The 114697-nt window shown below is 28.4% G+C and overlaps 1 protein-coding gene across 2 annotated transcripts; it reads left to right on the forward strand.

The window, feature by feature from the left end:
• The first annotated feature begins 441 nt into the window (after nucleotides 1–441).
• Nucleotides 442–110991, forward strand: LOC107451499 (uncharacterized). 2 transcript variants are annotated; one of them, XM_016067623.4, is made up of 17 exons: nucleotides 442–783; nucleotides 67292–67384; nucleotides 69208–69298; nucleotides 70638–70901; nucleotides 72648–72743; nucleotides 74608–74730; nucleotides 93479–93556; nucleotides 95247–95334; nucleotides 95415–95564; nucleotides 96209–96311; nucleotides 97045–97189; nucleotides 98672–98859; nucleotides 100587–100726; nucleotides 100883–101066; nucleotides 102738–102900; nucleotides 104196–104325; nucleotides 106760–110991. In XM_016067623.4, the coding sequence occupies exons 2-17, from the start codon at nucleotides 67347–67349 to the stop codon at nucleotides 109555–109557; spliced, it is 4779 nt and encodes a 1592-aa protein (XP_015923109.2). In that variant the 5' UTR covers nucleotides 442–783; nucleotides 67292–67346; the 3' UTR covers nucleotides 109558–110991. The 2 variants fall into 2 exon arrangements, with proteins under 2 accessions (XP_015923109.2, XP_015923117.2); XM_016067631.4 differs by lacking the exons at nucleotides 442–783; nucleotides 67292–67384; nucleotides 69208–69298; ... (1 more) ...; nucleotides 72648–72743; nucleotides 74608–74730 and adding an exon at nucleotides 92462–92940.
• The last annotated feature ends 3706 nt before the right edge of the window (nucleotides 110992–114697 follow it).

Below are 114697 nucleotides of genomic sequence, written 5' to 3' on the forward strand. Positions count from 1 at the left end.
AGAACTCTGATACATATGAGGCGATCTTTAATTTGCAATGTAGCACAAGATGTAATGTAGCATAAGATGTATGCTGTCAAAAGAATTGGTTTGTATTTATTATAAATATCTTATAAGTGAACATAGCGCTTGCACTGCATCATAAATATGACATAAAAGCAGATATTTCCTTTGAAGAGAGAGTACGATTATGATTTTTTTATTGCCAACGATGCGTCTTTAACGAAAATTCAGAATTTAGATGATGCTATGAACTTTTATTTGCTAGTTCTTCCGCGAAATGGTACATTATTTAAATTTTTAAACCATTTTAAAATAGCTCTACGATTGCGATCGAATTCGAGAAACCTTCTGAACAACACTGGAAAAGCTAGTAATTTGGCATTGTAAGCGCCATCTAGTTTATTAATATTTGAAGTTACTCTATTACAATCTATGTTCAGTAGAAAAAGTGAACTGAAAGTGGCAACAGCAGTAAATTGACTTGTTGCTGGTTTGTGATTTGGGATGTGGTTGGAGCACAGAAATCATGATTTGTAAAGAATATTTCGGAACAGAAACAAATAAACTTTAATTTTGCAAGCTCGCTTTCTTTTATTTTGAAAATTACGACAATGTTGACTCATGTGCCATATAAGTATTTGGAATATTAGCGTATGATCGATTAGGATATGTGTTTCTTCCCACTGTTTACACTAGAAGTTGCTGTCAAATAGTAATCAAATGGGCGGACAGAGTGCATAATATAACTTTTGGATTAATTGATATTAGTGCATTTGATTGGTAAGTTTTTATAAATATATTTATAGTGTAAGGGTGATTGAATTTTGTTTATTCCAGTGGTATTAAGTCTAATTTTTTCTCTATTTGTAGTTAAATAACCGTATGTTTACATTCAGTTGACAATCAGCTGAGGACAAAATTACCTTGTTCAGTGAAACTTAGGCAAACGAACTAACATATTAATTACAAACAAGTATATTTACAATACACAGCTTGCAATATGTTTTTCGGATCTTCTATATTATTTATTTCTTAAGGTTGTAATGCAGTCAATAAGCGTAGTTTTAGCTTTATTTTAGATTTAAAACAATATTTCTGTTGGTTTATTATACATTGGGAGTCAGAGATTTAGAATGATGTTAGAATTATTTGCAATATATTATCTATAATTATTTCATTTATATTAGCTGATATATTTTTCTTTTAACCTTCTGATTCTTAGTCAAAATTTCTATTTAATGTCTTAATGTGATATCTAACAAATTTATTCATTACAATTGAAATCTTTTTAGAAACTAGACTTATAATCATGTTTAAGATTGTAAAAGTTTCATTTCAAGAACTAATATAACAGGATATTTGCACTGTATCGTAAATGACATGGATAACAGAGTTTTAATGAAGCTTGAAAATTGAAGAGTATAAAAATTTGGTAGTAATTTCATTTTACGATTCGTTATTCTTTCTGTTTTGGTCAATCAATAAACTGTCTTAATAATATTCCCAGATTTTAATAGGTTTTGTTTCTTTATTGATATATATTAAGAAATAAGTAGTAGTGAAAGAAACAGAAATATTAATAAAATGGGATAGCTATGTAATTATGTTTATTTTTCAATATTTCAGTAATACATTATTAAATTGTTATAATTTCTATAAATAACAACATAATTGACAACATTACCAAGCATCTGCCTAATTTCAAGAGCCTTCTAATGCAAAAGTATCTTACAACATCTATTTACATTTTAAGAAATCTTGTAATTGTAAGACTTGATGCATATAATTTAAAAGTGGAAATTGTAAAACGAAACGAAGTAAACTCAAACAATGGATTTATGTTACCAGAATAACAAAAATTAGAACTAAACATAACCAAGCTCAACTGCTCATAATTTACTATAGGCATTTACAGATATGACAGCTCATTGTATCACCAGGGGTCTGTTTAGGTTTTTCTGAGAGGTATTCATTTTGTGAAAATTTAGACATAATTTGTGAAATAATAAAAATTATATTAAAAAATCAGCACAAAATATGGTAAAAATATGGATTTATTGTTTCTTAAGAGACACAAAAATAAAATTATAAGAAAAAGTATTTTGTGAAACAACTGTTTTTCCTAAAGTTGAATTTGTGAAGGTACCGCTAAATGGTAATAAATTTGGCCTGGATAGACCCCTGATCACATAGGCAATGTAAGTTCCTACAGATAATGAGATAGTTCATTGTATTACTCCGGCAATCACGTATGATAGCATTGATGAGACAGTAATTCTGTCTGAATATTCAAAGTACAGTACGCTCTCGATTATCCGTGCGTGAATTATCCGGTTTGCGGATTATCCGTGCTCATTCCGGAATCACACAAAAAATATAAAGAGAAACATTTTCAAGATTAAAAAAATTTTATTCATGAAGTTATAACATTACCAAATTTTTCGAAGCAATATTCGTTATTGGGTTGCAGTATATGAAATATCAGCAACATAGTCAAAGGTAAAATTGTCTACGTTATCACGATCTTGGAGAAAGATCATACCGCTTGATGAACAATCCTCATCAGATGTTCAATAAAAATATGATAACAGTATTCTCGAACAAGCAAAAAAAATCTAAGGTTTCGAAATTCTTGATGAAGAAAATTTAGAAGATTGGTTTCAAAGTGATGCGTGTGAGCTTGGCTTCCAGTATTTGACTGATGAAGACATCGTTATGTTGTTAAATCAAATAGTGATGATAGTAACTGATGCAGAAAATGTAGTAAATGAATGAAATACAATTTCTCATTCTGCTGCTCTGTGGAAACTTAATTAGATTATATGGGAGGATTTGATTACGGTGACATTACTGCGGTTTTTAAAATATGTGTATCGATGTATGGCGAAGATGCATTACACATTTTTTAAAAAGGAAAATTCCTAGTTTGATGTTATGCATGCAAATGTCAGTAATTTTTATATTTTTTGTACTGATATTGAATTTTTCTTTAACAAAAGGAGTTTTCGGATTATCCGTGTTTTTCGATTGTCCGTGCGATCTGTCCTGGTGATTAACACGGATAATCGAGAGTGTACTGTAATTCTATACTTTGAGTTTTCTTAGCAAACTTAGTTCCCTAATACTCTTCAGCATGTCAACCATGATTCCATGCAAAATGATACCCGGCGGCAAAAGATGCATGGTAGTACCTTAGCTAATATCAATGACCACATTAGCATCTCCCAGCTTCAGTTCATGCACAAAGACATTGTGGTCAAAGAATCCCTATTATTTCATTATTCCAAATAATGATTTACTCACAGGATACTTGCCATAGAACGAAGTAAGGCACACTTTTTCCTAGAGGAGGAAAACCTAGAGATAGGCGCCATTCATTCCCTATCTAATTGAAACAACATTGATGCCTACAACTTAATATTTAAAATTAACTTTTAAAACTACTTGATAATGAAAAAATATATTTATTACTTACTTATAAGATGCATGGCGTCAGCTCTGTCCCTTGGGGAATCACAGTGTATTTACTGAAAGAAGTGAACAGACATCTCCTTAGTAAACAAAACCTCGAATTTAAATATGGAACTTTACTTTTGAAAGGTGTTGACTTCAGAACCAGAACTTGAGACACTTTCTCTAAAGAAATAGAAAAATGAAAATATAAGTGTATTTTATACATATCATGTATGTCTTTGTTTCTATTTAGTTGTGAATTCAGTCATTTTTAAATTTCTTCTTGGTTGATATTGTTTGTATGTGGTTCTGACGTGTTTTAAACAATCATTTTGGGACATTTGTGCATAGCTTTTTCGATACTAATAGTAAATCATTTTTAAAGTGATCTGATAGCTTATGAATATAATGATGTCTAATTGTTGCTAGGGATATAACAAATATTCGGCCATCATTTGTAATCCTTTTTGCCGAATATTCAGTTGGCCCAGTATTAGGCCGAATATTTGGCTAAGAAGTTTTTTTCAACAATTTTTTTTCTTCTTTTTTTTGGAATTTGTATGGATTTAATAAATAATCAAAAATCCTATTTTTTGCTATACATTATTAGAACTAGTTTTCTTACCACATATTAAGTTCTGAAAAACAAATTGAAAAGAGAAATTTGAAGAATTGAAACTAGATTACTTTATATTGTTGAACTACGAAATTGTAATGTTGATTTTTTTAAAAATTTTTAATTTCATTAAAGACAAGTAGATTTTTACTTATTTTTTTTAAAAAAAACTTCTTGTTTTTAGAATTAAGGACATTTTTTTTCCTTTTTACTGTTTTTCTGTTGTAGCTATAGCTTATTATTTTATTGTCACTATTTTCCTGTGATATCAGATAGGTAACCAATAATCAAAAAACTGTTATTCACAACATTAAAGTTAAATTTCAGAACAGAGAACTATTTTTTTCTTTCTGCTTCTCTTTTGCTTTTTTTAAATAACTTTTCTTTTTATCAGCATTTTATACATGACAGAGTTTTTAAAGAGTGTTTCTAATGAACATCATTCTTTTTATGGCCACTTTTTTCTAAAAATACAGCAATGCAAAAAAGCTAAATTGAGAATTTTAACATTTCTGTGAATAAATAGCAATATCTGTTTTAGTTTCTATTTAACTTTCTCTTTTTTTAATAGAGGTTTTTGTTATGATGCAGCAATTAAGATGGTTTTTATTAGAAAGCTGAGATGTTTAGCTTTAAAATTTTCTTTCAAAAATTAAAATTGATTTTTTTTTAAATAGCAGTTTTGATCGCCTTTTTAAAAGGATTTCTGATAGACTGTATCTCTTTTAATGTTTTATGGATACTTTTTTTCCCGGAAAATATTATTTTTACCCTTAAAGTTTTGTTTTTAGAAGTAAGAAGATATTTTTTTTCTATTTCTCTTACCTTTTTTTAACTGAGCAAGTTTTTATTTATCTTAAATATTTCAAATTATCTTAACATCCAATTCATTCTATCAAGTCACACATCTAGCAAATAATAGAAGAGCATTATAAAATCCAAATTCAGAAAAAGTATAATAAACAATGGGACACTGCAGATCTTCTAGCAATCCATGTTGTCCGCATTAAGAAGCTGTTGCTTAGTTCCTGTTCTGGACTGGTGATGACTGTCTTACAGATCACTTCCACTACATTGGAATATTTTAGCGCTCTAGCTGCCCATTTTGTAATTCAGCAGATCTATTTTTCAGACAAATTCCAGCCCTGATCTTCTAACTTGCTTATACCTCTGTTTCATTTTTGTGCATAAAGATTAAAATGGCATATTATCACCAAAAATTTTTTATAATTTTAAGAAGATTTCGTATTTGACGGCATGAATATTTTGAGAATCTATATTATCCTGAATAAAACTGTGTGAAAGGAGAAGTACACCATTTAACTGAAAAACTCGGAAGAAATAGGATGTCCATTGCAAGAAGTTTTTGATTTCATTAAGATGTTAAAAAATTAGAAAGTCTCCAGTCGGGAATAATATTAAATCAGAACTAATTAAATATGGAAAACCGTTAATAGGAAATTACTTCGTAACTGACTCGAAATTTTAACTAGAGCGAGCAACATATTTTTAAATGTATGAGTGTGTGGCTACTATTTCTCTACTAATAAAAAAACTGATAGCTAAACTGCATTACGCTACACACAGACAGACATACATAAAAAAAATGGCGTAAGATAATTCGAAAAATCATAATCACATCAATTGCACATAAATAACGCTTGTTCTCCGAATGTTCGTTAAACATTTCTCTAGTAATGTGCCAGATTTCATTATGTTCATATTGTTAGTTTAAGAAATTATAGTTAAAGCAGTAGGAGGCATGCTCTACGAAAATTTTGTAAAACATCGGTGGCTGCGGCAATATCAATTTTTTTTTTCAAATATAGAAAGATACAAGAGCTAAAGGCCAGGTATGTAAAACTAAGAATGAAAATACTAATCATTTTTAAAATAATAAAAAAAAAAAACTTATTTTGAAATTTTCAGTTTTGAGGTCTTCACTTACACATGGAAATAATATTTTTTCTTTTTTGTTTATTTTTATATATTTTAAAAAGAGTAATATATAGAAAAAAAAAAAACTTTTTCATTCGCAATGTAAAAATTGAGTGTCAACGCAACATTTCTGCATGATAATTTTATTTTAAGAAATTATATATTTAAATACTGCGACTTGAAGACATTGAAATATCTTTAAAATCGTAATGTCATTATATCCATAATTTGTGGTAAAGATTTTTTTATAAATCTATTTTACTGGTTAAATGTATACTAGACATTTATCTGTAGTAAACATTTAATGCCTAATATCACAACAAATGTTAGCAAATTTTTTTCACTGAATAGTCATCATTTATATAAATTTAAATACAAGTATGTTTAATGTGAATACGATATAAAAGAAAAAATTTAATTTCAATCCGCATTTAAAAAAAAATATTAGTGCTATAATTCATTTTAATTTTGAAGTGTTACATAGCAATTTCTAGCTACTTAAGCACAGCAGGTTCATCTCAGTTCCTTCATCGCTTGCTGTGTAGAGAAGAAAAAAAATGTGAAGATAGTGACTTCAACGTTTCGAATCAGCCGCGGGGTCTTAAAAAATTGCTGTTTTGACAATCCAAGGGGGTTCTTATAAGAAAAACCTAATTAACTTGTGGCTCTGTCTTTAAATATAAGTTCAAGTTTTGATGTCTAAATGTTTATCAGCGGGTGATAGAAATTATGAAGTGTCTGGTAGAAACTCTTTCTATTATTCTTACTTCATTTATCCAATCCATTCTTGTAATTACATTTGTGATTAGTTGGAAATTAAATCGTAATTGAATTGAAATAAATTCTGGTGTCGTTATATTATGTTTCATTTTCCAAGATACTGTTTTTATGGTTATAGTTAATTGCTTGATGCAAATTTTTTAAATTGAACTGTTTTTTTTCTCATTATATATTTTTATACTCATATTTATATATTTTTGTCAACGAAGTTCCTTTTAAATTATAATTGAAACGAAAGCTTAATTTTTTTTCTCCATTTTAACCTTATTTGGTAGCATTGTTGTGAGGTTCAATTAATTTCATCTCAAATGAAATTTTTTGTATTAAAATTATAATTCAAGTGACGTTTTTCAAGTCGAATATTTCTTCCATTGTTACAAAGTGAATTGTTGATCCTTTGCTAGTGACAAAGTTATGACGGAAACATAAAATTAAAGGATATTTTGCTTTATTTGAAATTATTTATTTTTTTTATCAACTACTGTAAAAATAGTCATAAAAGGCGTTTTCTCCAAAATTAAAAATGATTAAGTGATCATCCGTTGCCAGTTACGATTTCATCTTTTTTTTGGCTTAAATTGTGAAGTTATTTTATGAAGAAAATCATTTTATGCCAAATGTTTCTCAGGTTAAACGTTGATGGAAATGCCCCATTAATTTTTAGACCGTTTTTTTGCCGATACAGGTGTAAGAATGTTATTGTAGATTGGGATTGCATCCTTACGGAAGAAAAATTAAGCTAGATTCATTAATCATACAACTGCAGTTCTCGGAATCGTGGACTGCAGAAATCAGTGTATTCCAAGCAATCAGTATATTCCAGAGGTCGGGATAGCCTGGTTGGTAGGGCATTGGGCTCACGTCCAAGAGTTCGTGGGTTCGATCTCCGCCGACCGAAGACTCCCCGTGTAGTAAATGATGACTGATGCGCGTTAGGGGCCGTTCAAAAAGTACGTACACAAAAATGGAGAAATTTTAAACCCCTCCCCCCCCTTCGTACATTACCGTACATTAGGTGTTACTCCCCCCCCTTAGAGTACGTACATTTTATTAGTCTACCCCCCTTTTTCATAAAAATTTAAATAATTATGTTTCAAATAAAATTAAATATTTAATTAAGGAGTGTGTAGGATACAGTCATATTTAAGTTTGGTGTATGTTTATAAAGTACGTACTTTGTACAATACCTCCCCCCCTCCCCATCGTACAAAATCGTACAAAATAGCAAATCCCCTCCCCCCCCTTCGAGAAGTACGTACTTTTTGAACGGCCCCTTAAATCTGTCGAGTCGCAAATTCCTCTATGTTCCCACAACAAATTAATACCTCTGGGGGTACTGATCCTGGCGCTTCCTTGTCTTCTGGCTTGGTTCAAAATTACAAGGCTACGGAGTTGAACATTAGTAGTTGTAAACCAAAAATTAGGTCGGTTGTTCAACAACGGTTATAAAATATAAAGTAAAATCAGTGTATTCCAAGCAATTAGTGTATTCCGTGCAGTTTACGAAAGGATCAGAAGACGCTAACTGTCTAAACTTGTATAAGAGTCGCTTATATCTTCTATTGCTGAAAATATTGTCACTTAACTTGTGCAGTTTTCTTAAAACACAAATAGCATTGCAAGCTGTTCTTAACAAAGGACTAAAAAATTAGACAATGTGTAGCACTTTTTTCTCTATGTTGTCATTTAAAAAAAAAATGTTGCAAGTCTCATGAGGCCGTGCAATTTTTCTATAAAAGTTGAGCTTAAAATTTCATATGTTCTGATGAAAACCCCTATGAAGATGGATATTAAGCAAGTTTTGATTCTTTTAAAGATAAAATTGCCATCTTGGATTTCATTGTTGGAAATCTAAATCCTCTTCTAAACGATTTATAAACATACAAGTTGCTTTCCTGCGTAGTAATTCTTATCAGCACTCCCACGAAAGATGAAAATTTTTCAACTAGCAGCTCATTAAGGTTTCGATTTGCGTGTGATTGCGACATTACAGATTGCACAGCCTATGTTCAGACAACAGACTTCGTGTGGGCAGAACAGGTGAAACACCTGTAAATGTTTCTGCACTGCTTGTAGTCGAAATGTTAACCTTGATTTGGGTTTCTTACCTTGTGTTCGAAAGAAACCCACAACTTTCGTTTTTACGTTACCCCCTCCTCCGCTGTGAAAAATAAAAGATCGTATTCTATTGACAAATTTATTTGGAAACTTAATACATTTTATTTCGCTGCAATTTTTTTTCTTGCTTACTTATCATTATAGCTTGTAAGAATGTTTGTTATTTATACCTGTTCGACTGACGCTAACTACAAACAACAGTTTCGATCAGTTTGTTGAATGTAAAAGAAAAGTTAATAAAATTCATCGTTGCAACGTTTTCTTCTTAATTCATCATTTGAGGAATGAAAAGCAAGACAGTTTTAAGTAACATATATTCTGCAAAATTATGAAATTTTTTTTCTTTTGTTTTGAATTATCTTGTTCGCATGATTTATCTTAGGATTGTAGTTTTAAATGATTGAATATTTTTAACTTCCTCTATTAAACTGATGAACAGTTGCAATTGTATGAGTATATTAAAATTATTTTTCATATTTTTAATGATGTTAATGAATTAAGTTAGTCAGCTTAAATTTCAACGCAATTAGAGTTAATCTATTTTTAAATTGAAGACTGCTGTCATTTTGAGAACGTATATTTGTCATTACTATTTTAATTCAATAGCGACACTTATTTTCGAAGTGACATAACAGATAGAGAATAATAAACAGTCATAAAAGCGAAAAACATTAATTATACAATGTTTTGTAACTGATTTAAAATGAATCGTGTCGTCCTAACTTGTGTTGCATGTGATTTACATTTTTTGTCATGTTTTTAAAAATTTAGCTACGAACTTCTCGTAATGATTTTGTTCTCAATCTTAATATTCTTGCTAAATATCCTTTTGAAATTGCATTTAATTTTTCTTACTTAATAAAAAAATTTTGTAAATTTTTCTGTTGCCTGCAACACTATTTTAGGTAAGTTAGAATCTTAATTTTAAGCACGATATGAATATCATTGTGTCAGTTTTTTATTTTTTTCTAGATAAAAGCTTAACATCACTTATTTTGTGGAAGAATTCCTTGTTTGGAATCGTGTTTATCTGTGTTGTAGATAAAAATGTTTCGTGAGAAAATTTATTTTCTCCATAAAATTCGTGAGATAAAAGTAGGACAAAGCTCTATTGAATCTTGGAAATTTCGGTATAAATTGTAAGTAAAACAGAGTTTTTGTTTCTTAGCTGCAACAGAATATGCTAATTCGCGTGTTTTGATTTTTTGTTCTAGATACGGAGTTAAAAAGAAATATAATTTTTGTTTTCTTTTTAGAAAAAAAATATTTAAATTTTGACCTAGGTTTGGTTTTACTTTTGACCTTTCATTTTATTTGCGATTGGGATTTTTTTTAATTAATGCTTGTACAATTACACTTTGTTTAGAAATGTTTAACCTACGAGGTTGAACTAGATCACCTGGCCGTCGTTATTCCATTAATTGCATATGCTTTCTGGTGGTTATTGCTAATGCTAACAATGCGTTTTTCGTTAGTTTTCTTGATCTGGCTTAAAAGTGGTTTGTTAACGAACCAATTGATGAATTGATGCAGGATTGAAGTAGTTAAAAAAATATCAGAAGGATAACTTAACGTGTTAAGAAAGTGTTAAATTATGGTATTGATACTTATGATACCAGGGGTCTCTCCAGACATTTTGTGAAAGGTCCGTTTTTTGTAAAATTGTAAAAAAATTACTCGTAATTTGTGAATATAAAATAAACGATAAGTCACATTCTTTCAACCAGGGTCCTGTTTTTATGAATTTGTGCAAATAGAGTCCGGTTATTGCAAAAAAATTTTCAAGGAGTTTTTGAATTGTAAAGAGATACGAAATTATGCTCAGCACTGTAAAATTATAATAGAAAAAAATTAAATTTTCTAAAATAAACAGCAATTGCTGCTTCTAAATTAGAGATGCAACATGCAAATATTTGGTATTTAGCCTATACTGCTGAACGCAGAATATTCATTTCGTACGAATAATGGAAGAAGCGTCTGCCGAAGACAAAACTTACTTCGTTTACATCCATCTTTCTTGTTTTCTGCCCTGGGAAGGGTTTATTCGATTAACAAAATAATAATGAAGGTAAACAAATTTGTGAAGGGTCCGATTAAAAGAAAAATCATTTTGTGAAGGGTCCGTTTTTAAATTAAAATATTTTGTGAAGGGTTCGTTTTTATGAAAAGATATTTTGTGAAGGGTCCGTTAACGGACCCAAATTTCTTCTAAACAGACCCCTGGATACATAGGCGTAACGTTTTTAGTATGTTATATGATTGTTATGAACTAGTGGTTAGTAACATTGTAATAAACGAAACAAACAGTAGATCTTAAAGTGCAGAAATCTGCCTGATCAACTTGCCAAAAGTTTCTATTATTATTTTTCATTAGTCTCCGAAAGGATGAGTCTTAAAATGTAAACCTTGACCGGAAAGGATATACCTCCTCACCCTTAAATAATAAATTGAAGACCGACAAGATTTTTAAAAGAATACATTTTAAAGTTTTCATTTTTAGATGACTCAAAAAGCCTTTGCACACCATATTAATTCATAATTTAATTTTTTCCCTGAATGCACGAGAAATTTCTTGCTGACCAAGGTGTGTCACCCTGTGGCCAAACACACCTTATTATATTTATCACTCCTGATTTTTATTAATGTTAAAAGAGGTCATTGCTCAAAGAAAACTATAAAATAAAAAGGATCGTTAGCCGTCAATGAGTTGATTTGTTATTTTTATCGATACGAAAGGTGAAGATTGACATTAATTTCCAAAGTGTCGCGATTGTGATCTTTTCGGAGTTAAATTAGGTTATATGACCGAATTTAATTTGTCATCTGCGGCTCAGCTGGACAGACTCCTATCATATTCCTTTTGATTTATGAAGAATAACATAAATTATGCATTTTGCTCTGCGGAAAGTTTTATGCAGTAATAATTAACTGCTGGTTAATGCCCTTTCCTTCTATTTTGTTTTATTTTTAGATAGTCATGAATAGTTGTGGCATATTTTAAGTGCTAAGATTAATTCGGTACTATCGTTCAAGTTTTCTAGATTTAATAGTTTTGTTGTAGTTTGTTTCCGGAAATTGTCAATTGTCTTGTTCTTCCATTTACGAGTAGAAAATAATATATTTTTTTTCTTTGGGAAATTATGAACAAATTTTGATTTGAAGCGGTTTTCTTGTTTTAAATGGAATTAGCCGACTAGAGTCTTGTACTGACCGTTTTCGTTTATTAATGAAATGCATTGATAAACGCAAAATAAAAATAAAACAATTATAGCCGCAAGATAACAATGTATTAACAACCGCAGTATTAAAATTATTTATAACCGCAAAACGTAATTGTTAGGTGCAACTTAAAATAAAACGTTTGAATCGTGGTGACGGGAAATTTAATTCTTATATTGCCAACTAATTATATCAAACAAAGAAAATTGCAATAAATTTTTTTTATTTGTAAAGATTTTTTTTAATTGTGTTCCTCCCCACTAGACCTGAAAATATAAATTTTTGGCTAATAGCCATTGGCCGTTAGACTAATAACTTAGTTGCTACTTTTTCCTCGAACCTAATGAGTCGGTGATAGATATTTCGTTTAATAGACCCTTTTTGCAAAGTATTTTTTTGCTCTGATAAAATTATATTTTTTAAAAAACTAATTCATATTAAAAATAATCTACAGCTATAAAAAAGATAATTCAGCATTAAAAATAATTTAAATTTGTGACAAAGTTAGTTAAGAAAGTAGCAAAAATTTGTTAAGAATTAAAATTTAGATAAGAAATTAAGTTTTTGTAAAATTAATTTAAAAATTTAATATTTGAGCAGCAAAAATACATTGAATGTAGACGTTTCAACTTTGAAATATGTGAATTGTTTAAGAACTCTCCTTCTACATGAATCTTTCCATCACAAATTAATGGATTTTGGAGAATGAAAATTTTGAATGAAAACAGACATTTTAATGAAAATTCTGTTTTTTTTTTTTTTCCAGAATCTTTCTGCATTGATGTATTTTTATTGTTAAACAAACAAAAAAAAAAAAAAAAAATGCTGGAAAAATTGGCCGGTTTAAGTCACCACTTTTTTTTTGTTGATGTTTATTTTCAGATATATCCCTCACTGAATATGCATTAGCATTTAGAAAAATCTCTCACATGATATGAATTTCTACTTCTCTTGTCTGAATGAGCGTTGCTATTTATTTAGTTAAGACTTTTAAGAATAATCATTAACGATTCACAATCCCGAGATAACCTAAGAATCTTTTATCTTTTGTTTTGTTTCATATATGCATAGTTTATAGCACTGTTTAATTTCGGTCGCCTTAGTTTAACGCAGATTGCTGTACCTAGCTTTTGTGCTAGTGCAGTAGGGTTTTAATTTGTCCGAATTGATTGGTATAATCCAATAGGCTAATAGGTTTAGGCTAATTTTTAATTTAACATATGTTTATCAAAATTTCCTTAGCAATTTTCCCTCCTTTTATTTGTAAGTTCAAAAAATTATTGAAGAATTTTTATTAATCGCACTTAACTATTTAATACTAAATTACAAGCATAAAAAAATTGATTTTATCATTGCCGTCAGTATCTTAAGCACAAACATTATACAAGTTTTTTTACACAAGGTAGTTCTCTTCCTAAAATATTTTATAACATTCATAAAAACGCAGCCAAGAATGACGTATAAAATTCATTACATATCATTCAACTTTGACATATAATAAAATTCATTATTTTTTAATAATTAGTTTTCAATAATTTAAGCGTAGATGCATATAAAATTCATTAATTGAAGTCAGTTTGAAATGCTAAAAGTGACATATTGTTTCTGGATCTACGTATAGGTTAAGCCCTTTCAGTAATTTTTACAAGGAGGCACAAGGCCTCACTTTCTGCCACATTTTAAACTTCGTTTTCTTAAATTAAGACATAAAAGATAAAGAGGGGAAAATAATTCCTCACATTCTCCGTTATTAAAGCTTGTAACAGGCGTTAGGGAATTCAAGGCCGTCACCATTGACACAGATCCTTTCTTGCTTCCTGTCATCGGGAGGTCACGAAGCGTTATTTATTTCGTAAAAATTAAGCATACAATATGATTATTAACTCTAATGCCTGCTCGGAAATTTCTTTCTGCTAGTTTCCATATTTTGTTGTAATTCTATACATTTTAATAAGGAAATAAATTCTACGTGGATGTGTATTACAGAAAGATGGAGCAGCCTGATGGTGCAATGAATTTATAAATTCATTTTTTTCCCCTACCTTGATATCCTTTTGATTTTTGAGAAATTTGTCCATTTTTTTCAAGACTAAGTTGTCTTTACCGATTAATATCTACCAATTTTTATTCTTTCCGAGGATGAATATCCCGAGTGGTTGTGAAAGTGGAATATTATCCTTTCACTACTATTATATATTTCCTTTATCTATACAACTACACATATCCTTTATGTACACCACTATATATATATCTTTCACTACCACTATAATATTTGTATGGATACAAATGTAGGTCAAAATAATTAATTTGCCAGGGCTTAAATATACTGTTATTTAAATAACTGGCATTTACATATATGATTGATTTGTTTGTAGTGGTGATCAAAATCATTTTAAATTTAATCATTGAAATCATTTCAATAATTAAAATGAAATTTATTGACTTTATTATTACCACATAAAAGTGAAAGACTACGGAAATTCCTTAGTAGTAGTTGCCAGCTCTGCTGATTCTACTCTTAAAAACAGGACAACTCGAATGTCCAATTGTATAAAGGTGTTGAATTCTATTAAACGTTCTCTATCAATAAAAAATATTAACGTCACCAATTAGACATTTAATTTAAATTTAGATTGTGATATAATCGTGAATATCGATCATTAATGTATTTTAAAAGAACTTTAAATGTAATAGCCAGAAAGATAGCTAAAGATGCGGAATGCATTTTCTTAAATATATTTGTCTAAAGGGCAAAAATCTGGAAATTTCGCTATTTGCCGCCATTGGCCAGTTGTAGCACTTTAAATAGTGGTCCCTCTTTCAAAAGCTGAAAATTTTAAATGATTAAAATTTATTCTTTATATTAGTAATCTAAGGCATTTTTTTATGCATTTCTCAAAATTCTGACATTACAAGGTTCGTATTTAAAAAAGAAGAATAAGTTTAAGAAACAAGCGAGAAATAAAGAACTTTCTGAACATTATGAACATCTGGACTATTTTTAATAGTTCCACTTTTATTAAAAAAAATATTAACAAAATGTACAATGGGTGCAATTTCGACGAAAAAATTTGATCAAGTGGCGATTAGCAGAAAATTTTTTTAATCGCCATTTGTGCTTAGTTAGTCGCGTGTGTTAATTTTGTCCTATATCTTTGTCGATTTTCTTCATGAACTATATCCCTTTTTCAAACGTACATCTCGAGTAATGTCCATTTAAGGGTTTGAGCTATGTTAATTTTCTTCAACACTCATTTTGAGTTGTGTCCAAAATATAAATTTCACTGACGATATAATATGTCAATCGTCGTAATCGTCGATGCTTCTGCAAGTTTCTAAATGGGTTGTTTTTAAATCTCAGTTTCTGCGATGTTTAAATTTAATTTTGCGATCTTTTATTTTTTCCATGTTTTGTAGAAGAAAAAAATTAGTTTCCAAATACTGTTAACTCAAAGCGCAAGTAGAATTGTAGTAGAATAATTCTATTGATATTTCTTTATTATTCTAGTCGTTAATTTGCTTGAAATCATCTAAAATATATTCTTTCAACTCTGTTCTCCGTGTATGTGTTTTAAATTATCGATTCTTTTAATTTTTTTTAAAGTAGAAAATTAAAATTATTTTCAATAGTAAAGTTTTCTTTGTGGTCATTGCATTTACCGTATCTAGAAAAGTTTTTTTAGATTTTTTCCCTCTTTATTTCAACTTTATATTTCCTGCTGTGAGCTGTTTTCAATTATGACCGTTTCTCGCCATGTCTAAATTTATCCCATCGGGATTTTTCCTGAAACAAGCGACTTTCTCGTCACCGATGCGCGAATTTTTTTCCCATTGCTTCGTTTTTGACTGAAAAAAAAAAAATAAAAAAGAAACTAGTTTACTAGTTGAAAAGGGTTCGTGAATCATAAAACATATTTCTGGTGTTATTATTTCATTCTTTTATCAACCTGGAAGCGGCATTTTGCGATGAGAACAAGAAAGTTCAAGTCAGTTCCGTTACTTAACCCAATTATTGTTTTCCTTTTCTAACACTTAATTTGGCGAAGTTCAAGAGTTCATTTCCATTAATAGTTGCGGCACAGAAATCGTCTCCATTTAATTATTTATGTCGTCTTGCGCTCAATGACAGTGAAATTCTAGATGACTACTATTTTTAGGGGAAAAAACGAACAAGAATTTATTTAAAAAATAATGGCGCAAAAAGTATTTTGTTTAAAGGCCCAGGAATACCTCGAACGGTTTTTAATCGTTGAATTTATCTGGTAGTGGCCTTAAAGACTTACAAAACATAGTGTTGCTGGCAAAAATATCCGACCCTCCGAATTTTAAAATGCATTATGCAGTAATGAATGCAGAATATCTTTCTTGGTAAACTAGATCTGTTAACCGCACAGCTTGTTTGAAACGTTTCATTCTCGGAGTTTTGACTCAATACCACTGGTAAATAAATGTAAAGTCACGAGTAGTGGAAAAGATCTACGAAAATGAATCTCGTTTGAGTTTGAAATGGTCTTTGAGTTTAATCGCAGATTTCAAATTTTCAATGTCGTATAAACAAGAATCTATATTTATAGCATGCTCTATAACATTAATTTCAAAGTAGTGACTTTAATTATTCGAGTTGCAATCTATAATCATTACAAATAGGTACTGCTCTATATCCAAATAACAGAAGTTTATTGTTATAGATCGCGCTCAGTAGCTAGTGTTATATTTACCCCTGGAATAACATGGCTGTGCAAAAAGTGGACGATTGCTGCTGGCATTTACCCTACGATTTAAATAATGACAGTTTGTGTATACGCCAATTTTGTTCATTATCATTATGCGTTGTCTCAGAGGAAGGAGCTCTGCTTTCCAATGAGTTCACCCGGGTTCGAATCCCAGTTATGATTGGTTGATACGAATTCTGCACCTGGCACGTACTGACCACAGTGTTGCCGTAAAGTATCCTCAGTGGTAGACGGATCCTGGGTTAGAGTCCCCTTCCCGTCAGGCTAATGGTAGGAGGTTTTCATGGTATTCCTCTCAATCTATCGCAAATGCGGGTTAGTTTCATCAAAAAGTTCTCCACGAAAGCAAATTTCTCCCAATACTTGATCCATGACTTCCCTTTTCTTCTAGATTAGGTTCAAAATTACATGACATGATTACAAAATTACATGAACATTAGCAGTCGCTCGCGCGCGTGTGTATATATATATATCTTCAACAGCCGCCAAAAGCTCATTATTGAAGATTCAATGCAGCGTTTCCAAACCATCTTAAATATATGAACTAGTGTTTTTGATGAGCATTTAGCATGACTTAGAATTAAAACATCGCAATTTGAAGCAGAACCTAAGAAATGTAAAAAAAACCTTAAAATCGTTCTTCACATCGATAGTTATTTTAAATTTTGTTTATTATTTATTTTTTCTAAATTTTTTGATTTCATTTCCTCATTTTCGACCACTGAAGCTTTTCCTTAGTTTTTTTGGCGGCTCCTCCAAAAGTTGCCATAACAATAAATTATATATATATTTAAAAAAAATATGTTATTCCATTTTGATTGATGTATTATTAATTAAACTTCCTTGTGTATGAGTTTTTTTGCTCGATTGCCGAATAAAAATACAAAAACCTATCAAAAATGTTAAAAAAAAAAGTTTCACCTTCTACTTTGGCGACACCGGAAATAGGAAATAAAATGTGGCTTTTTCGGCAACCGAATTGTTTGTTCTTCGTCCATTGACACCGTACAGGTGAAAAAAATTGATCAAAAAATGTGAATCTTGTATTTTATTTTATTATTTTATGCATACTTGATTGATTTATTTTCTTTGCTCCTTGCCGAATTCTCATTTGCAAAACCAAGCATAAAAATGCAACTTTTGATGAACAGTGAAAATAGCATTGTGCGATTTTTTTAAAATTTAATTTGCTTTGACTGTAAGAGTAAATATCAAAGAAAGATTGAATAGGAAGTGAGAGTTGAGGAAGATGGAAATTAGATGTTTTGTATGATATGAATTGTTTTATTTTTATATAATTTCTTTTATATAAAATAAATAATTCTAAGAAACTGAAACGGTAAGATATTACCTGACTATAAACTTCATTCGCTTCAAAAATATATAAATAGGAAATAACAGTCGGCATGTTTCAAGTGCTCAAAATCAGGCGCCTATTCTCAAGACTTGCCAGACGTGAATGAGAAGAAAAAAAATTGACTTGGAATATGATGCGAAAAGTTGCATATTAAAAGTTTTCGTTTTATATTTCAAATCACTTTTGTTTCTTATTCACGTCTGGCAAGTCTTGAAAATGGACGCCTGTTCTTGAATGCTTGAAACATTTCTACTGTTACTTTCTATTTGTATATTTTTGAAGTTTTTAATCAGGTAATTTCACATATATTTCAAGTTTTTTTAAAATTATTTTTAATCCTTGTATATTATAAGAAAATATACTGCTTTTTCTATAAATTGAATTGGTGATACACTGTAGATTCCGTATTGACAGCTTTTAATAAACTCGCTTTTCTAAAAAATGGAGCACTATAAAGGAAGGACGCAATTAAGATGAACTTTTTAACGAATGCAAATTACAGTGTGTTGTGTATATGAATAAAATTTTTGAATCATTAAGCATACGTGGCAGCCTTAGTAACACCCTCTTAATCGCTGCTGGAACAGGTAAATTGAGGTTTGTTGTTGGATGGCACCTGGAAAGTCATGAAAAATCATGGAAAGTCACGGATTTCGGTATTGAACAAAATTTTTCATGATTTTAACCATTTAAAAAAATAATGGGAAGTCATAGATTTAGGTTGCCGAAAAATCTAATTTTTAAAATGGAATTTACCCTCCGGAATATCTGAATTGGTAACAAAATCCCCATGCATAGTCATATTTTATTAAAATATGAAATGTTTTAATCCTGTTCTTTAAAAATTATGGTGTTCTTTCACAAAATGAAAGAACGAATTATCTTTTTAACTTCCGTGATTTCAGAATATTTTTATCTATTTATTATTTATTTTTTCTATTTTATCAATTTAAAATTCTAGCTTAGGCTTTTTATATTACAATTTTATGAAAAAATTAAAACAGGTTTAAATAACTACATGTATCTGACTGTGTTTAGCTATTTGCTTTTGTATTTTTTTATAGCTATTTTATTGCTTTAACTCTTTTTTTACTCTGTTTTTTTTTAAGTTTAAAATAAAAAAATATGAAGATGCAGAGTGTAACAGTTTTGGTTATACCTCTCATTTCAATTAATGTTATTATAATGCTTTTTTAAATTTATTGATGTGTTTTTGTCGGAGGAAATAGTAACTTCGGTCAGTCATGAAAAATTCTTGGAATCATTAATGAAAAGTCATGGATTTGAAAATCTAAAATGTAGCAGATATCCTGTCTATGGTTATCAGATTATAGTAAACGTTAGGTGAGATGTAACCATGCCTGATAGACGATAGAGCAACGTTTTAAAACTTTACAGAGTTTGACCATTTTGCCCACATAGATCTGATGGACAGTTAGCCTCACTTTGTCCACTGCTACAGGTATATTAGTGTATGCTTCTTCAACGCTTTCAGCTCTGTGAGCTGTGTGCAAAAATTCTTTTAAACGGGATCCCAATGACTCCTATCCCAATACCATCCACCCCTAAACCAAAACCATCGATTCTTGTGCATGCATGCTGTGATCGAAGCATACTGTGCAGATTGGCAACAAATGATTGTTTTTTCAGATGAATTCCGCTTTAATTTGTATACAATGATGGATTTATTAGTATTAGGCGTATATGTCCGTGGGGGTTATATTTTTGAACATCATAGTAGAACACCCAGAATTATGAGCTGGGGTACGATTGTGTTTTATTGACGATCTCTGCTGCCACTAATCGTGGGTAATCTTAACAACAACAGGTACACCAGTGACGTCCGTATATCACGTCTCTCAAGTTCCTTTTCTATGTTCTTGGAGTTATTTTTCAATAGGATAATGTCCACCCACATGATGCAAGGAATGAACTATAAGACTTTTTTTCAGAAAAATACATTTAGCTTCTTTAGCATGCTCATTCAGTGGGTAAATCGCCTATTGAACATGTGTGCGATTTCATTGATCGATGTCTCTTTCTCGTGATTCTTGTTCTGTAGCTTTGATAGGTAGGCATACAAATAGTAGACCTACTAATTTGGAACACTTAATATTGTCCTTTTTTGGTTATGTAATTTTTTTTGTATTAATGTAAGTCGTTTATTTGTTAAATTTTATTTAATTTTGCTGATTCTTTATGATGCTGCAGTTTTTACAAACAAGTTAAGAGTCTTATCAAAAATGAATATAAAATGTATATGCGTTGGGGTATTTATTTAAGCGATAGAACCGCAAAATGCATATCATTGTTGTAAAAAAAACAATAATAATAATAATAAGCGCTAACATCAAAACCTGTTTAAATGCTAGAGGAAAAGGGAAGATGATAAAAGTAAATTAGCTTTAAAATTCCTTCAAATTTAAACTGATAATCAAACAAGCTTTAATATTTTGTACACCTGCCTTCAGTAATTTGCTAGATTTCGATGGTATTATTATTATTATTTTCGGTTCTCTTTTAAATAATTTAGGACCCTCAAGAATTTAGTCTCTTAAAAATAAACTTGGAAAAAATATGTGCGAAATTCATAGGATATGTTTCTAAAAAAGAAGATAATTAGAAGGCACTGTTGCTAACTTGTAAAAATTGAATGCATGGCTTGTTTGCAGTATTTTTTTAAAGTATAAACTTTAAAAAAAAATTAAATTAATTTTAACATTTTCTTAAATTAATACATAGTTTGTTGCTAAAAATTTTGTAACTTCTTTGATGAAGCTGATTCTTGTTTGCGTACAATTTGATGAGTTTTGTAGCACTTGTGCTTTATGATCTTGTGTCATACTTTTTTTCGGATCAAGTGCTCTAAAAAATCATTCAGAATTCAAAAGCAGTAAACCCGATATTATGTTTAAGGAAACAAGTATATGTATTTTTAAAACTTGAAATGAATGGAAAGTTATTGCCTCCTGCTTTTTAATAAAGAATCATTTTGGGCTATTGATAAGGCGTGATTTTGAACAAAAGAGTGGATAAATGGAGCTCAATTCTTTTTCATAACATTTCATTAATTTTCAGAGGGGGAAAAAAAACACTTTTCAGTTCTAAGAAGAATCTGGTCGATCTATTGTTAAATTTACAGTGAAGCTTAAGTTGTATAGTCTTTTTAAACAATTAGAACAATTGGACACATAGCAAGGCGTATAAAATTGAATCTAGAATATGGATTTTATTCTAGTGAACTGACTCATGTGATTATAATCATATTGTTAAGGAATGAAAACTTATATTATCTATAGGTTTGAGTAAGCGAAATTTTAATAACATTCAATTAACCCTTTGATGCAGAATTTTTACTTTGCAAATTTTTCATAATTTTTTCATTATTTTGTATTAATTTAGATCAAAATAAGTAAAAAATATTATATTTAGTGTTTAATAATTTATGGGTAAGAAATTATAGCTTGAAACACCGGAGGCTTTTTCTGCGTTAAAGGTAAAATCATAATATGACTCACAATAATTTTTCAAATTTGCACTTATGAGCAGTTATTTAGATCTAAGACAGTGTTTCCCAAATTTATGACTTTGGTGTACCCTTTCTATACTTTTCGTAACGCTGTGTACCACTAATAAAAGAATGAATGCATTTTTAACTATAAAAAAATTGCACAAAAGTTAAAAATCACAACCGGCTGTTGACTCCACTAATTATTAACTGTTCACTCTGCACAAAAAATAGCCAGTAGAAAACTACGTAATCATAAATTTTCATGGCTAGCTTTGTTTTTTTTTTTTAAATGAAATTTTTTGAAATTTTCGTTTGTGGCAAGATATTTCACATAAGAGCGCTTACCCCCGCTAAACTGTTCCCATACCCCTGGGGGTACCCGTACCACACTTTGGTAAACACTGATCTAAGAGAATAATGATTTATTCATCATTGAAATTTCTTTAATTTACTAAATAAGTTATAAAGTTTTGAATATGAGTGAAAAAGAATTCAAATTACTTTTTTTCGATTTTACATTTTAGTAAAAATGTAATTCTGGTAATCTAACAGTTTTTTTTAAGTAACCGTCAGATTGCTTTTTAGAATTAAAAAATACCAATATATACCAGTATATGTATCTATATACCAATGTATGTATCTATATTTGCTTTTAATTAAAATGTCAGAAATATATAGTATATAAAGGGGACATTCGGCGTGTCCCAATCTGCGTCGAAGAATAAAAAATATTTCTAGGTACATTGCAAATAATCAGATTTTGAAAACGCATTCTAAAATTTATATCCCTTGTTTTTTTTTTTTTTTTTTTTTTTTCTTCAAATTATAACTTTTATTATTTTTTCTAGTCTTTGAACGATTAGTTAGTTAAGAGGAACAATGATTTGAGCTTTATTTATCGAGGATTGAAGAAACATAAAAGCATATAAATAAAGCGTTCTTTTTAATTGTTTAAGTAAGTTTTTTTTCTTCCTTTTCAATATTTTTTACACAAGAAAAATATTTCCTTTCGCTACATCTCCTGCAAACATTATTCTCCTTATAACTTTTTGTGACATTATTCTCCTTTTTTGTTCCTTTATTTAAAAACAAATGACTAATGCATAGATAAATAAGATATACTATAATCTTTGTGTACGGACTAGTCATGCTTTGTATGATGTTTAAGTTAACTTAAGGTACAAAATTATAGTTTTCATGGTAAGTGAACAAGAGGTTTGACATTTTCCTTTTCGTTTGGTTTGGAGTATCCTTCCAGTGATTTAGAACGTATAATTTCGATTTTATTTTTTCCTTCTTTCAACACTTCCCTGCATGCTTTGTTAAACTGCTGTAAAAATTTTCGAAATTAAGAGCCTTTTTTTGTTGTTACTATATATCACACTTCTTAAGAAGTTTAGATTTCTTTAATGAGAACCTTATTCCTATTTATACTTGTTTATTTATTGAACCATGTAATTTTGCACAATTGATTACAAGGTGCGAATGTGGTAGGAGATAATTCTTCCTAATACTTATTTCTACTGAAGTGACACCAAGATTTACATGGTCATTGGCCGGATTAGTAGTGGTATTATTCTTTTTTTTTAAAGCCGAAAAGTGATATGAACTATTTCGATCGTCTATATCAGTGGTTGCCAATTTTTTTCGACTACGGAACCCTATATTGAAGTGCAATTGAAATAACTCTAAGTGCCTCATGGTAGATTTCGCGAAAAGTGACTCGGCAACTGTTTTCTTTCGATTTCTAATGCAATTAAGGCTACAAGAGAGTTTCAAAAAAATTGATAAGGCAAAATTTAATTTTGGAAAAAAAAGAAAAAGATAATTTACGAAAATACCGAGTATATAAGCATCTCAATTTTGAATTTTTTTGTAGCTTGCGTTGATTTTTCTAATACACGCAGTAAATCATGGTGCGTAGCGTTTAAAAAAAGTGCTTAAAGGTGTTTATTTTCGATTTTCGTTTTTTAAAAGCTCTTATAGGTGCTTTTTTCATGGGGTGTTTTTAAAAAGTGTTTAATTTTCCCTTTTCGAAAATGAGATTTTTTTTCTCTTTTCGATGTCTATTTTTGCTGCGTATTGTGCAGAAGCTTGGTTTTCACGTTGTTCTATTCAACGTTTTTCACAATTCATTCAACCACAATCCATTTTGGCGTGCTCTCAGTTCGTAACGTATGATAGCGCCAATCATGTTACATGTTTGATAAAATACTTGGGAGTGTGACTACTGAGCTGGGTTTGGTGAGACTCTTGCACTCTCATCTGCAACTCTGCTGCATATTGCAAGATATTCTGAATTCCATGCTTCATTTTCCACCTTCTGAAAGTCGAACCGAAAAATCTCTATTTTTATGGTGGCTAATCTAATCAAGAAAAGAGTTCTTTGTCAGAATTTATCATGACCATGTGAATTCTTTGAAAATAATTTTGCATTTTGTTAATGTATATAGTTCTTAAAAATATTTTTTGAGTGCCTAAAAAGTACTTTAAAAGGGCTTATTTTTGTTGAGATTTGGCTACGCACCCTGTAAATGATCAGCCTTCTTATGGCGGTACCCTAATTTTATAAACAAAGTATTTAAAACAATTGTGAACGTACAAACCTCTAAAAAGATTCCTCATTTTGAAAAACTGAAACTTTTTCATTATTTTATTATTAAAATCTTAAATTAGGTTTTATCTCCGACAGTTGAATTTGCAGTCCAGAACTAGTCTAGATATGAATTTCTTTTTGGTGTAGGTACAGAATCTGAAAATAATTGAAATAAGTCAAATTATGGTTTTCGTTGAAATGAAAACTAAAAACTTTGAAAATGATTATTGGGAAAGTATAAATCTTTATTAATGAATTCATAAATTTTATATTGATTTAAAAAGTGCGATAGGAAACACATAGGATTTTTTTTTATCTATGCATGTCTTTTTTTTTCCTAAATAAATTCAATACGTTTAAAATGAAAAAAAAAGAATTGCCATTTATTTTTTAATGGCATTTTATATTGAACAATTTTGTAAAGGCAGTCGAAATATTAAATATATAATGGATAATTAATTGGTTTAAATATAATAACAGGTATCGAAAATTTTGAAAATAACTGTTTTACAATAGTCCCTCACTTCTTGAAATCTTCCACTGAACCCTAGGGTTCCGCGGAACACCATTTAGGAACCGCTGATCTAAATAACGTAAACTAAAATGGGTTTTTCATTTACCTGTCTATGAACAGTTGGATAATATTTTGTAATAAAATTCACTTGCTGTTTAATTCACACTAGTTAATTTTTTTTGCAGAGCTCAGATATAATACTTATTATGAAAAAGGGCATTTTGGAATTTCCTTTTTACTGTTCCCTGAAATCAGTTCTTTTTCATTAAAATCTGTATTATTTATTTATTTACTATATTATAAAATATTTCATTAAATTCTATATTAGGGATATTATGAGCTATTTAATCGACTAAATTGGGTTTGGGCGATTCGACGTCAGAAGGAAAATTTATTAGAAATTATAATTTTACACAGATTCTTTTTTATGAATATGAAGGAATTTATTTTTGTGAATTCGTATTTGTTTTTAAGATATTTCAGGCATAGATATCTATAGTTACAGAATGTTTATTTGTTTATTATTATTTTACAAATATACTAAATATTTTCATGCGTCCACGGCAAGACAAAACGGTGGAACTGCTCTTAAAATGAAAAAAAGAGATCTTCGTTTTTCTGTCACTTAAGATTTGATACAAATTTAGTTACACTTTCAAGTGTGATGTCATCCAAATATTAAATTTATGTGATTCAAGTTTAGTCAAATTTGCGTGTACTACTCCCAATTTTCATATTTTTTTTAAAAAAAAAAATTCTATGTAACATATTTTATTCTTTTCTTTGTTAACATAACTTATAATAGTTTTAGATTAAAAAAAATTACTCCGTAATCTACTTTTCGGTACTATTTTTTGAAATTTTAATGAAATTTAAAAAAAAAAAATTACAATGAAAAGTACTATTTATAAATATTGCGTACTATAATATATACTCTTAATTAAAAAAAAGACATTTTGAATTATTTTTAGTTATGTGACCTAAAATTATTTTAGTTTTCAAAAATCTAGTTCTTTTGAAAAGGTTTGCTTAACTATATATTTATTTCAGAAAAACAGTCTTGTGTATTAGTACAGTTCAAATAATTTTAAAATACGATCATGTTTTTTATGGATCGATATACATTTTGGAACATATGTGGCCCTTACATATCAATCGAATTCGTATTCTTATGTTATAGAGAGGTAGGAAAAAGTAAGTTTTTTTCCCTTCTTTTTCTCCCTCACTCTTGTAGGTATAGTGCACGCAATAAAAAGCGGACCACCCTGAATAACTTTTAATCTAATGATCGGCTTTTTATATTCTAAGACTCAATCTTAATGGTTCGAAGAGATGACTTCAAATATGCTAAATATTTAGTGCAGACAATGTTTTAAATAGCGAAATAAACACACAAAAACATGCTTTCTCTGAATAAACATACCTTTATTTCGACAGATTCAGTTTTCTGACCCGCAAAATAGAGGGAGTAGCCACAATCTGGAAAATATGGTCCTAATAGTTTGGCCAGTTTGAGCAGTGCAAAGTTTTGACCTCTTTATGTTAATTTTACTTATTGCATTTTCACCATATTTCGAGAACTTTTTAAACGAATTGAAACAATTTTGCACACACTTATAAAATTCGATTATCTTTTGGTTGATATCATTGCAAAAAATAAATTTTAGTAAATATTTATTATTTTTTATTATTTTATTTAATGATAGTCGAAATTTTTTTGAATTATAGGGTATACAATTTTATACATCATTTTGAAGTATCTAATTTTACATGACAAAATACAAATTTTAAGCGAAATTTGTTGAGGAGCTCCTGAGAAATCAAATTTTATAAAAAGTCGTATATTTAAAACTCGATTTCTCAGTAACTATTCAAACGATTTTGCCCAAATTTTGTCATCAAACTGCATCTAAATTATGTAAATTCTTTTTTTATTTATTTTTAGATATATTATATTTATTATTTACAAAATTTGAAAATAACGAATTAATGCAAATATTTTGATTAGTTCTACTAATTACGTTATGCTGCAACGTTGAAATCTTAGTTACTTTAAAATCTGTTCAGATTTTCATTTTTGAATTCTTGGAAATAAAGTTTATTTGTAAACATTTTTTCTGTATTTTATATCACTCTTATTTTCCAATCGTTACAGTTTCCGTTTCTATTGTCCAACCCCATCGAGTATTATATCTTTATTACCCCAATCGAAAGAGAATATTCCGTTTATTCCATTGTTTTGCTTGTTCTTTAACCATAATTTGTCTGTTCTGAAAGTTCAGGGGTAGAGACGGAAACCGGTCTGTGTTTCCTGGCGTTCGCTAGACCAAAACATATTCAATATTCATATGTTCTTTAGCATGGTCAAGGTAGACTGGCCACCATTTTCCTCTCACAACTTTAGATTGGAAAATGATTTCGCTGGTAATATGTTATTATCTTTTCAACACGCTATCCTCTTCAAATGTGGGGCCCTTATAAGGGATTCTTTTTTTACTTTATTTTATTTTTAAATATATTCTGAAAATGGTTCCTCCCCCCTTTGTTCCCACGTTCAAAATGTCGGCAGCAATTATCGAAATAATTCTCCTGCATCTTGTTTTAAGCTGTCGTGTAGAAGTGTTATCTCGTCACCGTATTTCTCTTTTATTCGACTTATATGTTTATCTGGGTCATCTTAAGGTTTTTTCGTTTATTTCTTTCTACCCGACTGGAATTTCTTGATTATTAAACGAAATTTGCGGTCGATGAAGATCACGCATTGGTGAGGTTTAATTTTTAAAGAGTGGTGGTTAATTGAGTGTGAGGAATTTTGGCTATGTATGGACGTTTCTAATTTGTGGAAAGTTTTAATCTGCAGCAGTTATACGGAAAGAATTAATCAATTAAAAAAAATGAAAGTTTATTTTTTAATTTCGTTGAATTTCGCTATTGTCGGAGAGAAAGTTATGCGATTTCGTTTCAGACAGAGGTATAAAATTATATACTACGAATCTAAGTTTAAGTTGGTGTATTTTTTAAAATTAAATTTCAAAAATAAATAAATAAACGAATGAATAAGTAAATAAATAAATAAAAAATGTGACTGTTGGGGAACACTAAAATTTCTCATTTTCTAGAGCATTTTTTAGAATATTTTTTCTTTTAATGAAATAATTTCTTTCAGCGAATATATGTTATTTTTATGACTGATGTATTTGTAGCAGTCATTGATAACTGTTAGGTTATCAATGATTGCTCATCTCAAGCCAACGTCTTGTGTATCAATAATAGTGATAATAAAACCCAAACCTTTAATACGAAAAGAATCCATAGTATTTGTAGTCCATAGTATTGATCATCACATATTCTTTCCCTCTACCTCTTTTGTTTTACCCATTACTCCTCTTAGCACTCTTACTTTACTTCGTTAAATTCATTTTAATCCCGTAATTTTATCTATCTATGTAAGCTATAAGCTAATTCTTTCATTTGGATATTTTCCGGCTTTATGAGGGTCCAGTTCAAATTATTTGTTCGTTTTTTAGTCGCTTCATTTTATCAATGTTTTTGAATTTAAGACAATCAAAAGAGACTTTTTTTTTTCTATCGTAAAAGGATTTGAAAAACAGTTTTTAAATATTGTTTACATTACTAAATTTGATAGAGAAAAAAAAAACAAATAAATGAATGCACAACTTCTCTATAGTGCATGAAATCAACTGTAAATTGTAACATTTTTATGTTGTTAAGGTTTATACAAACATAGTTACAGTTTTTTAAAAATATAAGTGCAAAAATGTTTGAATTTGTTCATAAGGTAGCTAAATAAATCAAATTCCAAAAATTATTTCAATTACTAATTTCTATAATGTTAAATTGCATAATAATGCAAAAACTTTTTGCTATTAGTGTTTAAAAATGTTCTGAAGATGTTTTAGATCAGGTGAGAATGAGACCTGAAGTTTAACGGATAAATGACTGTTGAATTAAATTATATGAAAATTATTTTTTTTTCATAATTTAATAACTTCAAAAACTGTTAAAGTAATTCTATATATAAATATCTTTAAATAAAATTATGTGTAGCCATTATTTACGCATTTTAAATTTTAATGGTGTTAATTTTTCCTGATTTAGGTTCATTTATGATTTTACTTATATTGTACGGCTCTGTATCTTTTTACGCATTTGGTATTGTCATTCATCCAGCATACTTAAAAAATAAAAGTAAAGATCAATTATAATAAAAAAAAAAAGGACTGTTCAGTGAAAGCGCAAGAATTTTCGTTTTTTATTAGCATTTTATAGGCAAATAGGTTCTCTTTTTTTAAGTAATAAAGTTACTTTTTTATTATAATTTTTTATATATAATTTTAATGTTTTAAGTGAGTTTAATTCTCAGAAATATGAATAATTTTTTCATACGTTCAATTGCAATTTTTCTGAGAAACCTGCTTGCAAAAGTTGCCTTTTACACATAAATGTAGCCATTGAAAGAGAAAAAAAAATGTATACATATATGTATGAAGCAAAATTGGATTACGAACGAACTCTCGTATTATCCGTTTTCTAAGCCCATGGATCTGTTCCGTAAAATGTTCGTTCCGCGTGGCCCGGTTTACATGTTTCAAATTATTTGTCAACAGTTCCGCGCCGCTGGTTATCAATGGTTTTTTCCTTGAGCTTACTGTTTAATAAAATAAAAAAAGGATTAACACTCTGTTTCTTGTAACTTTGATTAATTGAAAAATACAGACAAATCCAGAACACGTTTTTGCATTATATTTGCCTTTTTTTTTCATTTCATAGAAATTTTGAATCGAATTCAGACTTTTGACCTTAGTCGTACATGGCCTATTGAAGGTTTTTGAATCTTAATCTTTTCAATAGATATTGAATTGTAAATTGTTTTAGTTATTATTTTTATTTTGTTTCAAGTTTATAATGTTTCTAGCCAGCGTTCATAAGGCTAAAAACCACAAGAAAAAAATTATCTGTGATCCGTGGAACTAGTCACTAATAATGGAACAAAACATATTGTCCAAGAGAGTCACGGTTCATATTTAAAAAGTCAAAAATCCTGGTACTGTGCTGTAACGTAGCGTTACAAACACAACGAGTTATGAATTGTTTTGATTTATTTTTTTTCTTTGGTTTCGATTGCGATTCAGGTCTGCTACTTCAATATTTGAGTATGGAAATGGTGTATTTCAAAATCTTATCCAACTCATTTGCATTCAAGTGTTAAGAGAGTCTTCTTAGTAGGACATCGCTCGCTTTAATTCGTACAGACCTAATGAGTTAATATTCATTACTTCAAAGGACATAGAATTACAATGGTAACTTTCCTATCTCACCAAATTCTGAATTTAAATTTGATAATTAAGTGGAGCAATCGAAACTAATTAGCCGTCTTGTTTTTTCCACATAAAGGCAGGAGAAAAAAAGATGCTTTTTATAAATCAATTAGAATGCCTCAGGCAGAGTTCGTGCTGGCCTTGGCCACACAAAATAAAAACATGAATTCGATTGCCCCAGCTTTATTGATTTATTCTGTTACGGAAATCTTATTCTCGATCTGCTTTAGTGAATGAATAAGGAAATAAGATGTGATGCGATTTGCGATGCTTCTCATTTGAAATTCCTCGTGAATGCGATAAAAGAAATCGCGATATTTAAGATAATTTCTTTATTATTCAGCTAGTCAAATAGTCTGTTTTGTTCTCTTGCAGAAAAGTGTGTATTTGTAAATTTTTTTATGCTCTAATCTCAAAAGAAAAAAAAGGGGTTACGGAGATTTTAAAGTTTTGAATAATATAATATATGGGTCATAATTTCTAAAAAATCAATTCAAATAGGTTATTGTTTGTTATGAGTTTTAACTTTGTGTCAAAATTTCATTGTATTTATTTAAATTTTTTTTATAAATGCTATATATTTCGAACGAATCAAGAGATTTTTTTTTATTTGGTTCGAAATTAGGGCATGATATTACTTGTTTATTATTTGTTTCTATTGAGGATTGACATCTAAAGAAATCTTAATAATTTTCTATCCCTCTATATGAAGTCTCTGGATTTTAATTATTATATCGTCATGTATTATATATTAAATAAATAATCTCAAGAAACTGAAACGGAATGTTATACTTGATTAAGAAAGATGTTTTTGAGCGCTTGACACATGTCAACTTTTATTGCCATCTTCATTTTTTTAAGCAATTGAAGTGTTTAATGTATGTATTTAGTAAATATTTAACTTGAATAATAATAAATCAAAAGATCATTCGAATTAATTACACTGAGAACATATTTTTTGTTGAAGTTTTGTAATTAAGGACTTGATCTTTCCTAATTATGGTGTGGGGATTTCAAATCTGTAATTTGTTTTGCTCCTAAAGCTGTAGGTTTTTTTCAAACTGCATTTTTAGTTTATTTTTTGTCGAAATGTACAACTTTTGAAACGTTATAGTATTTTATAGGGGGTCACGTAACTGTTGCAACAAACTTCTGGGGGAGTCAAGCTCAGAAATGTCGTCTTACGTGGCTAAGGGCGCTTCTCTATTACGATCTGTTCAGAAGCACACGAAGAAACTGTTCATCATATGAAAGCGCCTTTAGTGGCACATGGTGACATTTCCGGGTACGGATTCCTATCAGTTTTAATCCTGATGATGTCCCCTGACTCCCCTAAAAGTTTGTCGCATCAGTTACGTGACCCCTTGTTTTATATAAAGTTTTAAAATTTTAACATTTCGACAAAAAATTGATTTAAAATGTAATTTGAAAAAACTGTAGCTAGGAGAGAGAGAGATGCCGATTGTAGATTTGAAATCAGCTATACGAGAGTATCTAAGATCTGTTAAAAAATCTCATACAACAGAAAAAAAGGAAGAAAAAAAAATTGTTCCTCAGTGTTATTGCTGGAATTGAGAAATTAAAGATCTATAATCGAGTTTCATAAAATCGAGCGTTGCGCTAAGGACTAATGCATAAACAAAAATAATATAAAATAGCGACGATATTGCAGGCCCTGCTAATAGCTTAAATTCGACGTTTGAGTCCATTCGGTTACAGTTTAGGGGCTACTCAAAACGTAAGTTCTCAAAGAGCTATGAGCAATGTTTACTTACGACACAACCTTTTTTGTGTTTAAAAAGATCCTCTTGTAAGTTACAAAATTAATAATTATTAGAAAACAGTGTAATTTTTAAAACATCTAACCCTTACATGGGGGAAGGTAAAAACTGCTTATTTTCGTTGGCAAAAGGGATGAATCTGAAATTTCCAAAAGAATATTTGCGTGATCTTGGTAATCTTAGAAAGACTGTATTTCTTAAATTAAGACTTTACTAACGCTTGTGAGTATAACTGGTGAAGGATGTCCAAGATATGAAGGTTACAAGCGTATTTAGTTTTTCGTAATAATTTTAGTGCAAAGAAGAAAAAAATCATTTGTTTTAGTTAAAATGAGAGCTGGAACTAAAGATCAAATTACTCTCTCCCCTCTAACAATAACGAGTTAAGGCATACATTTAAGCACTTATTTTTTGTGTTAAATATTAAATGCATGCTAATAAAATAAATTTTTAAACTATACTGATGCATTGGTAAACTAAGGGGAGGTAAGTAATAATAAATTGTTAATTTTAAAAACTTTTTGCATTTCACCTTTTTTTTAAAAGTAAATAAATTGAATCTTTCAATTTTAAACTTTTTCCTTCTTTAAACAAAGTAAGAAGCTTTAAAGTTTTATTCAGAGAATAAATTATTTTAAAGCAGTTGGGGTTTGAAATGTCATTGAATGAAAAAATACATAGCTCATTTCCTAAAGAAAAAATGTTCAAGCTTGTTTTATAAATTTTTACGAAAAATATACGTTCATTTCAAACGTTAAACAAGGGTGATTGTATTCCTGTGGTCCCCCGGAATTTATAGTTTTTCGTATTATCCTTCAGCGTTTAAATATTAGGAGCAGGGAATATGATTTTTCTGGGAAATTCGCGGAATTCGGAATTTCGGTAATCACAAACTTATAATCCGACGAAATTTTCACGGGATTCCGCAAATCTATTTGGTTACCATTTTGAATATTTGCAACTGCGCCGGAATGCGCTAATATCGCGATTTTTATTCTCGCGGTTTGTATATCAAACATTGATTTTCGTAGTTATATAATTTCAAAGTTACACGTCGCGATTCATATTCACGTGATTTAAAACTCCTATGTCGCGATTTGTATTTACTCGTTTTTGAAATCCAGTTGCGCGTTTCGCATTTACGCGAATTTAAAATCCAATGTCACAAATTCGTACTCACGCGTTTCCGAAGTCCAATATCATGATTCATATTCACGTGATTTTAAAACTCAATGTCGCAATTCATATTCACGCGATTTTAAAATCCAATATCCCGATTCGCATTCACGCGATTTTAAAAATCCAACATCGAGATTCTTGTTAGAATTAAAATTTTTCTTAAATTAGTTACTGTAATTACTGTAAAGGTGTGGTATTCTTCATTGGTAGGTAATTTAATTATAAATCTTATTTCACAAAATTATGTTAAATACAAAACATGTATGGTATGTAAATCGATATCTTGATATCGATTTTTTGCACAGGTAATTTTCAGGGTTTTTACTCTTTTGTTACAGTTATCATTTATGTAGATATCTATGGAATTTTATTTTTCTATGAAATTTACATTCCATAAGTTGTGTCAATAATTTACCTTTAAATTTTACTATTATCTATTTGCAAAATTTAATTTGAACTGTACTTGGATTTTTTTGTATAACTTTTTTTTTCTCTTATTGTTTCAAAACTACATATGATGAAATTAGAACTGCTATCTGTATGTTATTATAAAATTCCGTCGATACGTTTTAAGGGCATAAAGAATTGTCTCAAAAACAACATGAACTTGCTCCTTTGTCAATTTAAGTTATTTATTTTTTTAAATATCTGTTTTGCAACAACTGAATATTTGCATTTCAATACAATGGCATTAATAGTCGTATCAAAAAATTTATGAGGACAGTCCGGATAATCTTTACTGTCGCAACAAGATAAATGAAAAGTGTTCTAATAATTGTTGGCGATTAATCATTTTATTAATTTTAATTGGTTCCATGGATTTCATGGTACATGCGACATTTGGCCTTGTTATTGGAACTCTTGTTCGGCACACCCTTTTATAGAACAATTATTTGTTTCAATTGGGAAGGAGTAATTTTTTGGATGTTTTATATGCAGGGCCCGCTCTAAGCATTCGCCTCCACGCCAAATACGATAAAATCGTCAATTGGGCGAATAAAAATGTGTTTTGGTGAAAATATTGACGAATGATTTTTTCCACTGGAAAGAAAAATATGTATTCAACTCGATCCTCAAAATGAATTTTTCTAAAGAAATCTGTATTTTTTTCCCCGATTACAGTAATTTTCGCTAGATGCGCCGCTTAACCAATTAGAATTGGGTCCAAATAATATAAGCCTGAAACTAAACTACCGTAAAATAGTTTTCTATGGGAAAAAAAAATTAATCATAAAAAATTGTTAAGATTTGCATTTGGCGAAAACTTTCGAAAATTAGCGAATACTTTTGATATTTGGCTAATTTACTGGCTAATAATTTGAAATCCTTAGCGTGGGCCCTCTATGTGTTTCTATTATAATTGTCTGTGCAAAATTTGTTTTTAACGCTTTTAACTTGATTTAAGACTTCGGTAGAAAATAGTTTTTTAAAAATTATTTCGAAACAGCATATTCGTTGTGAAATCAATAATCTATCTCATTTTCAGTTTTGTTTGGTTAAACTCTTCCCAGCTGAATTAAAAAGTATTATGAAACTTTCGATCCTAGATAACTATATACACTGACTTTAACTCTAGATTTTTTAAAACTGGATCCGTCACAGATCTCAACCAGTACATGTGCTGTTTTGTGTATCCTAACAAAGAAAACCAAAGAAAAAACTTAGCAAAAGAAAATTATTACAGGCTTCTTATTAAACAATGGATATAGCTTTCGCTAAATAATTAGTTTGGATGAAAATTGTCTTTTGCTTTTGTTGTTTGATTTTTAAAACTTGTTTAGAAATTATCAAAATTTGAATAAGTGTAACATAGATTTATTTTTAACTTTTGAAGGGGGAAATGAGCTTTTATCAATTGTAAAAAATCGCTCAAAATAAATTGGGAACCTCTGTTCTAATGCATTTGTTTAGTCATAGTTCTCCCTAGGAATAGTAAGGAGCAGAGTGCTTCCTCGCAGAAAAGGGCACTTTGAGTTTTGAAAGGGCACTCACTCACTTAACACCCTAAAAATTTATCAAAGTGTGTAATATTATGCAATAACTGTATTTGATGCTCTACAATTTTTAAGTTACCGTCTAATGCAATTTTTTTGTGTATATTTAAAAAGTTATTTTCACTCATTATCTAAATGAGAGAAAAATTCGTAGTTATAAATAATAACATAAGGCATGTTAAGATACAATCTCTGTGCGTGATTTTTTTTTCCTTCAAAAAAAATAAAATAAATAAGCTAAGGTATTAAGGTATTTCTTAAAAAAATTTAAAGTCCCTTAAAAAATTTAATAATATACCCCCTTGAAAAAAAGACAAATTTATAAAAATTTAACAAGTTGAGAATAATCCTAATAAAGTAAATATTTGTAACAGTAATCTTAATTAAACCTAAAAACACAAATAATTTTTGTGCGTAATTATTATTTTAACAGTTAATTAATTTCTTTAAAAATGGTATATGAATAAAAAGGCAGTGTTTTTAGGGGATGGCGGCTAATTTTTACAAAAAGGGCGCATTTTATATGGATTAAACGGCAGGCTGGGCGATGCTTAGGAAGAACACTGGTTTTGTAGAATATCATTAACTACAAAATTTTCATTTGCCTGATATTGTCACACGTGTTTGTTGTACTGTTAAGAAGTATTGTTTTTGTTGACATGCTTATTTTTGAAATTTCGTTTGTTTCTTATTAAGTTCTCCTATAATAATTTGAATCACGTGTTTGTTGTTGTCGCATTATCACACGTTGTGACATTGCTTGTAGATTTTGTTGAAGTTGATTATTGTCTTCGCACAACGAAAAGATTTAAAATTTAGATTATTTATTCTAAATTATTATTGTTTTGTTCTAAAGCATGTTTTTATTTTCATAAATTTAAAATACGGAATATTTTGACAACATATTTGGGAAGGGGGTTAAACATAAATAGGGAATTATTGAACTTGTGCCAACTACTTTTCAGCCAGGTACTTTAATGAGTATAAAATTAATGCGCGGACAATTATAGTTGTTTTGACAGATGATGCTACTGATTCTTGGATATTAATAGAACACAAACTACGACACTGAAGAGTTCGAGAATATGTCCTGCCGTTTGAATGAATGCTTTGAAAAAATAAGTTACATCACATAGAAGCAGTGAGCACCTTTCATTAGCGTGTAATATACACATAACAGGCGAAGTCTTGCCACTTCCTGTTTGTCCTAAGAGAAAAATAACAAAGAGGACCACATTTGGGGAGGACATGGTTACGATGTTGAACTTTTCTAATAGCTGCAATTAAGGAAAGAACGGGTTAAAAGGCGGAAGCAGCTCGATCCGTTTCTTTTCATAAAGAGACTTTAAATAAATTTACAACGCTCTGTAACCGGAATGAAATCTTATTCCACATTTTTTTTCTGTTCTTACTATTAAAAAAATGTGAAATAAAGGAGAAAAATGAGAGCTCCAACTGTATCTCGTATTTCGCTTTTCCTTCTACTTACTTTAAATGAAGCAAAAATAGAATAGTTTATGTCGCGCTAACATCTGTTTTAGTATTTTGAATTGTGTCCTTTTTAGCGATTCAACAAGTAGCTGCATTTGTATTTATTAAAATTTCGCTGAAATATTAGTTATCGTAAATTTCAGAATTAATTATAATTAGTATTTCCGGTTAAAATTCGTTTTAGCTTATGAATACTTAGTTACCGCTAATATTTGTTATAGTACTCTGAATTTTGTTCTTTTTAGATATTTAACAAGCTTAGTATTAGATTTATTAAAATTTCGTGGAAGTATAAGTTATAAATTTCAGAATCAGTTAAATTAGAATCAGTTAGTATTTCCTGATTAAAATTCATTTTAACGTATGGATACTAACTTAGTTTTGTTTTTTCTACTCAAGTTATACAACAAAAAGAAGCGTTCTAATTGAAATTTAGTTTATGTAGTGTCTGATTTACAGTTAGTTTTGGAATGAAAAATTGATTTCAACGAAATAAACAGATTGGTACAGTTACTGAAAATTTCAACAAGCACTTCAACTACTAGAAGAAAGTAATAAAAATATTTTTTTTAATGGGTTAAAGTTACAATAAGTTTTATTTTTTTAAAATTTTAATTTTGGCAATATTAATTGTATCGTTAAAAGTTCCTGCATCGCACCCTTGCAATAATAATGTAATTCAAAAACTTCATTTTTGCAGTCAAGCTATCATTTGCTCCAATCAAAAATAAGATTATCGTTAAGCTTTGGCTCTGGGCAAAGAGCGCTGCCTCCCAATGTGGTTGACCGGGTTCGAATTCCAGTATTGGCTGGTGGATACGAATTCCGCTCCCGGCTCGCACCGAACACAGCGCTGAAATAAAGAATCGTCAGTGGTAGATGGATCATGGTTTAGAGTACTCTTGCTGTCAGGCTAATTATGGGAGGTTTCCGTGGTTTTCCTCACCATGTAACGAAAATGCGGGTTAGTTCCATCAAAAATCCTCCACGAAGACAAATTTTCCCTAATACTTGAGCCATGAGTTCCCTTGTCTTCTGGATTGGATTCAAAATTACAAGGCTACGTAGTTGAACATTAGTAGTTGTAATCCCCAAAAATTGGGTCTGCTGTTCAGTGACGGTTATAAAATAAAAAAATATGCCCTATGGATCATCTAAGCTGTTTTAGCTATTTACATATCCAGGGCTTTAGTTTTAACTATAGTGACTTAGAGTTTCACTTGATCAGTGGCCCCCATCCCCCCAAGCTCTTGGGCGCATTCTTGGGCAAATTCTAAATTCCCCCCAAACTATTCGTTTTATTTAGTGTAAACCCCCCCCCCAAGCTTTAGGTGGGCGCATCGTGCGCTCACCTTCCGCCCTGATGGGGGGGGGCCATTGCACTGGATGATATATCCAAAATAATGAAAAAAAAACCACTTATTTGAGTTAAGGCACTATTGGTTCTTGAGTATGATATGTTTACTACTTAACTTGGAATCTGTAGTAAACGTGTTAAAATTAATTTCTACTTTGGATTGTATCTGATAAACTGACTTAACTTGATTAGGTTGGTAATTAATTTATAACTGATTTAGATTGTTTACTGTGACAGAGTGTTCTTTTTGTGTTCGTAGTGTTTTTTTTTTTTTTTTTTTTTTTTTTTTTGGTGCAGTTTTTAAAACAGGGTCTGCTCAAATATTATGTGAGCACCAAATAGGGAGAAATGGGTGTGCGAATTGCTTATTTTTGCAAACAAGGAGAGAAGGGCTCAGGCAATGATTACGACTCTAAACGCCTTGATGGGAAAAAATTCTTTGTAAGTTGTAACAATCAATATTTAGAGGAAATATATACTATGGATTTTATTTTAAATAAACATATGAAGATGTGTTGCTTATTTTGCTGACAAGCGAGGGAGTCCAAAATCATTAAAAGTATGCTTACGTAGTAATGACCTATTTAAAGGATGGATTAAATTTTTTTTAGTTTTCTAACAAAGGGATGGTATGGATTTGATAGTTGTTAATGTCCAGCATTTCGCGTGATAGTTTCTATAACTTTAAAAATAGTTCTGAAACCTGAACGAGAAAATTTGTTTTCTACGCCTCATAATGTTCAAAAAATTTAAATACTGAATCTTACAGGAAAGAAGATATTCATATTATTCGATTTTTCCCATTCGAATTATTCGATATAAAATCGTGGGAGAATTCAGATTAAAAATCTTGAGTTTCAAAAGTTTCAAAGTTAACGAGCAGATCACAATTACAAGTCGGTTTTCACATGTTTATATCTTAAGTTTTTGTTTTTAATCAAAGCACAACATTTATTTTCTCCTTACCACTTCGTTGGAATGCAATCTTGAAAATGCCTTTAGATCGGCATTGGTCTGACTTTTCAAACAGACGATTATCTCAGAAATTTAATCAATTTCTTCTTAATTTTATTCATGCTTATGTAAACAGCTGAGTTAAACAAGATAAGCACTTATTTCCAATTCGTAAATCACGATTTTCTCCTTCACTTTCTACAAACGAATAAAATTTCGCCAATATGCTAAGCCGTTCACCACGCATGAGTTCGAAAAAGAAATTAAGTTGGTCCAGAAATATAACAAGCAGAGAAATAAAAATCGCCAGTGAAATTCTCGCAGCTGCACGCGGCATGCGCTTCATAAAACTAAACCATCCAGAACAGATCTAAGCACGAGGCTAGTACCTCTGCCACTTGCACGGTTTCTTGAGTTTGCAGGTGTTTTAGGTGCACGTAGTTGCCCGAGCGTGCACTTCGGGTCGATGTGGAAAGAAAAACTGTTTTTGTTTTACTCCAAATGCCTCGTGCTTGAATTCTTTATATCTGACTGATTTTTGAGTGACTGGTCATCGTTGAAGCGTGTTCCCATTTAGAGAATGACCCGTTACCGTCTGGTCTGTGGGTGGACTATGCCTATATGGTATGGTAATTTGGAATATGATTGAATTGTGCGTCATTTTTCTGAAAGGCTATTTTCGGTTATAACGTGATTTTGATCATGACGTTATATAGCTTGATGTATATATACTTTTTATAACATGGGGTCCTTTCTGCGTTTAATGTTATTGAAACAAAATTAAGCGCTAAATGACGTCCGGTAGATGCTTAATGTTTACATAGCTGCCAACCCTTCTGCATTTTGCAGAAGCTTTCTGCATTTTTACTTATTTTAGCTATTTTTTCCTCTTTTATGCGCAGAAGATAAGATCTTCTGCATTTTACCCATCTGCCTGATAGCTAGTATTTTCTTTAAGTCAGACGTCGCTGTTCCTCTTGTAACAGCGTTTGGCAGGGCCGTAACTACATTTATAATCGAATATTGTACCATCAAGTAGCTGGTTGAAAGTTTTTTTAAAAGATATTTCCTTTTTTGTTTTAAAAAAAGATGAGTATTGCTTTTTTTTGTTGCTAATATTAAGTGGATTTATAAATAAATAATTAATTAAAATAATTAAAATCCGCTTCTTTTATAAATTTATTGGTAATTAGTATGTGCTTGCGAATCTTCTGCATTTTTACTCATTTCATCTGCATTTTATTTGTCTATCTTCTGCATTTTTATAACTAGAGGTTGGCAGCTATGTGTTTATGAAATTTAAACATTATTAATTAATATATTGAATAGTATATATTAAATAGTAAATAGTGTTATATATTAAATAATTAATATATAGTTAACTAATATATTTATTTTTTGTTAATCGATACTTTGACAATTATACTATTTTTTTTAATTAGGTATGTTTTTATGAAATTACCTTGTAGGGCAGTGTTTCCCAATGTGTGGTACGCATACCCCCAGGGGTACGGAAACAGTTTAGCTGGGGGAGCGCGTTCTTATGCGAAATATCTTGCATCAAACGAAAATTTTATTAAAAAACAAAGCTAGCCATGAAAATTTACGATTACGTATTTTCTATTTACTATTTTTTGCAGAATTAACAGTTAATAACTAAAATATGTTGATAAAAATAAACATATTTTTAAAAAAAGTACATTCATTTTTTATTAGTGGTACACAGCGTTACGAAAAATTTAGAAAGGGTACACAAAAGTCATAAGTTTGGGAAAGACTGTTGTAGGGTTATCTAACGCATGGATTCTTAATATGTTAATAGGGAATCTTAATATAATTACCTTTGTTTTTTTATATGGCAATTTTAAACCTAATCGCCCTATCGATATAATTTAACGTTTTATAGTGATGTTTATAAATTAGTAAAATATCGTCTAACAGTTGTGTGTTTAATTTCCTAACATGTTTGCTGCCTCTAAGGCACTGTCAATATAGTGGTAGCTTTACAACAGAAAGTGATGAAATGTTTTCAGTGGCGTTCAGAGCCCCGCAAACTCCTTGATTCGATGTCATCTTAAAATGCTACCGAAAAGAGGAGTGTAATCATTGTAGGGGGGGGGGGCAAATTTAGAAGAAAAAAAATTACCCTGAAAAAAAAATTAAATCAATATATTAATTTCTTTTTAAGTAATTCGAGCGTAAATTAGTCCAAAGTAAAGAAAAAAAAATATACAAGAAAATAATCTCGCTATCTTAAATGTAAAGGATATTTAAATTGTGAAATTATTGAACTTCATTATTACTTTCACTGTATCTAAAAATCAGAATTTATTTTTGCCTGAACCAAAAAATTTTAATTTCGTATTGAAAATAGTTATAGTTGAATATAGATTTTTAGTCAATGCCTGGGGTCATAGCTCCCTTCCTCATTTGACACCACTGAGTATCACTGAAAAAGTAACTTGAATATTTTGTATTTTCATGAAGTATCGTGCTTGTTTAGTACGTAGTATAAACTTGGTTACTACAAAACTATCTTGAGTTACAGAAGCTGCTCGGAACGAGGGTGCGACGTGAAATAGCTAAATCTCTCTAATATTAAGTTATTCAGTATCTGACCATAAATTTTTGTTTTTGAATACTTAGTGTGACATGACAAATAACGGTGGTTCATTTTTCTTAATTTTTAATACAATATACTTTGGCCATCACGTGATTTATTTTTCAACCTAAGATATGTATTAACTGTTATCACAGTGTGAACATGTATATGTAAATATTTTGTGAAAACAAAACTGAATTTATTTCTTGTTTAGATGTCGAGAAAAATGTACATCGAAAAATGTCAGTTTTAGCATTATTGGTATTTGCCCTACAGGATAGGATCCCTTTAACGCAATTTTTTTAAAGTTTTTTCCACCACTGCATTCAATGTAAGTAGAGCTTTTCTAAAAATTTTTAGAAATTGCAATTTGTAGAAGAGCATCGAATATTTCTTTTATGAACAATAATAATAACAAAACAAAAAAAGCTGCGTTACGTAAATAAGGTTAATAAACTCTTTCGTTTTCAGACAATTCCACTGAAAGAGAATATTTATGTGAACATTACTGCGGAATATACGATCGTTATATGACACCAAGATGAACAAATTCGCGCCTTACGTATTCGATTGCTCGCTTGCGCGAAGTGTGCCATATATCTTTTCTGTTTTATATGGAGAGAAATTTCTGACCTCCGTATTAAAAACCTTTTTGTCTTATAATTTTATGATCATTTGTTTTTTTATTTTATTTATCATCGCACTAGCGTGTCTACGAAATAAAATATGCTTTTCTACTTGTACCTAGAATAATTTGATGGTTTTTCCACGCTTAAAAATTCGATTTCTGCTGTCTTTCTGCCTTTCATATTACTAAATTTCTGAATTCGAAAATCTAAAGAGACTAAAATCGCTCCCAACTTTATTATTAACCCTTAACAAAATATATAATTATAACGACAGAAAACGGAAGAAAATGGTTTCTTTTTTGTACTTGCCCCCCCCCCCCCGGCAAGCACAGAAAAGAAAAGCGCGGAAAAAAAACCACGATTTGATAATTTTAGGAATTATTAATAACCAATTGGATTCGGGCGGGTGGGATAGAATTTAACGTAAGTAAATATTTGACTTAAAATATTTGTTTTTAAGAATTAGTTTGCAAGCAAGGATTAATTTAAATTAACTGATAGAGATTTTTCACACTTCATTCTGTTTTAGAAAATAATAAGGACTTTTTAAGTTAAGTAGTGCTAAAATTGTTCTGGATTTAAAAAAAACTGTGAGATAATAATTACTTAATATTGTTACATAATGATATGCAAATAATACTCTTTCGATTTGTGATTTTTCTAAAAATTTTATTAACACTCTTATTTTTGTTAGTATATTTTTATTTGATATAGTATCTGTAATACTATAACTAAATATGTAAATGTGTTACATACATTTAAAAAAATTGTATGTATAATAGTAAAAGGTTATTTGCACCAATTTAATTTTTAACATATTACATATTAATTAATATTATTAATTAATTTAATTATTAATTATAATAATTATTATTAATAAATAGTTTAATTATGAATTAGCAATTTGCATATTAATTAATATTTGAAAAGGCACCTATTAACGACCGAATAAATAGTTAAGTGCATTAAATGTGGATTTAACCGCTTGAATGGAATCTGGCGTTAGAATCATATTATTGTTAAAATAGTGCTTTTTTTCCAGATTTTTTTTTTGTGATTCAATAACAGCAGCATAACTATTTCTTATAAGTCGCAACAGTTCTGTCTTTACAGGAGTCACCAATCGGAAAAAGTCATTAAATGCAAGTACCCTGAGTTGAAAAGAGGTAATTTCTGTAATTATTTTGAAATGATCGTTATTTTCAAATCTATGCTATTCGGTTTCTATTAGAGGGAAGATTAGTGACATGATTAGAAAAGAAAAAATATACATAACAATGCAAAAACTCCGGATCAAATTACATCAAAAAGTACTATGACCCAAAGTGCAGCATTCTTAAAATCAATTTTACTGTAAAATTTTTTACAGTATTTATTTAATTATTGTTTATATCCAATTATCACTATAATTAAATACTGGTAATTTTTAACCAGTATTTATTTAATTATAGTGATTTAACCCTAAATATTACTAAATATAGATTTCGGTGTATTAGATTTTTTGTTCCATAAAATTTTATGGTAAAAAGTAATAAAAAGGACTGCTCCCCGAGTGCCGTTTTTTTAGCGTAATTTGATCCGAAATTTTTATTTTTTTAATGTTCTTTTATTTGTCCTATTCCAAATTTGTTTTACATCTCTTGTGAGGCTACTGTCGGGAACTATCTAAAACGAAATAGTATATCGTGTGCTTCCAAGTTCAAGCTGAAATAACTGCTCACTTCTTGTTCGCAGTAAAAAAATTTTTTTATCATCTTTTGGTAAAAGAGAGAAAAAAAAGACGAAAACGAAGGAAGCAACCTTGGTGGTAAAGAGACAGCTCTCGAAGAAAAGTAAAAAATTTGCAAAAAATTGTTTCAATATTAACTATTAAAGGCCGTGATAGTTGAAAGCAAAAAATAAATCTTTGATAAAATAATCCACCAAAACGAATTCATTCGGCGCAACATTGATTTGGCAACGTGGTCATGCCAAACTAGCTTTACTTTCGAAATGTTTGTGTTAGTAGTTACTTTACTGATGTTGGTTATAGTCTTGTGCAATTTTAAGTTGCAAGTTCGAAAACAAAATTGCATAGACTTGGAGTTAGCAAATCATAACAACCCTGTAATAAAACGCACCATCAATTATCTGGTCTTTAATCAATCTAATTTTAATTGAAATTCATTCAAACTATTATGATGCAGAATCTTATTAAATGTGTAATTATACTAAAACTTTTTTTTAAAAACTGTTTCTGTTATTTGTCTTGCGAAAGGGTAAAAATGATGAAAAATTTTATAGTCTTACAGTTTTTGATTGAAGAAACTTTAGATAATCTTTTTGTCTTTTCTTATCCCTAGTTCATCCTGCATCAAATTGTGTATTTTTGCCCGAGGATATTTGGAGACTCTATACTTTTTTCGTTGATTGTCCGTTTGAAGAAAACTATCAAGCAAAATTGTTCCAAACGCTGCGTTTTGTTGAGTTAAACGTAGTATTCACCGTCCCCATTTCCTTTCGATGTGTATTTTCATTTCCTCTATGATTAAAACTATCATTTTGTTCAGTCGCGTGGAACGAACTATCGTTGAATCCGATACAGTAGCGTTGGAAACAATGTGTTTTTGGTTATCAGCCAGTCATAAGTAAAATTTATCATTTGTGCTAGTAGGCATTAGTAATAAACAATAATGCGTGAAAGATAGTCTGATTGCTTTTGAAATTTTACTTTATGTATGAGAACTGGGTTACGGTGATCTTTTCTTTAAAAACAGTGCAAGCCTAGCAGATTTATTTTATCTTAGTCATTCCCTAAACTGGCTTGTACTTTAAACTTACTGTTAGATATTATTTTTTCCAATTTCCAAAATTAAATAGTAAACCTTTTAGAGTAAATTTTTTTTCTTCTTTTTAGGTTAAATTAATCCTCGTGCTCATTGTATCTTTGCCATAAACAAAAACATTATTTATGTTTTGGCTAAATTTGTTTGATTTAAATGGTGTGTTGTAGAAAATATTGATGATGTTTTGTGTTTGTTTCTGTTTTGAAAAGTTTGAATTCAAATTGTTTACTCATACAGGAATTTAATATTTTTAGATTTTTCAAATGTACCCTCGATTTTCATATTATAATTATACGCCATATACACGGTGCATAGCGTCTTTAAAAAGTGGTTAAAGGTGTTTTTTTTTCATTTTTTTAAAAAGGGCTTAATTTTCCCTTTTCGAAAATGAGAATTTTTTTCTTTGCTATGTCTATTTTTGCTGCGTATTGTGCAAAAGCTTGGTTTTCACATTGTTCTATTCAACTTTTTTCACAATTCATTCAACCACAATCCATTTTGGCGTACTGTCGGTTCGTAACGTATGATAACGCCAATCATGTTACATGTTTGATAAAATACTTGGGAGTGACTACTGAGCTGGGTTCGGTGAGATTCTTGCACTCTCATCTGCAATCATTTCCACCTTCTGAAGTCGAACCGAAAAATCTATCTTTTTATGGTGACTAATCTAATCAAGAAAAGAGTTCTTTGTCAGAAACTAGTTATTTTATCATGATCATGTAAATTCTTTGAAAATAATTTTGAATTTTGTTAATGTATATAGCGCTTAAAAATATTTTTTGAGTGCTTAAAAAGTACTTAAAAGGTGCTTATTTTTTGTTGAGAGATTTGGCTACGGACCCTGATATATAATTTACGATTTTCATATATAATTTATATTCAACAAATTAAATACTTTTATCAACAAATACCTTCATCCTATATGAGCAAATTAATTACCTCTCATCTACATTGATCAAAAATGCTTAAGAATGATGTTAGGTACGTGTTTATGCTGAAGGGTTTTTGTTCTCTCCTCCTGATCTGTATTTTTTCTAGTTTTTATGTCTGCACGCATTATTTACTAATAAAACATAACTTCTTTTTTTAAATGTTGGGCCATTGCTGTCACACCCCTCTCTAATCTAGATAAATTTGGCTAATATAACATGTTAGGGTAAATATAATTGGAGGACAAGATTAAATTAATTAGAGGACAGATGTTAAAAATGTTTTTTTTCCTTAGCGATAACATTGGTTTGTAAACTCAAGAACTAATTCAGGAACTTAAATTTATTATAATCTTACAATTAGAATTGTTGCGTTTTTATTATTCATTGATTGGAGTTTGTTGTTGGTCCAGATTAAAATAAACAAGATTATTGGTTTTAGGTTATAGAAATTTTCAGGTAAGGGAAAAATACATTTTGGCATTTCTTCTCCTTGATTTAACTTTAATGCTTTATTGAAAAGCCAATTTTTCTTAACAATGTGTATTTATTTTTTTAATTTTTAAGGATTATTTCTTTGCTTTCGCTTGTCGGATAAAATAGAAGGGCTCTTTTAAAAAGAAACGCTATGTTGCAGATTCATTTTACAACACTGATAAGATTTATTATTGATGAGAAGAGCCTTCATGTTTATAATACTTTATTGGTTGTAGCAGCTCTTTAGCTATTTTAAATCAATCGTATAAATTTAATTGTAATGTAATTCAAATTGTTTGTTTTTTATAGGGAAAAATAAGTTTCTTTGCTCTAATTACCACATAACCTAATTTACTGTTTTAAAACTTCCTATTCTTATTTATTCTGATCAATTTTTTGTTAGCGTTGTTTATACTAACATAACGGAATTGAATTACACTTAAAAACAAAATATTATTAAGCCAAACCTATTAAAATTATATAATATTTTGCAATTATTGATGACCCATGGTATTTATTAATTCCGTCCTACACTTTAATTAACATATTTTCTTTCAATTTTTGAAATAATGCTTTTGAGTAAAAGTGCTTAATTTTCGCTTTTCTGAAATGAGATATTTTCCCTTAACACATGTCTATTTTCGCCTCGAATCATGCAAAAAGCGCGTTTTTCGCGTACGGTCAGTTCATAACGTGAAAGCGCCAATCATTTCGCTCGTTTGATGAAATACTTGCGGCATTTCTACATAAAAATACATTTTGGCATTTCTTCTCCTTGATTTAACTTTAATGCTTTATTGAAAAGCCAATTTTTCTTAACAATGTGTATTTATTTTTTTAATTTTTAAGGATTATTTCTTTGCTTTCGCTTGTCGGATAAAATAGAAGGGCTCTTTTAAAAAGAAACGCTATGTTGCAGATTCATTTTACAACACTGATAAGATTTATTATTGATGAGAAGAGCCTTCATGTTTATAATACTTTATTGGTTGTAGCAGCTCTTTAGCTATTTTAAATCAATCGTATAAATTTAATTGTAATGTAATTCAAATTGTTTGTTTTTTATAGGGAAAAATAAGTTTCTTTGCTCTAATTACCACATAACCTAATTTACTGTTGTAAAACTTCCTATTCTTATTTATTCTGATCAATTTTTTGTTAGCCTTTGTTTATACTAACATAACGGAATTGAATTACACTTAAAAACAAAATATTATTAAGCCAAACCTATTAAAATTATATAATATTTTGCAATTATTGATGACCCATGGTATTTATTAATTCCGTCCTACACTTTAATTAACGTATTTTCTTTCAATTTTTGAAATAATGCTTTTGAGTAAAAGTGCTTAATTTTCGCTTTTCTGAAATGAGATATTTTCCCTTAACACATGTCTATTTTCGCCTCGAATCATGCAAAAAGCGCGTTTTTCGCGTACGGTCAGTTCATAACGTGAAAGCGCCAATCATTTCGCTCGTTTGATGAAATACTTGCGGGTCCGCATGTGCTTATACTGAGCTGGACTTTATGAGAAGGATTCTTGCACTCTCATGTGAAACTGCTGCATTTTACAAGAGATTCTCAATTGCAAGATTCATTTTCTGCCCTCTAAAATCGAACCTGACCAACTAAATATTGCCAAATTTTTTTCTCTGATAGCGATTATATTCTTTTATTTCATTGTTGTTCACCGTCGATCAAATTAACAAGAGAAATAAAATTTCACTCGCTCTTCTATTAATAAATCAGTACCATATTCCTTTAACTTGGCTTGGAGATTATTCTCTAATTACGTATTTTCACGTGGTTCACAGATCAGTAAAGAATCACAAAGCTTCATCTCCTGAAAATTTCCACTCTCTAATATTCATTTAATTTAATAAAAATAAGAATTAATTGAGATTTTTATTCGTAAGATTTTTTACTTGAGGTACAATGTTAGGCTTCAATACTCATTGTATTTACATTTTAAAATTAAAAATTTTTTTTAATTATTTCATTAAAGAAATATTGAACCAAGTATCAAATTTTAATAAAAAGTTATTAGGGGCCATTCACTAATTTAAATTTGTAATATGAATTTATTAAAGTTTGCTTAATTCTTTACATATCTTTATTAATTCGGGATGATCATTAATATTAGTCGTGTTAATTTTTTGAATATGCTTTTATAAATAACTTTTATTTAAATCTAAGAAATATACTCTATAGCCTTTTTAAATAATAGTTAAATTAATTATAATTTCGAATTAAATTTTTTACATAATTAAATAAACAAATTATGAATTTAAAAAATAGAATGAGCCAATCAATATTGAATATAGTTAAAATTGTTTTGATGGTGGCTAATATAATCAGGAAAAAGAGTTCTTTGTCATAAACTAGTTATTTTATCATGACCATGAAAATTATTTTGCATTTTGTTAATATATAATATAGTATATGAAAAATTTTGAACAATAGGAAGAAATTTTTTTTTATTAATGCGCACGAATTAAATATTTTTTGTGTGCTTAAAAAGTGCTTGTTTTTTAATAAAAAATTTGGCTGCGCTCTTTGTATAAGCTCATGTAGCAGTTGAGTATAAGCTCATGTCATGTTCAGTTGAATAAACTCTCAATTTGAAATTAACACGCTTTGTGTTCTTTCGCCTTTAGTAATTTCGCACTTATCTAATCTACGTGACAATATAAAGGGAGCAATTTTATTTTATAGTATTTATTAATGCTGTAACTTTAAATTGAACGATGAAATCCTAAAATTATGTAGAAATAAATAACTTATTATTTTGTAAATCTCCCTCTCTCTTGAGGTGAGGAAACGACACCAGAGAAAATAGGAGTGGTTAAATATTTCCGATTCATATCTTGTTGTGTCACTGAACTCATATGATCGTGGAACATGAGTCTTTCCTCGAAAAGATGGAAATGCAAAAATTGAGTCAGTTTTTAGGTATCACAGGATTTTTTTTTACATCATCGCTGGATGAAGTATAAACAAAAGCGTCGTCGGATGTTGTTAGAAAGGGTTGTGGTCTAATAATCTTGTTACTCATTTGTAATTAAGTTTCAGAGATAGGAAGTGTTATTATTTTTTTTTAAATTGCACAATGGGCCTTTTAATTTATTTAGACCGAAAATGCTTCTGGAGTTTTTATTTTTGAAAATACTGAACTGTTATTAAAAATTGACCGTAAAATATGATTGTATTTATAAAATAGTGAAATAGCGATGCATGATAACTTTTTTTGAAAAATAGTCGTGCAATTTTTTTTTATTCGGGGCCGTGGTGAATCTATTTTTACATTCATGTAATTAACTTACATGTAATAATTAGTATTGTACATTTCATTGTGTAATACGAACAATATCAATTTGTTTTTAAATGTAAATATGTGTTACATATATATATATATGTTCCCCCCCTTTCCTATATTTATTTGAATTAAAAAAGCAGTTGAAGAGGTTTGTACATTGTCTTCTGCAATAAAGTTAAATAGCAGGTATTTAACTTTTTCGCTGGGGAAAATTAATTTTATTATTATTTACTTGCACATATTTTTAATTAACAAAAATATCCAGGAACAACATGTGTTTTGAACACTACGTTAGAGTTTTTAACTAAGGGAATTTTGCAAAATCTCTCGTTTCCACTTACGGAAGTTTGAAATTTTTTCTTTTACGGAAAATTTTCTTTTACGCATTTACATGAAATCTTACGTGCGAGAGCGTACAGAAGCTATCGTAAATTTGCGAAATCTCCCTATTAAGATAAAATTAAGCGTATCAAATTTACAATCCGTGTTCTTATGCAAGCATAAAGTATCATCTGGCTTTATATGAATGTCCTGTTAAAACAACAATTCACAATTTTGAAATTTCAACTATTATATTTTCTCTATTAAATCCATTGGTGTCGTCTTTCTTCGTTGGCATTCGTCCTTGTCAACCAGCTCCTTAACGCGTGAGAAAATTAAACTGAATGGCGTTTTAATGACGTTTCATGCCTCCTCCTCTTTTTCTTGCCACGGAAACTTTGGAGGAGTTTTCTACAAGAATAAAACTGAGTTTTCTTAATTGTATTGCTGGATCGTCACAACTGTCATAGTTCAAGAGAAATAACCATCAACATCAATTAGTAATGCTACATAAATGTCCGGTAGTTAAATAAACATTCGAGGCTGATGTTTAGTTAATGTGCTTCAAGGACTAACGATTTTTGCCTTAGTTTTACTGCGGAAGGTTTTCTACTCTCACACCTTTTTTGCATTATTGAAGCTCGTTTTTTTTCCATTTTAGCATTTATCACTTATAAGTGCCATTAGCGAGGTGAACTATAATTTTAAATCGCTTTATTAGTTTCACTTCCGCCAGGACTGTTTTCTATCTTTCTTTCATTCATTCATTCTTTTTCATTTTTTTGTTATTGCAATTCACATGATAATGCCTCTTATTCTCCTATTTGAAAAACCGACTGTGCTTAAAATAGTTTATCTTTTTCCAATTATTAACAAACAAATTTATATATGGTCTAAGTCTGTTGGAATTCCATGTTTGGATTATTGGGCGTCACATATTGCTTTTACAAATTCATTGTCTAGGTCAGCAGTTCCTTCGTTTGTTTGTTATGGAATACTAAGTAGTCAGGCTTCTTACGGCGGAACCTCGACTTTATGACATAAACACAATTGCGAACATATTGACCAATAAAAGGCGTTTCGAAAATATTTAAGAGGAAGAGAATTTTTTCGTCGTTCCGTCATTAAATTATGTCTTATGTCCGACAGTTAATTTCGCAGTCCTGGAGCTGAATTAATTTTCTTTTGGTGTATATACATAAGCTGAAAATGACTAAAAAACCGAATTATGTTATTCATTATCCATAATTAGGAGAAAGGACTGAACGTTAAAAATGATTATTAATGAAACATATGTTTTTGTTAACGAATTTAGTTATTTTGTTTATATTTGAAAAGCGCGACGGGAAATAATGTAATTTTTTAAATATGCATGTCCGTTTAATTTTTTTTCAAGAAAAATTTTATATTTAAAAAAAAAAAAAAAAAAAAAAAAAAATTTTTTTTTTTTTTTTTTTTGGTATTTTAAAAAAATAATAATTTGAAGCACCCGGAATAGATTATTTATTGAATCTAAATATAATTACAGGTTACAAAAATGTTTTAAAAAGATTGATTAAGAAAGGTTCTAACTCTACGGAATCCTATAGCTCCTTAGGAACAACTGGTCTTAGGTTCTTAGGAAAAATAACTCTTGTAAAAAGACTTTAATAATTTATTAATTGTCTTTAAAAAGGCAGTTCTTTAGTATTTTTTTATGTATGAAAATTGAAAAGAAAGTGATAACTGTTAAATAAAGCGATTGCTGTATGTTACTTTGTCAAATTGTGGTATTTTGTAGTCCCCTGTTAGGGGACTACAAACCCATGTTAACCCATGTTAACCATGTTAACCCTGTTAACCCATGATTATTCTACTACTGAGAGTATTTTATGTCAGCACTGTGGTCGGTTCGACCCTAAAGCAAAATTCGTATTAACCAGACACCACTGGGATTCGAACCTGGGAAAGCTGATTGGGGCGTGAATGCTCTATTCTCTCAGTCTCCGTGTCATCGTGATATATTGTGAAATATCGATACAGTAAAACTTGAGTAAGTTGACCACTTGTGGTGCATTGTTTTAGTGGTCAACTTAGACAAGTGGGCAACTTATAGAGGGGGTGGGTCATTATTTACTTTTTCGTTTCCTATATCATGTTGCTACATATTTAAAATTTTTTTTTACTTGACTTGAAAATTTTATTTAGCAAATAGCCAAATATGTTTAAGAAATGTGTTTAAACCTGAATGAACTTAAATTTGTTACATATAATTCTAATATTTAACTAACTTTTTAAAAAAAATTATTTCATTAGTTATGTATGTGAAGTGTTTAATAAAAATAATTTCTTAAAATTGAACACGAAAACATGTAATTTGAAAACTTTAACGAAACAAAATTATTTGAACATTTTAAAATTTATTCTGTTATTACTGCACTTACAAACCTATTTGTTACTAAGATATTCCCTCATTGTTGTTTGGCGCTGTTGCTTAGACTTTACATCAGCCCAATGTTTTAAATGAAAGAAATGGTCAAAAGCTGACCCCCTACAGTATCCCCAGATGGTCAACTCACAAAAGGGTTTCGATTAACTTTTTACACTATTTCACCATACAAGTGAAATTTTAACATACATTGCAAAATGATAGAAAATTTTCTGATTTTTTTTCTTCTGGTCAACTTATGAGGGTTTTAGAATCGAATTTCATAATACTCCTAGACAAAATTGACTTATTTCAGTGGTCAACATACAAGATAGACAGGTGGTCAAGTTACAAAGGTTTTGCTTCTTTATATTATATAGGAAAAATTCCGTTCTTGATAATTGAGGTCAACTTATGCAGGTGTCTAACTTACAAGGGTGGTCAGCTTGGCAGGTTTCACTGTATTTACTTACGTTATTAAAATTCCAATATTGCCCTGCAGTAATTAGAATACGAAAATGCTAATTACGACTGCGCGCGTCTTTCAATTTTTGATAATTTACAGCATGCCTTTGGCGGGTTTTTATTCTTTATGTTTTCACAACATATAGTGATAATATGGTGGGTAGTTTTAAATAATTTTATTTGCTTTTCTGTTTAAAGCTGCTCTGAATCTCTTTTTTGAATTGCAGTCGTTCTTCTGAGCAATGATAATCACGAGGAAGGAATGTTGATCGCCCGAGAGAGAGAGGTCTATTTTAAGTGCTTATAAATTGTGCGGTTAACTGCTTCATTGTGTCAGGACTCTAATGACAGCATCCTCTCGCGACTTACGATTTTGATTCCTGTTCAAAGAATGAAACAGAAATAATTCTTGGACAAATGTTCACTCACCGGTTCCGATTCGGTTTCTTTAAACATTAAAACATTTAAAGAACAATTCGTTAAAGAAACTCTAAATTGTAACCCCCCTTCCCCCCAAAAAAATGTAGTTTCAGGGAATGCAAATGAATTATTGAGCTTCTTAAAATAATCGTTAAACTTTCTTTAAATGATGGAGCAAAAGAAAAGGCTTAAAAATAAATAAATAACGAATAAGTAAATAAATAATCATCTAAGCAGGGAAGCGCAACCATTTTTGGGTAGTGGGCCTTAAAAACAACGAAATAATGAGTTGGAGGCCAAAATTAACACGATGCTGTAATTATTAATATTTGAGGAATGTTTAGATTCTGTTTGAAAGTAATGTGAATAAGCTAGAAGCCTATAAATAAACTTTTGCTCTCCTGTGCAGATTATAAAAATAATTAATGTGAATAAATACATTTAAACATGCTAGATTACATACATGTTAGATTACGAAAGCTAATTATGCTAAATTTATAAAGGTATTGGCGTACAATGAAGTAGATAACTTAATTTTGCACTCCTCTTAAAAGTTAACTTTCATCTATTTATTTATAAGACTTATTTTTTTAAAATGCATTTGGGGTTATATAATTATTATTTAACCCATGTTTGGCCAAACGTGTGTAAAAGCACCATTTTGATAATGTGTTTTTATTAACACTGCGATGTATATTTTTCACTAATTTTATTGTTTTACTATTTTTAAGGGTTCTGAAAATATCTATAAAATATTAGTAATTCAAATAGAGTTACCATTTTCTGTTGAAAAATTTTAAAATTACAATGGTTTTTTAAAAAAGAAAAAAAAAACTTGAGATGATTATTAACAAATTTGACTTTTTGAAAATTTATAATCATTCCACTTCTGATTAATCATTTGCTTTCACGATGGGTTAAAGTTGCAAGTTCTGTAAATAAAATTAATTGAAACAAATGTCTTAAAATAACTAGTGTTGCACTTACTGATCTGTCCAATGGTGGGTAAAGCCACCGTTTTATTTCTTAAAAAAAAAAAAAAAAAAAATAAAAAAATAAATAAATAATAATATTATTCATGCATGAATTTTTTTTTTGTTTTTTTGTGTGTGTCCTAATGAATGTAATTTAGCATATTTCAATGATAATACCACATTTTATAAAATTTCAATGATTAATCAAAAATGAGTTAACATTGTCAACGATGTTTTATATTGTTGTAACTCGTCATTCATATTGTCCTATTTATTTCGTAGGGGATAGAGCTTTCGCCTGCCGATGAGGTGAACCTGGTTCGAATCCCAGCTATGCTGGTCGATATGAATTCCGCGCCCGGCTCACACTGACCAGTGTGCTGACGTAAAATATCTTCAGTGGTAGATGGATCATGGGTTAGTGTCCCCTTGCCGTCCGTCTAACTGTGGGAGGTTTTCGTGGTATTCCTCTCCATGTAACGCAAATGCTGGTTAGTTCATTCAAAAAGTCCTCCAGGAAGGCAAATTTCTCCCTAGTACTTAACCCAGGAGTTACCTTATCTGCTAAATTCGGTTCAAAATTACAAGGACACGGAGTTGAACAATTTGGTTGGTTGTTTAACGACGGTTATAAAATATACCGTATGTTTAGTGTTTTCTTATCCAATATAAAATCCTATTAATGGCAAAGTTCTGTTTTGTTATAAACAACTAAAAGTAAAATTTTAATAGTTTTATTTTTTTTTTAAAATTATATTTCTTTTATGATTTTTTATAAAAATTTATTTTACAACTAGTTCATTTTTAAGGGCACAGTAAATTTAGTTATAAGTATTCACACTGAACAAAGCAAAGGAAGAGTTAACATTAAACTTAACGCAGATAACTAACTCTTGGAGATAACCTTTTCAGTAAATAAATCCTCTTCTATGGATAATTTTTATGTATGTATGGAAATTTGATACCCCTTTTGTTTTTGAGTCGTGTGGCCGGTGATATTAAAACTTGTTTGCTCGTGATCAAATAACAAATTACGTATTTCAGCTAAAGTAGGTTTAAGTACACTTAACCCTTTGTTTCAGTCGTCTCTAAAAGTAACAACCTCCCTGGCTATTACGCAACTTAAGAAGGTCAATTATGAGAAAATGATTCACTAGAAATGGTGAAGTCACTATATTCATATTAAAGTTTTTAACACAGAGCCTTCTAAAATATGCAGAAAAGTTTCTTATGAGGCAGATAATTAGAATTGCTTCAGTTAAAACAAGCACTAGTAGATTATCAGTTGCACAAATTCTGACGAATTTGTGCAACACAGAGCCTTATAAAATAAATATATAGAAAAGTTTTTATAAGGCAGATAGCTAGAATTTTTTCATTTAATTGCTTAAGCACTAGTAGATAATCATTTGCACAAACTCTATTTAATTCGGCTTTTATTTTATATATAATTTTTTTTTATTATTTATTATTATTATTATTTTTTAAGTGTAGGAAATTGCTATATTGAAAGTTAATTGTAATTTTTTTCTCTAGTATTTCGTGATAGACTATTTATAATTTATTAATGTAAAAAACAGTTTGAACATTTAATTTTGTTCTTTTGTTTTGCTGGTTAAGTTTTGCGACGTATCTTTCTCAAATTTATTTCTGTGCTATTTCATGTAGATCACCACTCCAAGGCATTTTTGTATGACTTTAGTGAATAAATTTCATATATTTCAATAAAAGACACAGTGGTATATTCAGCTACGTATAGCGGTGTGTGGTGGTCCAAAAAAAGAATTTAATTAAAAAGCATGAAAAAGAAATATTTATTAAAATTTAAGTGCGCAATTTAAATTCCTTGCAATATATATGTAATCGGAAATTTTTTTTTTCTTGACTAAGAAGAATATTTAAATTTTAATAACAAAACTTAATTATGGAATTTTTTTAAAAATCATAGATAATCATAAAATAATACCTTATTGCTAAAGTACATACAATTAATTGTAGTAATAGATTTAGTATTCTTATTCATTGATTGAGTGCCCCCCTTTGCCTTGCTATCTACTCTGGGTCCGTTGCCTCCCACCCTTTTGCTCACCATTGAGTGTATTCACCAAGGATTTTACTCATTCTAAACATTTTCTCTTTTGAAATAGTTTAATTCATGAAAATCAACAGAAACATGATTGAATTAAGCTACGGTAGAAAATAAAATAAATAATGAGGAATTCCGACTCATAAAGCTTCTGCTTTTGAAAGATACTTTATTTTTTCATGTCCCCCTCTTTTTTTTTTTTTTAAAAAAGTAAACGTTTTTATTGCAATAATAGTTAAAAAGCAGAAATAAGTTAATTCAGAATTATAGATATGTTAAATATAATACAGATAAGTTATTTGTAAGTCTATTTTCACCCCTTGCAGATTTTGATGTATTAAATTATATAATATGTTCTTTGAATTGAAGTTAGTCCCAGATTACCTGTATGCTTATCTGTATAATTAAAACATTTTTCGGATTATTAAAACACAGCTGACCTTGCCTCTATTTTTTTCTATAATTTTTTTCCAAGACAATTTAAAATGCCCTTAAGCGAGTAAACAGCTGTCAAATTCAAGCAACTGCTCCTACATCTGTTATGTTTTGATTTTTTTTTCGGCGCTTACAGATGATGTTTTATTTGGAATATAATTAAAATCTGATAAAGTGAAAACCTGAATTGATTACAAATGACCTTAAAGACATCGTTTGAATAGTAATGAGAATGTCAAAAATTAACTTATAAAAACCGTTTTGAGGGTTAAAAAATCATTTATTTTTCAGTGCGGTGCTCGAACTTGGAACTTATTTTTTATATATTAGGTTTCAAAATTTAAAAAAGTTCAAATCTCGAACATGGCTCGGTTGATTTTAAAATTATTTTTAAAATCGTATTTACAAATTCTAAACAAATGAACTTTATAAATTTTGAATATTTTTTTTCTTACTTTTTTGGTTCTTTTAGATTAAAAAGTTTGAAAAATAAATTTCGCACTTTTAATCCTTGGTTTAAATAAGTTTCCAAGAATTTAAATTATCAAAACTAAATACTATAACGGCAGGATTTTTTTTTCTTAACTGAAACTAATGCTGTAAAATCTTAAAGCATGCATAGTATATTGTTAACAATATTAGGTTTTTAAAGAATTCTTACGTTTTGTATGCTAACAAAACAATGAAGGTGTATTCTAGCAGATGGCATTGAAACAGGTGTTCAAAAATAATCCAAGTTACTCAAAGTTTTAATAACATAAGCAACCTGATAAGGCGTTTGAGGTGATCATTTTAATTCCTTTTAGATTGGGTTGGAAAAATGCAATCTGCTGGTTCTTTTTTTATTTTTTTATATGTGAAGTGTTTTTTAATTTTTATCAAAATTGGGTTTTTAATGCTATCCAACTCAGAGAAACTCCTAATTTTTAAAAAAAAATCAAATCTGAATGAACATACAAAAGTAGGGTAAACTAACCAGTGAAGGAACACTTAAGCTTCGCTTGCCTTTTAAAAAATCATATTAATTTCAAAATTCGTAATTTTAGTTAAATGACAGTGTCAACATATTTATTACGAATTGCAAATTATGTAAAAAAATTGTAGAGAACTTACATAATATTGTTTTAAAGTTTTGGAGGTTCAAATAACAAATAGTAAGAAGACCAAGTGAAGGAACAGCTCTTACCAGTGAATGAACACCCAGTAAAGGAACACTTAATTTTGGTTATTTTTTAATGCTTTTTATGAATGTATATGCCATACAAATATTTAAGTCTATTCTTGAAATTATAACATATAAATACTTGGAAATGTTAGCTTTTTTTTGTAATCATGAATTGAAAATTAAAGTGTCAACATATTAACACATACTGTTCATTCACTGGGAAATCTATGCCCAATAAAGGAACTTGCCTGTTCCCTCACTGGTTAGAAGTTGTTTTTCGTATTTTTAACATACTTTTGATGCGGAACATCACTAAAGGTACAAGAAAATTAAAGTTTATCTTTTATTTTCATTAACTTAGAAAAAAACCCAGAAAAGGAACACTTGTTCCTTCACTGGTTTTTCATCGTTTGGTGATCCAGTGAATAAACACCCCCTTATCTCAGTACTTTATTATGCTATGTATGATGCTTAAAAAAAAATAAAACGTAACTTCAATAACTATATTTTGAATTCTCTTTTTCACAGTGAGAAAAATTAAACTATTGTATGCAAATAATTCCACTTCAAACCTATAAATACAAACACTCACCTTTTAATTTTTTCAAAGAAACAAGGTGTTGCAGAGATAATAACAAGCTCAAAATTTTTTCCAGAGAAGTCTATTTGACCAGGTAATCCAAAACATTGCTAGATGACTTCCTATTGTTTGGCAGTAAGCTATTGTTACCAATCAATCTAAAGAAAAACTTTCAAATTCTTATTTTTAATCAATATATATGAAATGTTCCTTCACTGGGTAGTGTTCCTTCACTGGTTGGTTTATATTATAGTTTATTTTTACAAAATGAAATAGTTTCAATGCTTTACATGTGGGCTAAGCATGTTATATTTGTTCAAATGTGCCGAGCTCAAATCGTATTAAAATTGAAATGTTTCAATTGATAATATTCAATTTATCTCTCTATTATATTGAAAAAAAATCCCTTTTTCGTATTATTTACTTTATTTATTAAGTGTTGACCCACTTAATAAATAAAGTTAATAAAGTCCAAGAATAAAGGGTATTAACTAGGTCCTCACCTTAGCAAAATTTTTATAATTAAAAACAATTCTTTAAAAATAATTTAGCAGATCATTCAAAAACTATCACACTTATGAAAGAAAGATCGTATCCGATTCGCAATAATTCGTTGAAATTAGTAATGTAGGATAATTGGATATTAATTATCAAATAAAAGGTTTAAATTTTAGGTCTGTTTATGTTAACCAGAAAATCTGTTATAAATTGGTAGGAATTTTTATGCAGTCGATGATCATGTATGAAAATAATAGAATGATACTAAAATTTTTTTTTCTCCATACCCACCCATTTCATATTTACTTGTTTACTCGATGAATAATGCATGCTTCGTACAATTCGACAAAATTATTTCCAATTAGAGGGAATTACACTCAATTTCAGATGTCAGAAGAAAATAATCGCTCAGTTTTCTTTCTTTTGCCTTTGGTAAGATTACATACAAAATGGAGGTAGGATTATTATTTCCCCCCGCTCTTTTATGTTTTTTAAACAACAGACAAAACGGCGGTAATAATTGATACAATGTTTAATCGTAATCGATATTGTGTATGGCAACTCGTAGGCATTATTTTATTAATGGATATTCGATAGCGATTTGTTGTTGCGTATCATCGAATAATTAACCCCGTTTCTCCGATATTGATGAGATTTAATCTTAACTCGCTGTGTTTACTTTTAATTGTTATAAATTGTTCGAAATTCTTACGATTATTTATTTTAATTCAAGAATGCGGTTACGATCGATCGATTACAATACGATGTGAACTTTTTTTTTTGGGTGATAGTTTTACTTTGTTTTCGTTATCGTATTGTAAATTTTCAGGTTATGAACATTATTCAAGTGTAGTTGCATTCGTGCAAGTATGTGTGCTGTTTAGGTTTATAAATTTTAACTAATAATAGAAATATAGGTTGTCCAAACTTCCTTGTTATGTCTTTGAATTTTTTCTGGCCAAGAAGAATTTTTAATAGTGTCCTCTTTTTTGCTTTACACAGTATTAGTTTCTGACTTAGTATTAATTAATTAACTTTTTTATAGTTTCAGTAAAGAATTTTTTTTTAAAATTTCATTTTTAATCTTTTCAAAAAAATAAAATAAATGAAATGAAATAAAATAAATAAATAAATAAATAAAATATAGAACGTAATTTTTAAATGTTTTCAAGTGTTATATCGATGCTTTAAATTGAAAAGAAGCCCCATAATATAATTATGACTTACAAATGATGTATTTATTCGTGTAATTATATCTTAGCGTTCATCTTCAATAATAATATTGATTTTCTGAATTTATACATTTTTTGATTCATCTTATAATTACTTTATATATTCCCCAAAGCTTTTAACTCTTTATTAAAGTCTATATTCGAAAATTAAACTAACCTCCTCTTATTTTCTGTCTATTTGGGCCTCAGAGTACTGCTTATAACCTGCAAGTAGCAGTATGGTGTAAATATTCCCCTTTTTTTCAGTATTTATGCGTCTTGAAGTTATACTGTCCAACTTTATTATTTTTATCACGTTGGTTTTATTTTATCATTGCATGATTACATATTCTATGTTGTAATCAAACCCTTTAAAGCAGGGTTGGGGTTTTGGACGTCCTAAACTGGTTTTGGACAGGACACGTGGGTTTTACTGTCTTAAACTGGGTAAAACTGTCCTAAACTGGGTAAAACTAATTACATGTATCATTAAATATTTGACATTTTTTATACAATTTACTATAACTTATTAAAAGAAAATAATATAATATATAATAGGAAAAGGTTTATAATTTTTGAAGCTCCACAATTCATTGAACAACGAAAGTGAATAACTAATCCTTTAAATATAAATATGCTTTTAATACTGATAAATAATATTTTTGCATAAGGATAAATATGGCAATATTAAAAAATAATAATTTTTCTTAAAAAAAATACCAAATTTGTTCAAAAATTAACCTTTTATTTTTCACAATATTTTTTTGAAAAAATTTTATAATTTCTGCATCACAGGATGATAAAAATGACATCTATTTTTTAAAAAAAAAATGTTTTTTTAAACATAAATATATTAGTTTAAATTGTAAATACAAAATAACTGAAAAATGTATTAACAGTTTTGAAGGGCATAACATCAGTTTCAGTTACTGACACTAGTGATGTATCACCACTTTGCTAAAAGAATTGAACATGAATGAAATAAAAGTATTCTTGAATAGTACTATAGAAAAATAAACCTGTTTATGACGAACCAAGCACTTAGTCCCTAATATTTTAACCTGTATGGCAAGGCCAAACTTCAGTTATGTACTATTGAATGAGAGGACAAATTGAACTTGATTACTAATTAATCTTCCTTTGTTTAAATTGAAGAGTCAAACAATATTAATAAAACATTATACTTTCAAAAACAAATATTCTCTGGTATGTTTGATTATCAATATGTTATTAGTTCTATGTTTATTTTACCTCTTAAAATAGATTCAGATAAAATTGTGACATAATTTGAGTAAAAGGGTTTTGGACAGTTTAAGACAGTTTTGGACAAAGGGGTTTTGGACAGGACGGTTTAAACCAGGGTTTAAACCGTGGATTAATCCATTCTGTCCTAAACCTTGAAACCCTGCTTTAAAGTATTTTGATTTTATTCTAATATCCCTCTTTTTTTTAAACCATCTTTTATATGAAGAGCTGTTTTTTTTGAGCATCTTTATCATTGTAATTTTCTTTTTAAATAAAACCTCAAAATTCACGGTTTAGGGCAAAGAACTTAGTTTAGGTGCTTTTTCAAAAGTTTATTGCACATTTCCGCTGCAGTCTTTACTATTTTAGATATCGCTTTAATTTTACCAAAAAGCAACTTAAAATGCTTCATATCTTTAACAACAGCTAAAAGGTTAAAATTAACTTAAAAATTTATAATTAACTCATTAGTTTATTAAATATACTCGCGTGATCGCGTTTAAGGAAAGTTGGGAGTGCCAGCCTCAGCTTTAAACTTTAATTACTGTTGTTTGAACTGTAACCATAGAAGGAAAAAAAAAATTTACGGCAAATTTCAGATTAAGGCTTTTCGGTGACTTCTTTCCCTTGAAACAAGGAAAATTTAATCACTGTGGAAAAATCAGGTGAAATGAATAAACTAATGCTTAAGGTCCCTAGAAATCACATATTTTTCAAAAAAAAAAAAAAAAAAAAAAGCACGTTGAAATTTTTTAAAAATTATTATTTTTTTTTCTTTCCTAATGGCACTCATAGGTGTTTTGTAATGTATATAATGTTTTAATGTTTAAGAATAAAGCATAACTAAAATATTAATAATATAATTTATGTCACCAAATGCTGAAATTCAATAACATTCTGATTTTAATTTTTTTTCTTTCTGAGTGTTTCTGGCCATCCCTTATATTAAAGTCTATGTCTACTTTGTTGAAGTCTTGCTAATATATTAATCAAAATTGTGATATTTCGGCAGCAATGTGACTGCAAAATTACATGCCTTAAGTTATTATATACAAAAAAGAAAAATAAGTACAGTGCTAAAAAAAAACAACAGAAGGATCATCCTGAATAACTTTTGATCTAATGATCGGATCTTCACGTTCTAGGACTCAAACTTAATCGTTCGAGGATGTGACCTCAAATATGCTAATTATTTTGTGCAGACGATTATTCAAGTTACGAAATCAGACACAAAAACGTACTTTCTTTCAATAAACATACTTTTCCTCTCGACAGAATCGGGTATCTGATCCATAATATTTAGGGGAGGGGGTAGTTGTAATCTGGGATATATGGTGTGGAATATAGTTTATATATGTCTATAATACTTTAATATTATCTTAATCGATTTCTTTGACCAAATATTACTGGAAAATTGTAAAAATAAAGAAAGTGAGGCATAATAAATTTTTGACATTCGCATTTTGTCGTCCAATTAAGTATGTATTTTATTTCAGAGCATTATGACTCTATTTAAACATTGGGTATAATTAATTATTGGTCATTCTTCATTCAAGTTGCTCTAATCACAATTGAAGCGGGAAGAAAAGCCATATATGCTTCCATTTCCTTGCGGAAGCAATATTTGGAGGGGTAGGGGGAAGTAAACCGTCTCAGAAAGTTTTTTTTTTCTCCACTTTTCCTAATGACGCATGTGTGAATCATTTAGCCGGAGTGACGAAATTGTTACATATCATAATTCTTAGAAAGCGCCAATAAGTGTTGCTGCAAAACGAACCTGAATTGAGAAGTATAAATGGATGCACGTATTTAAATATCCTTGAATAATAGAGCATCGGCCTTGGCTGCTTTATTTTTATACATATTTTGAAAATAATAGTCTTTTTCGTTCTCATTAAAAATAAAATTATTTATAAATACAAATTGCATAATTCATTAAAATGGTAATTGTATGATCTGTGGTAAACAATTACCATTTTATTATCAGTCCCTTGTAAAATGACTGAAATTTAAAATATTTGAAATTGATTCAAACAGTTTTATAACTTATTACTTTGTTTTATATCCGGTGTTGAACAGCCGACCTAATTTTGAGTTTACAGCTAACAATGTTTAATGTTCTTTTAATATTAAAACCTACTCAGAAGACAAGGAAATCCTGGATGAAGCATTGGGAGAAAGTAGCCATCGTGGAGGACTTTTTGATGGAAGTAACTCGCGTTTGCGTTACATGAGGAGAAATACCACGAAAAGCTTCGACGGTTAGCCCTGCAGCTAGGGACTCTAACCCATCATCGGACTACCATCGAGGATATTTTACGTCAGCACTGTGATCAGTAGGAGCCTAATATATCGATCATTTATATTCATTTATATCATTATTATCATTTATATAGAATGTATGAGATCAGCTGTCGCTAGTATTCGATCCTGGGTCATCTCAATGGGAGGCGAGCCACCACGGCCACCTGAGCCACCACGGCTCCTAAATTATTACTGAGAGTACCAGATTCTTCAAGATTTTAAAAGTACACCAAACAAGCTGTTCAGGGCTGATCAAAACACACTTCTCACATTAAACATAATATTAAGTCTGTCATGTAGTGGCGATATTGAGAAAATACAATTTTAAATTTTAGTTACTGTTTAACCGATTAATTTACTGGTGGGAAATGATTTAGTAACACTAAATTCTTCATTAAGGGTCACAAGAGGAAACCGTCTACGCAACAACGGTGTTAGTAGAAATTTTTCCTCCTACTGGCATAGAAAAAAAAAAAAAATCCTAGCAATTTTAATCTTTTTTTTTTTTAAATAAAGAAAAATTATATGAAAAATAATATGCAGATGCTGTACTACTCTGCAGCTTCTGTTACCGTGCTAGAGAGTTGTTGCTACCTGGGATTACGGCATAATTAGAATTCGAAAATCAAATTGGAAAACATTCAGTGATTTGAAAATGAATTCAAATGATATTCCACAATGAAACTGTATGTTTATTTTTATGTATTTTTAAAAAAATGATAAACCTAAGAGATAAATATTTTGTTTTTAGTAGAAATTATATTTGTTTTTTAAGAATATTTGAGAAAAATATTAGTTAATTATAATTACCTGATTCAAATTTTAAACGAGTTCTCTTCATTCATGGGCATTAAGAATTGAATCGAGTGACACTAAATTGTAAAATTTAAAAATGGTAGCCAGAACATCATTTTGTGTTTTTTGTTAATTCAAAATAAATTTAAAATGTTAATTCAAATTCCAAAATCTCACATGCTTAATTAACGCATGTTGATAATGTATACATCAAACGAATTGCTATTTCTTAGGAATGTAATAATTATAGTTCGACATTCCGACAAACTTTTATGATGGGTTTAATGCTCTCCATTCTATGTTAGAACAAAGAAAGGAAAGTGTTGACAGTTTTTTTTCCATTGTGGTTGGCTACAATTTCCAGCTGTGCGTGGGTACACACACTCATTGCAAGATCGTTTGCATCAGAATGGCCGTGAAGCACACACATTTTCAAGGTCACACCACCTTATTCCGAACACTTTTACCATTTACCCACATTGTTGGCCGTAGGCAGAATGATGAAGATGCGCGAGGACTCGTCAAGTCCTATACGCCTTGTTTGCAAGGACCTAATTAAGTTAATTGAAAAGAGTCGTGGAATGTTGTGGGACAAAGTAACTTCGTGTTACTGCTCTCGGTTTTTTCTTCTCTTTTTCTAAAATTAGTATTCTGAATTGGAAACGCTTCTCCTTAATATGTGAATGTTAAACTATTTTTTTAAGATATTTTATTTTGTGCTTTACTGTGAAAAATGATAGTATGATAATGAGTTATTCCACCACATTAATTCAGCTAAGGAAAAAAAAAAAGTGTCTTCTCACGTATGCCTGTATATTTTGTTTGTACTGTATAGTATTCCTATACTTATAAGATTTTAATTTACTAAAAACTTCTAAATAAAGTTAATATTTAAGTAAAAAAAATTTTTTTTTATACATTGACCAAATTAATGAATTCGGCGTTATCGTTGGTCTGATTGAAAGGTTTGAGCCAACATAGTAATAAGTTACGCTTTCGCTAAGATGTTGTTTTATATCAAATTGTTCCTTCTTATTGTTTCCAGATAGTTATTTTTCATGTTTCAGAAATTTTCGATTCATAATTAATTGTGCAGTGCTCAAAAAAAAAAAAAAAAAGCAAATTATGTAAAATAAAATAATAATAATAAAAATAACGAAGCACATAGCTTGTATATCTAAAATTCGTTTATACAAAGATAATTTTATGCAAAAAAAACTATACTTTTCTATAATTACTAATTATTTTTTATTATTTTATTTAATAACAGTCGAAAATGTTTAAAATGGTAAGGTGTAAGGTGCACAAATTTTGAGATCATTTTAAGGGATGTAATTTCATATGGCAAAATACAAAATTTAAACGAAGTAGGTCGAATAATTATAGAGAAATTGAATTTTAGATGTAGGTCTTTTTTTAAAATTGGATAAATCAGAAATTACTCGACAGCGAATGCGTTCAAATGTTTTGCCCTTGGTTGTTCGCCAAGGTTTTGCCATTTAAAATTCTTAAGTTTCTAAATAAATTAAAATTCTTAATTTTCTTAAATGATGTAATAATTTGTATTCTTTAAAATTCGAAATTTTTCGACTAACATTAAATAAAATAATTCTAAATAATAAGTAATTATTGAAATTTTTTTTTGCTAGAAATTGTCTTTGATAACGAATTTTAGAATTGTGCGCAAAAATTTTCTATTTGCTTAAAACGTTCTCGAGATATGGCGAAATACGCAAAACGTAAAATTAATATTAAGGGTTAAAAACTTTCGACCACTCTTCTGACACATTGGGACTTCCCAAATTCTGGAATCACCCCCCCCCCCTCCTACATTGAGGGTCAAAAATCCGAATTTGTCGGGGAAAAGCATGTTTTTTCAGAGAAAATATGTTTTTGTCTGATTTTGTAACTTAAAATGCACTAATTAATTGGTATATTTAAGGTTAGACTCTTCAAACATTATTATTCAAACATTCCCATATGTGAAAATCAGATCAGTAGTTCAAAAGTTAAATTGGATGTTTTTTTTCCTCACTGTTTTCTTTTTTCTTTCCTCACCGAAAATTTTTTATTGCCTGCATGAGAAAGCATGATATTCTCTCACCGAAATTACGCTTTTGAGCAATTTAAAAACGGAGCTTACTGCCCTAAGTCTTCATATTAAATTCATGCATATGAAAATTATTTTAAACAAATCTAGCTCCTTGATCATTGAATTGTACTGTTACAGCCTTTTGTTTTATTTTATGCAATCTAATTATAGTTAAATTTAAGTATTTATTGCTTGATTGTGATAATGTGATTAAATAATGTAATGTTAGCAATTTAATTCGTACTCCAAAGTGCTGCAAACTTGTTTGGGAACCATTAATTTAAATGTGCTGAGAGAGAAAAAGTCATTTGCGTACTTTTTAAAAAACCAGTAAAATTATTAGTAATGAACCTTCCTTTGATTTTGAAACACTAAATTCGAATATGTTATTTATTTTGTGGCCTCTTTAATAATATCTAGAATATTTAAAATATTAAAATAAAATGAATGTTTTACTGCCTAGCAGAAAGAAAAAATACACAGAAAATGTGTTGATAAATTAATGATATAATTTTTAAATAATTGACAAACAATTATTGATGATTAATTTTGAATTAATTTAATTCTTTCTTGTTTAGGTATGAATTCTCTCCACCGAGGCTGTTTTGATTTCATCGTCATCCCAGTGTGCTGATGGCTCCTCCAAATGTCAAAATCAAACATTTAACTAGGTAAAATAGCTTTGATATTGATATATGACAGTTTTTATGACATAAAATATTTTTTTAGTGCTGCCATCTAGTATTAACTATCGATAAATTTTTTGAACATTTTCCATTTTCACATTCTTAAGTGATTATAGAAAATATATATTAACATTCGTATTGTTTGAAAACATTGTCGTGTTATGCATTAAGCACGGATTTAAGTTTGTTTAATATAGCGACTATAGATTTACAGCTTTACACTTTGGCAACTATATTCTCTATATTTTTTTAAATTTAATTTTCTGCATACCAAGTCCTTTATTTTCTTCTAGTACTTCGAAAACACTCAAATGCTGTCTGTTAGTATCTTCACTCACTGAGATCTGGGAAATTTAAAAGATTTGACATTGAATGCTGTATTGCTAAATAAGCCTAAAATGCGATTTTTCTCTGAGAACTTTTATAGGAATATCAAGTTTTAGAGATTTTTCTGTGTAACTCTTCCAAATTAAGTTATAAATTATGTTATTATGTTTGATATTTAACTATATTATAGAATGTAAAGGTATTTCCGAGTGATTGCATGTTTTGATAGTAACAAAATATTTTTACCATACTGATTTTTAATTTTTTACTGTGATTAGACTTGTGTACTTAAATTTTTTTTAAATGAATTAATATTAAAATATAAAAAGTATTTATTTTTTGGGATTCAAAAATAATTATTTTAAATATATCAAAAATTTAATTATTTTTTTAAATTAAAATTTGTTGGACATTTTTAAATATTTCAACTTTAAGAATAAATGTATGCATTGTGCCTACCTGCTGAATCTCATCTTTGCTTACATGTAATGGACACATCACACTTTAGAAATTACTGTTGTGTTCTATGTTTACTTCTTTTATATCAGAAAACAGTTTGTTGCGAGAAAACATTAGTTTAAATGGCTATGGAAAATTTAAACGTTCTTAAACATTGTTATTGATTTTAATATAATGCAAGGTAGCTAATTTTTTTGGATTCTAGTTTATTGGAATCATTAATTTAAATCATGGTATGACTAAATTGTTTTTTTCTAAAATATATTTTTTTTTTATTAAAGTCAAATTATTTTTAAAAAAAAAAATGCATAAATTATTCAATTTTAATTTGCAAATCATTTCTGAGCTTGTTTGAATTTTTATTGATTTTTATAGTTTTTAATTTTGTTGTAGTTATTACTATGTTAATAAATTCCAATTAACAAAATTACATTATTTTTTAGTGAATAATTACAGTTTGTTTAAATGACATTTTAATCTTAAAATTCTTTAGAATTTTTCAGATTTCAAATTAAGAAAAAAACATAAATTTAATGCAGTTTATGCATATATTTATACTACTGTATATAGTGTTCATCGAATCCTATGGATTGTTTGTAACTGTGTTATCCATAAAAGTAATGTTAATTCGAAACGATCTTTTAAACATGCTGTCATAATAAAAACATTAATAAAATTAAAACTTAATAAAAAAAGGAAAACATAACTGAAACAGAAAAATGTTGTTCTTAGTCCTGAAATATGACTTTGGAGTTGAGAATCACAATTTTCTATGTTATCGATTATTTGTCTTACTGTACTAGAAAAAGTGACAATAAAAGAATAAAGTCTGTTAGAAATGCTCTGTGTTAACATGTTTATTAAATCTATTAAAACTTCCCCGCAAGAAAACTAATTTTCCAAATTATACTGTGCTGAATATCCAGCCAAATATTCTGCTAAAGTGCCGAATACCGAATAATAGCTGAATATTCATTACATCTCTAGTTCTTTTGTAATTAAATAATCCATCATTCTTTTAGGAGCCCATCCAGCACTGGAGATACAAGATTCCCTAAACTAGACGAATGTGCCCACTTTCATTATGAAAATGTGGAACTTGGACCAATCAAAGTAAAATAAAAATTCTGAGTTTATTAGTGAAATAAAATAATATTGAAAAATATTTTAAATGTTTGCCATAATTCAATATAATTTCTTTTGCAATTTTTTTTTTTTTGAAATTGTTTTTAAGGGCTTCTTTCTTTTAAATTTATTAAATGAAATTTGTTATTTGTTTAAACACATATTATTTGTTCAAAATTTGTTTTTATTTTTTAAGTTAATCTTTCTTATTTTTAGAAGATATAAAGTAAGTGTCTGTTGAATTTGATATTTTGCTTTTATGTTTAAAACAATATTTTTACAATACAATACATTTTTTATACAATACATGTTATTTACTATGCATTTTTCGGGTTTAAAACAATATTTTTATAATTTTTTTTTGTTGTACATTTGCCATTAAGAACATATAATTTTAGACTTACTGAAATATGTTTGCTTTCATTTGTCTCCACGCAACACATTTTATTTAATTATGATTTAGATTTCTGTTTTTTATTTACTGTGATTCATATCTTTTATATTAGACTTTAGGGTATTTAAAAATAACATATCTATTTGGAGCTTTTACATATATATTAATAATTTTTTTAAGAAAAATAAATATTTTATTGCCTTAAATTTTAACAATATAAAATACTATGGACTTTCCATAATTTTGAAATTTTCACTTAATTACTTAATTAAACTTAAATTTTTCAAAAGTTTTTTTTATGAAAGAATTGTTCTTTTTTTGTGTAATTATTGGTAATGATGTATATTTAATGGACAGTAATGATAACTTTTCATCAACACAAATATATTATATCAGTATTTAAGTATTTTAATAAAGCTTGTTTTATTTATATTTTGTATATTTGTCTAACTTTTTTATGTAAGTCATCAGTGCGGCACATCTTTTTGAATATATTTTTGAAACATTAGAAAAAATAATTTAATTTGGAAAACAATGAACAATTGTTTAACAATGATCAAATAAAAGAACATTTAGTTTAACTTTCTGGAAACTAAATGTTCCTTTAATTTCAAACTTCTCCATCTGCCATTTTGAATTTATTCATTTCACTGGCTTCAATCTCATTTCTCTCCTGTCATAAACCATAATTTTTAATAAATTGCTAAATATGTGTGATTGTAATAAGAGGAAAATTTCGTTTTGAAATTCATTGTTTAACATAGTATGAAATTTTTCTTGTCAAAATGTATTAGGATTTTAAAAGGCATAAAAATTATTTAATGAAAAATATTGAAATTCTTAAGATGTATTTTATTTATTTTCCTAAGCATTTCTTATTTTAGATATTTCGTGCATATTTTTATTGCATAATAAAATCATTCCATTGACTAGGTTCTTTTATGTGACAAACCATCAGATCCCGGAAAAGCCTCCTTAGTGTGCAGTTCATCCTCAAATAAAGAGAATGAAAATGACCGGCTATGTTTTCTTGTCACTGTTATTAGCAACAGCAAGAAATGGGTTGTTAGGCGCAGTTATAAGAATTTCATGTTTCTGGATACTCAACTCCATCGCTGTGTGTATGACAGAAAATATAGTTTGCTACAAGAGCTTCCTAACTTGTTTTATGACGACTCAGAAAAAGAAACTTATGAGGTGAGTTACCCATTTTCATCTGTTATTTTTGTTATCATATGGATCTTTTATTTAAGATTATTAAAGTACTTTGGAAATTTTTACATTGATCGTTTCATGTGTAGAATAACCCTGGTCGCCTTGAGGTCTAAAACGTTAATCGCCTTGAGGTCTAAAACGTTAATCGCCTTGAGGTCTAAACATAGTAGCTGGCTTCTAATGTTTTAATCTGTTCTTTAAACCTCAAAATAGGAATATTTAGGATAAGAAATAAATTGCTAATATTGGTGAAATTACTGCTTTTGCTGAGTTCTATCTTTCAATTTGAAAAATGTTGCAATCTGAAAAGCAATGTTGCACGGCAAAAGACATAAATTGCAAGCATAGGTTCCAGCTATCCTGTATTGATCTCATCAGGACCTTAAACTGTAGTTGACCTTCACACTAATTTCTCAATTGTAGTCAATACTTTATTTAAAATGCAATAGGTTTTATTAACCTAAATGAAATATAAAATTGCTTAGAATGCATGAAAAATCACTCTCACATAAAATGCAGTAACCAATGGATAATAAAATCCGAAAAGTACACTACCAAGAAAATTTGTATTCAAAATAAATTATTCTGTGCTTAAATATGCACATTATTTAGCTCATTGTATCATATAGCTATAAATTATTTACTTACTTTACTCTAAGATGTAACTGTATCAGTTATCACGAAAAGTTCTCTTGACTAAATTTCTGATGTAGTCTGCTGCTTATGGAAACGAGTAAAACAGCTCTTCTTGGAATTGAAAAAATTATATGACTCTAACAACCTATAAATTAAAACAACCTATCCCGCTCCCCTAGTTAAAGTGTATATTGAATAGGAGAGAGTATATATTGAGTAGGGCAGTAAGTAGTGGGAAGTATTGACGGCAATTGAGAGTTGCTTGTATTTACTGTTACTGTCAGAGCACTTATCTGGATCTTAGATAAGTTCTTGAAACAATAAGACAATAGAACTTTTAGTAATAATTCCAACAACTTATTATTTTTTTATAGGTATTATTAAATTGAAAATATTAGTTCTTTTTATGTAAAGTTAAAAGCTGTTCTCCATTTCATTATACTTAGGCCTTAAAAAAATGGTCATGGCTTCTGTACAAAAATGACATATCTCTTTGGATCACCTCCCAATGAGGTAACCCAGGTTCATATCCTCAGGGATTGATGTAATAAGGTCAGACTCCCTTTAGCGTTGGGCTATTTGTGGGAGGTTTTTGTTGTTTTCGTACTCCAAGTAAGACAAATCCCAAATGCGGGTTAGTTCCATCCAAAAGTCCTCCATGAAGGCTAGTTTGTTCCAGACTAGTTGAGGGATCCAGGAGTTCCCTATCTTCTGGATTGGGTTCAAAATTACAAGGCTACAGAGTTGAACATTGAAAATTGTACACTCAGAATTGGTTCGGCTGTTCATCAGCTGGTTATAAAATAAAATAAAATCTCTTTGGAATTTTCTTGGGCTGTTTTTCATTAAGTCACTTATATCCGTCTGAAAGCCATATCAGTTGCATTAAGAAAACAAAAAATATGTACATCATAAATGAAGAAAAATTTTATGCCATTGTATATTATTGTTAAATACAAGGAACATATTGGTGTTGAACATTTCCTTAATCAAAATTAATTCTATTTAACAGTTATAAATATTGTAGTTATAGTTAGTAAAGCTTGTAATGTCTTCGTAAAATATATGTTGAATTAGTTTTTTTAATTTTAGGAACAAATAAGTGCTCTTCTATCTGAATACCTTGCAAGATTTTCCCAACTCGCTGGAAGTTTAATAAATTGTGGACCTGTTTTAAATTGGTTTGAGGTAAATTTTGAGTTTTAAAATTTTTATTTATTTGCTTATTTTATGTTTATTTAAAGTTTCTAATAAATTTTCCCTCAAAATTTTTCTTACTATGATTAGTTTCGAACTTATTCATTATAATGAATGTAATTGGAATTAAAGTAATAATAAATTTTAAATGTTATTAAAATTTTTAATAAAGCAAATGTTACGTTGGTAAGCTTTTAAATCGGGACATAGCTCGAATTGCACGTTTTCGAGAATGGACATAGCTCAAAATGCTGTTTTACAAAAATGGACATAGCTCGAAATGCACATTTATAAAAATAGCCATAGATAGTAATAAAAATGGACATAGCTTAAAATGTGCATTAAGAAAATGGACATAGCATTTGATTCTGCTTTTTAAACCAGAGTTTTGTATCGATTACAGTACTTGATTACATCTGTAAATGATTAAAGATAATTATTACTATGTAACTGACTACTTGTAATTGAAATTACAGATAATTACGATTACAAGTAATCGTGGATCTAGTGATCAGTACAAGTAATCTGATTAATGGTCATGAATAATTGCAATTACATCATAAAGCGATTACAAGTAATTATGATTTCGTGTAATCAAAATATATGATTACAGGTAGTCGTAATTACTCATAATCTTGATTAAAAGTAATCGTAATTACACATAATCTTGATTAAAAGTAGTCCAAGTATACGAATATATTATAAATTCCAATTATGATACCTGTAATAGTAGATACATTAAAAATATTTATAAGCATTGTACGCATTCAGAATGCGGAAAAAGAACCCCCCCCAAGAAAAACGGACCAATACTAGTGGATCAATCTAATACTCAATCTTAATGCTACAAGGTAGTAACGTCAAATATACTAATTTATTAGTATAGACGATATTTTAAGTTACAAAATCAAAAAAAAATATGTACTTTCTCTGAATAAACAAAAATTTTTTCAACGGATTTGGATTTCTGACTTGAATAAGTTTAGTTAGTTAAGTTTGAACTCCTTGCTATAAATTTTACTTTTTACCTCTTTCGTACATCAAAAATGCAAATTGAAAAACTTTTAAGCAAATTGAAAAACATTTGCACAAAATTTTAAAATTTGTTTGTCCAAAGATAATTTCATGCTAAAAATAAATTTCAGTAAAAATTAATTATTTTATTTAATAATAGTCGGAACACTTTTGAATCATAAGGTATACAATTCTTTACATCATTTTATGGTATTTTATTTACATGTCAATTTTTTTTTTTTTTTTGTGCGAAATCGGCCTAAATTTTTTTGAGAAAAGGAATTTTTAAAAAGTAAATATTTCAAATTTGATTTCTCAGCAACTAAACCGATTTTGCTCAAATTTTGTAACAATGTATTTATCTACATATGTTTAATATACGTATGCACATATGCAAAACACATGTATGTACGTATCTAAAATTTCAAGGAAGTCAATTATTTCAAATTCAATTTCCTAGAAACTATACGACTGATTTTGCTACAATTTTGCATTTTGTGATGTAAAATTATATTATTTAAAATGACGCAAAAAATTGTTTGCCTTACAATTCAAAATTGGTAGAATAAAAATAATTGGTAGAATAAAAATTGGTAGAATAATTGGTAAATAAAAATTGGTAGATTGGTAGAATAAAAATAATATAAATATGAAGCATTTAAAACATAAACTGCCTATGTTTACCCCCTGATAATTTAGCTATGTCTCAATGTAACATATAATTTACTTTTTTATTAGAGCATAATTTGTGCATTTTTCAATAAAAATGTATTATTTTCCAGTTAGTCAATATTTTTACTGTTTGTTAGATTTTAATTTTCAATCCTTAAAATTATTTCAGCTTGACAACAGAGGGAATAGATTGATTGTTACTGATGAAGTTGCTATAAACACTCCAGCTGTTGCAGCTTCATATGTTGTTGTGCCTTATTCTGCTCAAGCAACTGATGAAATATCTTTCGATGTAAGTTTTCATAATTTTTACTATTCTTTTTTAATTTGTTATCAAAGTTGTGTTTTCCAATACCATTATTATTTTTTTCCTATTGTTCCCATTTCTTTTTCTTCACATTTTATAAAAGCTTCTTAAAATCTAAAATTGTGGTATATATTTAAAGATTTTTTTTGCTCACTGCATTATGCAGTCGATTGCTGTTTGTTTATTAAGCAAATATACTGCAAGCTTTAAACAATATTTATTTTAAATAAACTGTGAAAATTTGTTCTTTTACGTTATGTATCATTTATTTCTACGTATTGAACAAACATAAGTACCATATTTTCTCATGCTGATAAGTTTTTAATGATCTGAAAATTGCTTTTGGTTGTCCTATAAAAAGTGTTTAAATAAAGCTAATTTTTGTTTTCTGTAACAATAATGCTTACAGAAAATGCTCTGATATATCCGAAAGAGCAATGTAAAGAGGAACAATATTTTGAAAGGGTGTTGTAAAATTTTTTTAAGCTATATCATCAAAAAATACCAATTTTATTTTTAAAAAAATAAATTGATTATTTAGTCCAATTTATTTAAAAAAATGTATTTATTTAAAAAATAAAAACAATCACTAGCTCTAGCACTATTCAGAATTCTAGCACTAACTAGAATTTTAAAATCTCTTTCTCTTCACCTCCATACTTTAAACACCAAACATTATAAGCAATTAGAAATTACTGACAATAAGAATTTTCATTTTGTTATTCTGTTGTTGCATCTCTTGTGGGCGAAAACAATACCCCAATCCCATGATTTGGAATGCTTTTTTCATTTTCTTTAATGCTAGGAGAAATACAGGAAGTAATTTAAATACAGAAGTATGGTTTATTAATTATTTTATCAGGTGCTGTCAGGTTTCTGAGAAAGAATTTTTCATTGTTAAATTGATTGGGGAAAAATTAGTGCCTTTATAAGATGTTTGTTAGGCGCAGTGGCTGAATGGTAGCACTTTGCACTCCCATACCACAGGTCTTGGATTCGATCCTTGGGCCGGGCAAGGTTTAATCAGCCTTTCATCCTTTCAGTGGGCTGATAAATGAGTACCAAGCGTACTTGGAAACTAAACACTGGGGGTTTTGCGTTTGGCTTACCACCTAACCGGAACATCTACCCCTGCACCCCAGAGCCCAAGTTCAAGAAAACTGAGATGGGCATAGTAGAATGGTAGCGCTTTGCACTCCCATACCACAGGTCTTGGATTTGATCCTTGGGCCGGGCAAGGTTTAATCAGCCTTTCATCCTTTCAGTGGGCTGATAAATGAGTACCAAGCGTACTTGGAAACTAAACACTGGGGGTTTTGCGTTTGGCTTACCACCTAACCGGAACATCTACCCCTGCACCCCAGAGCCCAAGTTCAAGAAAACTGAGATGGGCATAGTAGACCTTGGCTCTCTATGGGCTTTTGTGCCACTGAGTTTAGTTTTTTTATAAGATGTTTGTTGGAAGAAAGGGTCGCTTTGAAGATGGGGTCTCTTATTGCAGCTCTTCTGTCTTGTATTTTTTTTATTGGTTTTAAATTAGCAGATGATATTATTTTTGTTAATTTTTTTAGTTTTCATTTATTTTTCTCACATAAAGCTATTCTTTATAAAATGCTTTATAATGTTTCCTTTTAAAGAAATTTTTCTCTTTGCTGTAAGTAGTCCTTGGTAATATCCTTTGTTTTATAATTGTGAGTTTGTTTAATTTGTTGTCTGTTGAAAGATACTATTTTTTGAATCAAGTAGTTTTTTCTTGTTTTTGATTAGTTATTCCAATTATTGCTTTGTTTCTTGGTAGAAACATACATTGTAATATTCTTATTAATCCAATTTTTCCCCTTGTAAATTATTTTATTAAAGAAAAACATGAATATTCATTTTTAATTATAACTCTTTATAGGGTGTTTTGTTAATTTTATAACGTAATAAATTTGTTATCCTTGTAATAAACAATAATAAAATAAATGTTTTTTGTATTTTTGATTTGTTTAATTGTTATTAGGAAATTTGATTTTGGAAAATTTTGTTTCCTCTTTTGCATGATATAACATAATAACGGCCATTTTTAATGTTATTTCTTTTTATTTCTTTTAAGAAAGCCAGATTTGGATATATATATATTTTATTTTAGTATTTTTAAGCCATTATTGGGCTCGTTCTTTAAGTATTGTTTAACTTTTATTGTTTAACTATTGTAAAACTGTTTTTTGGCTAAAACTGTTTTTAAGTTTCTTGTATAATAACAAGAAACATGAATTTGTCAAATGAAAAATCTATGTGTATTTTAATAACAAATATATTTTTGTAGCACATGCATAAATAAAATTTTATGTTAAGTATCATAATTATGTTAAATCATATCAGTAAATTATTATATATATTAAATTAAATTCACCATAATTATATAAAATTCATTGTGGTAAATATTTTATTCATGACTAAAAGTTAAAATGACTCTGCATGTAAATGAAATTAACTGTAGGACAATAAAAACTCATTTAAAAAAGACGCATTTAAAGATTTGCTTTTTAAAAAAGGAAGGAAATTAGGTATTATGCATTGTTTTAGTCAGTTTAATTAGCTTATCTGTTTTGTTATATTATTTAATCACAGCCTATAATCTACTACATTTAAAGAAGTTTTAAACTTGTTTCCTAAAATTTTTTTAATGCTCTACATCAATATCCCATCTGCGAACAATCAAATCAAGCATATCGTTGTTTTTTGAGCTTAGAAAAACTATTTCCTATAATTTTCGTAGATATATCTATATACATATAAATACTCTAATATTTAATTAAAAAATTATTTTAATTGTATGTTATAAAAAAATTATCAAATAGTTGTTTGATTGTTTTCTATCATACAGTTTAATTTTTAATTTTTTTTCAACATTTTAACATTTAACATTGTTTTAAATTTTTTTTTGCATAAACTTTTCCCCCACAGTTCTTTTTATTACTTATCCCCAAAAATTTGCCTTGTAATAATAGTTTCAAATAGTTATTTTGTTTGTTGTACGAATTGTAATCATAAAAGGTTAAAATACTTGCTCAATTAATGCAAAATGCTCTAATTGCACAAACTTAAAATAATATTGTTTTAAATCTATCTAAAGTATGTCTCAAAAATAAGGTATAAAATATAGTATTTTCTAATGAAAAAATTATTTTACTGTAATAGTAATTTATTAATAAGGATTATATAATATGAAATATAGTAATTTTATTATGAAAGTTTTAATGTAAGAAATAATAAAATTATAAGAACATTTACATGCCTTTTCCAATATTTTTTTTTTTTTAACCTGGGTTAGCCAACACACCACCAGGATCAGATTGTGAGTGTTAGGCCCAGAACGTCACCTAAATAAGGGCCCATTGAAAGAATAATTTTTTTTTCAAATTCACTGAAATGCTAAAAAAATATTGATTTCGTTAATTAATAACTTGATTCACATGATTTATAAAATTTTTTTTAACTAGCCAAATATATATTTTATTTTCAAATACTCTCCTTTTTAATTGACCAAGTAAATGTCCTAATTTTAGAAATCTCTGAGCGTATTGCATCAAATTTTATAATTGCTTCAGTTGTTCCCTAGAAATGGTATCTTTAAAATAAATTACAGTGAACAAGTTAATACAGAAATATTTTTAAAAAAAATATTTTTTTTAAAAATCCATGATGACTTAAATAGTTTTAAATATTTAACTATTTTCTTAACCATTAAATTAATATAAATTTAAAAATCATGATGTGTTTGGTTTGTAATTAAACTTAATCCCTAGAAGGAAACTTCTTGAGATTAAAATGGTTACTGAGATATGTATGCTTTAGTGGTTTAAAAAAAAAAAATTCTGATAATTTCTGATAATTTCCTCGCCGCAACACGGATAAGAATTGGTTCGTTTTTGTTATGTCCATTATCCATATTTATTTTGATTGTACATATTTACTTTCACTCCATTTGACTAATACAATAATAATGGTATGTTCACGTTTGTGAAGTGAACTACAGTTATGGAAATTACAATCTTCAGATCTGTTAGAGTTTGTTTTTGACTGTTTGTTGCTTAATAAAGTCTATGGAATTTAATTTAACGTTATTTGAAATTATAGTTGATTCAGCCCAGGATTATTTTTCCCTTTGTGTAAGCATGGTGTTTAGTTCATATATGTTTTCTTAGCCCATTGGTTTTTATAAGGTATCAAACTTTTAAAAATTGTTTTTAGAAATAATAAATTATGTATATATTATGTATAAATTATGTATATAGTGATAATGATATTTAAAACTGGGTTATTTTAACTGCTGCACATAAAATTTTTTTCAAGAGTAAAACATGCTAAATATCTTATTATTTATACTATATTTTACTCAGTTATACTATTTTTATTTTTGGAATTTCATTTTACATAATTTCTACTGATCGTTTATTCGCATAACTATAATTCAATTTGGGAAACATGTTGGATCTGATTCATGCCACAATCGATTTTTAACAAGAACCCTATTTTATTACTCTAATTAATTCCTAACTTCTTTTTTACTTCCTATTAATATTTATCCGTTCATTTAATTTAAATGTAATAATTTACTATTCATGTGGGGTCATTGTATACTTTATTCTGTGTTATTGAAAATGAGCTCTACTGTTCTGTTATATTATCCCCATGCTTGTAACCTACCCTGTCAGACATAACTTTATAAAAACGAATTAAACTGCAGGATAGGGATTTTTCTGTGGTCTCCCTTTTCCAATTTATTTATATTTTATACTACTTTTTATATTTCCACTGAATACTTATCAAAAATTACTCCTCCTCCTTACTTATGGTTCCTCTATCCTTATCCATCTACAATATGATAGTCAACATTCTTGTTAAACTTATTTTATTCTAACAATACCAAGCAAAAGTAAATAAACCACATTTCTTGCATGTTTAAATGTTCAATGATGAAAATTAATGCTAGCAAAATATTCAAATTTGACATATAAGAACTAAAAAACGGTTTCTAAACAACTTCGAAGGAAAGAAAGAATCTGTTGGATGCTAATAAAAAATGTTTATCTAACAAAAAAAAAAAAAAAAAAAAAGTTGAGCAGTAAATAACAAATATTAATGAAACAGTATTTAAATGATGTTTTTCAAAATGAATATGTGAATGATGTTTGTGAATATGATTTAGAAAGTTCTGTGACTCTATTTTGTGAGAATAAAAAATTTCCTATGATGCTCATTAACTTTAGTCTACTCCACTTATTTTTAATTTAACACAGCGCTGTTCATAATTCTTGACAGAATTTTTTACATTTGAAAATTAAATAGAGTTTTTAAAATATCAGTATAGCATTATTTGTGTACTCATTAAAAATAGAATTTACTATTTTTGTTCTTTATGTATTTGCGATTAGTGCACACAGTAAAATGTTAATGTAGCACTGCATATAACATATTCAAATTTTTTCTTCATGTTTATTTCTTTGTTTTATTTAAGGATCTCTGAAAACATCTATGTAATATAGTTATTCGTCTTAAACAGTTAAACGTTAGTTTAAGGCTTTCATTTTGTGCATTTAAAATTAACTTATATGTATTTTAGAAAGTGAAAATTTCTTAAAAATACATTATTTGGATTATTTTATAAATATTGTATGAATGTGTTAGAGGTGGGAATCCGTTTTATGCCTCTTGCAACTATTTTTTGAATCTGAAGTAATAACAGTGATTATTTTTGAGTCTCACCTTAGTGGCATCACTGAACATATTTCCCGTTAGTTATTTAAATTGTGGTATTCTAAGAATAAAACTAATTACAATTAAATGTATTTTAAAACTGTTAATTTTTCAATTCTGTTTTTGTTTTAATTGGACATGGGGGTTCAAGACCTAATCTTCAAGAAAGATCTACTACAGTAATTAGGGACCCAGAGGGCGATCACCATGTCTGAAGCCAGGGTGATCCTGCACACTACTGCAAAAATAGTTCAGTGATGCCAGAGATTAGCTGCAAAATGTCCTGCCACAAACCATGGAATCTAATACTTGATTTCTTTTAATATTTTTTAAAAATTATATTTGAAAAACAATAAGGGCAATTTCTTTCTTTCACTGAATGAAATCATTTTTTGTAATATCACCACAATTTGTGAAAATGATATATGCAGTGAATACTTTTTGGACATAGAAAATTCAAGCTTGTTATGATTAACCTAGAATTTCTCCTGAACTATTGGAATTAATTATAAGTTCGATTCCCCCTTTTTTTAATTCATAGTTTGATGTAGAAAAAATCCTTATGTTAAAAATAAAATTTTTAATTATTTAAAATACGAAAAATTTTTATTGGAAAATGTCGAAATAACTGTAAGTAAAGGTAAATGGTATTCACTCTCAATAGTTCCATAACAATTCTTGAACAATAATCTTTGAATTAATTATAAGTTCGATTTTTTTCCTTTTTTTATATTAATTTGTATGTAATGATGTAGAAAAAATCCTCATGTTGAAAGTAAAATTTTTAATTATTTAAAAAAAGCCAAATTTTTATTGGAAAAATATTGAAGTAACTGTAAGAAGTAAAGGAATATGGTATCCTCTCTCCATAGTTCCGATTTTCTTTCCTCTATTCCTGACTGATTCATTGTTAATTATATCATAACTTAATTAATATTCTAAATTATTTAAATTAGCAGTTAAATTAAATCATTAAATTTTGTTTAATCTGTATAATAGTTAAGTTACGATACCATAGAAGATGATACTGTAACATAGTACTAATTAAAATATAGTTGCAATAAGGTGCAACCTTTCTCTTTATGGTTGTTATCATAAATTAAGAGGTCAGAATTTTTATTAATCTGCATACCTAAAATATCAAAGCGTTAAGAATACTATAAAAAGACAAAGGGGAAAAATTATGCTTTTGTTAATTAATTTGAATTTTGGGTAATTTGAAAATTTTTATGTGTCTCTGATTTTGTATAAAAATTAGTTAGATAATTATTAATAGTAATTAATGTGTTAAACAATAATGAAGTTCAAATGTTTTAAAAACTCTGTAATATATTTTATTTTTTGACTTAGTACACCATAGAATTTGGGAGCATGCTATTGCTATAACATTACACGAAAGAGGTAGTTTTTCATTGAACTTTTTATTAATTTATCTCAATGACCTAATATTTATTTGACATATTTTTATTATAGTTTAAAAAAATAAATAAATAATGCATAGTAGGATTAAAGTATGATTTTTTTAATACTGAATGTTTTAAAGATAACCAGGATAGTTATGGCAGTATTTCGTGTCATTGTCGAATAGTTTAAAGGACTTTTATTGATGAATTATATATTTAAAATGATACCTACATTAAAATAACAATAAAATTTTTCATTCTGTTTTTTTTTTCTTTTCTAAAATTAAATGTTTTTTTGTAGCCTTAATTTTATCATTGACTGTCCCCTCTGAGAGTTTTGTTTCCTTTAGATTTATTCCAAAACTTCCAAAATCTCCAGCAGCCTCTCATCTTTTTTACCCTTCATTCTTCACCTTTTTAAATCAAACATAGTTTCTAGCACCGTTTGATTTTATTTCATTGAGTACTTATTATTATCGTCCGACTGTTGTGTTCAATCTTATCCAATCCATCAATGGTATTCAGAGAGTTCTTCAGTGACAATGAAATAGTTATTTTTTCACTCTATTTTTTAAGCTCTCTCAGGGCATTAACGTAATTTTTTTTAGATTTATTTTTCTCTTATGTTACTAAGAATCACGCCTAAGATCTTCATCATTCCATTTTCAAATCAAATGTATTGAAGACATTCAGAAGTTTTGGCGTGACTTTTATTTCTAGTTGAAAGATTTTTTTTTTCCTTCTCTTTTTACCCAATTGAATAGTAATGGGTTGTGCGGAACACGTTTCTTCTGACCTAGAAATACACTTGTTATATTTCAAGGGAAACACTATGTTAAAGGTGAACGATGTTTTTTTTTTCTTTCTGGTTTATCCTAACTTTGATTGCTTAAAAGAAATCGCCGCCAAAAACTCGAGACCGTAGCGAATTCGCCTTTTCTTGCGAAAGAAAGAAGAAAAATAATTATTTCTGATAAAAAAAATATTGCGCAAAGAGAGCAAAAGTAGGAGGGGGAATGAAAAACTAACAAAAGGAAAATTTATGAGTCAGTCTAGCAGCAGTCCATCATTTCGTCAAAGGAACTACCCTGTCTTTTTCTGATCTCCCCCACTCCTCTACCCATTCCTTTTTAAGTAGTTCCATAGAGAGAAAACTGGGCTGATGGTTTCTCCCTCCTCCTATCCATGCATCCCTGCTCTCCCCCATCTCTACGGAAGTAGGTCTCACCCGGTTGTGAACTGGGATCTTTGGGATGAAGTGGCGGGGTTGCCAGATTGGCAGCCTTGGCGCTATCGATGAATTAGTGATCTGTTTCTGCTTTTTTTTTTCTTTTTTCTTTACGCCGCTTCCGTGTTCTCTCCCTGTTTATGAAGTAAGATGTTCATTGCCAAGGTAACCGGTGAAACAAATCCGAGTAGGTCATTGACTTAATCAACTGGTCCTCCCTATATCATTGGCGTCTAATTGTTTTGGGGGGTGGAGGTGAAAAAGACATTAAAATAAGCACAAACTAAAGTTTTATAAAAATCGCACAAAAAATATTTTAAATTTTTTTTCTACCATCTGCTGAATATCGGATTATTTTTATTACTTGTTTTTAATTTAGCTGAAATAAAATCTAAATTTTCGCCTTTACAAAATGTGAATTAATATCAATTATTTATTTAAATAAATACAGTTAAAAATTCACGAAGAGAAGAATGAAGTATTTAAATTACTCTAAATCCTTTTTAAAGAAAACAAAATATTAATAGTAAGAGAAAACAATGATTCATTAAAATAATTTCTTTACTTGTCTCATATGTTTTTGTGGATGTCTTTTAGAAATTTATTATTGCTGAGAAGCGCCTTTACTACACCGCTTAAGGTTATAAATGTAGAATGAGTGTATTAATGTAATCGAAAATATTGTATAAATTTTTTTAAACAAATGTTAGAAATAACTTTCCGAACTGTATTTTTTTAATATGGACCATTTGTTGTTCTGTATTATCTCTTGTAATTCCTTCTTTTTTTTTTTTTTTTTTTACTACAATTTTGGTCTTTTCCCTTTGTTCAGAAAATATCTATCGAATATCGAATGATATGCGTACGTTTTCATTGTACACATTTATTTTAATGTTCTGTTTAAAATTATCATTTGTGATGCAATAATTAAAATTTTGCTATTCATAATTTTATGTATAATTAATTTTTCTATTTAAAACAGTTTTTAGGATTGCGACCGTTGGTTATAAAAATAAAATGAATTAAAAACCTTTTTCTTATTGTCTATAAATTAAATGGTTTAACTCTATAGTTTGGGAATTGTTTTAGTATAAAATAGGGGAACACATTCCTCAAGCAAGACAGAGTAGAGCAAATCTCTCTCATAATATAAATTTTTATTTTTTAAATAAATCTTTGAATTGCATTTGTTTTGGACTTGGTTTTGATTAAAAAAATAAAGCATAATATTGGAAAATTTAAATATTTTAATCATATAATTTCAGTTTTTTTCTTTCAGTTCAGTTTCTTCAGTTAGTTGAAATAAATTTGAAAAGAAATCGTATTAGTTACGTGTGTTTTTCCAAATAATTTTGATTGCAAGATCGAAGGCCGCAAGTTGTGCACCTCTATTCTCTGAAGTTAATGATCAAATGAACGGAATAATTATTTTAAAGCTTCCGTTTAATACTCCCAGCAAACACTTTTAGAGGGGCGCTAGCAAGATTATGAACGTTTGAGGGATGTTAGTGATTTTTAAAAAGTCGTTTACAAACTATAAAGTGAAATAGTATTAAAATTGTTTTTCTTAAAAAAATATAAAAGAAAAAAAAGTGACAATGATTATGTAATATTCTTTTTATGATATTAACTTTGCAGTTGATATAATATATAAATTATAGTTCATGTAAAATTTACCTTTCAACCCCTGCGGCTCTCCTAAATTTGCTTCAAGAGGCTAATATGCTCGTTAACGTGGTTAAATATGCATTTTTTTTAAAGGGAGACATTTTTAATTTAAGAACTTCAAAGTATGAAAATTTCTGTTCTCTCTTCTTTTACTATTGACTTGTTTTATAAAGAAGTTTTGAATATGTTTAAAGCTAATTTATTTGCCTAATTTATTTGTTTTCGCCCTTGTTAATTCAGAGAGACATTGTCTAAATATAATTAATTTCGAATTTCCTATTGGTAACTTATAAAATATAACGTTGATTTATGTTTGAAATATGTTTCTTTCAGTATTCACTGTACAAAATAAGAAAGGCGATGATATTACTGTTCAACTTGAATACATTCATAAACGGCGGCATTAATTTCACATTTTTAATTATATATATAAAAAAATATTTATCTAAGAGTTTACTTTAAAATGCAAAGCTATATGTGAAATTGATTTTTATGCAAAACTTGAAAATTGATCATATAAATGTGTGAAATCAATATTGAAATTTTGTATTCAATATTGATTTGTAACCGACAATTTATATGTCACTGCAGGAAAAATGAATAAAATGAAATTATGGTATGCAGCTAGTCTTGACTGATGTGACATGACTGAGTTACTTATGGTTCGAACTTTTCGTGTGATTCTAATAATAACTTGAGTTTTACTGTCTAGTGCACGTACCTTATCTATTGTAAGCATAAAACAGTAACTCTAACTTACAGGAAAACTTTCGGACACGTACTTCGAGATTTGTTTAAGATAGATCACAAATACGTAAATAAGCAATAGAATAAAATGCGAAGTTGTATTTTCCTTACTCCTAATACTTCTAAAATTCTTTTAAAAATATGAAGAAACTTTCATCTTAATATAATTATTATTCTTTATTTCGATTATGCGGATGAAATTCACTCGCATAAGATTAAGTGCTAATTTCTGTGTGATTTTTTAAAAGATAAAATTATTCCTTTTAAAGAACTCTTTATTCAAGAAGTTGTAAATCAAAAATAGTTAACGAATGAGAATAAACAGTGCTATCTTATTATGAAACTCAAGTAATTGCTCGTTAGTAGTTACGATGTTTTCACAAAATGCTCGCTATTATATAAAACAGGCGTGATTTATTTGTCGCATTTTGCCGCCAACTTGAAAGAAAACGTGATCTTCGTAATTGCGTGATACGCTGGTAATAAGTGTTTAAATTTAGCATTATTAATGGTTTGGCTTTTAATAATTAATTTTTAAATTTTTTTTTTAAATTTGAGCCAGTAGCTACTTTCTTATTTTGATATTTTTTGTTGGATATGAAAAGCTTCATTTTATAGAATATAAATTTTTGTGCCGTATAAATTTAAAAGCTCAATCAAATAAATTTCCAATTTAAAATTTTTTAGTTAAAATAAAGGTTGCAACCTTTATTTTAACTAAAACCTAACTATCTATAGCCTTGTATCTTACTATAGCCTTTATTTTGTTGTTTTTTATTGAATTGTTGTTAATCGCTCGAATTTCAAAATATGTAGTATCAAAATATATTTGATTTTTTATTCTTTTTTACAACAGTTCTAAATTTTGAATTAAATGGATTTTATCAATGGATTTTATAAATTAACATAGATTGAATCATTGAAAATAATACAGTAAAAGAAACTAAATAAATTTTTTTAATGTTATTATTTACTGTGTTTTGATCGTTAAATATTTAGAAAAAAAATTATTTTATATTTTTTACTAGAATATATTGTTTTTCATTTTGTATTTTTTTACACGAAAGAATCTAACAAAACAAAACAAATGTAACAAAAATGTGATTTTCGCTTTCACTGTTTTATTGTTATAAAAATACTGCTGTATTTTTATTATTATCATTAATCTAACTAGCTTAATTTTCCTTGGCAGAAAGATAGACAAAATATTTCCTTGGGTTTTTAGGCTACCATTAAATATATATGTAAGAAACTAACCTGTTGAAGTAATGTCACGTTTACAAAATACTCTAGAAACCATTTTATTTACATTTTTGTTTCCTAAATAAAATCTTTGTGAATATCTTTTTCTTACATTTGCACTAGTGAATATTTGTCTATTTTTTTGTTGCTCAATTTCTACTTGTTATTACTTATAGTAACTTATATATGTATTTACTTAAGCTGAAATATTCAAGGTCGTACAATGAAGACAAAATGAGACTTGGTAAATGGCTCTTGCAACCTTGCATTTTTAATAACGAATGTGACTGTCGCCTCAAATACTCCTTGATAAGCTATTCCTCTAAAAAAAATTTTAAAGCTTGGTTTCATTTTCATATATTAACCGAAATGCTTGTTAAATTGAAATAAAGCAGATTTATTTTACGTTAATTTGAAAAACATTTCTGAGTGTTAAATATTATATCGTTGTCTCGATGTTTTAAATGAAATTAATGATTTTAATTATTGCAAATACGCTTCTGTCTGCAGACATTAGGTGAAAAATTCGCTTTAATTTTTTTCCTCCACTTTTCAATTTTAATGTTCGAAGGGCAAAAGCAAATTATGATGCATATTTATTTGTATCTATTTTGGTCTCGATGTATTAGAACATACAACAAAAAGTCAATGGAATAAAGCAATAATGAAATTGTGAAATCGCTGTTAGGTATTTTATGTAATTTTTTTTTGGAAAATTTAAAGCGATTTAAATCATAAAATCAGTAATTTTTAATCATCTTTTTTTTTTAAAAGTTATCATAAATTAAAATCAGTAAAGATATTTGGAGTAATGAGGAAAAAAATGTGTTTGACCTCGCTAAAGTAATAAAAATTAAAAAATTTATTTAAGAATATTATAAGATATTATTGTACATACCGCTAACTTATTTTTAAACGGTTGCAAAGATAAGTGATAATGGCAAATAACAGGTATTGAATGTTTTTTATATTCATATTCATTGTATTTGTCGTACTGATTGGTATGATCTCGAATATAAAAGTTGTATAGGTCTATATATATTAAAATGTCTTAGTGGTTTAAAGTTTCAAAAAATTGCTATGCATTCAATGAGATTTTTTGGTATAACAGTAAAAAACATTTTTTCGATGTCATTATTTGTGATTTTCGATGTGGTATTTTTTCAATTCTCCGATTTTTTTTCAAATAGGGTGTAGAAACAGTGAATCAAATCCCCCCCCCCCTGTTGTTAGCGGGACAGCTCTTAGTGGCATTATTATTAATTTACACCTGTGTGTGTCTAAATTATTCTTCCTAAAATTTCAATAAATATATACCTAATAACTTTAAAAACTTTCAGTGCTTCTTAATATTTTATTCAATTCAGTTTATAAAAAAAATTCCAATTTAAATTAATAAAAAGACATTTTAATAAAACACACGATCCATTTTGCATTTTTTTAAAAAATAAAAGATTTTTTTAAAATATATTTCTTCTTATTATTGCCAAGTTTCAACTTGCAAAAGTTAATTTATAATTTTTTTTTAAATGAAAGCTTAAAGATAGTGGTTATTATTTTTTTCTTTAGACATTTATTTTTAATTCTTTCCGTAACTCCTTAGGATAACAAAATAGTTTTTCTCTTTCAGAGTGTTGCGTATTATACATATAAATGCAAACACGTTTTCACGTTCACGGGTTATACTCTAGCAAGTTCACATTTTGTCGGATTAAATAAGGGAGTGTATTTATTAACTGTTCTTAAGATTCAATAAATCTTTATTTTTTAGTTGTGTTAGCAGCAGTTTATTGAAACTTTACGAAATTTATTTATATTGTTACTAAAACGCATTTCAAACTTAGTGTATTGCTTAGGATTATCACCCGGAACTATGTTATAAGCTCCGTAAAATTTGTATTTTATTTTTATATCTTATATTTAGTATTTGTGGTTTTAATAATGTGTTTTTTATGTCAAGTGCATATTTTACTTAAACTTATTGATATTCTATTTGCTTTGATTTGGTCGAGGAAAATTGAACTTTTCACTATTTACTTCAAACATTTGAATTTTATTAAATGCTTAATATAATAATAAATAAAATAAATTAATTACCGTATCACGAGGTATATACTTTTGGCTCAATCGAAATATACTGTGTGTGATACGCATTATTTTCAAATACTGAAATATTTTCGGAAAATGTTAATTGCATAATTAATTTAATTGTTTTAGCTGCTTCTGTACAACTTTCATTGGTACAGTAGGGAACCGATTATCCGGAACGATCGGGACCATCGCTATTCCGGATAACTGATTTTTCCGGTTTTCTGAATCGCTACAAAAAGCCGTTTTTTTATTGTTAAACCCAACTAAAAAAAAATATTTGGAAATAATCTTGAAAAAACAAAGTAATACACTAATGATTATTTCCAAAATGATGGTAAGGTAAACATCTTTCAAAAAAGAAGGAAAAATCCTAAAATCTTATGAGGAAAAAAACATTTTTTTAAAAAAAAATGGCGGGAAAATTTAACGAATTTCGTTCCGGTTTTTTGGTTTTCCGGTTTACTGATTTCCGGATAACGGGTTCTGTACTGTATTTGAGAAGGGCACGAAATTAAGCGCAATAATGCTGAAATGAGTTCAATAATACAATTGCATTATTTTTAAAGCGATATGTTAAAATTAATGTTTAAAGCAGTAATTTTATTTTAATTATTACGAAATGTTTGAAATAAAATTACTGCTTTAAAACTTCGAAATCGTTTCTCCAATCATTGTGCATAGTTTAATTTATTACGTAATATTGGTATCAAATTTAACGCTCGCAATTAATAAAATCTATTTAGATTATAGGGATCCTATTCCTTAACACTAGATTGCACAAGGAAATCATTTTGACTGCTTTTTAATTACAATTAGAAGAAGAATTATGCATATAATGACACAATTTCTTAGAATTTTGTGACTTTTTATACAACATATAATTTTTTTATTGTTAATATTTACTAATAGCTTGTTATATAACTGTAAATAATGTAAAAAATATTAAAAATTAATTTTGAACTAATAATAATATATTAAGTTTCAGTCTTTCTAGTGTTGATTTATATAATAAAATCGATAGTGGATAATAATGATAAATTTATAAATGAAATCGACTTAATCATTAAAATTATTCTTCTATAAGTCTCTAAAATATTGTTAAATTTTTTTAAAATTTTGACACACTTTTTTTAGTAGCTGCTGAAATATGCTGCTAGTTCGATGTTGTTATTTTTTTTTTTTTTTTTGTTGATGCTAGTCAATTAGGAATTCTTTGGAAAAAAATAAATAAAGTTTACTGAATAAAGCTTACTCAATCATTAAAAATATTATTCAATAAGTCCCTAAAATATTTGGTGTTTGATTTTTTTAAAATTTTAAAGCACTTTTTTTTTTTTTACTAGCTTCTGACATAAATGTGTCTAGCTTGATGTTGAGTCATTTTTCTTTCTCTTGCGAGTCAATTAGGAATTCTCCGGAAAAAAAAGAAGAAAAAAAAGATACTTGATGGGGCAAAAAGAAAGCAAGGTCGTGTGTGTTAACAAAGTTCCCACTTGTTTTCTTCAAACAGCCGATAAACTCACTAACTTAAGTTAGCCGGAAGTTATGATAAAAGAGCGGGAAGCTTTGAGACGTTGCAGACATTAAGGGGAAAAATTCACTTCGAAAATGAAATAGTTCAATCGGGGGAGTGAAAGATATGTGCTTGTTTGATTCTGGAATAAGTACATTTTTTGTTAGAAAATGGCTTGAGGCTAATGAACCTAGGGTAGTTTTGTAGAGAAACAGACACATTTTAATTACTTTCCTTTAATTGTTCTATGAATTTTTAACGATTTCTGTTAAAAAACGCGATCAGATCTTGCTTCCTGACTTTTCTTTTTAAGTTTTAAATTGATGTGTCTTGATTGATGAATTGAAATTTTTTTAAGTGTTAATTCTATATTTAAAATTTCATATTTTAAAATGTTTTTATATCATCGAAATTTTTTTTTCGGAATTTGAAATTGGTAACTATATTGTCCTTTTTGGATTACTGTTGTAGTTTTCTGAATAAATAACGAAAGTTTAATCAAGTTCTATATATATTACATTCGCGAGTATTATTTTTCCAATATTTTCTTATTTCATAACTAACTTTTTACATTAATTGTTAAATACAAGGATCTGCAAAATACATTATGTCTAATAACCGGCTTGTTATGGAATGGAAAGTTTCGTAACATGCTTTTGAAAATTTTAAAATAAAAATTTGAAAATTTTCTAATAATATTGAATACCAGCTGCGATTTTACAGGTTCCGTGCCGATCCGGTAACCAGGATTTGTTTCCACTTTTCAAAGGTTTCTACGTTTCAATCACCATTTTATTTTACATATCTGTACATTTAAACCAGCGTAATTATTTTTATGGTTGCATTTTCGCTAAAAATTATTGTCCTGCTTTTGCATTTAATATGTCTTCATTTTGTAATAAATTATTTTAAAAAGGAAAAATGGTTGTCGTTAACTGCCGTCAAATAATTTATAGGTTTATCAAAATTTTTATTCATTTATAAATTCATTCACTGGTCCGATTATTCACTAAAATTTCTTTAATGCCCAAAAACAAATTAACAGCTATTTATTGTTGACTCGCTGATCCTCCCATTTTTAATAAAATGTTTTTTGATCATTTTTTTTTAATCATTGAGCTTTAACTATAAAGAAAGTTAATAAAAGAATATACTATAATTAAAAAAATAAAAACCTATAAATATATTTTTCAAGCTAACAATATTAGCAAAAAGAAGGATGGAATAAAATTTTTCACTAAACATTAAATCTGAGTCTCCCCCCCCCCCCAACCTAACGCTCCGGGCGATTGCCCGCCCCTTTTGCTTACTCCTTCAAACATGAATTGAATAAAACTTTTTGTAGGTAATGTTTCATAGGTATTCGCGACATTTCTTATTCAGTAGTAGTAGATGAACTTTTATAAATTGCTCTTTTTTATTGGTTAATCGTAGTTGTGAAATGATTTTTTCATGATAATGAAGACGTCATCTTGGCGATCGATCATTGTACTGAAGTTGAAAGTATCTATAAATGTGATATAAGGGTACTAACAGCTAATATTACAAATTATACGAAATAAGAATAACCACTGGAAATTTCTATCCATTCAAGTTTGATAAAAAAAAAATTAGTAAAATGGGTGATATCGATTTTTTTTTTTTTTTGGATTCAGGTGTCAACAAAAATTCAATTAGGTCGAACAGTAATAAAATTAAATCTATATTTTAATTTGATCTTTAATCATTTGTGCTATATTAGTCAGTTTGTTTTAATTTTATTCAAAAATTCAACTTACAATCGTTTTTTTTTAATTATGAAATTTTATTCGTTTTGATTATGAAACTTTGATTATGTATTTAATGATTTTAATGCATAAAATAATTTTATATATTTAGTTCACTTTTTATTCAATATGACGACTGGTTGAGAATTGTTTCTATGATAATTTTTTTTATATTTCCATAACTGGAGAATAAGACCTCATTCTGGAAGTCACAGCCCGTCACTTGTCAAAAATGATAAGTAGAAAGTATTGCGTAACGCTTACATTTGGCACACTTGGCGAGTTCTTTTGACCATGAAATATCACCCATCTCTTCGCTCAAAAAATGCAACCCTGTTTGTGTTGTGTGTATATTTTATGTCCTCCTTGTACGTCGCGTGTTGATTAGCGCGTAGAATCGTTTTGCTCCCCATCTAATCCGATTAAGAAGAAAAAAAAATTTCATTTCGCATAATGGTTACCATTAAATCGTTCGTTCTTATCGCTGAGCCGATCAGTTCCGATCATCTAAGTTATATCGGTGCAATGATGTCTGCTGAAATTTTCAGCAATGGGCTGGGTTTTCCGCTGTTTCACGGCGATAGCTTTACCTTGCCACGTTCTTCTAATGTTTTTAAATAAGGCCAAGTGGATTTTTAAAGCATTTTTCTAAAAACAAACCCCCTGATTGTGTTTAGTGATATTATTGTGCATCAATGGTTTGACTATTTTGACCCTATGTTACGTATGTCATGAAGCCGGATTAGCTAGCTTGTGATCATCCTTATTGTGCAATATAGTTTAAAATTTTTTTTTGTAAGTATGCAAAACGTTATTTAATAATATTTTTTGATGAATAATAATTAAAAAAAAAACACTTTATTTTCTCTTGTTATGTAAATGAAAACTATTATTATGTTTATGGAACAATATCTCCAATTTATGCTCTGAAGATAGAAAAATTTATTTTATTATTAAGCAATTGATAAAAATAATAAATGCGATAATTTAAAAAGCTTAATTTTATATTTGTGAAAAAATGGAATGTTTTATTCAAAGAGTTTTTTTTTATGTTTCATCTGTCAATAATTGCATCATTTTGAAGAATTTACTTCTGGACTGTTGATGAATTAATTGTATCACTGAAGAAAATTGTGCAATTTTATTCAGTGAAAGGAAATCATTTAAAAATTATTTACTTTAATTTTTAATTAAGAAATTATCTTATAATATTTATTACATATGAGAAGATAAATCAAACATTTGAATCATCTGGCATTAATTGAATGATTTTTATACTCTGACTGAAGGTTTCATTAAAATTTAATAAAAACAATGTATTTTTCTTCTTCAGGTGGGTGATATGATATCTGTGATTGATATGCCTCCTCCTGAGGAGTCTTCTTGGTGGAGAGGTAAAAAAGGATTTGAGGTAAGATTCTGTTTTTAATTTCAATATTTTTCATTCTATATTTTGTTGATAATTTGTAATACTTTATAAAGCTATCTATCTCTCAAGCTTTGTATTTTTGACACAAATTTTACTTTTTTTTATAGATTTCTGTATATTCTCCCTAATAGTAATATATTTTTTTTTCAGTAACAACAATTTTTTTTTGTATGCTTAAAAACTTATGCAGCAAAAGGCTATCTTATTGTTAAGTTATATATATTAGTACAGTAGCCCCTCATGATGTTGTATTTGGGTGTCACAAAAAAAGTCTGATGTATCCAAAAGCACCTTATGATGAACTTTAGCAACTCTCTGGTTTGAAAAAAATGAGAGAATCATCCACTTCCACATAATGCTCATCACACTATTATTGCCCATTAATTTCAATTAAGAGTATTGATGGATCTTAATGCCTTTATGTCATTGCTATCCTTAAGAAATGAGTTATTATTAAAATCAAATCTAAAATTGCAATAAATTAATAAAAAATTTCATTATTTATTTTTCTTATAATTTTTTTTATTGTTTTAAATTTTTTTTATTTATAGTTTTCTTAAATTAGAAAAATTGATAATGTGCAGGTGATTATTATTTTTTTTGAGAGGCATAAAATAAAGAGCAATGTATCAAAATATAATTTTTTATAATTGCTGAGTATAAATATTTTCTTAAAAAAATTGCTTATAACTTTTTTTTTAAAAATTATTTTTGTTGTTGAAAAATCTGAATTTTGATTTTCTTTATAATCAGTAGTGTTTATGTTTAAACCATAAGCTTTTTCTCATGACTTTTACAACATGGGTATCAGAATAGCAAATGCTAGCTTACTGAGCAAATTAAAATGGTTCAAAATATATTTATTATTTAGAAATTTTATCCTAGAATCATATTTACATTATTTACCATATCAACCTTAAAACAAATAAATTTATTTATGTCTGCTATATTGTGAAACAATTTTGTCAAATGATACTAAGTGACAGTTTCGGAAATAATATGAATAGCATCAAAAATAATTCAAGCCAAAGATTTTTTTTAAAAGAGAAGTTAAACTTTTTTTCTTTGTTTGCTAAAGGAATAATTTAAATAATTTAACTTTAAAAAAAGTAACATAGTGACAACATTTATCTTAACCATGTGTGGAATCTAATAATATTTAACTGCTTTCTAAACACTAATTTAAGCATAATTTGAGTTGTATTAAAGAATACTTTAAGAAAAGTTATAGGCTGGTAATTTAATATCGTCTCAGATTGTCACATTACCCATTTTACCTTGCCATAAAAAATTTCTCTTTATAAGATGAGATTTCACTTATAAGAAGAGATTCTTATGTTAGCAGTCTGTTTTTGTGCCAATTAGGCAAGCTTCTAAGTTTTTTCTTAATGTCAAGTCATGAAAGAGTCAATGCATGGATATCTGAAAAATTGCATCAAAAGTATTTCTTCTTCCATTGCTTTAATATTGTAAAAATTTTCTAATTATTTCCATTATCTAATATTTTTAAAAAAAAATTAAATATCAATGTTAATTTTTTTGTTTATTATAGATAATCAGTTTCCTATATTTTATTTCAAAACATATATTTGTTCATGCCATTGTGTGTAATAAATCATCTGTGTATCAGGTTATAATATATTTGTAATGAAATCTTTTATTTAAATTGTAGGTGGGATTTTTTCCTTCTGAATGTGTTGAAGTTATAGGAGATAAAGTACCACATACATTTAAGCTATCAAATGCATCTACCAAACCTGGTAAGCCTTTTAATGCTTTTTAACAAAATAAATATTTTATTTTCTTCTTCATAGACATTAATTTCTTTTTCTCTTGTTAGTATTCAGACGACATGGAAAGCTCATTGCATTTTTTCGATCCTTTTTGCTTTCTCGTCCTTCGCGAAGAAAACTTAAACAGAGTGGAATCTTAAAAGAAAGGGTTTTTGGTTGTGATCTTGGTGAACATTTATTAAATACAGGAAGGGATAGTAAGTATATTTTTTTCATATGTTAGCGTTTAAGTATCTCATTTTAAATAATTTTCTAGAGTTACTAATATTGATTTTTATATATATATATATATATATATATTATTTTATTATGTATATTCATCTTAGTTTTGTTAGTTATTTATTTTGGTGAAAAGCCTTTGTTTTCCTCGTATTTTATAATTGCATTATGAAATTGTGCGTATTTTATAATTGAATTAATAAAAAAATGTAAATGAATTACTTATTTTTTAGGTGTTTTTATGAGGTATATTTAGGTGTTTTGAGTTTTTCTTTGATTTTTGTTATGTTTAGTATTCATATTTCAGATAAGAAATTAATATAAAGATGTCATCTGCAAAATAAATGATTTTTTTTTCTAATTTAACTTAATTTTTCCCCTTTATTTTTATAGTTAGTAAGGTTTCTTGAAATTGTATTAATTACTTTTTAAGATTGTTTTATTAATAAGTTATGTAATTTAACATTGATAAAACAGATTCTGCATAGTTTATAGCTTATGCATTTTCGTTATGCATACATAAACGTTGATAAAGTTTGCATTTTGACTATGTTGTCAAATTTTCATAATTTATTTATCTAATTTAGAGCTTATATAGAAGATTTGCATTTTGTATTTTTAGTACCCATGGTTTTGAAATGTTGTGCTGAATTTATTGAAGAATATGGCATAGTTGATGGTATATATCGTTTATCTGGTGTGAGCTCAAATATTCAACGTCTGAGGTAATTCTTTAATTAATCATTTTTTCCTCTCTAAATTTCATGTTGTATTTCAATACATTTTTGATATTGTTTGGTCAATTTGATGCCTTGTGTGAAAGGAATCACTGATAGTTGCATAGAGTTGAAACGGAATTATACCTTTTCAGCTTTTATCACAATTAAACACTTACAAACTATGATTTCTATGTTTTTATATTGATTTTGCTATTTGGAAAAGAAAAACTCATAAGATTACTTTACTTTTTTTACATTTGTTTTTTATGAATGAGAGTTCAACCTTATTAATTTAACAGCGTAAAAAATTATCTGGAAAATTTCAAAGAAAATTTTCTGTTTTGAAACTTTCCGGAAAACCAACATCTTGGCTCTGATTATCTAAACTTTGCATATAATTTAAATAAATATTCCATCTTGTTTCTGAAGCGAAGTTTATGTTTTTAATTGTTTTATATGTGTTTGTCTTACACTAACTTTTACTTAACTTGTTTTAGTAATTGAGTTTAAGAATAAATTTTTGATTTTTTAAAAATATTTTAATATTAATATAACTAAGTTGTAAATTTTATATATTATAAATTTAGTATCAAAGTTGATCTTTCTTAAAGAAATGGAATATTCTTTAAAAATTTGAATTCTTTATATCCCCAAATTATTTTATTGCATAAGTTTTAATGTTATTTTTTAAGCTATTTTGGTAACTGTTGTAATGAAATAAAAATATCATTTCTTTCAGGCTTGCATTTGATGAAGATCGATCTATCAATTTAGGTGACCCTTCAACAGTTCACGACATTCATTCAGTTGCATCTTTACTAAAGATGTATTTCAGAGAATTGCCTAATCCTCTCTTAACATATCAGCTCTATGATAAATTTGTGGTAGGTTGTTAAGCAATGATAAATATGCATTTTAATTTAACTGCAGCAAAAATGTTTTTTTCCTTAAATTTAGACATTATGATATTTTGTTTTTTTACATTTAACTTTATATCCTACCAGGCTATTAATAGATAATGAGAGAAATTTTTTTACAAACTTGGTCAGGCAGCAAAGTAGTAAAGAACTGAATTATAATTATTTTTAATCAAATAAAATTGCTTTTGTTTAAAGATTTTAAAACTATTATTCAGAAGAATAATTTTAATGATTTTTTTATTCTGAAATAATAATTTTAGTAATTATATGTAATAGCAGTTTTCTGGTTTGAAAATTTCTAAAAGTTTCAAGGTTTATAGTATTATTTTCCAGATAAAAATATTTTGTCTTTATTAGTCCAGATTTTCAGATTTTTTTCCTTAAATTTTTGATTTGTGCATGTTTAGAACATCCCCTTTTCTGCAAATATAAATGAAGATTTTAAAATATCTAATTTGAAGAATCAAGAGATTTAAATTTTTAATTCATCATCTTTTTAGTTTAGTTAATGATGCTAGTAATGATTGTGTGATGTTTGGCTTAATCTTAGGAAGTATCTGCTAGTTATATACACATTCCAGGCATGTAGCTTTACCCGCAATATTAATGGTTTCAAAATTTTTGGAAATCCAGTCACTTTAGGAAAAATAAACTCAATTTGTAATTTTACTTAACCAAGCTTTAATGTTGATGAATCATACCCTAATTTATTATTTTCAGTGAATGCTATAACAAATTGTGCAGAGTTCTGTAGTTTCACAATTGATTTGCCTTTTTCACAGGGTTATAAATAACCATGATTTTTTCTGGAAAAAGCCCATCCCACTGGTTTTTTTTCCAGGTTTTATTGAGTTTTTTTTAAAAGTTAATTAAGTTTTTTCATTATTTTAATTATTTCTTATAGTCTTAATTTAATTGTATTAATTTAGCTATGTTTTCATTTGAAATTGAATGCAGCTAGACAAACAGGTCTAAAAATATTATATATTGCATGTTGTTATTACCACAGTTTCAATTTTATTGTGAATTAATATCTCAAATTTTTGTGAGAATTCCTTTGTACATTATTTATATTAATTTTTAATTGTATGTGTTTTTAGGCTGGTTAATTAAAAATTTTAAAGCACAGTAAAATAGAAATATTTCAATGTGTAGAGTTTGTATTTTATTCTATTATATAAATATTATTTAGAACTGATTTGTTAATGATAAAATGCAATTTTCAGGACTTGCCCAGTTTTTTTCTGGTTGGGGTGAAATCATAACCTTGCTCTTTCGTCTGAATTTAAAAATGATCAAATTCAATCAACTATGCAGTAATCATATCTTAGAATTTTTAAATTACGAATTGAAGGCTTCTCTTGCTTCATTAAGTGCTATGAAGCATGCATTATTTCTTTGTTATTTAAAAGTTTGGTATTTGTTATACATAATGTATAATTTCAGAGTGCAGTGCAGTCATCTGAAGATGTGAGACTGTTAAGGGTTCGTGATGTTGTACAGCAGTTGCCTCCACCTCATTTCAGGACTCTACAATATCTGTTAAGCCACTTAACTAGGGTTGCTGCACATGGTGAAGAAACTGGCATGACACCCAAGAATATAGCAATCGTATGGGCTCCCAATCTTCTCAGGTATAGACTCTCTATTTAAGAAAAATTTTGGTTTTAGTGAAAATCACAATGCAAATGTACATTGCACAGAAAAAAAAAAAGAGACCACACTGAATAACTTTTAATCTAAGGATCTGATCTTTATGCTCTGGGACTCAATCTTAATGGTTTGAGGGGATAACCTTGAATATGCTGATATTTTAAATGAGGAAATTGGACACATAAACATACTTTCTCGGAATAAACATATTTTTTTCCTCGACGGATTCAGATTTCTGACCCCAAAAATATAAGGGCTAGTCGCAGTCTGGGAAACACGGTCTCCGTAGTTTGGTTAGGAGAGCGCTGCGCAGTTTTGACCCCTTAATGTAATTTTACTTTTCGCATATTTTGCTATATCTTGAGAACTTTTTAAGCAAATTGAAAATTTTTTGCACACAATTATAAAATTTGTTTATTCAAAAGTAATTCTATGCAAAATATAATTTTTAGTAATTATTTGTTATTTTTTATTATTTTATTTAATATCTGTCCACTAAGGTCCATTAGGTTTTTATACCATTAAAACCTTTCCCAGCGACTGGGCATACATCTGCACCAAATGCGGAAAAAGTCAAATTAGGAAGTACGAAAAATATCGAAACAAAAAATTTAACTAAACAAATAAGTAGATTAAAATGTACTCAAAATATTTGTGTGAGACTTTTATTTAGAGAGCCCTTGTTTACTATACAACCTTATGTTTCAGTCAACCTTGTGTATCAAAGACGATGCTACCAACGGTTATCTTTTAGAGTTGAAAGTTATTTATATTTAGAAAAGAAAAACTACTTTAGAAATAAACATGCATTTCAAACAAACAAACCTCATCTTTTAAAGCGAACTAATTTTTATGATATAAAATTAAATGCAAATTTAAACAAAAACATAATTGTTTATTTCTTTAAGATAGTTTTATCATTCATAATTGGTTAATTTGTTTTCTTGCGTAATTATATTTTTGGGGTCATTTTTACAGATGCTAAATTTTATACAGAGATCCATCTTTTCGCGATGCCAATAGAAGTGGCACTTCCACACCAGGAAAATGACATTGACTAAAATAAAAATCATTTGCCGAAAAATCATGTACCTTCGATCACAATTAAAATTAATGTGAGAGACCTCTAAGAGCGACCAACCTCCAGCAGCGACCATTTTACTGTGGAACTGAGAGTGGTCGCTCTTGAGAGGTTTTACAGTATAAAACATAATTTTTGTTTTTAAAAATGTTATTTAGATAGTGCTCTAACACTCCCTTGTCTTAATTTAGTAAGTTTGAATGATTTATATAATTTTCAATAATTTTTTTTAAATGTAATATGAAAAGACATTGACAAGTTTGAAATTTGTATATAAAAGATTTCTTAATTGGTAAAATTGGACAATTTGTAATTGGAGTGTAAGTTTTTTTTAAAGGCTTTATTCCAGGGAGCAAATAATGAATGAGGAACTTTTTTATATTTTTCATATTATTTTCTACAGTTTTAAGTTTTTTAACATAAAAAAAGAAAATACACACAGTTAGTTAATTTTATTTTTGATCAAATGTTCCTAAACTATATAAATAACTCTCTTTATCCAATGGTAAGTTTATCTATTTTATTTAGTTTATTCATATGATTAACTTTTGCATGAATTATTTGAAATAAATTTTAAATAAAAATTAGTATTATCATAAGTTTATTTTTTCTTCTTTTTTCCAACAGATCGCGGGATGTTGAAAATGGAGGAGTTGGAGCTTTACATGTTGTAGGAGTACAAGCTGTTTTGACAGAATATTTAATTAGATTTTCTGATTTAATATTTGATGAAAAAGTTTCTCTGCTCTCTGGTTCTGAACAAGAAGGTAAATAAAACAAAAAATCCTTTGTTTCTTTATTATTATTATTTGGAATTAACGTTTTAAAAAGTTCCATTATAAAATAGTGTATCAATTTACTGTCTGTCAAAGTATTTGTTACAAAAATTTTTTTCTTACTGTTATACAATTTTGCATTCTTAGGTTTACTTCGTGCTCGACCTAAATCTTTAGCAATCTCTACTCCTACTAAATTATTATCATTAGAAGAAGCAAGAGCTAGAGTACTTTCTACTCATCTTCCTCCTACTCAGCAAAAATACATTGAAGTTGGTGGAGGTCCTGATAAATTGCCTTCTAAATATCATACAGTTATAGATCTACCTGGGTAAGTTTAAAATTGATAAAAATGCTTCTTGCACTTTAATTTTTTTTTCTGGAAACACATTTTAATTGGACTAGTAGGATAGGATATTGTATTACATATCTTAAATTTAATCGACGGTTATCAAAATATTGATTCTTGTAGTTCTGGTAATAGCGGTTTCTAACTATTCTATTACAAATAAAGTTAACAACTACCTCTTATAATCTTATAACTACTTACTATAAATGACTTTTGAAATGAAGTTACTACTTCACTACTTCTAGGAGACAAACATAATTCGAGAACCTAATTTACATTTATGTTCAAAATTGTTTTGAATAAAAAATATAGTTTATTTAAACATGAGTAATTATTTCTTTATGATTGCATTAGCCAATTTGTTATTCAAAACCATTTTTTTTTTTTACTTTAAATTTTTTATACCTTTTTCAAATGCCAATATTTTATTTAAGAAATGCTAGAAAATTATCAAATATTTTGTTAATTGTTAAATGCTATTTTATTTCCTCTATGCCTAAAAAATTACTGAGTGAAATATGTTTCCTTCCACTGAAATAACATCTATATTTCATAAGCATGCAGTAGGAGATGTAGCCAAAATAATAAATTACTTATTTTTAATGGCTAGTTAAAATATTGATAAGTAATACATAATTTTTATCGACGTTTGGTCACAAGACATTCAAATTGCAAACATTGGCAAAAATGCGAATAGATATGAACCAATCAAAAAAATAGTTTTTTGAAACTTGTTTCTTAACTATACTAATGTTAAAAGTAGTTTTCAGAAATTGCTACTAACTACTGTTTTTTGTATTGCTTTTTGTATTGCTGTATTACTTTTTTATAAGAGTACTACACTACACTACAAACTAAGAAAAAAATTGGGGACTACACTAGTTTCTGTATTTCCGATCATTGATCATAGATTATTTGTTTATATTTCTATTTTTTGTATACATATTTATTTAATTGAATGTGCAAATTATAGGAAATGAACTTTATTATTTAAACCTACAATTTGTCTCTCAATTGTTTTTCTTTAAGGTGCCTACTAGATTTTCAGAGTTTTAATTAGAATAAAATGTTGAATAATTTAATTAATTTTATTTCATTAACACTTAGTTGTCTAACATATATTAGTGCTATTTTATATCATAACTTTCAATGTCTGGCAGATTTTAAGCAATAATGTTTTAGCATGCAAATTATATCTAATTTTAGGGAAAAAAAGTAATTAAAGTTTTCAAGTTTACTACAAAAACAAATCTAAAAACTTTCAATTTAATTTTTATGTAGGCTCTGTGTTTTTTTGGTATCTCACGATTTCTAAACTAATCATTATTTATGTTTTAATTAATCAATAGTGATAAAATATTTTTTTGTCATAGCAAGCTGTCAATTGCCCTATTTTCCCTGAACAAAAGCCATTGAAAACAAAGCAAAAAAATATTTAAAATAGATTTGTACAAAAAAATGTAGTAAGAAATTTATGGTGTTTTTTTTTTAACACTTTTTAATCTTTGTTAAAATAATTTTTTATTTTATTGACTTCATTTCTTCATTTTATTAAATTGTTTTTTGATCAAATCTTTTATAATGTCAACTAAAGTGAGTAATGAAAATAAATTGCTTAAAATATGAATGAATAATTTAAATTTAAAATTTCAGCAAACCAGGTTTACCAAAGTTAAAGAAATCTCCTTCAGGATGGAAGTCTTTCTTTTCGAGGGGATGGTATTCAGGAAGTACCAGAGAAAAAAGTCGCCCTACTTTTAGAGCATCGAGGAAAGCTAGTACTAGTTCACTTCCACACCAGTCTGCATATATGCAAGTAAGATGAACAAACACTACTATTTTTGATTATTTGTTGTAAAAAATAATTTCTCAAAAACAATGAAATATTATTGCTGAATATGCTATATTAAAATGTTTGTATTGAGTTTACTTCCTCTTCTCTAAGTTTGCTGCCAAAATATTTGAGCAAAATATTTTTATCTTTGATTGCTATTGCTTTATTTTTTGTAATCAAATGAATTTTTTCAAATGAATTTTTCGGTTCTTGCTAATTATAAGTGTATATTTTACTAATATTTTATCTACATTAATAGTGCTTTAAATATGTATGTTTACACTAGTGCACTATGTGACTGTGACATGGCACAATTTCCTCATTTCTAGTTGAAGTATGACTGACACAGTACTGGGATTGTTTTAAATGCATCCAAAAATATATTGCTTTGAAACTTCTTATTTTCTTCTTGAGTTTGTGGGAAAATGTGTTTATTGCATTTTAATGAATTTAGAAAAATCTTTTGAAAATATCAGGGAATAGTTAACAAAGCATTTCGTTGAATTCAAGTCCTCTTAATAGTGGGGAATGCTATTCTATACTTTAAGTAAAGTTAGATTTGTTTTAATACCAGGAAATTTTAGTGTTTTTTTTAATGAGGTAACTACATAAATTTAATTAAATCTAGCAGTTAAATATAAAACTGAATTATAATTTGGTATGTCCAAAAATATTAGGTACTATTCTGATTTCTATCAAAAGATATTAAGCGTGGTGTTAACTTGTTTGCACTCACAAGTTACTCCTAAAATATCAGCATATAAGTTAAGCTTCATGACTTTGAATAAAAGTTTAAAAATATGTAACAAGTGAGCCTTTTCTTTTAAGTATCAGACAAATAAAAAAATTTATTTTATAACAAGAAATGAGTACTGAGCAAACATTGTGAAATTAATTTTAAAAGAACATCTTAAATTTTTATTTTTTCACTAGGTTCACTAATGAATTTTTAAAAAAATTAATTACAAAATGTGGTTTGCTGATAAAGAGTTGGTTATTCCTCAATATTGTGTTGCAATATAAATGATAATATGCTTATAGATATTGTCGCTTTGATTAAGTCATCTAATTAGATCCTGATATATATATATATTAACTCTTAGCTTAGCAGCTCATTTTTATTATTTTTTTGATAGTTATGCTGTCTTTATACTGAAGTTTTTCAGCACTTAGGATAAAATTACCATTTACAATTCAGCTATTACTGAAATTAGTTTTATTTTCTTAAAAATTTTAATAGTGATTATTATTTTTTTAACCTTTACTTTGTTTCTTAGGACAAACCTGTTGAAACTGATGCACCATATAACCACCGAAAAAAGTTAAGGACTGTTAAAAGTGCAGAATCTCTTGCTCATTGCCTGAAGGAATCCTCATCCCATAGTACAAATAAAGATGATTTCCCTGGCAAGTTATATTTTCACATTCTTATTTCTCTGCCTAATTGTCTCTTGTACCAGTGCATGTATTATAATGCTTCATCCAGACCAAGGATTATATTCTTTATGTGGATAAAATAGATCAGATAAAATAGTGACATACTTTGTTTATAACTAGGGTCCTATAAATTATGTGTAAATTTTTAAAAAATTATGCGGCTAGGATGCGGCGATTTTTAAAAATTATGCGGCAAGGATGCGGTGTCTTTTAAAAATTATGCATACAGGTTGCAAATGACCCAGAAATTGAAACTGAAAAAAAAAAATCTCTTAAAGAAGTTCAACTTTCTTTCCTGTTTTAAAAATTTTTTTTTCAATGAATACAGTAAAGATTTCAACTAAATTACCTTCTTATGTATTGTACATCCATTTTCTACATCAGAACAATTATTAAATTTTATTAAAATGGAGAGAAGTTAGTCCAGAAGCTGCGTTTTCTTTCAAAATCTGTCTTTGTTTTGTAAAAATTTGGCCGTAGTAGGATAAAGCTCTTTCACAATCTACTGAATTAGGAAGCACTGAGAGCACTTGTCTTGCTTTTTTTGTAAGTTCTGGAAATCTCTCTGAGACTACCTCTGAATTTCAGAATCTAATTAAGTCCTGGTTTGAAAATTCTTTTACATATTCTTTGTAAGCAGCATACTCGAGTTTTATATCTTGACCACTCATTCCTGGAATATTCTTGAATACATTGTCGTCTTCAATATTGAGGTTGACTATTTGCTCTGGATCGAAAACTCGAGCAGCTTTCATGACGTTTAATGCAGGTTGCCTAAACTTGGGCCCGCGTTTTTTGAATACGTCTAGTTCTGGAGAGTAGTAAGTATTCAACTTTGCAATTGTTTTGTGAAACACTTCTTGAAGAAATACGTTGCGTGAATCTTTTCGTGAGTATAATGCCTGAGAATTACATCGAAGTTTAGACAGCAGATCAAAAATCTTATTGTAATCTTTGTGAATAGATACACCACATGTTTCGAAAAAGAGAAGAGTATCCATATATTTGAGCGTGTTCTGCAGTGAACTGAAAGTCTTTGCAAACGTACTTGCTTTCCACCAAAACTTTGCACTGATCGAGACAAGCTGTGTCAGGAGTAAGGTTTATTTCACTGCTAAAAAATTCTATGTAAACATTACAATATTCAGCATGATATTGCACTGATTTAAACCAGGAATTCCACCGTGTCTTTATTGGTACTGGGCAAAGTTTAGCTGAAAAAAGCTAAATTGAAAGTTTAACTATTGAAGCAAAGTTTAGCTAAATTGAAAAAGAAGATATATTTCAATTGAAAAAAAACCTTTAAGGAGAAATTTATCTGGTAAACAAATACATTTTTCTGAAAAATAAAAATTATACAGATATGCTGCGATTACGCAGAAAATTGTAAATTATGCGGGTTTCCGCATCTTTGCATAATTTATAGGGCCCTATTTATAACACTTTTTGATTATGTTATCTTGAAGATAGTATTGGTTAAGTTTGGTGCTGTCCATAGGTTGAAAATTCTGTTAAACCATTTCTGAAGTGTTTAGTGATGCAAACGTGCAAACTAGTTTTTTAGGTATCTTTGATTTTTTAAAATAAATAAGTACATTCAGATTTCAACTTTTATTTCATGTAGAAGAAGGTGCATTCTATAAATAATTTAAATACTTAGTAACGAAACTCATAAATCATACTCGACTCGTGTTAACATCAGACTCCTGTTTTGCATTTTAGGGCTTGTGAGCCTAAAATAAGTTTAAAAGTATTACTCTTTTAGAAATATCTAATACTTGCCAAATATCATGTTATATACGTGTATGTATTTTAAAAGTAATACTTTATGCTTTATTCATTATTATTTCCCTGTTTAAGTTATACATATAAATTTAGCAAATTTTAAATGACATATATTAGACAAATTCAGTTTAATTTTTTAATAACAATGATTTTTAATAATATAATGAAACTATCAAGTTAATTTTATGTAAGAGTTAAGGCACTTTTTTTTCTATTTGCAGGCTTTGTATTTAACAATTATTTCTTGTTTTCTTTTTAATAAACTTTAATGTAATAGAAATCAATTTATAAAGGAATAAATTTAATGTAATGCAAAATTATTATAATAATTGTCAAGTGCATCATGAAATTTTGTTTAATGTTTTAATAGTATATGTTACATGTACTTTAATTGAAATTTTAGGTCTGTTTATTAAGAACGTTTCTATTTTAAACTCTTTTTCTGTTTGGCTTTCACATTAAATTGGTCTTAATGTTATATGACAAATTGATCTTGACATTTAAACAGTTAAGTCTCAAATGATTTTATTTGATTTAAAATATTTAATTTATAGCATTTTCATATAATTTAAATGTATAAAACTGATTTTATAAATACGAAATATTTTGTATTTTACAGGAGAACATAGTAGAAAGTCATCACCACAAGTATCAGTGGACTCTTCAAATTCTTTGGAACTGTCACCACTTTCAAAATCTCCTGGTCTACAAAAGCATACTCGATCTAGTTCTCATGAGTCCTATTTTGAAAGTAATAGCATGGATATTATTTCTGAGCCATCTTTTGAAGAAGATGAGCATGGTTTGTTTTATTATGTGAGCCAACAAATGAAAATGCTACAAGATTCTTCATGGAACTCAGAGAAAGACAAGAAAGTAGATTCTGTTTCCATGAAAAGTTGCGAAGATCTTTCTGTTTTAAATAGAACTTATTCCAAAGAATTCTCCAAAAGTCCTCCAAGTTTATCTGAAAAATTTTCTCGTAAGCAAAAGCTAACTTCTGTTGAAGATTTTGCTCAAGTGAAATATCAGAAACTAAATGAAGACTTTGCTAATAACGAAACTCGTGTCTTTTTGGATGCTTCTCCAGAAGAGGATTATAACCAACAATTTTTTAGGTCAAATGATTATGGTTGGGATGACCACAATGATAAGTATCAAAATTGTATGCAGATGAATCAAGAAGACTTGACTCTTGATCCCATGGAGTTTTATGAAACTGCTAAAAATAAGAGATTATCCCTAGTATCGTCAACAGACACTGAGAACGAGCCCTCTGATCGAACAGTTGTAGAACGATATGGAAATGCTGAAACTGTACTAGTAGAAGTACATGCAACTCAAGACAGTTCCTCTGAAGAAGATCAACAGTATTCACCAAAGGCACCTCTCAATTTAGACAGTGTATTTTGCTCTTTTGGTGAACCGGCCATCGATTCATCCGACAGTGGCAGAGTTTCTGGATACAAATTGAGACCATTAAATTCTGATGAAACGGAAATTCAAGAGCTCCAGTTTCATCTATCTGATGAAGAAGATGTGATTTTGCCAGTTACAGATATAGAACATGAGGTAAATCCCAATGAAACCTTTACAAGGGAAATTAAAGAACCAGACGGCTCATATTCTGGTCTGAATCTTGATGAGATGGATAGTAGTGAACCTCACCTTGATGATATAACTGTTAGTTTATCTCCCAATGATCATCTGGATCTTCAAAATGTGCCTAGCCAGGCTGAAAATATAAACGATTCTTCAATTTCGAAAGAGAGTGAAAGATCTTCTGATGTAATATCAACAATTCAAAGGTCTGCAGTTGTTCAAAAGGACGAAGTAGTAACAGAAAACTTAGAATCTTTCAGTATTAAAATGCCGCCTTCACCGATTTATCCCCCAAAGAGCTTAAAGCTGCAAGAATTGCAGCCTTTAAAAACTAAAATTGAAATCGTTCCCTCTCATAAAAAGAAACTTTTTAACATACCATCTCCATCTTCCCCTGTGGAAGAAGTGAGAAAGAAATTTGAACTTAAGGCCTCAGCCACTTCTAAAAATGTTGAGCCTTCATCTGAAATAAAATTTCGCTCCAGGGAACTGCCATCTAAGCTTGTTAAAACTTTTGAACCATCAGAACCAATGGCTATTAGCCAACCATTAGAAGTTCCTTATGTTGATAGCCAAACAAAAAGTAGTCCACCTAAAGAAAGTATTCTGTTGAAACGTCACTCAGAACCTCCTCCTAAGCAAGTTAGTACCAGTCCTCCTCCTGGGATATTTAAACGATTATCAGATAAATATGAAGGTGAAAACATTAACAAAGTATCAAAAGGTCAATCAAATTCTGAAAAAGTAACTCCTAAAAACAATAGAAATGTTCAACAACCTAGTTTATTCACTCAGTTAAAAATACGAAAACTTCAGTCTTTGCAAGCTGAAAGCAGTCCTATTAATTCTGAGCCAGTTGATCCTTGGTCAGATCCAATATTAGATATGCAAGAAGATTATCATCCAATTATAACTTATTTACCTACAAAAGATTCAAATCAGGATGAACAATCTGATAGCAGCATTGAGGAAGAAAATGAAGTGGACTCCTTAGAAAAAGTTACTAAACATGAAATTGCGGATGACTCTCTTCTTGCATGTGAAACTGAATCTGTGAATTCTGTTATTCCTGACGATTTAAAAGTAGTTCAAGTGAGCCCTGGTAATCAATCTTCTAATCAAAATCAAGTAGATAAACCATGTTCAGTTAATGAAATGGATAATTTTCAGTTGAGTTCCAAAGTGAATGAGGGTAGCCCCGAAAGCGAGGCAGTTCGCCGAGAGCGAATTAATCGAATCAAGGAAGAAAGAAGAGCTCAATTAAGGGAAAAGCTGAAACAGGAAAGTTTTCGTATGGAAGCAGAGGAGAAAGAAAAAGTCCAAACGAAATTCCGATTGAGGAAAGAAAACTCAAAGCTTTCCTGCATTGAAGGTCAAGATGATGTAAAGAAAAGTGATAAAGCAGTGGAGACGGACAGTGCCAGCATAACTGAAACTGGCACTACCTGTGATTTAGACTCTTCACTTGAAAGTAGCAGGGGAACTTGTGTCTCTCCTGCTGCTGTTATATCAGAAATCTCATCTGGGACTGACAGTGGACTAGAATCTTTTAGTTTTTCTCCTAAATTCCCTAAGAATGTTTCAAAAGACTTGTCATCCGAGGATTGTTTACGGTCACAAAAATTTTCCGGGAGAAAGTCTGCTCGATCGTACGAGGACAGTCGTAAGTGGCTTTCTATGCCACCAACTGACATAAGGGACAAGGTTGCAATGTTTGAACGTTCCAAAGATACCAATGAACTGTGTAGGCTGGGACCAAATGGCAAATTTCCTCAAAAGCAAGGCACTTCTTTAGCATCTTCATTTGTTAGGTGAAATTTTGACTTTATTTTCATCATTTTTCAAGAACATTTTTCAAAGGTCATTTTTTTCAAAGTATTTACTTTTACATTGAAACTTGAGTGGCTAGCTGTAGGATAATCTGCGACTGATGCTTCAAATGCACAAAATCAAGCTTTAACTTTTTATTTAGCTTTTATATTTAGTGTTCAAAATTTCTTTTAGCATGAAATTGGTATTTTAACAGTAGAAACTTGTAAGTATGTATTTTCTAGATATGTAAATTTTTGTCTGCATTAATTGAGGTTTTAATGACCCAATAAAAAATTTCATTGGCAGAAATACATATTGGGCATTATAATTGAGTTAAAAAATTTTTAGGAATCAATTTATTTGATTCTCTTAATATTTAAAATCAATTAACAGTATGATAGTTTAACAATAGCAAAATGGTAATATTAATGATAGTTAACTCTCCTTTTATTGTAATTTTTCAAAATCTTTCTCCTTAGTCTTGAAATAATGTTTAAATATTATCATAAAAAACTATGATTCAATATTTTAAATTGCTTAATGAAATAAGTTTTACACATTACTCTAATAAATTAAATTTTGAGTATCTCTTTGACAATATTTGAAAGTAATCTAATTTTGTAAAACATTTTCATGATTACATTTTATTTTTGTTTCTAAGTTAACTATAAAGGAATTTGTTTACCATTGTTTTTTAATGCGTTGTATAACATACAAAGCGGGTCCACGGAAAATAATTTAAGATCGAGATTGTTGTCAGGAAATAATTTCATAATAATTTGCATACAGTCAGGGAATAAATGTTTCTTTTTATCTAGAGTTTTTTTAAAATTATTTATCAAGAATTTTTATTATTTTCCTTTTTATCTTATACATCTTGATAAAAAAGGAAATAAATGTGAGACCAAAATTTCCATTTTTATCAGGAATATATAAGATTAATATTTATATAAGTTTTTGTAATTAATTAGGCATATCAAGAAATGTGTGTTTGATGCCTTTTACAGCTAATTATCTTGTGCATATGATCATCATGTTTGCAATTGATCCTCACCTTGCTTACCTCATCATCATAATTTGTTCATCTCTTTTATTTGTATATAATTTTTAAAAACAAAATATTTTTCAGAGATACTTTTATTTTAGAGATATTAACAAACCACACATATCCTGTTAAGCGTGCATGATCCTTTCACTTAACTTAATCAGTTCATGTGTGGTTCAATGTATCACTGTGATAACATTTCATAATTTTTATTGCCATGTAGTTAGTGTGCTGTAATTAATATTTGTTCCACCTTGTGTGCCTAGATGTTATAGTCTTTTTTAAGTTTTCCACAAGAACAAAGCTTTTTATATATAAAGTGCATTTTTATGTTCATAGCTCAAAAGTATTGCAATAATATTTTAGTATTTGTACATTTTTAAGTGGAGTTATTATTAGTGTAACTTCCAATAGAGCTAGCCATGTAAAAAGTTTCATTGCTGTGTATGCATTTATTAAAACATTGCTTACTTGGCAATCATTACTTTTAAATAGTTATTTTTATTTTAAATTTGAGGTAAATTTTTTTTTAAAATTAATTTTTATCTAATGGCTTATATGTAACAAGTTTATTTTCTGACCAAATGCCAATTTTTTTTTCTATGATATGAAGCATCTGAATGGCATTAGCATATAAGTTCCTAAGAATTTAGGATGTCTGGATTCTAGTGCCACTTATCACTAAAATTTTATATTGCTTGCTCAGATTTATATTACTTCCTTCCCTCAAAAAAAAATAACAATCAATAATAATTTGAGTCTAGAAGCATCATAGAAATTTTTTGTGTGGTAAATTTGATTGTGTCTTGTTTAAAATCTTTGAAAATAAATAATTTATTATGGAATTATTAAATACTTAGTACAATTCAAAGTTTGAGAAAAATGTTATTTGCACAAACTTAAACTAGTAAGGAATCATTGCTTTCATATGACTTTTTTATCTTTGATATTTGTCATTTTTTTTATAAAAACAGTTGTGTACATATATCAGGGATTTTTTTCCTATCCAAGTTTGAGAAATTCTTTTGAAATTTTTTTTATATGCCTATATAAACTTGAACTTTTTAATCTAATTTACATGAAGCTTCAAGCCTGCCATTCCTCAATAATCGTCATAGATATCACAATTTTTCACTTTCAATTTTCTAACATTTTTGATAAGTATATAAAAGTCAAGTTTTTGTTAAAAAACTTACTGATAATTTTCAAACAATACTTTTTTAAATAAGTATTTCTTGCCATCAATTTGCTATTAATAACTTTACATGCCATTTTTCATAAACTTTTCTATATACTTTTTCGCAATAAACTTGGCTACATATTTATTATATTGTATTGTATGTTCTTGAAAACTCGTATGGTCTTCCCTTATTGTATATTTGCAAGTTATTTTTGATTACATTATTTTTCATGTTCCTCGAACTTTTTTACTTGATTATGAACTAAATATTTGTTGCATTTGTGTTTTTTTATTATGGAAAAAAAACAAAAAAAAACTCTGTATATTAGCTTTGATACCTCTCCATTTTAATTTAATTTTGTTTTATCTCTCCTATTTTATTTTAAAAATCCTATTATTACATCATTAAATTTCATAGCAAGGTTACTTTTTTAATACCAGATTATTTATCCAAACATTATAAAATTTTTTAATGAAATTTTATTAAATAGTCAGTTTAATATATAAGTTTAGTATAGTATTAGGCAATGTATATAATATCAAATAGCAGAATATTCATATATGTATAACAATTAATGTTACTTTCGAAATACAATTGTTTAGAAATACAATTTTTTTTTATAAGGTTACCCTTGCTGATAATTTTTTGGATTTAGACAATAGTTAGTATTTTTATAGTAGTACCTATGTTATCGTAATATTTTTAAAATAAATCTATTTCTATTTTCTAACTTAAACAACTTCTAATGTTTTTCTCATTCTCTTTTAATTTTTTACTGAGCATATAGTTTATTTCAAATAGTTATATGATTTCAAAGTCTAATAGTTGCACATGAATAATCTATACCACTTGAATTCGATAAAATCTAAATGTTAAGATTAGTTTACTTATTTGAGAAATTTTGTTTCATTTTTATTATTGTGATCTTTTGAATTTGTTTATAAATATTGGTTTATATATATATTTGAAATAGGTTTATTGTAATTCTTTTTGAACTTACATTGCAAATTATATCATGTTCTTTTATTCAAGCAATAAGCAATTATCTTTTAATGTCTTATTTTTAAATGTAGATCAAGTAGTTAAACTTGTATCTTTAAACCCATATCTTTATTAAATGTAATAATATTAATCTTCCAATTAACTTGTAAATATCAATTTGTTTTAAAACTATTTTCTACTTCAGGGCTTAGTTTCTTCTTCCTCCTACAGTTATCAGTATTTTTGTCCACCATCCCATATATGTCTTAATAATTTTCAACTTAATTTCAATACTTATTCCACCATAAAAATATTTATAATTCCTTGTGTGCAGTTAAAAGTAGGTAAATGTATGTACTGTCAAAAAAATCTCTCATGAATATTCATGTAACTTTATGTGTTCTGATCTCGTTGAATTTCTAAATGAATAGTTAAAGTTTCTGAAGGTATTGTATATATTGCGCTCTATGCTGAAAAAATATTAATTCTTCTGCAAAGTATGCTAACAAAAATTTTCTTTTTTAAGTGTTCAAAATGAAAATTGGATAATTAATTCTACCATAAATTGTCAAAGTGATTGACTTGAGTTATCATTTTTTTTTTTGATCGACACAATTTTATTGCATTTCAAAAATAATGCCAAAATTATTTTTTATAACTTCTCTTTCCAAAACATGTCTAGAAATATTGTAAATTTTAAATTTTTACTATTTATAAGTCAATACGCTCAAAATTAACATTGGAGTCAAGATACTTTTATATCAGATTGTGCCTTATATTTTGATGCACCAAAATTAATGCATAAATTTGCATTAGTATTAACAAAAGTTCTATAAAAGTGATTTTTTTAACTTAAAAAATGCTTTAAAGTAGCATTATATTGTTAGTGAGTTCTTTATTGTGTATACATTTCAATTGGCTCTTCTGAAGAGCACCAACTTTCGCGTATAATCTTTGTTTATGCTATATGTGTTTGCTGTATATATGCCTGTTGCTGCAAATGTTAATTTTTTCTTAAGATAAATTTATTGTGAATATTGTTGTTTTATGTATTGCACAAAATGTACAGTTGTATGTGTTGTGTATTATAGGTTGCTTGATTGAAGAAAAACGAAATAATTGTAATGAAAAACGTTGTGTGTTCGTGTGCATCATTTGTCTTTTATGTTCTTATTTTGAGCGAGTGCAAAATAAAGTTTTATGGATTCAATAAATTGTTTCTTTGGTTAATTTATTATGGTGTTGCTTTTCGAAGGTATAGTAGTCTTCACTGAATGTGATCGCAGTTACTGTAATCAATCGATTATTGTTATTAAAATCCCTCATTCTGTATTTTCTCTATTTATTAACATGTTAAAATGATAGCTTTCTGTGATCATTACATCAATGCTATTAGTTATTGTACTCCTATTCAATGCTCCAGCAGAGTTAAACACTTCTCAATCTCTACTTGAATGTTTAGCTTCTGTTGAAAGATGAAGTGCAATAACGCTCCCATGACTTCTTTAAAAAACGTTTTGATTACAAATAGTTTATAAATGAGTTTTTTAGAAAAATTAGTAGACAATCAACAATTGGTGATTGTTTTTATTATGAATACTATATTATTTTTTATATTCTGAAAGAAACATACGGTACAAAAATAAAATGATTAGTTTTTTTCTTCAGTTTATTTTCAAACCCAGTATCTAGATAAGCTTAAATTGGTAAACATGCTTAATTTCGTTATTCGTTTATTGTTATCAATCGGTTAATGTTATCAAAACCATTGTGCTCCAAAGTGACCACATTAAGTGGAGACTGCTGTATAAAACTCAATTCAGGATAAGTAAGCTGAACTGATAATCGGTATTAAAAGGTGCTCTGATAGGTTATATTCTTTGCTCTGTAAAAGGAGAGTACTACTCTTATGTCATAAGCTGTCTTCTACATCCTT

The sequence above is a fragment of the Parasteatoda tepidariorum genome, chromosome 1 (genome assembly GCF_982258835.1).
Source record: "Parasteatoda tepidariorum strain Cologne lab strain chromosome 1, Ptep-v5.0, whole genome shotgun sequence".
NCBI classification, from domain to species: Eukaryota; Metazoa; Arthropoda; class Arachnida; order Araneae; family Theridiidae; genus Parasteatoda; species Parasteatoda tepidariorum.

Bases quoted from the DNA above. Each gene is read 5' to 3' on its own strand.
- LOC107451499 (XM_016067623.4), top strand. From the start codon at position 67,347: ATGGCTCCTCCAAATGTCAAAATCAAACATTTAACTAG. The intron at 72,744-74,607 runs GTAAATTTTGAG...AAATTATTTCAG, and splicing joins CTGTTTTAAATTGGTTTGAG to CTTGACAACAGAGGGAATAG. The intron at 100,727-100,882 runs GTAAATAAAACA...TTGCATTCTTAG, and splicing joins CTCTGGTTCTGAACAAGAAG to GTTTACTTCGTGCTCGACCT.